Consider the following 144,179-nt stretch of genomic DNA (forward strand, 5'->3'; position numbering starts at 1 on the left):
CTGTATGTAGGATGTAATCAATTAAATACATTTTGAATCAGATATATTTTATATGAATTTATAGTATATACTTTGTTTTCATATTTATATAATCTCTGTTTCTATGCTCATATATCTTACATTTATGCATCTACAGTCTATGTAATGATATTGTTTGCTTTCTATTAATTTATATATTCATTAATTCCTTCAACAAATGCTTATTCTGAGCATTACAATATGTAATGTTACACTAATCAAAAGGAATATGAAATAAATTGAAAACTATGTTCTTGCTAAGACTAATCTTTCAAGAAATAAAATGTATATGTGTTCAATTCAACATAAAAATATAACATCCCTGTAATATGATTCATTTTTAAAATTTAGTCTAAGCTAAAATGGATATCTAATTATAAACACCAAATTTAGCATCTCCTTTACATGGAATTCCATGAATCATACAGCTCAATAAAATATTAAATACTACATGCATCTTTTTTTTCCAGATACCACTTTAGTTGCACATTTTAAAACTACTACAGTGTTCTGAAAATGGTCAATGACCACGATATGCTTGCAAACATGACTGCTCTATGAATTCCCTAATGGTTAAATTCAAAGCCTGACTAAAGGACGTCTAGATTTTACTGCTGATTCAATTCAGATTTCACTCCTTTAAAAATGAAACTAGACAACTACAAACACAGTAAGAATCTCACAAGGGAACACTTATTTTCTTTCTGACTCCAAGGCATTGGATAAACTTAGCTCTTTCCCCTATGCTAGGAATGAATAATGTTTATACTTCATTTTGAATGTGCAGGAGTGGCTGGAAGCAAAACTCTCTGTTCTGTGCATTTTAAGCAATCCTTGTTATCTCAAGAAACTATAGGAAGAATGCAAATGAACAGAACCCCAGGAGAGAGAAATTGAGCCAAAATAAAGCATAAAGGGGACCTAGGGCACTTTTTCTCCTTTTTCCTGTTAAGTTAGAAGTAATTCAGTCCCAGAAAAAGGTGTTATCAGGAGATCAATGGTGTCGGTTTTTATTTGTGTCACCAAAAAAAGGAATAAGGAATAAGGAAGACAAGAAGCAAGAGGTAAAAAGAAAAAGAATAGCTCAGTCTGAGATAAACTGTTACCCTTGACTCATAAAAAAGCTAGCTAGCATCATGATACATAACTGGGTGAAATAGGATATTACTTGTTTAAATTATAAATGTGTTTCTGATAAGATTGCAGTTTCTATGGTGTTAACATTTCAATTTGCTTATTTTCAAAGTCATACATCTTATTAAGTCCTATATTAATTATTGCTAAAGATAGTCTATCCACAGTATCAGCCCACTAATATCAAGCATGAGCTTCACATCCTGATGAATGGCTAATGTCAGAGAGAATTTCCCTGAGCATAATCAGCCATAATTTCCTTTTGAATAATAATGTATTTACCAAATTTTAAAATTAAAAATATTTAATACTATGTAGGAAAATATCAGTATCTGATATCAGATATCAGATATTTATGAAAACATTTACTTCATAATATAGATTGCAAAGAGGAGATACTTTAATTAGTGGTGGTCAACAGTCTATCCTAATTGGTAGAACATTGCCATACATTGACTATACAAATCCTATATATGTATTTGCATGTTCTAGAAGAACATCAGTTATATTTATGTGGGTCATCTTATTTAAGATTAGTGAACACTGGCCACTGTATTTAAGATTATGATGTACTTGTGGGTACTGAATCTAAAAAATATTTTTGGTTGTTGAGTTTCTTGAATGTTCCAGGTAGTGTGTGTGTGTGTGTGTGTGTGTGTGTGTGTGTATGCAAGCACATAATCTTTTAATCATTATAACACATTTTGAAGTGGGTATTATTACTATTTTTTACAAAATAAAAGGTTAAAAATAGATAACAATCCTGATAATAATTGGATAAACTATTTGATGTTATTGCTTACGACCCTGCAAATCAATTGATCATAGGCTTCAAACTTTCATGTGGAATAAAAAATGTAAAATCATATGCTGTATTTTATGTGCATACATATAAGCATATGCACATACATACATATATGCCATTGGAGATTTAAAAAATTTCCAGCAACAATCAGTGCTACTCAATTTGAAAAGAGATATTTAGTAAAGTAGTCAAGTAGCAAAGATACTAGGTTCTTTAGGAGAAAGATTCGTGAAAATTTTTGGTACTGGCCAGATTGATGCCAACTGGGTGTAGTTACCAAAGATGATCATAAAAGTGTGGGGTGGGGGAGGCAGAAGTAAATAAACGTAAACAAGTAAGCAAGGAGGACCTTTGTTAAGAGATAAAGTTACATTCTTTACTTTATGGATCATAAAGAAAACACTGAGATAGGGAAAGAGGACTTAAAAAGAAGACTCTATGCTGGGATAAATTATCTAGGCAATTTTGGCTTCTTGGGCCTACCATAAACAAACTAAATATTGATGCATTTAGTATTCTTGGGTAATTTTGTTCACTATTAACTGGATTTAGCATAATCAAGGGGAAAATGTGTTAAGCTTAAAACATATGTTCTCCCATATCGACTATACCATCCTGCTGTTCATAGCATGGGAATGAAAATGCTTCCCCTTTATTCCATTCGGAATTTGTATTTACCAACAAGATTATCTATTATCTATTATAATTTGAGCATTGTGTTATGTGAAACAATGGAAAGAAATGACATCAGGAATACTTGAATCTTACATTTAAAAAACATGAAAATATAGCAGTAGGTGAGAGGATATAAATGAAAGCCATTTAAATTAAAAATAAATTAGAAGTAAAGTAATAAAATATAATAAAATAATAAAATAATAATAATAATAATAATAAAATTTCACTGAAATTTTCAATTTTAGCTCCTTGTAAAACACACATTAGGCTCAACATCGCATTGCATTTCTATTGATCAAAATAAGTTGCCTCCGTCTAAGATACTTAAGACCAATGAGGGTACGTCTGAATTAAGAGCATGTGCAAATTAAGATGTGGTAGCTAAGAGTCTTTGACAGTATCTGTGCACGCAAAGTGGATAATTCAAACAAGTGTCCGCATGTTACATTGTTTCAACTTATGTTTAAAATATTCAGAGAATTGGGACAGACATAACTAGTTCCTCTGACTTACATAGATAGTTACAGCTATTTAAGTTTTATTTATAGACTAATCTTACACTTTTAAATGCCTGTGAAAATATTGAAATTTGACCTCAATATTTATCTATTTGGATGAGAGACTATTTTCCATGAAATTTATATTTGTCTTCTGTATCTAAAAACATGACTTGGCATCACTAAAATAGTTCACTGTGAAATTGGATTTATTTATTTAATAATGGATGTATTCATTTATTCTTTAACTTAGCAAACACTAGCATTTATGTTATTCTAGACACTATTCTGAAAGCAAGAATACAGCAGTAAACAAAAAAGAGACAAAAATTTCTGACTTTTTCCAAAAGAGTAAAAAAGAAGTATTTGCCTCCAGTGCAGTTATTCAGAGGGTGACTGGCAGAGATGAAATCATAGTGCACACAAAGTGAGAATGAGGGGACAGCTCTTGAAGAAACTTGCAGTGAACCTACGGGAATTTTTGTTACCTTTGAGTGAGATGGAAACCATTGGAGAAAAAAAAATATTGATAGGAGAGACATAATAAACACCACTCTGGCTACTCTCTATGGATAAAAATGAAAACCAAAGACCAGGTAGAAAACTATTTTTCCACATGAAAATGACAGTGGTTTGGACCCATTGGCATTTGCTGATGGATTGGAGGTAGAGTGTGAAAGAATTGATACCAAAGCTGTTTGTTTTGTTTTGTTGTATGCTTTTCAGAGTTTTGTTTCTTTTTATCTGAACAACTGGAACAATTTTACCAGTTGTTGACATAGGGAAGACAGAAGACTATATTTTGAGCAGTGGTGAGGAAAATCGTAAGTTCTATTTGGAGATACTAATTTTGAAATGTTTCCAGACATCTAAGATAAAATGTTGAATTAAAGGTTGATTACAAGAAAGTGATGTTCAGTGGAACATTCCAGACAAGGCAGACCTTTGGTACCTATAGTCATGTAGATAATAATAAGATTGAAAAAGATCACCAAGGAGGGGTCCAAAGGTAGACCCTGGGTCATCCAACACTTAGAAGTCAGAAGATGAGAAGTAATGAGAAAAGGGACAGAGAAAGAGTACAGATGAGTATTGAGCAAATTCAAGAGAGTAAAATGTCCAAGGAAGAATGTGGATCAACTAGATTAAATGTGCTAACAGAAAAGTAAAATGATAATTACAAATTGAGTATAGGGTTTTATAATGTGAGGATCTTTGGGGACCTTGAGAAGAGCAGTTTCAATGGAGAATTGTAGGTTAAAGCCTGATGCAGTGTTTCACAAGGATAGATGAGAACACACAGACAAACTTTCAAGGAATTTTGTTATGAAAGGGAGCAGAAAATGAACAATGTTTGGAGAGGGATGTGGTATAAAGAGAGGAGACTTGTGTTAAGATGGTAGAAATTACAGCATATCTACTATTTGATAAAAATAATTTTGCAGATGGGAGAATTTTGTTCTATATTCAGAAAGATAAGCTAAAAATATTCAAAACTACAGTAGCCTTCTCTCAAAATACCTGACATTTTGGTAAAGAGTTCAAAATCCCTATGACAAATTTACAAAACTCAAGTTTACATAACTCCTTGAATTAGCAGTCTGAATTATTATATGTCTTGTTCATTATTTGTTTTGATCTTAATTGAGGGCTTAGATCTTCTGTCTAGGAAACACTGTTTTAACCTGTTCATGATGATTTATGAAATAAAGCAGTGTTTAATAACAAAGAAGGCTACTGACATAGAAAACAATTAATCAAATCCTGTATTGACTCTTATCCAATGAGTTACAATACAGAAACATAGGCATATCACTCAGTAGAGTTATTTTTGCACAATTGTTCATTTGAAACAATGAGTGTCATGTTTGGGAAAGGATTGGAAAGACAGCTCTCAAGATAGATGTCCTTTCTTATTCAGTGAGCAGGTAAATTACAGAAATACACACTCCAAATTTTACTTTCTATTCTGCCATAAGCAGTAAAGTTTGCATTCTCCATATTTTCAGACTCTAAGCAAAAATTTTATGGAACTTATCTCCTTGGAACTCTTTTTCCCCAGAAAAGTTTTTTTGTTGATTTTTAGTATTTTTTTTTTTTAATTTTGGACAGCAAGAAGTGCATGGATGGGGTTACTAGAGGAGAAGAATGAATGTGACAATTACAGCAAATTTAGCATAAACTCTATTAGTTGAAATTCCACAAAGAAAATTACTAAAATGGTGAAATCTAGTCTCCTTAACTTAAAACAAACAAACAAAAACCAATAACTATAAAAGTTTATCTTCAGATGTATCATTTGCTTTGCATTTTTCAAACTGATCTGTTTATGCCCTATATTTTATTCATATATATTATAGGTGATCAGAAGTGGAACTGGAAAATAGTAAGATGGGTTAGCAACAAAACAGAAATTCAGTTCTGTTTTGGTTGGGCAAGTGAAAAAAATTTACCTTCTCTACTTTGAGTTATTAAGAAAATGATTGCTTTACATAAGTGCAGAAAAATTATATTATATGGTTTTGGGCTTCCCAAGAAACCAGTATTTAAAACCAGGGTTTATAACTCTGTCATGTAATAGTCACAGAAAATCTTATCTCTTTATAGTACCAAGAAGCTTAAAAATATGTGTACCATTTTATCTATCAATTCTTCTTCAAGGATTTGGTCTTCAGGTAATCATGCATAAGCAAACATATTTGAGATTATGAATTTTTATCACTAGCTTGAATATCTGACTAAATTACAGCTAGTTACACAATGAAATAATGTGCAACATTTTCAAGTATTGTTTTCAAGAATATTTTTATAAAAAGGAAATGGAGAAATGGTAAATAAAAACTTACAACCTGATTTTATGATAAGATAACCTATCATAAAATTGTAATTTATCTTGGTAGCAAGCATAGGCACATTCTTCTTTTTCTTTTTACATGCCTCTATATTTGTCAAAGTTTTACAGGGAGGATTTTTTTTTAAGATGAAAAGAGAAAATGATGAAACAGCCAATTAGAGTATAGCTTAAATATGTGAAACTCTAAGGTGAATATTAGGGTTACCTTAAAATAAACCCACCAAATTTGAAGACAGTGAATTTACAGCATTAGCTTTCCTTTTTTTTTAATAGAACATTTATTTAAATGAATCTCTTATGGCACCCCATTAAATGACTAAGTAATTTAATAATTAAATACATAAATATTTAATATTGTAGACCTGTAATGCCTACTTCTCTTTTGCTTTTGGAAAACCTTGATATTTAACACTTGAGATTTTGTGGCAGATAGGGTAGGTAAATTTGCATAACTAACTTGAGCGGAGAGGTATCATGGCTACCACTACTTTTTGGTAAATAGATTACTGAAACTCTTTTAGATGAATTGGCTTAGCACTGACAGATATAATACAGAAGGACAATGAGGTCCTTCAGATTAAAAAAAAAAAAGGAAGTCATTCCAGTAATATAAAGAAGGAGGAGAAAATGGGGTAAAGGAAGGGGAAAGAATGGGAAAAGGAAAGAAAAGGAGTCCTGATTTCCAAAGTGAATGGAGATGATTGAGGAGAACTATTCTACCTATGTAGAACTAGTAGTAGTAGTAGTCTCTGTGATAGCATGTGTTTTGCTCTGTGCAAAACACACATACACAAACACACATTCTATATAGAATTCTGTCATTTCTAAAAATTTATAATAGAGTTAAAATACATGCTCAATTAACATTAGAGAAAGATTTTCTGCTCAGAGATGTTTCTAGGGGAGTTGACATTTACAGATAAAACAAACTTACATAGATTTGATTGGAAAATGCAGATTGTTAAGAATAACAATTGCCAAAGTTATCTAACAAGAAGAAATAAAATGATTTGACTTTGCACTTCAGGAGATTTGACTTACATATTAGTAAGATAGATACAAATAATAGATACAAAAACTAGTGTTGTTTTGAATTGTTTCAAGTGCTATTTAAATTTTTCTATTTTTCATTTCTGCTTGAGATTTTATATTTAATTGAAATGAAAATACATATTACAGAGACATCTGTTCTAGCTACATTTTATGTGTGATATCACAACAAATCCACATAATATAATTAGTGTAAAACTTGTTAATAATCATAGAATCCTACTGCATAGGAAATTATTTTAAATTTAAACAAAGAATATAATTCAAAATAATATTTTCAGAAGTATGATTCTAAGCAGGTTAAACTTAAAGCATATGATTAATATCAACCGAATTACTATAGTAACTATTAAATACTTTCTACTACTACCTTATAAGTAGATAACTTATCAAAGACACTATCACATGAATTCCTTTGTTTTTTTTTATAATAAATTTATTTTTTATTGTTGTTCAATTTGCCAACATACAGAATAACACCCAGTGCTCATCCCGTCAAGTGCCCCCTTCAGTGCCCATCACCCATTCACCCCCACCCCCCGCCCTCCTCCCCTTCCACCACCCCTAGTTCATTTCCCAGAGTTAGGAGTCTTTATGTTCTGTCTCCCTTTCTGATATTTCCCACACATTTCTTCTCCCTTCCCTTATATTCCCTTTCACTATTATTTATATTCCCTAAATGAATGAGAACATATAATTCCTTTGGAAAGTTTCAGAGCAGCTGTGGATTGACTCAGTTTGATTTGAATTAAGTAAGTATTCTTTCTATCTCAAGTATATACTTTGATGAGTTATTTTAGTGTCTGTACTTCTTGTACATAGCAGCTTTTTAAAAGATATTGTAGATTATGTACTGCCTATTCCATTCATGTAAGCCTATGTTTGGCATTCCACAGAGTTGTGCAACACAGAGTTCATATAAACAGCCACCAATGAGCTTGGCTCTCATTTTTTTGTTTTATCTTTATTAGTGAATGAAACTATGAGTATGCAATTTTCAATATGATGGCAATAGTGGGGAGATTATGAATAAAGGGATTATGATTTTAAAAATGAAGCCTGGAGACCCCTGTGTGGCTCAGCGGTTGAATGTCTGCCTTTGGCTCAGGGCATGATCCTGGGATCCAGGATCGAATCCCACATTGGGCTCCTTGCAGGGAGCCTGCTTCTCCCACTGCCTGTGTCTCCACCTCTCGCTCTCTGTGTCTCTCATGAATAGATAAATAAAATGTTTTTAAAAAAATGAAGCCTGAAGTCATTTCTGACAATATGACCAAATACATATTATGAAATTAACCTCCAAAAAGTATGAATATATACATTTATATGCCTAAGAAATTAAGAGAAATCCCCTATAGTCAATCCACAAGTAGGAAGAGAAAAGAGGAAAGTTAAGAATCCAATAGTGTTGTATGGTGACAGATTGTAGTCAGATTTGTGAGCATAGCATAACCTACAGAGGTGGAATCCCTAGGTTGTACATCTGAAACCAATGCAGCATTGTGTGTCAACCATATTCAAAGAAAAGAAAAAAAGAAATTCATGAAATAACTTGCCTATGGAAACAATAGCCTAAGGGCATTTGCTGTGATGCATACTATTAAATAAATGTTTTAATATGTTTAGTGAAATAAAAATATAACTAAAGGGAAAGAAATAAAAAATTAATAAGCAGATTTGAAAAGAACCAAAATAGACATTTCAAAATATAAATTTGAGATCTGAATTTCAATAAATACTAATTAGCAAGTTAGAACACTTAAATATATACTTTTAATAATCTCTCTCCATACACATGAGAAAGGGAAACTGAAGGGACCCCACGAAGGACTGCTTTTCTGCTCCTTTTCCTGCTTCTGTCCTTGCTAGGACCTGCACCCCCACCTTACGCATATTTATAGTACAAATAACATATACCCTCCTTGTAAAGGTCATGTATGTTTTCCAGACCACTGACTCACCAAGACCCTTGGCTCCAGGGCATATGTGACTTATGGAGGACACTTAAACACTTTGATTTAACCAGTTCCAGAATGCCTGAGAAGACCCAAGCACTAAGACCAAAATCCTCAGTAAAAACTCTGACCCCAAGCAAAGATGAGACCCACTCTCCTTTCCTTTCTGAGTCTCCCAGACACTCTGTCTATACTTGCACCCTCTCTATGTGTTTAATAAATTCTGCTCTCACTTCCCTTCGGCTTATTATTTTATTTCTATTCTGTGTGAAGCCAAGAATCCTCTTGGCTACTCCTGTGGGAACCCCTCTGGGTCACTGGACCCCGCCAGCCTGTATTAGACACAAATACAGAAAAGCATATTTATATATGCTGGATCATTTGAAAGTAAGTTACATACCTTTCCATAAATAGTGAGCAGGCTTCTCTGAAGCTTAAGGACAGTTTCCCACATAACTGTAACATTATATATATGTAGACATATATATATATATACTTAATATGTACACATACAAAACAATATATCATAAACTTGAAATCATAAATATCAGTTTAAAAATGAAATAACCCCCAAAAAATAAAAAAATAAAAATGAAATAACCTCTAATACTTGATTCATATGTAATTTTCCCCATTGTCTCAAATAGATATATCTTACTGAAATTTTTGAACAAAGATCTAATCAACATTTACATATTGCTTTTTTTTTTTTTTTAATACTCCTTTAGTCTCTTTTAAGGTAATACATATTTCCAGTTTGGGGGCAGTTTTTCATAGATTGATTTTGTCAAATGACCAGACCATCCTTGAACTAATATCCTATTCTAGATTTGTCTGTTTCCTCATAATGTCATTTGTTTCTCTAAACTTTCTGTAAATTGGAAGTTAGTTTGGTCTAGAGGCTTAATTTAGATTCAGGTTAAGCATTTTTGACAAGACAACTTTATATGTGATGTTTATTTAGTATAGAATTGTATCTGGAGGTACATAATGTTAGGTTTTCCCATTACTTGATGGTAACTGCAGTTTAATTATTTGGTTAAGGTGATAACTTCCAGATTTCACCACTGTAAATTTGTTTTTCCTTTTGCTATTACCAAGTAATCTATGTGGTAATAGTGTGAATATATGTTACCTAACAACTTTTCATCTAATTGCTTGTACAAATGGTAAAATCTGTCTGAGTCAATTACTGAATTGTAAAATGGTGGCTCCTTTTTTCCTTCCATAAATATTATATTTATTTGTTGGGATTTTTTGTAAACAGGAGCTTTTCATAAAATAATTTTAATATACATGTATATGCACATATTATCTCTGTACATAATTACATACATATTTAATCTAGCCACTAAAGGCAAATTTTTATTTTGTTAGCATGAGGGAAAATGTATATGTCTGCGAACCAGTTAGAGCTTTGTTGTTCAGGTTTTTGACATGGGACAGAACAAGGAAGTTGAAAGTATTCATACGGTAGCTAAGAAAAAAAAATTGTAGAAAAAGAAAAGAAAACTTGCATTTATATCACTCTCCCATTTAGTAGGTATAAGGATACTAAAAATAAATAAATATATTATATATACAAATACATTTCAGCTTATTATAGAATAAATGGTAGAAAGAGATCCAAAAGTCTCTGAACCTTGGTAGGAAATAGGGAGAATATTTTTAAATCACATGCAGTACAATACTAAAGCAATGAAACTGTCATTTTATCAGAGGATTCTGAGATAAATTTCTGTGTTTTCTGACACAGGGTGTGCCAGAAACGCAGTCATAGGCTAACTTCTGAAGAAGAGGAAAAATGGAAGATGTTAGAAATAATACCAAAGGAACTTACCCAGCAATGGTCTTTACCTCAAAGGTTAGGGGTCACTAGTCTAAATTTTTATACCCAGGCTTGACTCAGACCTACACCCACAAATCATTTCAGCAGAGGTATATAGGTCAATAGATCATGAACTTTTATGAAACCTGAAATACCTCTGAAAACTTAATGCCACATATAGATATCTCCTATATAAAGTGAACTTCTCTAAATACTGGTCTCAAATTAAAATCCCTTAAAATGAGCAGTTGCATTGCTTGGTTAGAGGTTTGATAGGATTGTGGCTTTTAGATAACTATTTCAGAGTAGAACCGAGGTCTGTGCCAGCAGACTGTGTCCTGCTTGAGGAACAGAAGCCCAGAAATATATAGTATCTGTGGAACCAAGCCAATCTATAGAATTCATAGGGAAAATACTCCAGACCTACTTAATTGAGAAGTAGAGAGAAAAAAAGGGAATTGAGGTCAAGTGTATAGCCTGGGGAATATGGCAGTGGTTTGAAGAAAGGTTGGAGTTCAGTGGGCAGCAGGTGGCTTCTTACAGCATTAACAGTAATTCATCCTAAAAACCCAACTGGAGTCATGTGGACACCCATAAGAGAGGATAATTTTAGGGGATTTGTGGGTTTTCTTTGCAAGCCAAGAAGGCATAATTAAAAAGTAACTAAGACATCGGAAGTTTAAATACTCTGTGTGCGTCTACTTTTTAACCCGGGAAAGACCTTAAAGTACACCCATTTTAGCTTCCTAGATATACATGTGCATAAAGTTCAAGTAATTGCCTCAAAGTCACATAATTAGTTCATAATAAAAACAAGACCATGATCCAAAGCAATTTTCATATGTGTATTTGTATGTTATATATTTTAAAATTTCTCTTATTTGTGTTTTTCTTGGTCTTTCATGCAGTTTCCCTGTAAATAAATAGCTAATTAAGTGAAAGCTATGTTTGCATATTAATACATCAATATGGCTCAGGAATTTGGCACTGGCAGTAAAGAGCAGAAGTTATCTTTTACTCAAAAATTGATTTAATAAGTTTGCTTTGGCTATCAACTTAATTTTGCTTGTGTGACATGCCTTATGAGAGAAATAATTCCTTAACTCCCTGTTTTATTCCCTCTCATAATTCCTTAACTCCCTGTTTTATTTTCTCTCGTATTTTAACAATCATAATTTCTTACAAATCATGAACTTTAAAAATTGATTTCAAAGTATATAATCCTTAGAACATTACCTAAAAGAAATATTTTAATTTTGTGCACATGTTGAGGTTATGTTTTATTTTAGGTAATTTAGAGAGGAAGAAAAAACACAGAGACAAGAATGGAAGCAGAATGCTACCTATAATGCAGACATGCTATCTAAAGTGGTCCATCTGGATTGCCAGCCAAGGGCAGTGACCTACTTGTTGTATCAGTTGGTGAAGGGAGCCTGACTCTCCAAAAAGAATTGTGCAAAAAAGATGTGCATTTCCTTTCACTAGACATGCGAAGGAAATATTAGGGATAGAAAATTGCTATGCTGTAGGGTTATTTTTAGACAGTTAACCTCTATCTTGCTCTATGTTTGTTGTATGTGTTCCCTCTGTGTTCCATATGCTATGGCTTTCTTTATGTCAGTAAGTTGCATTTTGGACATAACAGCACTTCAAGAACAATCTCATTTTGGTTTCACACGAAGATGGATGTAAAAGTGCAACACTGCAAAGAATAGACCACTTGTGCCAAAATGCTGGATTCATTTCAGCTTCTTAAACATTGACTTCTTTGAATCATTCCAAAATAAAAACAAAGATGTTTTTCTCTTTTAGAATTGGGCATCATAGTTAGAATTGTTTGCTAGACACTTAATGTTGCAAAAAAAAAAAAAAAAACTTATGTGTGTTACATTGATACATAAGCTAAAATAGAGAGTAAAGAATGTATATACATGCTTACCATGTAAGCAAACATCATATATATTGTTGATAGATGTTAAAATATATCCTGGGTCTTTTCTATAATAGGAGGAGGCTAAATTGATTATTCAAATGTTGGATAAATGTTTGAATTTAAAGCCTCTAATTTGGGGGCACCTGGGTGGCTCTGTTGATTAGCATCTGACTCTTGATCTCAGTTCAGGTCTTGATCTCAGGGTTGTGAATTCAAGCCCCATATTGGGCTCCATGCTAGGTATGGAGCCTACAAGAAAGAAAAGAAAAAAAGAAAAAAGAAAGAAAGAGAAAAGAAAAGAAAAGAAAAGAAAGAAAAAAAAAAAAGAAAGAAAGAAAGAAAGAAAGAAAAGAAAGAAAGAAAGAAGAAAGAAAGAAGAAAGAAAGAAAGAAAGAAGAAAGAAAGAAAGAAAGAAAGAAAGAAAGAAAGAAAGAAAGAAAGAAAAAGAAAAAATCTCCTAATTTGATTAATCTGAAAATGCCAGGGCATACATAAGATATCTATAACTAAAAATAAAAGTTATTAATTCCAGGCTAGATACAGTTATTTCTAATTATAGTGAAATATTAGAGTAATCAACCATCCTGATTTGCCTGGGATAGACCTAAGAACCTTTAAGTCTACCCTCAGGCAATATAAATTGACAAACTAAATCCCTGAGATAGTTCAAATGTTTCTCCTTTTGGTAACTGTTGTTGGAAATCAAATTCCTAGTTTGAACTGAATTCCTAGTTTGGATGATCATTTACTGTTTAGCTTAAGTTAAGCTATATTACTTTATTAAGTTCTAACATATGAAAATATTGACTAAACTTGACTCATTTCAATGAAGTTGAAATATTCATAGAAGAAGCCCAAGCAAACTTTTTTATTCTATAATGCCTACTAATGGCTTATAACCAAAGCACAATCAGTAAGCTAAATAAGAAGCTATTACCTTGTTTGAGGTCTAAACAAAAGATAATGTAATTGCTAAGTTCTTTTCCTTACTGTAGATATTAGCCAGGGACATTTTTTTTTTCATCAAAGCCAATCACTGTAGACAGACAGTCTGACCAAAGAGCATTAAAAAGATTTATCTTCAATAATAAGGGCTTTTAAAAATTTTTGCCTGGATTATATTTAAGCTCTCTTATTCAATTTGAGAAAAGTTCTGTAGTACTAAATCATAGGCATACATTTCTCAAGAAACTAGAAATTCACTGAGCAAGGCAAAAACTATAGATGAAAAAGTATAAGCTATATTTGGGGGTTAGAGTTCCTCTAGGCCTTTACTTAACTAAACAAAGTGCTGAGTCGGGTACACTGCTGTTCTCGAGGAATGTTTATCACAAGCATTTTATGCTATCAGAGGATTTTTTTCTTCCTCCCATTTCTAATCAGTAAAATTCCATTATCCAATGCTATCAATTTTGATTTAACAATAACCTATTTCCTTTGTCATCTGAGATTTCTTTTTTTTTAAGATTTTATTTATTTATTCATGAGACAGAGAGAGAGATGCAGAGATATAGGCAGAGGGTTAAGTAGGCTCTATGCAGGGAGCCCAACGTGGGACTCGGTTCCGTGTCCCCAGGATCACACCCTGGGCTGAAGGCGGTGCTAAACTGCTGAACCACCCAGGCTGCCCCTCATCTGAGATATACAATATAGAAACCAGTATAGGTGCAGCCTTCAGTCAAATACAAAAATTGGGAAATGGAATTCTATTTTTATTTTATTTTATGCAAAAATAATCTAAACAGTTGTCAAATGTCAGAGAACTAGCAGCATGATAAGATTATAAGCTTCACAGAGCTTATTTGATTTGCTCTTTGCTTATAAACATTATAAAGAGATGATTGTCAACTAAATATATTTAGATAATATATATATTTTAGGGACTTCTAGAAACAGGAACATTATTAAAAATTGAAAACCTCATCTATTATGATGCTGTTTGTAATGACATAATCCTGCAGTTGTAAATAGATAAGAATCATTGATACAGACCAGGAAAAGAGCTTGAAATAATTCCATCCAGCCTTTTCATACTTTTGATGAAGAATTTGAAGTCCAGAGAAGACAGACAACTTTTTGGTAATTACATTAAGCTGGATGTGTACATTTAGACTGTATTTCCTCCTTGTCCACTTGGCCATCTCCCGTCTTACAGTGTTTTTATGTAAAGAAGTGTGGTAGGGATTGAATGTTTGTGTTCCCCTCAAATTCAGATGTTGAAACCCTAACCCATAATGTGATGATACTAGGAAATGGGGCCTTTGGGAGGTAACTAGGGTTAGATGAAGTCATGAGGGTTGATTGAGCCCTTATGAATGAGATTAGTGCTCTATGGATCCCCTTAAAATGAGACTGGAGCTTGTTCTTCTCTCTATCATGAAAGGATACAGAGAAGTTGACAGTATATAGCAACCATCAGTTTGTTCTCTGTATTGAGAGGTCTCATTCTGCTTTTTGTTTGTCTATTCATTTTTTTAAAAAATTCCACATATGAATGAAATCATATGGTATTGTCTTTCTCAATCTGACATTTCAATTAGCATAACACCCTCTATGATGCATCCATTTGTTTTCCCAAATGTCACAATCTCAAACTTTTTATGGCTGTGTAATATTATATATTCCATATTTCAATATTCTGTGTATATATATGCATATATATCATCTTCCTTATCCATTTGTCTATTGATGGAGATTTAGGTTGCTTTCCTATTGTGTCTATTACAAATAATGCTGCAATGAACATAAGCATACATATATCTTTTTGAAATATTGTTTGGGAGGGAAGCAGTGGATGGACAAAATGGGTAAAAGGGAGTGGGATCCACTCCATGCTGGGATCCAGTTATGGAAAAAAAGTCATGGGAATAAAAGGCATATCATAAAGAATATACTCAATGATATTATAATAGTTTTGTATGGTGACAGATGGTAGCTACATTTGTGGAAAGCATAGCATAATGTATAAACTTTTCCAATCACTATATCATATACCTGAAACTAATGTAACATTGTGTGTCAATTACACTAAAAAAGTAAAATAAAAAGTTGACACTCTGCAGCCCAAGAGCTCTCACCAGAACGCCAACAGGCTGACCCCTTGATCTTAAACTTCCAGCTTCCAGAATTATAAGAAATAAATTTCTGTTGTTTATAAACCACCCAATTTACAGTACTTTGTCATAGTAGCTCTAATTGACTAAGACAGAGTGAAACTGGAAAAAGTAAATACTTTTTAGTAATTAAAATTTTAATAGTATTTTAGGAAACTCCTTTTTTAATAATTAATAATCATTGACTTTAGAGTTTCTTTTTTTTAAAGATTTTATTTATTTATTCATGAGAGACAGAGAGAGAGGTAGAGACATAGGCAGAGGGAGATGGAGAAGCAATCTTACTACAGGGAGCCCAATGCGGGACTCAACCCCAGAACTCTGGGATCATGCCCTGAACCAAAGACAGATGCTCAACCACTGAGCCACCCAGGTGTCCTTAGGAAACTCCTTTTTGAGAGCCAAGATGTGTTAGAATACTTACATACAATCAACTCTTCATATTGAAGATAAATAATTTAATATGATCAAATCTAACCATATTTGAACTGCTCCGACTCTTCCTCCAACTCTTCCTCCAACTTATGTAAATATGCTGTGAATGTCTTTAAAAACCAGAACTGAACATGTAGCTAGAGAGCCTAAGTTTTAATTCTGTCTCAGTCTCCCATTGGCTGTAATTCTATCATTAATTCAACCAGATAATGTCAATCAGAGTGTACGGTATTTGTGAAATCCCTGTCCTCATCAATCCCTCACACAGTTTATACTCTAGAGGGGTGAGAAGAGGAATAGATAAGGTAAATAAAATAAATAAATTATGTTAGACATTAATATATGCTATGAGAATGAAGAATATAGCAGGGAAAGAGGATAAGGAATGGTGAAAGGTGGGGTATTGAAATTTTAAATAAGGTGGCCTAAGATGGGTCCCGATGAGAAGGTGATATTTGAAAAAAATGCAATAGAGTTTTTTAAGCTAGCCATTAATACATATAAAGGAGGACTTCCCTGAAGAGGAAAACAACAAGTTCAACCCCCCTGAGGAGGAAGGGTCAAAATCTGTGAAATGGAATTAGAAATACTACTTTTTAAATTGCAGAGACTTGTTTGAAGCAGCATGAGAACACAGTATGCATGCTCCAAATCTTACAAATTGGGATTCTTTAAAATTATGATTGTTGTTATTGTGACTAATATTATGGTTAGAATATAAGAATATATGAACATTTCTTCAACTCAGTAACCAGGTACTGTGAACAGCTTTGATGACATGAAGCTCTTGGCACTTTGTCTTTAGAGGATGGTTTTATCTCAGGATCTCTTCCCTATAGGGAATTTCATTCATTCAGTTTAAGAGACTCCCATCTCAAAGCTCACAAATTAAAATAACGAATTAAGAGGCCAGATAAGACTGCAGATCTACCTTCTTTTTGTCTTGCAAGCACAGGACATTTCTGTTTATATACACAGAGATGACTGGTTGCTATGACTCATAAAATGTTTTGAAGCTGTTTTAGTGATTTACACCCCTTTAACCATCCAAAAAAAAAAAAAAAAAGAAGAAGCTGAACTGCACTTCTCCCTTTGCAAAAACATTCATAGCTTCATTTCACTTTAATTCTCATTAGCGTACATCTAGTAAAGTACATTGCAAAGTTTATTTTTGTTTTTAAATATTCTGCTGATTTCTCTACTTGGTGATCTTAGGAAAGAAGGAAGGCTAAGTGAAAGTTACCAGGATTCTCTTGTTTGTCTGTTCACTATTCTTAGAATCTCTGAATCCAAATCACCACCAACCAGAAATATTTATCACACCTCCCAATAAAGAGAAAGATTTAAAAACAAACAAGCAAATTAAACTTTGCCTAGGTAAAAATTGAAATGGAAGCTTTTTCTCTCATTTCTATAGGAAATAGGAGTTACATAACAATGTAATTCAACACTGTCATTACTGACTCCCTCACCTTTGGGCCATTGATGTGAGATAAAACTGTAGCACTTACGATAAGGCAACCCCTTCCAATCATGACCACCATAACTATGTTTTCCTTCACTCTCCCTATCTCCTTTTCTCTTTTGACTCTTTGTCTCTTTCTCCTTCTCATTTAAAGAACACAGATTTCACTTCATATTGACCTCCAATTTGAATCCCAAATCCACCAGTTATCAGAGGTGAACTTAGACTGGTTATTAATTCTCTCTAACCCCTTGATTTATCTTCTTTTACAACATGGGTAACACATATTTGGGGGAAGTATATATTCAACTCTTCTACTCTTGCTTACTTTTGGTTGGATTATTCTTATTATTGAAATGTAAGAGTCCTTTATATATTCTAGGCACAAATCCATCCCCCCTTTTTTCCACTGTGTAGCTTTTCTGCACTTTTACTGAGCAGCAAATGGGAAAGCAATAGAGAATTCTAGGGTAATGGAAATATTCTATATCATGAGACACTCAACTATATGTATTTGTAAAACCCATCAAATTTGTATGAATTATATTTGCATGAAATTATACCTTAATAGGACTGATTTTTGAAAAGCAGGGATGATAGCTAAGTTTAAAAATGAGGGACCATGTCCTGTATATTTATTAGTAATATTCTCAATAACACTCTTAAAGTTATAAGCATATAGGTATAAATTACACAAAACAAAGCCCTGATCCAAATGTTCATGGTCTTGAATAAATAAATTCTGCACTAAAATATCGAGTTATAGCAAATATATTCTACCTTCCCTTTTCCATTTTATAAGAATTGCTTTGCTTTGCAAAGATCTGTCATGGGGGATCCTTGTCCTCTCCTAAGCAGTGTTGCAAAGGCTAATACATACTACCACTGCTAGCATCAGTGTAGGTAATGAAATGGGGTCTTAGGATGATCAATAAGAACCCCAAATACAGAGTATGAAGATTACCTTTTTGTTATAGCTACTCAAGTTTGACCTCTGTTAAAAGTGCTCAAAATTTTCTCAAAATATGTCTGTCATTTTATCATAGTGATTATGAATACATATTGGGTTTGAGTCCCAGATTCAAAATTTTCTTGCTCGTGGATATGTACTCAACATCTCTGTGGCCCAGTTTCCATGCCTCCATCATAGAATTACTGTTCTACTGTTTTTTTGTGTTTTTTTTAAGATTTTATTTATTTATTTATTTATTTATTTATTTATTTATTTGAGAGAGAGTGTGTGAGCAGGAGAGAGAGCAAGAGTAGGGAGGATGGGCAGAGGGAGTGGGAGAGGCAGACACCACTGAGTAAGGAGCCTAATGCAGGGCTGATCCCAGGATCCTAGGATCATGACCTGAGTTAAAGGTAGATACTTAACCTACTGAGCCACGCTGGCACCCTGATTTACTGCAAGTTTTATATAAATTAGTATGTATCGAAGGCTTTGAGTCTATACTCTAAACACTTAGTACATGCTAATCTGCATTTCTCAAGACAAATATCCTAATTGCATATCCAAATCATATATCTTTTTAGTTATTACAAGGACTTTCTCTGCTGTACCACATTATGCCCCATCTCTCCTTCCAAGGAATATTTTGACACCTTGAGGACATAGGCAGTGCTGTTTAATAACTCTGTACAGATTAATTTATGTTATCTTAGAACTCTGTGAGCCAAAATCAATTCCTTTGATAAGTAAGGAAAATAAGGCTTAACCAGTTTAACCGAATTACCTAAATCACTGAAATCATAACTGAATGAGTTTGGACTCAAACTCAGGCCTTCTGACATCAGGCCAATATTATTTGAGTGAGCGCTGTTCTCTGACCTAAAGGCCAGAAAAAAAATATATTGTTTTGTTTAGCTTGCTATAGTTTTCTAAGTTCCCTGAGGTAGGGTAGAATAAAAGAAAGAAACAATAAAAGTTACACCAAAAATTTTTTTAAAATATAAATAATTAGGAAGAAGGGAAAACAAATATCAGATGATGTATTCTTTGGCTGGCTACACCATGCAATTATACTGTCTCACAGATGTCTTCAGAGAGGCACTATGTACTACTTTATCTCAAAACAGGGAGGGCGTTCTTATCTTCCAGTTCTCTTTGTCACCGTCTGCCTTATGCACCATTTACTTTCCTGAACTTTTAGTTTTCATCACTGGACAATCTCAGGTTTGGAAAAGGAAAGACAGAGCAACTAAAAATACCCTTTAGCCAGTGAAGAGGCAAAGCAGTATCTTTTTGCCAATAACACTATTCATGGAGTTTCTTGAACTATAATGACCATAGCTTTAGCAGTAGCTACTTGGTTCTATGAAGGCATTAATAGGATGAGCTGTTGTGGTCAGAAATCAAAGTAAATGATGCATAAACTGAATATGATGGATGCCTGGGTGGCTCAGTGGTTTTGAGCATCTGCCTTTGGCTTGGGTCATGATCCCGGGGTCCTGGGATTGAGCCCTCATCAGGTTCCCCGCGGGGAGCCTGCTTCTCCCTCTGCCTGTGTCTCTGCCTCTCTCTGTGTGTCTCTCATGAATAAATACATAAGATCTTAAAAAGAAAAAACAAATATGACACACGTCATATAAGACTTATTGGAACCATGGCATGTTTATATTCTATTTAAATAAACAATGTGGTCTCTCTCTTTTTTTAAGATTTTATTTCCTTCCTTTTTTCCTCCCTCCCTCCCTCCCTCCTTCCCTCCCTCCCTTCCTCTCTGTTTCCCTTCTTCCCTCTCTCTCTCTCTTTCTTTCTTTCTTTTTTTAAAATATTTTACTATGGTCAGAAAATAAACTGCTTGTAACAGTAAGCCAAAATGTAGCACATGTTCATACCACTCTAATAACTCTATAGTTCTTATATTATTTAAACATCTTGGCATGGCATATAAGGTCCATCACAATCCATCCTAAACTTACCATTTCAATCACATCTACTTGATTTACCAGCAATCTATATTCTTAAGCATATTTTTTGTTCCATCCATATCAAATATATCATCAGATAATAACCCAGAATCATAGTATTTTCCAACATGAAATAATTATTTCTCATTCATGGTAATGTGGCTTATCTATGACTGAACTTAATTCTGCTGGGTTCAGCTGGTTTTATATGGCTTTAGCTGAGCTTGGCTGGAGTAGCTTCAATTCTGCTTCATTTGTCTTTTCTTTCATGACCTGGGTACGAAACACCCACTATTTACGATTTTCTCATGTGCAGGCATGAAACACCAGAATGTTTGCAGAAACACAAGATGCAGTGAAAGCTGCTGCGCCTAATAGGCCCACCGTCACTCCCATATCTATGCCTTGTTCAAAGCAAGTTACATGGCCAACCCCTAAATTAGTGGGTTAAGTAGTAATTGCAGCACGGCAAAGATAAGAGAAGGAATAAACATTTTTTTTTAAATACTACAATCTAATAAACTACTAACTATGTCATTTTCTTTTGTACCTGTGTTTCTTTTATCTTAATGCCCAGAACATCTTTGAATCAATGAATTCCATTATGAAGTAGACATGTCTCTATTATTAAAGTATCACTCTTTCATTAAATATATGGCCTTTAGAATTATACGACCCTCAGTTCAATATATCCCTGACCATTTACTAACTTGTGCAAATATTTATTTTTTCTAGCTAAATTCAGCTAAATTTATTTACCTGTAGAATGAGCATAATAATTAAACTTGATTCAGAGTAACTGCACATATACATTGCTCAGGCTAGGGTAATTAATATAACATTAACAAAAAACTATAAATAAGTCACAGTAGCTTAACAGTATACAGATGTATTACTCATTCACATAAAGTCCAACATAGATGTTTCTGATTAGAAGTTTCGTTCTCAAGTGACAATTCAGCAATCTAGTCTTCTTTCCTCTGTGATGTAGTCATTTTCATCACATCACAACCAAAAGTTCCACAAGAGAAAAGAAGTAATACTAGACATATAAACACAGAACTGCTATACATAGATTCTGTTCCCATTCCATTACTCAAAAGTAGTCATATGACTCCACTTAGATGCAAGGGGGCTGAGGAATGTAGCGCCTGGCTGAGAAGATATTATGGACTGTCAACAGGAATCTTTGACGTGTTTCCCTGTCTGCCACAGGATATAAAGTCATAGCTCTTTACACATATTACTGTTACATATTACTTTCATACACACTTCTCATTAAAAGTAGCCAAATATATGGGGAAAGAAAGCATGCAAAAACATGGATGAAATACAAATTAATAGATTGTGGAAGTAATTTATAGTTAGGTAAAGAATTAACTTAGAGACAATTTTTGAAAATTTTGGGAACATGTCACTGTTTAGATATGTGGTATGTATAAATATTTCAATTTTGTTCTTTTTATTTTGCATGTTCCTAAAGTGTTCTTAATTTTTAATTAAAATGAACTAAAATTAGTGTTCTGAGAAATTCATAACACATTTTTATTCCCTGAAGATCCATTTCACCAACATCAAGATGTAATTAGAAACTTACTACTTTGCACTTATAAAACCAAGCCTGTAAATCATAGGTGCGCATCGTGAATGTCTCTATAGAGTAGCAACTTCCAATAATTTAAAATTATTGTTAATAATTATAGGCCCATTTTTGTTCTCAGAAAAAAATATCATTATGGCTGAATTTCTATTGCAAAGTTGCAGCAAAATTTTCTTCTAGTATTACCTTGCTAAATTCTTCTAAATGTTCTGTGTCCTTACTCTGATTTGTCCAAAGACTTTCTAAAGTGCTTGTTGATAGGCAGCCATGGGTCTTCACATTACTATTATCATTTATTAATTGCTTTGATAACTTTCCTCTATGCAACTGAGAGACAGTTTTTTGGAAGCTTTTGCCTTAGAGAATAAAAACTTTGCATGGTTTAAGAATAGCGCAACCAGCCATGATCCAAAAAGTTGTCCTTTACCAAAATCCCCCTCCTTGTACTGACTGCTAATGTGGGAGTTGGTGTGTGATCATGAAATAAATTCTTAGCTAGAAAATCAGGTTATCTTCATTCTATTATACATTCTGCTACTACTAGCTCTATAAATTTCAGAGCAATATAAAGTGCAAAATATTGGAATACTGTTGCACATGTAAATGGAGTGCAGCCATAAAAATGGTTGAAGCCCACTATGTTAAGTAAGCTAAGAGAAAGCAGATCATAGCTCGGGCTATATTCAAAATTGATGATGATACTAATCTACATTTTCATGATGTATACCTCAACTTTGAAAAAAATGAAGTACAGATCAAGTGGCTCTGTGAGAAAAAACTTTTTTGCATTGCCTCATCTTCTTCAGTTTCTGGGCTGTAAATTGTTATTATTGAAAACATTCTGAGTATATCTCACCCATATAAGCTTAAAGAATAATCATAGAGAATTTGACAAGCAGGCCAAGAGTCAGGAGCTAGAAACAAGGGGCTTTTCTGCAGCTTATATCCACGCACCTGTTTTATGCACATCACTGTGTATTCCCTCCCTATGGCCTACTGTGTAAGTTACCAGATACACCACCTATTCATGTTTAAATTTCTATGTCAATACATGGCTAAAAAATGCTTACTAGTTTGGAGTTAGCATTATTCAGATGAATTATAACACAATCATCATTCTTTTCCCTGTAGGAACACCTATGACTGAAGATGTGAAATAGTGTTTTTCAGAGTAGATGTTTTCTTAGATGACACAGACGTGACTATTTACAAAGAAATGTTTTTTACCCATAGATAGTTTGATAGAGAAATAAACTGTGTATTCAAAATTCAACGTCCAGGAGCTGAGCGATTTCTCTTATCTTCAAGAGGATTCAGGCCTGATTTTAGAGTACATAAGGAGGTTGGGGTGAAATGTTTCAGAGGACAGATAATAAAAGAATGTTACATATTTTTTTCTTTATACCTCATGTACCACCTCAATGCTCTGTCACCACTCAAAGGACTAATAAAGAATTCAGAACAAAAAATAAGTTTGATATAAACAAGAGATGCTTCTTTGATGCATGCTTTAAGAGGAGTCATCTGTGAAACTATGTGCCTCTCTTCGGTTCAACTTGGACACTGGTCCAGAAGGACAGTTGGCCACATCTCAGTGGCTCTTCTGAAGGCCATATATCATGAAGCTTTAAATATTGTTGAAAATCATTGCAAGCTTTTATTCTTCTGTATTAATTTTTTTGTTGTTTATCCACTTACACTCACATGAATGCCTTCCCACCTTTTCAGAGAAAGTGATGCGCCACCTTGTGGGATTTGGGTTTGAAACACAGTTGGCTGATTAAAAGTAATCCTTTGATATCTATTTTCCCACCAGTATTTCATATGTATTAAATTGTTTTCTGAAGTTGAGGACCTGCTTCCAGTTCAGTAGAAACTGTAGCCAATGGAGGATCCACACACACATGCAGAAACTAAGGTTTGTTGCAACAAAAATTACACTATTAATCTATGATTTCCCCAGTAGCCCAGGACAATTCATTGAGTTACATTTCAATTTGGAAAGGGTAGGTCTGTCAGTTAAGAACCCAACTCTTGGTTTCAGCTCAGGCCACGATTTCATGGGTCTGGAGATCATGCCCTGTGTAGAGCTCCGTGCTCAGCATGGAGTCTGCTTGGGATTGTCTCCCTCTTACTCCTATCCTACCCCTTTCCACCCCTCCCTTTCTCTTGCTCATCCATTTCTCTCTCTGTGTCTCTAAAAGAAAGAAAGAAAGAAAGAAAGAAAGAAAGAAAGAAAGAAACAAACAAACAAACAAACTTAAAAAAAAAGTTGTTTTGTCATACTTGGAGAAGCCAAGGATTCAATGCTTCTCATCTGAGACATTTGTAGTCCAGAAAATTTTTAAGCATGTTGTATAACATAAATGGTTGTTATAAGTAACAGTAATAAATTAGTTTTTATTATAAAAATATTATATTTACAGTGGTTGGTACCTATTTTTTTGTCAAAAGCCTTTGAGAATTCAAACAAATAAATAGATTTGAGGTGAGAAAAAAAATATGTGAACTCTTTTCTCTTGTCCCTCTACTCCATTTTTTATGCCTTTGACAGAGCAATTGTTCTAGGGAACAAATTAGTTTTGTCACTCTACTGATAAAAGCAAGCTAGTGGCTATCCATCACCCAGTAGAAGGGTGTCCACATACTGCAGCACAGGATAAAAGAATCCCTGAGATCTGCAGCTCACTTGCTCTGCAGTTTCTACTCTTAGTGCTTTTCTGAATGACCATCCAGTGCACAACCTGAGTTTCTTAATTGTGCCATGCTGCACAATTATGCCTCATTATGCCTCGTATGCCTCGTTACCTGGAAACATGCTGAATATTTGGTTTGACATACATCTATTATCCTTCTACAGCCAGCTCAAGCACTAACTCTAATATGAAGTAAAAGCACCATAATCTGTGCCATTACAGTCTTTCAGAAGAAGCAAGAGTGTATTGTTTTTTACTAAATTGAAATTATTTATTAGTGACTGCCTTCTCTATTCAGCTGTGATCTCCTTGAGACAGGCTTCAATGTAATTATCTCTATAGCCTGCACCTTGCACAGTCGAGTTTATCTGTGTGTGCATATGTACACATCTGCATGAACACACACCCATGCACACACATGAGCTGAGAACTCAAGAAGGCCCAGGGTACAGTCTTAGTCCTAGACTGAGGGTTTGAGACTCAGGAGATCTGATAGTATAAGTTTTAGTCCAAGTCTGAAGGACTAAGAACAAGAAGAGTCAAGGTGTAAGTTCCAGTTCAGGTCCAAGTCCAAAGGCAAGAGAATAATGATGTTTCAGTTGAAAGGCAAAGGGAGCAACTTTTCTCTTAATCAGGCTTTTTGTTCTACTCAGGACTTCCACATATTGGATAAGGCTTACCAACACTGAGGAGAGCCATCTTCTTTACTTAGTCTACCAATTCAAATGTTAATCTTTTCCAGAAACACTCTTACAGGCATAACCAGAGTAATTTTTAGCCAAAATCCCTGGACACCCTCTATCCCTGTCAAATTGACACTGAAAATTAACCATCACAAATGTGTGTGTGCGTGTATATATATGTATGTATATATATACACACACACGTGCACATATATATGCATGTTTTATATATGTCTATGTATGTGTGTCTGCACCTATGTGTATATATGTGTATATAAACTTTCACTCTAAAATTGTGCTCCCAAATTCCCTGTATATGAATTTTTTGAGAAAAAAAATGAAAGTAATTTTTATATCTTTAGATATTTAACTCTATGAAAATAGGTAAAAAGCCATGGATTTGTATCTTCAACAAAATAGAACTTCTGACTTTTACGATTATCACATTTGTGTCAGTTATGAGATTACAAAAATGGAGAAGAGATTCTCTTTTTTTTTAAAGATTTAATTTATTTATTAGAGGGGAAAAGACATTGAGCCCACAGAGGGAGAGGGAGAGGAAGAAGCAGACTCCCTGCAGAGCAGAGAGCCCCATGCAGGACTCAATCCAAGAGTCAATCCCAGGATGCTGAGATCATGACCTGAGCTAAAGGCAGATGTTTAACTGACTGACCTCCCACGTGCCCCTGGAGAAGAGATTCTTAACAGCATTCATCCCCCTGCATCCTTCACTAGTACATTCATTGTCATCTCTGAAGCTCAAGGCCTATTAGCACTGAGAATCTATAGAATGATGTTGTGGGCAGATGACTAAAGAGGAAAGACATCTCCCCCCAGCCCCCCAAATTGCATTTGTTCTTATAAACTGATACATCTAGAAACATAATTTAATACAGTATGGCTATCTGTATTTGAAGGGGGAATTCACAAAGTTTGTCTCTAGACTTTAACACTCTGAGCTATCTGAACTGATAATAAAGCTTGATTTACACAGAGGTAAGATTATATGTACAGAAAATCTTATGGGTTTTTCTACATACAGATATGCTTTGTAAAACATCGCTAGCAACAATACTACTACTAATGGCAATAAATAGCTAACAGTGAAGGTATATAGAAATATTACTATAGGCAAATATGGTATAATCACTTTATGTGTATTATCCAATTTATTACTTTTTTTATTACTTTTTTGTGATTTAGATTATGTTTAAAGGAGAAATTGTGTTTAGAAAGCTCAGGAAACCTACCTCATAAAAGAAATGCAGTAAGTGGGAAGAGCAAGATTCTAACCCAGTCAGACTATAGCTCCAATTCTAAATCCATATAAAATATATCTCTTTGGCTGAAGTATGTAAGACTTTGTTCACATGATTTTGTTCAATCTGGGCAGCAGAATATTGATTTAAATAGGAAAATTTATCTAGATAAGACACCAGTATGTGACAGTTTCTTTTAAATTACTGAAAATGACCAAACTTTGGACAGAACAATTGAGTCACACTTTCCAAATTAGAACTAAGCATAGTTTAAATAATTTGTGTACAACACAGGGTGGAAATCATAGAGTATGTTTTATTATAATCGCAGGTTTGTTTTTTTTTTCTCTAGGAAATCAACAATTAATGAATATGGCTTTTTTCTAACATGGTCTAATGTGGTATAGGTTATTTATATTTTCTGATCAGTGACATTATTATTAACTATCAGTCTTGTTTGTAAACTTCTGCAAAGTATAATCCTTAAGTACAGTGTTACCAAAGATTCCTCTTCCCTATTTCCTCTGTTCTGGACTGCCCATATCTTTGTGTAAAGATGTAGGTATCTCCAGGGGCACCTAGGTGGCTCAGTGGTTGAGCGTCTGCCTTCAGCTCAGGTCATGATCCCGGAGTCCTGGGATGCAGGACCAAATCAGGCTTCCCACAGGGAGCCTGCTTCTCCCTCTGCCTATGTCTCTGCCTCTCTCTCTCTCTGTGTCTCTCATGAATAAATAAATAAAATCTTAAACATATGTATATATAGAGAAATGTCTCCAAAGTAAATGCAAGGTGTCGCAAATTCTCTTTGGTGGTCACAGTTTTTCCACAGAAATAAAGTTCTCTATGGAATGAGAGGGGAAAGAAGAAAAGGAAAAATAAAATAATTATTTTAGGGGAAATTTTAGAGGAAAAGGCTATCTTTCTTTCAGGACAATTCTTGTTAGTAGTCCTTTAAGAGTAACTTAGCAAAATTGTTGTACATCTTTATGTCCAGTTGAATGAGTCTAAGCTTGTTTGCTATTTAACTGAAATAGGGTAGCTGACTTGTCTAAATATGTTCATATAATATTTTTCATTAGCCCTTCATAGTACATGAAATTCTGGGCTCAAGGAATGCATATTTAGAGCACAAGATTACACCCTTTGCCTATAGATGGTGTTTCTACCAAACCTAGAGGCAAAGATGGAGGTAGTGTTGTATCAAAAAAAAAATTTAGACACCCTATCAGGTTGGATAGCTGTGGAGTCATCTGCCAGACTTTAGTACTCTATGATCAATCATGCCTAAGAGGGAGTTATGCTCTTTATCATTGAGTGGTTAAAAAAAATGTATTTCCACACAAATTAGTCAAATGATCTTTGACAAAGAAATAAAGGATTCAATTAAGGATAATCTTTTCAACAAATGATTCTGAAACAAATCTACATGATGCCCCCCCCCAAAAAAAAAGTCTTGACACAGACCTTGAAACCTTCACAGAAATTAAGTTAAAATGTCTATATACTAAATGTAAGATGCAAAATTTTAATACTTCTAGAAGATAGTATAAAAATCTTACTGACCTTGGGTTTGGTGATGACTTTTTTCTAAGCATTTTATTTTATTAAATTTTGGCAGACTGTACCAAAACATAGAACCTAGGAGAAGTATCTAAAGCAAAATGATCTGAAGAATTGAAAATAAAGCAGTTGGTGAGTAACATAACAAGTGTGCAAACCAACAAACATATGTGAAAAATCATTATATTGGACAGAAAAGGTTTATAGTAAAACGGATGTGGTTTATAATATATTGAAAATCACTGAAGAATGTTACTTATTTTTTTTCTTTTGGGAAATTTTTATTTTATAGAAACTTATAGAAAAGTTACAAAATAGTACCATGAAATCCAATATCTTTTCTACAGATTCACTACCTATGGATTCGATTTTATACCAGTTTAAAAATAATTTTTCTATTAACTCATTGATCTATCTATATGTATAAGTGTCCATTGTTCTTTTTCTGAATCATTTCAAGTTGGAAATATCCTATTTCTTACACATAAATATTTCAAAGTATAATTCTTCAGAAATAGGACATTCTGTTACATAACCACCGCAGAACTATCAACCCCCCCAAAAATTTCACTTTAACCCATACTGTCACCTAATACACAATCCATATTGATGTTTTCAGTTGAATAATAATGTCTCTCTAACGTTTTCTATTATAGAATCCAATTCAATATCATATAACATAATTACATGACATTATACTTGCGTTTTGTATCTGTAACAATTCTTTAGCTTTCCTTTTGTATCTTTACATTGACCGTTTTTGATGAACACAGCCCAGTTATTTTGTAGACTGGCTCTTAATGTCAGTTTGTCTGATTTTTCTTCATGATAGAATTTACCAATCTACATTCCCACTAACAGTGTTTCCTTTTCTCCACATCTTCATTAGACTTACCTGTAACTTTTTTGCTAATATGAACTTACATGATATTGTGTCCTTCTCAATGCATTTTATCAGGAGGTGCAAGGTATTAATTATTTCATTATTGATTATCTTAAATTGGATTATTTTGTTAACATAGTATACACCCATTTTTACTATAATGTTATTTTTTTATATATGATTAATGAACAAAATTTCTTACATTTGTAAGAAATCTAACAAGTGTAAATTTGAGCATATAATCATGTTTCTTTATCATCCTTTTTGAAGAAGCTATTATAATCTAAAGCAACCTGTCTCTCCATTCTGCTTCTTTTGTATGCCAATGACTTGCAAGAATTGAATCAGTGATTTTGTACATATTCTATCTTCTAAAATTCTTTATGAATTTGCTTCTTTAGCCTCTGTATTTCATATAAATAGAATTTATCTCCAGAGGCATGATTACATTTAGCAAAAGTCCTACTATACATGGTGCTATGTCCTACATATTGACAATTAACAGGACTTGCTTAGGACCTGGTCTCTCATATATTTTTTAACTTTATTGAGATGTAATTGATATATAACATTGTATAAGTTTAAGGTATACAATATAGTGATTTTATATTTGTATTTATTGCAAAATGATCACAATGAAATATTAACACATCCATCAACTCATATACTTACAATTTTTAAATGTAATTTTTGTGACAAATTTTAAAAATTAACTTTCTTAGCAATTTTTAAATATACAATACAGTATAGTTAACTATAGCCAGTCACCATGCTGTACATTACATCCCCAGAATTTATTCATTTTATGAGTGGAACCTTGTACCTTTTACCACTTTTGACCATTTCTCACACCCTCCACCTCCTTCCCTCAACAACCACTAATGTATTCTTTGTTTTATGAGCTTTTTGTTTTGTTTTTAGATTCTACATATAAATGAAATCAGAGTATTTGTCTTTGTCGATCAGACTTATTTCATTCAGCATAGTGCCCTCAAGTTTCATCCATGTTGTCACAAATAGCATGATTTTCCACTTTTTTATGACTGGACTTTATATGTATATATATATGATCACATTTTCTTTATCCATTCATCTGTCAGTGAGCATTTATGATGTCTCCACATCTTAGCTATTGTAAATAATACTGCAATAAACATAGAGGTGCAAATATTCAAGATAATGATTTCATTTCCTGTGCCTATATTTCAGAAGTGGAATTGCTAAATAATATGGTATTTCTATGTTTATTTTTAGAGGAACCCCCATACTGTTTTTCCAGTGGCTGTACCAATTTTCATTCCCAACAACAGTGTACAATGGTTTCATTTTTCCACATCCTTCCTAGGACTTCTTATCTTTTTAATAATAGCCATTCTAATAGATGAGATTATATCTGACTGTAGTTTTAATTTTCATTTCCTTGATGATTAGCAATATTAACACTTTTTAATATACCTATTGGCCATTTAAATATCTTTGGAAATGGGACACCTGGGTGGCTCAGTGGTTGAAGGTCTGCCTTTGACTTAGGGTGTGATCCCAGGATCCAAGATCAAGTCCCACATCAGGCTACCTGCGAGCAGCCGGCTTCTCTCTCTGCCTATGTTTCTGCGTCTCTCTTTCTGTGTCTCTCATGAATAAAGAAATAAATATTTTAAAATATATATCTTTGGAAAAATATCTACTCAGGCCCTTTGCTCACTTTGTTTGTATATTTCCTATTAAGTTGTACGAGTTCATTATAATTTTTGGATATTAACCTCTTATCAGATATGTGGTTTGCAAATATTTTCTTCCATTCCATAGGCTGCCTTTTCATTTTGTTTCTCTTACTGTGCAAAAGTTTCTTAGTTCAATGTAGTTCTACTTGTTTATATTTTGGTTTGTTGCTTATTCTTTGGGTATCATATCCATAAAATTATTGGTAAGACCAATGTCAAGAAACTTTTTCCCTATGTTTTCTTCTTGGGGTTTTTTTGGTTTCAGGTCTACACTTAAGTTTTCAGTCCAATTTATTTTAATATTATTAAGTAGTAGAAGATGAGGTCGAGTTTCATTCTTTTACATGTGAATACCCAGTTTTGTCAGCAACCATGGCACTGGCTCAAGCTTATGGTACATTTTTCTGAGCTCTCAGTATGTGTACCCTCCTCATGTGATTAACCACTTGAGAACTTATGGGGTCCTTTAGTCTCTTGAATCCTTAGAGATCTTCTAGCAAAGATTGTATTAACTATTTTTCCTATGAATTTCAGTAGACCTTTGATTATAAAGGCCAATATCTTCAGACACTAAAAACTAAAACATTATGAACATTTCAGATGTCTTATTAAAATTAATATTACATACCATTTTTATTTTTTTTTTAAGATTTTACTTATTTATTCATGAGAGACTCAGAGAAAGAGGAAAAGACAGGCAGAGGGAGAAGCAGCTCCCCATGGGGAGCTCAATGCAGGACTCAATCCTAAGACCCTGGGATCCTGACCTGAGCCAAAGGCAGATGCTCAACCACTGAGCCACTCGGGTGCTCTCCCATTTTTACTTTTTAAGACTATGTTTTTTCTATTGTTGTTTTTGTCAGAAGATGTCTCTGCTAAGAAGGAGCACTCTGTACTGTAATCTAGTCAATATCTGGTCAATATCTGCTCTATTTATTTATAAAATTTGCAACTCTGGTTAACATGGATTGAAGGTGTAGATTTTTTTTTATTATTATTCATTTGGAAGAAGGAAGTTGAGATAGAAAAGCCACTACTTATAACAACCTAGGGCAGTGTGGTCAATAGAATATTTGGCAATGATAGAAAAAATTCTACAGCTATATTGTTCAATATAGTAGTCACTAGCTATAGTAATTAAAATATAGCTAATGTGACTATGGCGCTAAAGTTTTTAATTTTTTTATTTTTAATTAATTTCCATAGGCACACAATGGGTAGGATACATCTAGGAAATGAGAAAAAACTCTGGACATTAGTTGTCTAAAATTTTGTGGTGATTTATAGCATTTTATTTATCAAGTGATATTTTATACAAAATAATTTTGCACTAAAAAGTGTAGCTCTTTTGAAATTTAGCTGCAGTGGATTTCTGTATAGACAATGCTTTATTTTTACAAGTTGTATTACTGGTCTTTTGAGTTAGTAAAGATTACCATTCTTTCAGGTTTGTCATTAAAGAATGTGATATGGATTTACTTAAAGGCTTCTATGTAAATTCTGATTCCTTTTTTCTTTTATAGGGAACTTCTTCCCAGTACCCTCCCATTCCTTCATCATATAATTCCCCATCTCCTAGATTGTTCAGAACTAACACCAACATAGTTTGCAATTTTCTCATGTTATAAACCATTTTGTAAATGTGTGAGGAGGATGTGGGAAGAAAAACAGCAGCAGATTTCATTGTTTATTTGCATTCATTATATCAGAAATAATGAAATAAGTTGCTGAATGTTGTTGCTGAAAAATTTTAAATTTACTTAATTTTTCAAACTGGATCAGATTAGATAGATGAAATGACTCACTTCAGATCACACAAGAAAATCAAAGTCCCATGACATAATACATCTGCCAATTTATAATTTGTTCCTTTTATTTTATTGAAATAATAAAACTTTAATCATTTAGCTATACTTCAATTGGAAAAAATTTTAAAAAGCACATTTCTGCTTTTATTTTTAAAAATGTATTGAGAGAGAGCGAAAGAGAGCACAGCACACAAGAGTCAGAGGGACACAGGGAGACAAAGATTCCAAGAAGACTCTGCCCTGAGCATTGAGTGCCAGGTGGGGCTGGATCTCAGGACCCTGAGATCATTGACCTGAGCTGAAACCAAGAGTCAGATGCTTTACCGACTAAGCCATCCAGGCACCGCAGTGTCTGCTTCTTTTTAATTATCATGTTTTTTTCCCAAATATTCTTGGATGGAAAAATTCTAGGTTCATAATGTTGAATACAGTTTTTCTGATTGCATTATCCTTTATGTAACAGTTGTTTCCAGGCATCCTTACTAAACATACACACACACAATTAAGAAGGCCATAGATAGTTATCAATTCAAGAAATATAGAAATTCCTTCTTAACCTTAAATCATATTAAAATTTCATTTACTTTTTCCCTAGTCTACTTTTGCTTTTTAACAGAATATCTGAAAACACTGCAGTTGGGAGCTCTGACACAAAGATCTTTGTGATTCCCATTTCTGCTTCTAAGCCTCAGCTAAATAATCCTCATTCTCCCACTTCCTGATGTTGTCTTTTTCTTTTCTTTTCTTTCTTTTCTTTTTTCTTTTCTTTTCTTTTCTTTTCTTTTCTTTTCTTTTCTTTTCTTTTCTTTTCTTTTCTTTTCTCTTTTCTTTCTTTTCTTTCTTTTTTTTAACTAGAACTAGATTTCTCACAATGAGTCTGCAGGTATACTTATAGACATGAATTTTGGGCATGCTCACTACCCATATAGGGAAGTTTTGTAAAGAAAAACTTACATGTAAATGCTGCTAATAACTAGCAGTTATTTTTGTTTTGTTTTATTTTCTCCTTGGACTCCCCCTTTTGTTTCTGTTCCTTCTTTGGTGTAGCTCCCAGGCTTCTTGAGCTCTTTTAACCTGATCTTCTGAATGACCCAATTTTTCTACTTCTCACTGTAGATGCTGCTGTTGCCACAGGCTACTCTTGCATTTGCTAGACAAAACTGTTGAGAGACTCAACCATTTCAAAGCAAATGAATGAGTCATAGAAGTTTTGTAATGTAGATAATATTTCCTGTACATTGTATATTGATGTCACAGTGGCTAATACAATGGGAAACTAAGTGTGCTTCCTGGAATATATAGCCCCCCAAAATTCAATTCAGAAAATTGCCTAGAAGGTTCCTACTTGATTGAATCCTTTTTATAATCCTTCTGGACAAGAGATACATAGACAAGGGTCTGACATATCACTAAAACATTGTCATATCATTCATTTTTCAGTACCTATCCTTCTCTATATTAGACAACCTCTAAATACTTATGATGGAATCACATTGCTCACTCTGATGGAAGGGGATAAAACATAAACATAGATAGAAGTTTCAACTTTAAGAAGTAGCATACGCATAAAACACACATGCGTGCATACACACAATCTTAAAATTGTCCTTTACTCTTTGCTTTGTCTCAAAATTTATAGTCAGTTCATGAAAATTTTGTTGGCAGAAGCTTTGAAATTGTATTTTTAAATTGGTCAACTCATTTCTCATCATTCCCATTAAACAACTTTAGTCCAAGCCACTATTCTCTCCTGACTGGATTATTTTAATAGCTTCTCATCAGCTTCTTGTTCCACTCTTACCCTTTTTGTTTAACTCTGGGATTATTTTCTATAAGGAAGCAAGAGTGATCCCAATCCTCAATGACTTCTCATCTCTCTCAGACTAAGAGCCAAATTCTATGTCATGATCTACAAGATCCTAAATGATCTCACACTGCTCACTCTCTGGTCTCATTGTTTTTTTTTTTTTTCTTTCTGTTTCAACAGCATTGCAACAGAGGCCTTGGTTAATGCCACAGAGAATTCTAACATTAAGTGACCCTTCAGAGTTGCCCCAATTTGAAGTAAAGGGGCTGGAAGTTTATATGTTATTTGATGTGGCCTGGCTTGGTGGTAAGGCATTATCCTGACTGACTCTGGGCAAATCCAGGGAAGAGATTCAGCTGTGGAGTATAAACTAGCAATATTTCTCTCAGCTGAGGAAGTGAGTATTTTCATATTGAAGAGGGAGCATCTGAGAAGCATGCTATAGCAGGCCCTAGACCTCCATCTGAGCTAATAAGTTGTGAATAATAAGTTTACTTTATCTGACAAAAGCTTCTCAGGCATCTGATTTATTTCTTTTGCCAGGCAAGCATACAAGAGAAAGGTTAGTTGATGTATAGTTCAGCTTCCATTATTGTTGTTGATCTTAAGGCTACAGTTGATACATGTTATTTCCCTCTTTATTACTACATATTCTATATCCCCTCAACTTCAACAAGTATCTCTAGAAGTCTGAGGATTACTTTGTGAGGTGATACAGGACTTCATATCTAAGGTGTCTGAGCTGCTGATCATAAATCCTTTCTCAATCTATGGTCTTTGCACCCATCAATTCACCATCAAAATTAGGCATAGGAAAAACATGAAATGTCCCAATTAGCTTGCAGATAACATATATATGTTATATGCATATATATATATAATATAATATATATGTAATATATATGTATATAATATGTAATACATATTACATATGTATGTATTACATAATATGTATTATATATATATATATATTATCACCTACTCCCTCCAGATGATCAGGATTAATTACCCTGCTAGGATGGTGACTCCTCACTCACCTGCTGGTTTCTTGTCAGTTGTAACTTATCACTTACTGGGACTCAATCTGTGTCACTGGTGGAATGATTAACTTCTGAAAATCAAAATTTCTACATGTGCAGAGTCTACAGCTTTAGGGAAAAGAAGCATAATTTCCCCAAATGGATCACTGAAAGAATGGTAAGTAGGACACTCATTTCCAGTTTTGTTCCTGACTCCAGATATGTTAAACAAAATTACATAATAGTTATTGATTTTAGGGTATATACTAAGTTCTGAAGGTTGGTGGTTCTCTAACTGGAGATATAAAAGAACATCTCCTAACTGGATGAGACCAGAAGCCTATGGTGGTGTGATATGTGAATAGAGGTAGTAGGTTTTATCATTGTTTGCTTACTGCTATACCTCCTTCACTATAAAGTGATTAGCTTGAAATATTGAGTAAATGGTCTGTCCCACCTAGCGGCTGCAACCAGTCAGTCACATGTTTAGGAAGTACCCATCAGCCTCTGGGTCAGAAGGCTGGGGTTTTGGCTTGATGCTGTGAATGAGGCAACAGTGGGCTCCTCCAGGTATGAGCTGATCTGACCCAGGCATCTACCTTCTCAAGCTGAACATCTGTTGCTTTGGAAGCTTTGCATCTCTTTGGTCGTTCCTAGCCATTGTGGGTGTATGTGAAATATGGGGTTGGGGTGGGAACTTGTGGGGTCCTGATTTTGATGGTTTTATTTTTGTATTCCACGTCTAATAAATTTCATGTTCTCTTAAAAAAATAGACATTGAGATGCATTATCATCATCTTTCAAGGAAGGATATTTTTTCCAGGGTGAGGAGTACTGTCATTAGGCAACTTTCAACTGTCAATCCCTTAAGGGACAGCCCTAGTTTCAGAAAGCTTCATACTCAAGGTCATGAACTCCCTAGGACTGTACACCTCTAGTTACTAATTGAAGCTAAAGACTAAGGCCCTGTCACTTCTCAAACTGGGGCCACAGAAGACATGAATAGACATTTTTCCAAAAACAGAATCCAGATGGCCAATAGACACACGAAAAGATGCTCAACATCACTGATTATCAGGGAAATTAGAAATCAAAACTATGATAAGATATCATTTCATACCTATCTGAACAACAACAACAACAACACAAAAAACAACAGATACTGGCAAGGATGCAGAGAAAGAGGGACCCTCTTGCACTGTTGGTGAGAATAAACTGTGAGGTAAACTGGTGTGCCCACTCTGAACAACAGTATGGAAGTTCCTTAGAAAGGTAAAAATAGAACTATCCCATAACCCAGCAATGTCACTACAAGGTATTTACCCAAAGAATACAAAAATACTAATTCAAAGGAATACATGAGTACCCCAATGTTTATAGCAGCATTATCTACAATAGCTAAATTATGGAAACAGCCCAAGTGTCCAACAACTAATGAATGGATAAAGAAGTGATTATATATATATATATATATATATATATATATATATATAATCACTCAGCCATAATGAAAAAGAATGAAATCTTCCCATTTGCAACGACATGGATGGAACTAGAGCATATTATGCTAAGTGAAATAAATCAGTCAGAGAAAGATACCATTTGATTTTAATTATGTGTGGAACTTAAGAAACAAAACAAATGAGTAAAGGGAAAAAAAGAGAGAGAGAGAAACCAAGAAATGGAGTATTAACTATAGAGAACAAACTGATGGTTACCAGAAGGAAATTGGGTGGAGTGATGGGTAAAATAGGTGACGGGATTAAGGAGTGCACTTGCTGTGGTGAGCACCAGATGTATGAAAGTATTGAATAACAATATTGCACATCTGAAACTAATATTACACTGTATGTTAAATAACTAGAATTTAAAAACTTTTTTAAAGATTATTTATTTATTAATATTTTATTTATTTATTCATGAAAAGACAGAGAGAGAGAGAGGCAGAGACACAGGTAGAGGGAGAAGCAGGCTCCATGCAGGGAGGCTGACGTGGGACTCGATCCCGGGTAATAAGAGGTTATCCTGGATTATGCAATCATGTGCAATCCTTATAAGAAAGATGTTGAGAGTGATTAGACACAAATACAGAGGAGAAAACAATGTAAAGACAGAGCAGAGATGCGAAGATGCTGGTCTTGGAGTTTAGATTGTACAGCCACACTAAGGATTGCCTGCAGCCACTGCAATCTGGAAGTGACAAAGAACGGATTCTTCCATAAAGCCTCCCAAGGGAGCACAGCTCTGCTTACACCTTGAGGTCAAATCAGTAACGCTACTTTCAGACTTCTGACTGCTAGCACTGTAAAAAAATGCATGTATTTTTTTCTTTTTTTTTTTTTTTTTAGATTTTATTTATTTATTCATGAGAGACACAGAGAGAGAGAGAGAGAGAGAGAGAGAGAGAGAGATGCAGAGACACAGGTAGAGGGAGAAGCAGGCTCCACATGGGACACGATCTCGGGTCTCCAGGACGAGACCCTGGGCTGAAGGCGGCGCTAAACCGCTGGGCCACCCGGACTGCCTGCATGTATTTTTTTTAAGCTGCTACGTTTTTGGTAATTTATTACAGCAACAACAGGAAACTACTACAACTTGTATATAGAGCTACATCTCCAAATGGAAACATACATGGATCCAGAAACCAAGGGTGGAAGCAGGAGCAGCTTACTTATCAATGCAATGACATACTTGAATAATTGAGCTTCCTATCTTTGAAACTCTAAAGTTTGCAGGATTAGAAATCCTGATTCTGAAATGTGAAACATTTCTGCTATTGAGGGAAAAAAAATGCAAGAGTCATGAAGTTAAAAAAAAAATGTGGTTTGGCCTGGACATTTCTGTCTTCTGTGTTCTGGAACCAAAAAGAAAAAAAAAAAAAAGGCATCATATTGGAGTAATTGAGTAATTTACCTTGATCATCAGAATGATATAGTGTTGTTTTGCACAACAAAGGGAGGAGTATGGATGGTACCCAGGTGATCCACTCAGGTACTTTTTGGTACTACCTTGACCACTGTGATAGTAAATGGGCAAGTGTAACAAACCCAGTATGAGAGAGGTATGGTTACCATAGGGCATGTTTCAGGAATATTGATCTAGGTAGGCCACCTGGTAGACCACCAAAGCCATCAAGGTAAATCTAAAATGGATAAGGGAGAAGGGAGATAGTGAGGCTTGTCTGAGATACTGAGACCAGTTGGAATAGAAGTAGTTGTAGTTTTCCTTTTCTTCTTTTAAGGTTTTTCTAGGAAGTGATGACTACCTGAACTCTGGAGGAGCTGCTTCTTGAAAATATATGAAAATTCAACCAGAGCAAAACATTGGCTATTATATGTATCTATGATATTCCATTCAGAAACCCCCTTTCTAAATTTTTTTTAATTTATTTATTCATGAGAAACACACAGAAAGACAGGGCCATAGGCAGAGGGAGAAGCAGGCTCCCTGCAAGGAACCTGATGTGGGACTTGATCTGGACCCAGGATCATCCCCTGAGCCAAAGGCAATGCCCAACCACTGAGCCATCCAGGTGTCCCATGTCCCTAGATACCCCTTTAGGAAGAAATGGACCACAGAGTCTAGGAACACTGTCAGCAAATATCTATTAGCTATAGGAATAGAATACCTTAGGAATTGCCTCATGCAAAAAGCCATCGGCTTGAAGGTAGGCCTTTTCTAGGCTAGTCCACTTTGAATGACTTGTGGTATGAAGGACCAGCCATTTTTGCCTGACTTGTGATCATTTTCATGGTCCATTTTACTCACAATCTCCAAAGAACATCAACTGAGGCTCTGAAATAGACATATATTGCAGTTTGGCTTCTTCTTCTGACAAATACTGCTTTCTTCTCCTTCCTTAATTTGCTGTGTATTAACTATATACAAAGTAATGTTCTGGCGGGCAGCCCTGGCCCCTGTCCTCATGGACCTTATACTTTAGGCAGTTGAGGTAGGAGACAGAGAATAGGGAAATATAGGGAAAATTTATTGATTTGGTTAAACTCTCATGTAATCCAGGATTTAGCACAATGGTCATAACTCCAGAGGACAATACTAACATATTTTTGCAAATCAGGTTGTTTTTGAAGCAGGCCTGAGATGAGATTAGGGTACAGAATGTTTACTAGGCCATGCTCTTGATCATTACCTTGTATATAGTTAATACACAGCAAATATTAAATGAATTATATATATATATAATACTTGAGTAAATCAATGGAAATGTGGATTCCAATCATTAACGTGGCATTTTAAGATGTTTTATGAAAAAAAAGAACTTTAATAAGCCATAGTAAACTATTTATTGAGATGATTTGAGTTTGGCTATTTTTTTTTTCTCTCTGACTCACTTGTATTAGAGTTTTAGTTGGAATAGTGCTGCTCATGTGTACAAGAAAGGTCATAAGTGGGAGGATGTTGTTCAAACTAAAGTCATGTTATTTCAGAATTAGATGTGGTTCACAAGACTAAAAGCTTTTTTGTTTAACACTCAGGTCCTACTCTAGTTCTGTCATTTTAAGCAGAATGTTTCTCTAATCTACTTATTTCCTAGTCTTTATAACACAATAACCTGTGTGGGTTGAAACAAAATTATTTTTGTTCATTTTACACTATTAGCATTTTTTTGTCTTAGAAGAAATGTAAAGGGATATTATTAAGCTTTGTTTTTCTACCACAAAACAGATGTAACAATAGATGACACTACCTACAGAAAACAACACAGAATGATAATTAAATCACAGAGTAATAACGTCTGATGAATTTTTATTTTGAAAGAATAGAAGCATTTTTATGAACATTTAGACTTTCCTCTCTGAAGTTTAACAATATATGCCCAGTGACTCATATATTATATCTTATAATTAGAGACAAACGTGTCCATTTCGAGAAAAAACAAATCATTAAACAGTATCACTTTTTTTTTTTTTAAGATTTATTTATTTTTTGAGAGACAGAGCAAGGAGGGGGCAGAGGGAGGAAGAGAGAATCTCAAGGAGACTCCTTGTTGAACCAGAACCCAACACGGGGCTTAATCTCATGACCTGAGCTGAAACCAAGAGTCAGACACTCAACTGACTGAGTCACCCAGGCATCTCACAAATAGGTATTGCTATCCAGATCTATGTATTCTATGTAATTCTATGACTATTAAAAAACAAGTTGTTTATCATCAACGTGACAAGAACATCTTAAACATCTATGGCTATTCACCTTGTTAGGACTTTTGAAAACCTAAATCTATATAAATCTACTTTGGCAATTATAACAGAGACTGGTTAGTCTGGGTAAGAGTTAGAGATATACTAATTTAACCCTTCATTTTGTAGAGAGGGCTTTGGAATCAGGAATGGAGTGTTGATGGTCAGAGCTTTGGCACTCAAGAACTATAAATTTTGGTCAAATTATTTAATCTCTCCCTATTAGTCTGCTAGGTGCCCAGGTGGTCGAATAGGACAATGAGCCAAAATGAAAAAAAAAAAAAAAAACAAAAAAAAAACAAGCCTTTATTCATTTATTGTGACAATTAAGCAACAGGCAAAACATGATGCTGGCTTTCTAGTGTCCAATTCTTTACTTGGATGAACCCAAGGAAGAGTCCCATGCTGGGGTCAAATGAATCAGTGTAGATGGAGGGGGTTGTCTCAGTGCTGAGAAGTCCTAAACAAAAGGATCCCTTATTAGTTTAAGATGAGTGAGGGAGTGAAAAAGTGCTGAGTCAGAATAGAGAAAAGTATTCTAATCAAGACTTCCTGATACAGAGGTCTCCACAGAGGTGCCTGACAGTGCCTGAGCTGAAGCCCCTGTTAAGGAAGCTCCACGTGAAGGTAACTGAGCTAGGGTGTATAGAAGCATGTCCCACTCAGAGGGGCTGAGTCTTTCACTGCAGCTCCCCCAGGACACTGTAATGTGCTAGCTATGAGACACATCTGGTGTGGGAGGACAGCTGTCCCCCTGAGGCTTGGCAGGCAAGACCTTTGCAATTGCTTATGGTTAATTATGTACAATTTCACACAGAACTGTTGCTCCACTCACTATCAGAATAGACTTCAGTCATTCATACACCTAAAAACTCAATAGCTTAACATAATTAACTTCTATTTATCTTCTGTGTTGATCAGAAGCACTTTTCCAAATGGGATCTTAGAAATCCAGGCATTTCCTATTTAATGGCATTGCCGTGACAGTGTGGCCTTTGAAGTCACTGTGGAAGGAAAACAGGTAACATTAAAAAAAAAAAAAAAAAAAGCCCTCAGGAATTTATGATTTAAAAATGGTGTTTGTCACCGCTACTGACATCTCATTGCCAGAACCCATTCATAGGCCTACAAACTATAAGATATATTGGGTTGCATAGACTTCCCTGGTGCTGTGAAACAAAAATCAAAATTTGATGAAAAAAGTAGCATTTTCTCTACAACATACTCAGAGATTTTTATTCACCTTTAAATGCCTGTAGTAATACTTTATAATATTTTCTAAGGGTTATGTGAGAAATTGCCTATAAAATGACATCACATTTGAAACATATAAAACTGTCAAAATGAATACTGGCTATGATTGTTAATTACCTGAAGAAATTTCAGGTGTCCTTAGCAAATACTTATTCTTTTTTAACATAGGTAATACCTTTATTTATTAATTTTTATAAATTAATCTCTGTGCTCAATGAAGGACTCAAACTCATAACCCCAAGATGAAGAGTTGTGTGATCTACCAGCTGAACCAGTCTGGGGCCTCACAAATGCTTACTCTGACAAACAAGAGAAGCAGCTGTGATTATAAAATCAGTTGTTCTCAGACTTCTCTGAGGGAAGAACAATAAAGAACAAAAGAAAAGAAGAAGAGAGAAAAAGCAGATTAATAATAGTAAAATTACAACTATTTCAATAGGGAATATGAAACAATAATTAAGAGTTGGATTTGAGCCTAAACACTAATCTAATCAGATATTGAAGGCAAGGTATGCATTACTGACTAATGTTAAGAGGAAAAAAACACATTTTCTACATGATGGACAAGAAGTTTAACTCATGAACGACAGTGTAACTTAAATATCATAGAGAAGTCCTAATAAAAATATTCAAATACAAAGGGTGATGTCTGGCAAATGAGAAATAAGATTAAGATGGGTAGAAATGCAAAATAGACAAGTTATTTAAATATATAGAAAATAGTTTGTTAAAAATCCAATTCTTGGTTTCAGCTCAGGTCATGATCTCAGGATCCTGGGATCAGGCCCCACTGAGCTCTACCTGTGCCCCTCCCCTAGCTCATTCTCTCTCTCTCTCTCTCTTTCTCTCTCTCTCTCAAATATATACATATATATATATACTTGAAAAGAGGCATGTACCATTGTCATTAGAAAATATTCTTCCAATTCTTCCATATTTGCCAGTCATGGTAGACCTGTATTACTTGACAAAAGTAACTAGTCTTATTACAGGAAATAACTATGAAATATCAATTAAGCATGTTCATCTATAAGATGTTGCAATTACTATTTTATATCAAATATCAGTGAATATGCAATAATTTACTGTGTTCAAAAATCTTATAAATTGAACATTTTTTAATGTAAATATTTGTGAGAATGACAGTAATGATGATGACAATGATGATGACAATAGTATAGGTACCCATCTTTACTCCAGGAAACATCTGATGACTCTTATTCTGTTGAAATAATAAAAGAGTTGATAATGATCATATTGAACACGAAGGAAGTGTTTGCTAGAACAGATATTTCTGGGTTCTGTTCCTGTCTTTCCAATTTCTCAAAGACTGTCTGAAGGTACATGTTTTTTTGTTGTTGTTGTAGTTGTTTTTAGGAGAAAGGAAGGTAAATTTTATTTTGTTTTTTAACTTATTTTATTTTTTCATTATGATAAGTGTACTCCTTTTTTTTAAATTTATTTTATTTATTTATGATAGGCACACAGTGAGAGAGAGAGGCAGAGACGTAGGCAGAGGGAGAAGCAGGCTCCATGCACCAGGAGCCCGATGTGGGATTCGATCCCGGGTCTCCAGGATCGCGCCCTGGGCCAAAGGCAGGCGCCAAACCACTGCGCCACCCAGGGATCCCCAATAAGGGTACTCCTTAATCTCATCCACTATTTCACCCATTCTCATGCCCACTTTCCTTCTGACAACCAACAGTTTGTGCTCTGTAGGTAAGAGTCTGTTTGTTGGTTTGTCTCTCTTTTTTTTTTCCTTTACTTTTTTGTTTTGTTTCTTAGATTCCACATAGGAGTGAGATTATCTTGTATCTGTCTTTCTCTGACTGATTTATTTCACTTAGGATTATACTCTATAGCTCTATCCATGTTGTTGCAAATGGCAAGATTTCATTCTTTTTTATGTTGAATAATATTCCATTGTGGAGATGGAGATATAGATAGATGATAGATAGATGATAGATTCTCTCTCTCTCTCTCTCTCTCTCTCTCTATATATATATATATATATATACATAGAATATATATCTATCTCATATCTTTTTTATCCATTCATCTATCAACAGACACAGGATGCTTCCATAGTTTGGCTGTTATAAATAATTTTGCAATAAATATAGGGGTGCATGTACTCTTTGAAATAATCTTTTTATATTTTTTTGATAAATAAAAGTGTGATTACTGGATCTTATGATAGTTCCATTTTTAATCTTTTGCGGAATCTCCATATTATTGTCCAGAGTGGCTGCACCAGTTTACATTCCCATCAACAATGCAAGAAGTTTTCCCTTTCTCCCCATCCTCACCAACACTTGTTTTTTGTGTATTTGATTTCAGCCATTCTGACAGGTGTGAGGTGATATCTCATTGTGGTTTTGATTTGTATTTCCCTGATGATGAGTGATATTGAGCATCTCTTCATATGTCTATTAGCTATCTGGATATCTTTCTTGGAAAAATGTCTATTCAGGTCTTCTGTCTATTTTTAATTGGATTACTCATTTTTGAGTGTTTAGTTTTATAATTTTGTTATATATTTTGGATACTAACCCTTTTTCAGATATGTCATTTGCAAATACATTCTCCCATTCCAAGTTTGCCTTTTAGTTCTGTTGATTATATCCTTTGAGTGCAGAAGCTTTTTATTTTGATGAAGTACCAATGGCTTAATTTTGCTTTTGTTTTCCTTGCTTTAGGAGACGTATCTAGAAAAAAGTTGCTATGACCCATGTTAAAGTAGTTACTGTCTGAGTGATCCTCAAAAGTTTTTTTGATTTCATGTCTCACATTTAGATCTTTAATCCATTTTGATTTTGTGTGTGTGTGTGTGTGCTTGGTGTAAGAAAGTGATCCAGTTTCATTCTTTTGCATGTTGCTGTCCAGTTTTCCCAATGCTACTTATTGAAGAGATATTCTTTTTCCCAATAGATATTTTATCCTGCTTTGTCAAAGATTAATGGACCATATAGTCATGGATTCTTTGAGTAGTATAGACATTTTATCAGTACTTTCTCCTCCAATCTATAAACAATGATTTTCCATTTCTTTGCATTGTCTTGAATTTCTCCCATTAGTGTTTTATAGTTTTCAGAGTACAGCTCTTGCATCTCTTTTATTAAGTTTATTTCTATGTATTTTATTGTTTTGGGTACAGTTGTAAATGGGATTGTTTTCTTAATTTTACTTTCTGTTGCTTCATTATTAGAGTATAGGAATGCAACAGATTTCTGTACCCTGATTTTGTATCCTGTGATTTTACTGAATTTATTTTTGAGTTCTAGTCATTTTTTGACAGAGTCTTTAGCATTTTCTACATAGAGTATCATGTCATCTGCAAATAGTGACAGTTTTACTTCTTCCTTCCCAATTTGGAAGACTTGAAAGTACATGTCTCATTCCAAACTCCCATCACAAAATTCCTACCACTAAAACATGAGGTCTTTGTCTTCATAATTGATGTATTCCATTTCCTTGAGAGTATCTAGGCATATTTACTACCTCTTTACATTTGAACTGAAAGAAAAAGTAGTACTCACCATCATCTGTCAATTAAATAATGAGAGGTATTTGAACCAAAAATTAGAGGAATGTTGCCAGGACTAACTGTGTGCTAAATACTAATAATTAGTGGGTAAAGCAGTGTTTGCTGAATATCTTCCATTTTCTTATTGCCATAAGACAGATGGGCTATAAAAATTGGCGTCCACTGAATAGTATTAAATGCTATGATGACTTTGGACACATATGTATCTTTTCTTCATTTTTTATTGAAGTTCAACTTGACAACATATAGTATAAAACCCAGTGCTCATCCCATCAAGTGCCCTCCTCAGTGCCCATCAACCCAGTTACCTCAACCCATTTCCCCTCACCGTCCTCCCCTTCTGCAACCCTTTGTTCATTTCCCAGAGTTAGGAATCTCTCATTGTTTGTCTTGCTCTCTAATTTTTCCCACTCACTTCCCCTCCTTTCCCTTTTAATCCCTTTCATGATATTTTATATTCCACGTATGAGTGAAACTATATAATTGTCCTTCTCTAATTGACTTACTTCACTCAGCATAACACCCTCCAGTTATATCCATGTTGAAGCAAATAGTGGGTATTCCTCCTTTCTAATGGCTGAGTAATATTCCATTGTATATATAGACCACATCTTCTTTATCCATTCATCTGTCGATGGACACCGAGGCTTCTTCCCCAGTTTGGCTATTGTGGACATTGCTGCTATGAGCACGGGGATGCAGGTGTCCTGGCTTTTCACTGCATCTGTATCATTGAGGTAAACCCCCAGTAGTGCAATTGCTAGGTCATAGGGGAGCTCTATTTTTAACTCTTTGAGGAACCTCCACACAGTTTGCCAGAGTGGCTGTACCAGCTCACATTCCCACCAACAGTGCAAGAGGGTTCCCCTTTCTCAGCATCCTCTCCAACATTTGTTGTTTCCCATCGTGTTAATTTTCCCCATTCTCACTGGTGTGAGGTGGTATCTCATTGTGGTTTTCATTTGTATCTCCCTGATGGAAAGTGATGCGGAGCATTTTCTCATGTGCTTGTTGGCCATGTCTATGTCTTCCTCTGTGAGATTTCTGTTCATTCTTTTGCCCATTTCATGACTGGATTGTCTGTTTCTTTGCTGTTGAGTTTAATAAATTCTTTATAGATCTTGGATACTAGCCCTTTATCTGATAGGTCATTTGCAAGTATCTTCTCCCATTCTGTAGGTCGTCTTTTAGTTTTGTTGACTGTTTCTTTTGCTGCGCAGAAGCTTCTTATCTTGATGAAGTCCCAATAGTTCATTTTTGCTTTTGTTTCCCTTGCCTTCATAGATGTATCTTGCAAGAAGGTGCTGTGGCCAAGTTCAAAAAGGGTGTTGCCTGTGTTCTCCTCTAGGATTTTGATGGATTCTTGTCCCACATTTTTAGTTTATCTTTGTGTCTGGTGTAAGAGAATGGCCTAGTTTCATTCTTCTGCATGTGGCTGTCCAATGTTCCCAGCACCATTTATTGAAGAGACTGTCATTTATCCAGTGGATAGTCTTTCCTGCTTTGTTGAATATTAGTTGACCATATTGTTGAGGGCCCATTTCTGGATTCTCTAGGTGTCTGTTTTTGTGCCAGTACCACACTGTCTTGATGATCACAGCTTTGTAGCACTACTTGAAATCCAGCATTGTGAAGCCCCTGGCATTGGTTTTCTTTTTCAATATTCCGCTGGCTATTTGGGGTCTTTTCTGATTCCATTCAAATTTTATGATTATATGTTCAAATTCTGTGAGTAGAGTCCATGGTATTTTGATAAGGATTGCATTGAATGTGTACAGTGCCCTGGGTACCACAGACATTTTCACTGCATTTATGCTTTCAACCCATGGGCATGGAATATTTTTCCATCTCTTTGTGTCTTCCTCAATTTCTTTCAGAAGTGTTCTGTAGTTTTTAGGGTATAGATCCTTTGGTTAGGTTTATTCCTAGGTATCTTATGCTTTGGGGATGCAATTGTGAATGGAATTGAGTCCTTCATTTCTCTTTCTTCAGTCTCATTGTTAGTGTAGAGAAATGCCACTGGATTTTTGGGCATTGATTTTGTATCCTGCCACACTGCCAAATTGCTGTATGGGTTCTAGCAATCTTGAAGTGGAGTCTTTTGGGTTTTCTATATACAGTATCAGGTCATCTGTGAAGGGGAGAGTTTGACTTCTTCTTTGCCAATTTGAAAGCCTCTCATTTCTTTTAGTTGTCTGATTGCTGAGGTTAGGACTTCTAGTCTGTGTTAAATAGCAGTGGTGAAAGTGGACATCTCTGTCTTGTTCCTGATCTTAGGGGAAAGGCTCTCATTTTTCCCCCATTGCAAATGATATTCACTGTGGGCATTTCATAAATGGCTTTTAAGATACTGAGGAATGCTCCCACTATCCCTACACTCTGAAGAGTTTTGATCAGGAATAGATGCTGTATTTTATTAAATGCTTTTTCTGCATCTATTGAGAGGATCCTATGGCTCTTGTTTTTTTCTCATGTTGATGTGATATATCATGTTGATTGTTTTATGAGTGTTGGACCAACCTTGCATCCCGGGGATAAATCCCACTTGGTCATGGTGAATAATCTTCTTAATATACTATAGGATCCTATTGGCTAGTATCTTGTTGAGAATTTTTGCATCCGTGTTCATCAGAGATATTGGTCTATAATTCTCCTTTTTGGTGGGGTCTTTGTATGGTTTTGGAATCAAGATAATGCTGGCCCCATAAAATGAGTTTGGAAGTATTCTGTCCCTTTCTATCCTTCTGAACAGCTTTAGTAGAATAGGTATTATTTCTTCTTTAAACATTTGATTGAATTCCCCTGGGAAGCCATCTGGCCCTGGACTTTTGTGTCTTGGGACATTTTTGATGACTGCTTCAATTCCCTTGCTGGTTATTGGCCTGTTCAAGTTTTCCATTTCTTCCTGTTTCAGTTTTGGTAATTTGTGTTTTTCCAGAAATGCATCCATTTCTTTAGATTGCCTAATTTATTGGCATATAGCTGCTCATAATACGTTTTTAGAACCGTTTGTATTTCCTTGGTATAGGTTGTGATCTCTCCTCTTTCATTCGTGATTTTATTGAGCTTTTTTTTCTTTTTAATAAGGCTGGCTAGTGGTTTGTCTATCTCATTAATTCTTTCAAAGAACCAACTCCTGGTTTTGTTGATCTGTTCTACAGTTCTGGTCTCTATTTCATTGAGTTATGCGTGAATCTTTATTTTTTATTTTATTTTATTTTATTTTGCTTGAATCTTTATTATTTCTCTTCTGCTTGGTGTTGGTTTTACTTGCTGTTCTTTCTCCAGCTCCTTGAGTTGCAAGGTTAGCTTGTGTATTTGATGTTTTTCCAATTTTTTGAGAGTGGCTTGTCTTGTGATCTATTTCCCTCTTAGGACCGCTTTTACTGTATCCTAAAGATTTTTTACAGTTGTATCTTCATTTTAATTAGTTTCCATGAATCTTCTTAATTCTCTAATTTCCTAGTTGACCCATTCATCTTTTAGTAGGATGCTCTTTAACTTCCACGTGTTTGAGTTTCTTCCCAATTTCTTCTTGTGATTAATTTCTAGTTTCAAAGTATTGTGGTCTGAAACTATGCAGAGACAATCCCAATCTTTTGGTATCAGTTGAGACCTGATTTGTGACCCAGTATGTGGTCTATTCTGGAGAAAGTTCCATGTGCATTTGAGAAGAATGTGTATTCAGTTGTATTTGGCTGGAAAGTTCTGTATTTATCTGTGAAATCTATTTGGTCCAGTGTATCATTTAAGGCCCTTGTTTCTTTGATGATGTTCTGGGCTTTAATTCTATTGCATTGGTCTATGTGTCTGTTTTTATGCCAGGGCCATTCTGTTTTTATTACTGTAACTTTATAGTATAGCTTGAAATTACAAAATATAATGCCCAAACTTTGTTCTTTCTCAGGATTGCTTTGGTTATTTGGGGCTTTAATGGTTCCATCTAAATTTTGCAATTTTTTTCTACTTCTATGAAACATACCATAGGAATCTTGGTAATGATTGCATTGAGTGATTGCAATGAATGCAATAAATCATTGCATCAGGTATTATGGATATTTTAACAATATTAATTTTATGCATTAATAAATATAAGATACTTTTCCATTTATTTCTGTCTTCCTTGATTTCTATCATCAGTGTCTTATAGTTTTCAATTAGTTTTCAATGTACAGATCTCTCACCTCCTTGGTTAAATTTATTCCTGAGTATTTCCTTTTTTGATGCTATAGTAAATGGAATAATTTATTTCTTTTTTTCAAATAATTTGTAAGCATATGGAAGCACTACTGATTTTTGTATGTTTTGTGCCTGCAACTTTTCTAAATTTATGGACTAAAAATAATGGGCTTTTTTGGTAGAGTATTAAAATGTTTTATATAGATAAACCTGTTATCTGCAAATAGGGGCAATTTTACTTCTTCCTTTTCAATTCAATGTCTTTTATTTCTTTTTCTTGCCTGATTGCTCTGCCTAGGAGTTCTGTACTATGTTGAATAAAAGTGGTAAGGGTGGGTACCCTTGTCTTGTTCCTGATCTTAGAGAAAAGCTTTCAACCTTTTATTATTGACTATAATTTTAGCTGTGGGCTTGGCATATGTGTCTTTTATTATGCTACAGTATAATACAGTACAGTACATTCCATCTATATCTAGTTTCCTAAGAATTTTTATCATGAACAGAAGCTTAATTTTGTCAAATGCTTTTTCTGCATCTCTTGAGAGGATCACATATTTTTTTACTCTATTCTATTAAAGTGATGTATCACATTTGTTGATTTTCATGTTCTACCAGTCTTGCACCCCAGCAGTAAATCCCACTTCATCACAGTGAATGATTAATGTAATGTTGAATTTGGTTTGCTAGTAGTTGACTGAGAATTTCTGCATCTATATTCATCAGGGATATTGGCATGTAGTTTTCTTGTACTTTTTTTTTTTCCTGTTGGTATTAAGGTAATCCAGGCCTCACAAAATGAGTTTGGGACTATACCTATTCAGGTTTTTTGGAAGAGTTTAAGAGATATTGCTGTTAATTCTTTCTTGAAGTTTTGATGAAATTCAGCAATGAAACTATCTGGTGTTGGACTTCTTTTCTACAGGGAAATTTTTGATTACTGATTCTATATCATTAATAGTAATCTCTATGATGTACACATATTCATTAATTCTTGGTAGATTGCATGGTTTTTTGTTTTTTTTGTGGTCTTTTTAGATTTTATTTATTTATTCATAACAGACACACAGAGACAAAGGCAGAGACACAGGCAGAGGGAGAAGCAGGCTTCCCGCAGGGAGTCAGATTCGGGACTTGATCCCATGACCCTGGGATAATGACCTGAGCTGAACAGCAGAGGCTCAACTGCTGAGCCACTCAGGCATCCCGGTTTTTTTGTTTTTTGTTTTTTCTCCCATCTTCTAGATTGTCCAGTTTGTTGATATATAGTTTTTCACAGTATCCTCTTATGATCTTTTTAATTTTTTATTCAATTGGAATGTCTCCTTTTTGTACAATTTTGTTGATTTGGGTCTTCTCTATCATTATCTTGGTTAATCTGTCTAAACGTTTATAAATTTGGTTTATCTTTTCAAAGAATCAATTCTTAGTTGTGTTAATTTTTTCTACTATTTTCTATTTCATTTATTTTTACTCTAATCTTTATTATTTTCTTCCTTCTGCTAACTTCGGACTTAGTTTTTATCTTTCCAGTTCTTTGAGACATAAAATTATGTTCTTTATTTGAGATCTTTCTTGTTTCTCCCTATAGGTATTTATTGCTAAGAACTTACCTTTCAGAACTGCTTTTGATGCATCCCATAAGTTTTGGTACGTTTCCATTTTCAAATGTTTAAAGATATATAATTTCTCCTTTAATTTCTCACTTGATCCATTGGTTGTTCAAGAGAGTTTTGTCTAGTTTCCATGTAGTTGTGAGGGGTCTTTTTTTGTTTTCCTTCTGTTATTGAATTATAATTCATACCATTTTTGTCAGGGAAGATATTTGAAATGATTTCAATTATTTTGAATTTATTAAGACATTTGTTGTGGATTAACATATGGTCTATCCTAGAAAATATTCCCTGTATACTTAAGAAGAATGTGTATTATGCTATTGTCAGATATACAATGTGATGTATGTGTTGATTAGATCCATTTGATGTATAATGTTCAAATCCACTGTTCCCTTTTGATTTTCTTCTAGATGATCTAGCCATAGTTAAGAGTAGGATATTAAAGTCCCTAGCTATTATATTGTTGCTTATGTCTCCTTTAAGGTCTATTACTCTATGCTTTATAAATGTAGGAGCTCCAATGTTAGATGTGTAAATACTTACAGTTATATATTCTTGATGAATTGACATTTATATTGTTATATAATGATCTTCTTTGTCATTTTTTTTGACATTTTAAAGGTCTGTTTTGTCTGATAAAAATACAGCTATCTCTGCCTTTTTTGTTTTGGTTTGGTTATGATCTGCTTAAGATATCTTTTCCATCTCTTTAATCTCAGTCTATGTGTGTCTGCAGGGCTAAAATTAGTTTTGTAGGCAACATATCATTGATCTTGCCCTCCCCCATTCAGCCATTCTATCACTTTTGATTGGACAATTTAATCCATCTTTGTTTGAAGTAATTATTAATAGCTAAGGACTTACTACAGCCATATTGTTAATGTCTTAAGTTTTTTTTGTTGTTGTTGTTCCTTGCAACTCATTCTGTTGTATTCTGTATGTGTGTTGATGATTTGTTATCACTAGGCTTTGATATTATGTTCTTTTTTGTAATGACTACAGGTTTTCCCTTGTGATTACCATGAGGGGCTTACATTAAAAAAAAAATCTTAAAATTGTAAGTCTATTTTAAACTGATAACAACTTAATTTCAAAGACATTCCTAAACTATACATGTTTACTTCTCCCTTACATTTTAGGTTATTGATATTAGTTCACTTTTTTCTTTTTATAATTATATATCCAATAACAAATTATTGTGGTTATGGTTCCTTTTAGTATACTTTTTAAACTTTTAATCTATAGTTTTGTTTTTGTTTTTTTTAATAACTCCTTTTCTTTTTTTTTAAGATTTATTTATTTATTTATTTATCTATTTATTCATGAGAGAGAGAGAGAGAGGGAGGGAGGGAGGCAGAGACACAGGAAGAGGAAAATGCAGGCTCCACGCAGGGAGCCCAATGTGGGACTCCATCCCGGGTCTCCAGGATCATGCCCTGGGCCAAAGGCAGGCGCCAAACTGCTGAGCCACCTGGGATGCCCTAAACTATAGTTTTAAGTGAATTTTATGCCACTATTCCCACATTACAAAATCTAAATTTTACCATTACCAGGGAGTTCCTGTTATTTTTCTATGCTTTTATGAAATTAATTAGTGTATTTTTACTTCCATTCAAAGGAATCTCTTTAACACTTCTTATAATTCAAGTTTGGTGGTGATGGATTCCCTCTGCTTTTCTTTGTTCAAGAAAGTATTTTTCCTTAACTTCTGAATGACAGCTTTGTCAGGTACAGAATTTTTGATTGATACTTTTTGTTGTTTAATATTTTGAATATATAATTACACTGTCTCCTAGCCTGAAAAATTTGTTAGGATATCTGCCAATAATCATATGAGGGTCCTTTTGTATGTGAATTCTCTCTTCTCACTTGCTGCTTTCAAAGTTTTTCTTTTGACAATTTAATTATAATGTGTTTTGGTGTACTCCTACTGGAGTCCAACCTATTTGGGATCTTTTGGGCCTTATGAAACTAGATATCCACTTTTATTTCCAGGTTTGGGAAGTTTTCTGCCATCATTACCTTAATTATACTTTCTTTCTCTTCTTCCAGAATTCCCATATTGAGAAAAATGTGTCTCTATGTGTGTTCCATCAGTGCTGTAAGCTGTCTTTACTCTTTTCCATTTTCTTTTTGTTCCTCGATCTGGATAATTTCAAGTGTCCTATTTTCTAGGTCACTGATTCTTTCTTCTTTGGGTTGAGTCAGCTATTGAAGCACTCTATTGAATTCTTCAGTTCAGCCATTATATTTTTTAGCTCTCAAATATTTGCCTTTTTATGGTTTCCATTTCATTATTGATCTTCTTGTGCTATTCATGCATTGTTTTTGTTTTTTAAATTTCATATAGTTTTCTGTCTCTGTGTTCTTGTAGTTCACTAAACTTCTTTAAGGGGATTGTTCTGAATTATCTGCGTAACAGTTTATAGATCTCCATTTCATTAGGGTCAGTTATTGGAGCTTTATTAGTTTCCCTTGATGTTGTCATATTTACCTGATATTTTTGTGATCTTGATTCCTTATGTTGGTATCTGTATATTTTAGAAAGCAGTCTCCCTTTCCAAACTTTACAGGCCAACATGGGTGGAGACACTTCACCAGTCCACTTGGCTTTGGTGTTCTGGTTGTGTCAGCTAGTAACATACTTGGGCAGGTAGAGCTTGCTATCAGGGTCTATTTTGGGGTGAGGCCACTGTCCACATTCTGACGTTAGGAGGAAGGGAGTTGCCACTGGTTGAAAATAGCTGAATAGGACTGTTGCTTTGATTTCCCATTCAAGTGAGGCTATAGGATGGGCTTTATAGTTGCCTGGATTCTCCGGTCAAACTTCTCAAAAAGTCTGTACTGGATATTATATTCAGTAATAGGCAAGGCTATGAGTTAGCTTTCCTGTCTGGCAAGGCAACAGAATGGGTTCTAAGGCCTGCATTGTGTGGGGATTTGAATCAGGATAGATTGTACACTAAGTATCTTGATCAAATAGGGTCACTACTGTTGTACAGTTGGGAAAAATTCTGTGCTGTGCTCTCTGTTCAAGTAAGCAAGACTGTAGGATGGGTCATGCAGCTCCCTATGTGCTTTGTTTAGGGTCTCTAGTTGGATGGGCTGAAAGCTGGATTTAGCAGTGGATGGGGCTATAAATTAGTATTCCATACTTGAGCAGGGACCTGTATAAGCTCATATAACTCTTTATAGGAATAAAATTAGAGAGAACTATACCAATTTTCCTGGCTTGACTGGGCTACCATTCTAGCTCTACAGATAGATAGGGCTGATGGCCAGGCTCTATAATCAAGTGCCTGGAGTTGCAAGATGATCTACACAGATTGTTGGGAGTCCTAGTTAGGTTTCTTGATCAGGCTGGAGGCTGTGTTCTATTTTGGGGAGGGCTGTAAATTACCTTCCCTGTCTAAGTAGGTCTATAGAGTAAACACCAAAATCAGGAAGGTTCTTAAGGAACCAAATCAGACAGACTTGTGCACTAAGTTTCCTGGACAAATTCAGCCACCATCTTGACTCTGCAAACATAGAGATAATGTTGGCTTCTCTGCTCATATGCCACTTTAACTGGGGCTGCAGGATGGGTTATCAAGATTCCTGGAAGCACTGGTTACATTTCCTGGTTTGAGGTGTTGGAGGTTATATTTATTCTTCAGTGGACAGAGCTGAAGAATAGCTTCCTTTCTGAGAAGGCATTGGTATAGAGCAGGCCCCAGAAATGGCAAGACTAAACAGGCAGACCTATGCTCCAAACTTTCTAGCCAACTAAGGTTCCCAGCTTGTCTCTGCAGAAAGGCAGAGCTCCTGGCCAGACTCTCTATTCAAGTGCTGCTGGACCATGCCATTTTCTAGGTGCTCAGGTCAGACTTTCTGGTCAAGCAGGACTAGTGCTGCATTCAGCAGTCAGTGGAGTATGAATTATCTCTACTACCTAGTCAAAGCAGGGAATCATCTCCAAGCTCAAAAAGGTTCTTTGTGATCTTGCTTCAAGCTTATCCACACCCCAAGTTTACTGGCCAAACTGTGGCATTGACTTTGCAGGTGACCAACTCTGCCTACTGGACTTCCTGTTTAATCATTGTTGGGCTATTCTCTAGGGAAGACCATATACTAGAACAACAAAAAACAATTTTCAATTGTTTCAATTTATAAATTGAAAAAGATTGAAATTATACCAAATATCTTCTATGACCAAAATGTAATGAAGCCAGAAATCAGCAACAGAAGGAAACTGGAAAAAAAAATCCAAATTCACAAATATGTGGTAATTAAGTCACACACTCTTAACAACTAATGAGTAGAGAAGAAATCACAAGGAAACTTTTTAATAATGCCTAGAGATGAGTAAAAATGAAAATACAACATTCCTGAACATAGGAATGAAGTAAAGACATTGCTCAAATGGAAATTAATAGTAGTAGACACCTACATTCAAACAGAATATCTCAAATTAATAACCCAATTTTACATTTTGAGGAACTACAGAATGAAGAGCCCACTAAACCCAAATCTTTCAGAAGGAAAGAATAATAAAGGTTAGAGCAGAGATAAATGAAATAGAGAATAAATAAATAGAATCTGGGTACCTGGGTGGCTCAAGGGTTGAGCATCAGCCTTTGGCTCAGGTTGTGATCCTGGGTTCCTGGGATCGAGTCCTGCATCAGGCTCCCTACAGGGAGTTTGCATCTCCCTCTTCCTATGTCTCTGCCTCTCTCTCATGAATAAAATCTTTAAAAAAATAGAATCAATGAAACCATAATTTGGCTCGCTTAAATGGTCAACAAAATTGACAAACTTTTAACTAGATTGACAAAAAAAAGAGAAAAGGCACATAAAACTAAAATCAGAAATGAGAGTGTGAAAATTAAAGACCTTACTAAAATACAAAGAACTGTTACAAAATACTATGAACAATTCTGTTAACAGTTATGTAACCTAGATAACGTGGAAAATTGCCTAGAAACACAAATAAACTGACTCAGAAGATGCAGAAAATTCTTAACATATCTATAACAAGTAAAGTGATTGAATCACTAATCAAAACTTCTCGTCAAAGAAAAGTCCATGGTTTCACTGGTGAATGCAACCAAACATAAGAACTAATACAAATTGTTACCAAATTCTTCTAAAAAATAAAAGAGAAAGGAATACTTTTTAACTTATTCTATAATCCAAAATTACCCTGATACTAAAGGCAAGTAAAGATATCACAAGAAGGGAAAAATACACCTGTTTTTGACTATAGGTGCAAAAATCCTCAACATAATACTAACAAACTGAATGCATATCAAAAGGATTATAAACAAAATAGATTTATCCTAAGAATGCAAGGGTATTTTAACATGAGAAAATCATTCAATGTAACATACTAGTTTAATAGAACAAAAAAAATGATCATTTTTATTAATGTAGAAAAAAACACTTGAAAAAAATCCAACACTCCTGGCAAAACCACTCAAACAACTAAGAATAGAAGGAAGGGCATTCCTTAACCTGATAAATGACATTTGTGAAAAACTCACAGCTAACATCATACTCACTGGTGAAAGACTGAAAACTTTTTCCTTAAGTCAGAAACTAGAAGAGAATGCACACTTTTACCACAATTACTCAATTTTATATTAGATGTTCTAGTCAGAGTCATTAGACAAGAAAAAGAAAATGTATCTAAATTGTGAAGGAAGCGGTAAAATTATCTTTATTTATAGATGGCATGATCCTATATATATAATATTATAAAAAATGTACAAAAAAGCTCCTGGAACTCATAGCCAATTTCAGCAAAATTACAGGGGAAAAAAATCAATTATGTTTATATGCACCATCAATGAACATTCCAGAAAGGAAATTAAGAAAATTTCATTCACAATAGCATTAAAAGATTACTTAAATTTATTTAAATTAAGAAAATTTCATTCACAATAACATTAAAAGATTAAAATACTTATTAAATTTACTTAAATTTATGTATTTAAATTTAAATAAATTTAAGTAAATTTATTTAAAGTAAATGTATTGAAATTTACTTACGTAAATTAAGTATTTCCTAAAATACTTCATAAATTTAACCAAGGAAATTATAGATTTGGGCATATCAAACTACAACGTATTGCCAAAATAAATTACAGGAGACCTAAATAAATCAAAAGCCATCCCATTTTTTCAAAAATTGAAAGACCTATACTATTAGGATGTTATTACCCAAAATGATCTAAAAAGATTTAACACAATCCATTTCAACATTCCAAGAGAAATTTTTGTAGAAATGAAAAAGCCAATTCTTAAATATGTATAGAATTGTAATGGTCCTGGAATAGCCAAAACAATATTTAAAAATAAGATGAAAGTAAAAGACTTACACTTCCCAATTTCATAACTTACTATAAAACTATGGTAATTAAAACTTTGTGGAAGGTTGCCTCAGTAGGTTGAGCCTCTGACCCTTGGATTTGGCTCATGTCATGATTTCAGGGTCATGAGACTTGAGTCCCACACTGGGCTCTGTGCTCAGCATGGAGTTTGCTTGACTCTCTCCCTCTTCCTCTGCGCCCCCACTGGCTCTCTCTCCAAATTAATTAAATAAATATTTTTAAAAAACACTGTGATGCTAGCAAAAGGATAGACATATTTGACCAAGGTTATAGAATTGAGAGTCCAGAAATAAACCAGTGCATCTATGGCCAATTAATTTTTTTCAGTTTTTTTATATAAATTTATTTTTTATTGGAGTTCAATTTGCCAACATATAGAATAACACCCAGTGCTCATCCCATCAAGTGTCTATGGCCAATTAATTTCAACAAGGGTGGGCAGCCCAGGTGGCTCTGTGGTTTAGTGCCACCTTTGGCCCAGGGCATGATCCTGGAGTCCTGGAATCAAGTCCCACATTGGGCTCCCTGCATGGAGCCTGCTTCTCTCTCTGCCTGTGTCTCTGCCTCTCTCTCCCTCTCTGTGTCTCTCATGAATAAATAAATAAAATCTTTAAAAAGAAATTCAACAAGGGTGCCAAGATCATTCAATATGAAAATAGTCCCTTCAACAAAATGCTGGATTTCTATATATATAAGAATGAAGTTGGGCCCCTACCTCGTAGCATATACAAGAATTATTTCAAAGGGGGTCAATAGCCTCTTAGAGGGTATATTCACATAGGGGTGAATCTTCCTGACTTTGGATTTGGCAATAGATTCTTAGATATGACACTGACACCGGAAGTAAAAACAACAAAAGAAAACAGATAATTCATTGGAATTAAAAACTTTTGTGTATCAAATTTTGAAGACAACATATAGACTGGGAGAAAATATATGCAGGCCATATTTCATAAGGGTTTAATATTCATAATATAAAAAGAACTACAACTCAACAACAAAAAACAATGAAGAATCCATTAAAAAATGGACAAAGGACCTAAATAAACATTTCTTTAAGCTGATATCCAAATGGCCAATAGGCACAATAAGAGATATTCAACATTATTAATGATTAGGGAAATACAAATTAAAAAACACAATAATATAACACTTCACACATAGTAAACTGGTCAGAGTTTTAAAAATGGAAAATGAAAAAATAAATAAATAAATAAATAAATAAATAAATAAATAAATAAATAAAAATTGAAAATGACAAGTTTCAGCAAGAGTATGAAGAAACTGGAACCCTTTTCATTGCTGGTGGAAATGAAAAAGAACACAGGCATTGTGAAAAATAGTTTCTCAATGTCTGAAAAAGTTAAATGGAATTACCATATGACCACTCCTAGGTATATATCCAAAGTAGTGAAAAGGAACGACTCAAACAGATATTTATATGCCAGTGTTCACTACAGTATTTTCCAAAGGTGGAAACAACTCAAATATTGATCAGTAGAGTGGATAAACAAAATGTGTGTGTGTGTGTGTGTGTGTGTGTAATGAAATATGATTCAGCCACAAAAATGAACTTCTGATATACACTGGAACATGGATGAACCTTAAAAAATTATGCTGGGTAATATAAGGCAGATACAAAAGTACAGTATTATATGATTCCACTTTTATGAAATATTTGGAATAAGTATATCCCTTCAAACATAGAGTATAATTTGAGATAATGAATGAGTTTTGGAAATAGTGGTAATACTTGTGTGATATTATGACTATGATTGATGCCACTGAATTGTACATTGAAAGTGGCAGTTTTGGGGGCACTTGTGTGGCTCAGTCAATTAAGCATCTGCCTTCAGCTCAGGTCATAATCTCAGGGTCCCAGGATCGAGCCCTGAGTAGGGCTTCCTGCTCAGTGGGAATCTCCTTCTCCCTCACTCTGCCCCTACCCCTTCCCCTCCACTCGTGCTCTCTCTCTCTCAAATAAATAAATAAAATCTTAAAAAAAAAAAATAAAGTGGCAGTTTCTATGTTACATATATTTTACCACAGTAAAATAAAATTAAAATAGACAAGCTTTTGGGTATTGCATCCCTTAAAATATTATACAACCTATCCCTGACTAGAAGACACATTTTTGTTGGGACACTTTATATTGTAGGGGAAACATAATTCTTATGTCTGTGCTGCTTTGATTTATTAAATAACTGATAAGTTTGCAAGTTTAAGATGGTTCCAAAAACAAGGAATTTCAGCTGTTCTAATTTACAGAGAAAGCTGTTTTGCCACTTGGTATTTATTACTCAGCTGATTAAATAGTGCTCTAAATATTTAGTGCATATTAGATGCTCTAGAGATTTCCTGGCAATCTCTGATTGGAGAAATACGGTGCTTACCCTGCCCAGTGCAGAGCAAAGCCATGTCCTCTTCTTTAAAGAAAAAAATAAAAATAAAAAAGTATTTTCTATTTGCAAAATAGGTTTTGCTTTGCTTTAAGACCTGGTAGGAACTGAGAGTTTGCCATAAAATGAGCATGTAACTTGGACTATGCAACATGAAATAGATATAAAATCCACTAAACCATAAAATTGTGCCTCAACACTCCATCCTTAAGTGGAAGTAAGTTGTATATATGAGATAGGTATTTCGGACTAAATGGAACCTACTCCAACCACACTGATGCACTGCTCCTTCAATCCACACCTATAATTTCATGAAAATGTTCTTATAAGTAGCTGCGAAATTAAAAATCAGACTCAGTTCACATATATTAGCAACAGCTGTAAGTATACAATAAAACGGTACAATGGAAGTGCAATGGTAGAACTTTATAGTCCTATTTGGTGGAGTAAGAAGTATGGCTTAAAGAACACTGGGTGATATAAATCCTTTCAGGATGCACAGGTTCAGTAATTTATTTGTTCATTTAACTCAGAAGTAAAGTAATCAGAATTCAGCTCTCATAATCACGGAAAGTGGTAATAGTTTGGATGGATGCACATGGTCTAGTAAAGTAAAAGACTTGAGGACAAAGGAATCTTTAGAAGTGATATGCAGACGGGACTCTCAAGAATAAGCAGATATATAAAGATATTCTAAATCTCATGTGGCTACTAAAAGGGCATCAATTCAGAAGAGTCTCATTAATCAGATGGACAAAATAACCTACCTTATAGTTATCAGTCTATTTTTTTAGGCAAAAATAACTTATTCAATAGATGTATACAATAGACTTTAAAAGGTTATTAAGCATAAACAATGAGCATCAGTTTAGCAACATGGACTTCCTCTCATTAATACAGATCTGATTACTGCTGAGTACCAACATGACAACATTGGAGACTAATAATTAACCTCCAACACAGCAGCAGTCAGCAGGAGGAAAAGAAAAACAGCCACTTGGTGGCAAAGTCCATTACAATATCCCCCTTCTGTGATGGAAAGGACAGCAATTTGTCACTAAAACTGGAGATTATTCTGAATATGGATTTGTCTTTCTTGACTGCAGGCATAATTCTTACATATTCTTACAGAATGCTGTATGCCCTATTGTGGTATAAAATACCTCTTTGATTTTGACCAAGGAACATATTTTACTACCAAAAATTGAAGCAATATGAATGCACTAATAGAATTCACTAATTTTACTATATTCTAAATCCCAGAGAAATATTTAAACTATGAGACTAATGTAATAGAGTATCACTGTCTTGCTGGGGCAATAATTTGGGAGTTTGTAGTATTATCTTTCAAGACATGTTCTTGTGTTTTGAACAATGATCAGTATATGATATCTATGCTTAGTTAAATTACATAGGTTCAGAAATTAGAGAGTGTAATTTGGGTCTTGAATTGTTGCTCAATAATACAATTACAAACATTTTTCCTTCCATCCTTAACTCTGTTAATGAATGCTTCTTGCCAGCATAGGATTACTTCTCTCATGGTGTAAACAGTATTTCTATTGAACTGGAATATGAAACTGATAACTAGTCAATTTGATCTCTTTATGCCATTGAAATATGTGGCAACATACAGTACCTTTGGACTATTAAACCTGATTATCAAATGAATGTATGGACACTGCTTCATAATGGGGCTGAGGAATATGTTTGAATCCAGAGAAAGCACCTTTTTATATTCCCATAGCCAGTATTAATGGAAGAAATGGAGGAAGTAATTAAAGAAAGAATATTGAATATCCAAACCTTAATGACTCATATCCTCCAGGAATGAGATGTTTTATCATCTCCTAAATAACCAAAATCATTTGAGAAGTGAAATAGTGGATGAAATCAGCTATTAATAACAATAATGGCCTCATTAATAATTTCAAACATAATCTTTGGTAACTAAGCATATTTACTTCTATGTTTTTGTTCATACATTGTAAATATTAGCTATTTTTATTCTTCTCTTTTCTCTACAATTTTATAAGATATGCTAGTTAGTGAAGGTTAAAATAGTAAGTCTTCTAGTAAATGAAAGGAGGATTTTGACTGAAAAATGAATGATTCGGAATAAACCACATATTAGGATGGAAACAGTGATTTCTTGTGCTATGATCGTTCCTTTCTCAGGGAGAACGTGAATGCATCTTAATTTGTACAAGGCATAATTTCATCAAATTATAAAGAAAAACACTCTAGTTGACATTGTTCTTTTAAATTAATTATTGATAAGAGACTGTGCATGAATGCTGAATAGGAAAATGAGTGGATGGGTCAGACAGTCTCTTAACCAGGCAATGCTCTTCTCTCCATCACATGGATTGAATGTTAAGAAAACCTCTTAGCAGGGCTTCAAACTGGAGATTACCAATGCAAGACATTCCCTACAAGATGTGAAAGATAAAAGTGAAGCAGAAACCATTATTTTTGCTGTTGTATTGGCAAGCATGTGAGAACTTCAGTAGACACCATAAAATAAATTTTTTCAAGTAGCTTTAAACATCTTGTGGCAAATTATCCACTTTAGTTTTACAGACAATTGAGCAGAAGTGATTTGTGTAACTTTTTTTTTTCCTAATTCCTGAATGCTAGATGTTACTTTCTTTACTGTTTTGACTCCTTTATCTTTACTATTTCTGCTATTCCAAAGTTTTGTAAACCTTTATTTTTTTTTTAGTGTAAATTCAATCTTCTTTAAAAACCAGACTCAAGAGCAGCCAGGGTGGTTCAGCGGTTTAGCACCGCCTTCAGCCCAGGGCGTGATCCTGGAGACCAGGGGTTGAGTCCCACGTTGGGCTCCCTGTGTGGAGCCTGCTTCTCCTTCTGCCTGTGTCTCTGCCTCTCTCTCTCTCTCTCTCTTTCTCTATGTCTCTCATGAATAAATCAATAAAATCTTAAAAAAAAAAAAAACTAGACTCAACCTCTTTCTACAAACTGGACTGCATTCTTCACTGATCCTATATTAAATGTGTTATGCAGAAATTCTGAAAATAGTCATCTTTCTTTAAACTTCTCTTTTTACAGGTACCCTCATCGTTAATATGCAAATGGAAAATGCAGGAGGTAAAATATTTTAAATGTACTACATATTTTTAATCTTTGTATTGTTTGATTGAAAGTAAGCTTTCAAGATTAGAAATTTGATCATTTGCCTTTTTTCAAGGCCTAGGACAAAGAACACACTAGGCATGTATTTTAACTATCTTACCTTGGGTGAGGCCGGATACAGATCAAGAGATACTAGGAAGAGCTGTACAGTTTGATTATATTCATAATTGTCTGGGGAAAACACAGGATACTATACAGATACAGGAAGCACATGGACAAAAAGAGGGTGACTACAGAAAGCACTTTTATTTTTGCATGTTTTTATAGGAAGGAAAAGGTTAGATAGGGAAAGCAGGTTTAGGATTGGCTAATGTGAATAATTTCAGCAGGCTTGGGGACATAGAGGCTGCCTGTTTGTTTGGTACCTGGCCCTGAGGTGATCAGGGCAAGTGTATAATGGCCAAGAACATGGGGCTATGGACTTGATTGACTTCTCAGGAAGGGTAACTATCTTTAGTCAGGGCCTCAAAACTGGGTCAACATAGCACAAAAAAAAAAAAAAAACTACATTGCAACATTCTATATTGGGCCTTAAAAAATATATCTCATCTGTATATATGTGTGTGTGTGTGTGTGCCATATGTACCTGTAAGGTTGGATTTGTGTGTATACGTGTGCAAACATATGTGCCCATGCATCCAAGCAATAATGTTCAAGGTAAGCCTTCAACTTTTAAAATTATAGATTTTTTACATTGTTCTGTGAGGAGTACTTGCCAGAATTATCTGGCAAAATGGTTTGGTGTTAAATGACTACTATGATTTTGATAATAATGAATATTCATAATACACAGATAGGAGTTGGTAAGGTGTTAAAAAGTACACTCTAATTCTTTCCTAATACTTTCTGCATCTCCATGTCCTTTAAAGTATACCTAGACTTCTAAAGGTAAAAATGCAGTCTCTTGAAATAAAGTTATGCTATACAGGAAACATCTGTAGAAGAAACAGGGAATTTGAAAGCATGGAGAAAATCTTTTTTAAAAAAATATTCTCTTAACTTTATTTATTTGAAAAAGAGATCAAGTGTGAGACAGAGAGAGCACAAGCAGAGGGGAGGGATAGAGGAAGAAGCATACACCCTGCTGAGCAGAGCCCGATGTGGGGCTCAAACCCAGAACCCTGGGATCATGACCTGAGCCGAAGGCAGATGTCAACCAACTGAGCCACTCAGGCTCCCTGAAAGCGCAGAAAATATCTAAAGTAAATTATAATAAACATAAAAATCTCTATAAGCATATCATAATCAAATTTTTGAAAACTAGGGTAAGAGGAAATTATTAAATGCAGGTATAGGAATAAAAAAGTAACATTACCTAGAATGACATGAAAAGATTAGATAATATGTGGGACATATTAACAATTAGAAAAAATCATTATCTAAAATTCAAATTTAACTGTGTTCTGTGTTTTATATGGCAGCCCTATGAATAACCAAAAAGATATTTAGTTTACAGTTTAAAATATAGGAAGCTTTACATTGGATAGAAAGCTTTGAGTGATGATCAGATGAACTAAAGAAGAGAATAAGGGCTAGTTCAATGAGAGAATGGAAATTATTCATGCTTTCATAGTAAAGGCTTGAGATTTCATTCTTGTTTGCTTTTGTTGGCTTTTGCATGTCCTTACATTAACTTCTGCTAATTTAATTTTATTGAACAGCTTACTAATGTAGGGGTTAATAGCATACACCCTGGAGTTCCTATAGCATTTCTCTTCCACAACATTGCTATTCTCTAAGCAAGCTGTTTTCTTGACAGTCTGCCTTTATTTGTTTTGTTTTCTTTACTCAGGGTGTCCTAACTCTTTGAGAGCAGGTCTAATTTTTTTTCTCTACTTATATTTCAAAGAACAGCTCAAAAGTAATTTCTCCTGTAAAATTTTTCATGAGTTCCAAAAATACATCACCATAAAAAGAAAAAAAAAAAAGAAATTACCTAAGTTTCCAGTAGCAAGCATTCTGCATACTTCTACTATAGTGATAATCACGTCTTATGATTTCTCTCTGAATAGATGGAACTTCTTAATAACAGGGACAATAGGGATCCCTGGGTGGCGCAGCAGTTTGGCGCCTGCTTTGGCCCGGGGCGCGATCCTGGAGACCCGGGATCGAGTCCCACGTCGGGCTCCCGGTGCATGGAGTCTGCTACTCCCTCTGCCTGTGTCTCTGCCCCCCTCTGTCTCTCTGTGTGACTATCATAAATTAAAAAAAAAAAAAAAAAAACAGAGACAATATAGTATTAATGGCATTGTTAGTTACTACTTCCAAAGGGCATAGAACATTGACAGGTATGTGCTCAAAATGTGAGTTCAATAGAATTATATTTATAAGAATAATAATGTTTAAAATCATTATTGTGGGACCATAGTTTACCAACATTTCGCTAACATTGATAAAGGGCAAATTGTGCTATACTTTCTGGTCATCTGCCTCCTACAAAAAGATATCACAAATATTTGAAGAAGTTGCTGCTGTGATTCTTGGGGGAATTTATTACTAGATTTAGTAAATGTGCTTGTACAGATCAATGGACTGTTATGTTGACCTTTCACTGGTTGTTTGCTCTGATTCAGGCATTTACAATAAACTATTCTCTCAGCATTTCAACTCCACTCTTCAATTCCTCTTTAAAAATGTTATGGAATAAAAAAAATGTTATATAGCATCTTTGTCAATAAGCATTGCTAGAAAACTCAGTTGATGTTTTTGTCTTTACTTTTACTTCTTTGCTGTCTCTACAGAATACCACTGTTACAGAATATTGTTATGTGGTGTGCAAATATAATTAGGTATGATCTGAAACTCAGAAACTCACAGGTAACAGAATTGCACTACAAAAGTGAAATGTCTACAAGCATAATTACAAAAAATATTGGAGCTGAATGAGGTTTCAACTTCTCATAATTAAAATATCACTTTATATATGTCTATGGGATACACTGACTAAATATAAATACTTCAATATTAACAAAGTAGTATGTGTGTATATGTATCAAGATATAAAATATAGGTGTATATTTCTATCTACATATTATTTTTATATAAGTATCATTTTATTCTTTATAATTAGCAAACAAACAATTTAGTATAACGTCAGAGTTAGATGTAACTTGGAGGTGAGTGAAGATATTCACTTATCATTAATAGCTGTGATTCTACTAATTGAAGAAATTTGTAATTAAGAATCAGTGTTAATGTACATTGAGGAGTTTCCACCTACTAGTTCTCTCCCAAGTTCTTTTTATACATTTTCTCTGAAGATTTGCACAACCCTAATAAGTCTCATAGATAACTGAAGCTTAGAACAGTTAAATAGCATGTACATTGTTATAAGTGCTATAGGTAGTACAATTAGGATTTGAACATCATTCCTGTTCTTTGAAACCATGTCAAACTTCCTATCCAGCCTTCTACAGTGTCTTATAACATCACCAAGAAAGTAGAGCTTATGACTGAAGGATAAAAATGTGCATTACATTCAAACACCCAAAACTAAAACAAACTTAAAGGATCAGTTCAGTGATTGATGTAAGAGGATCCCAATGATGTCACAAATGGGAAGGTTTTCAGAGGTGGCAAATAAGTTGTGTCATAGTAGATATAAAGAGAAATGGATTCATTCATTTATTTGGCAGATATTTATTGAATTATATGTACTAGATAGTGTTCTGGCTGCTGCTAGTAGAGTGCTAAATTTAATAGATAAAAAGTCTGTTCTTATTCAATTAAAATTCTAATAAGGAAGGATAGACAATAAGCACATAAATCATTAAAGGAATAAAATAATTTCACAAAAGGGTAAATGTTATGAAGATAATAAAAATTAAGTGATGGAGTACATCTACTAAGGAGCTGCCTCTTTACATTGGTGATAGACAAGACCTCACAAAAGTGTTGATATGGAGCTGGGACTTGAATGATAAAAATGTAAAGTTTGGCATGTGGCTCAAGGAAGCTTTCTAGGAAGAGAGAATGTGGAGGATTATAGTCATAAGGTGGAAGAGTTTGTCCCAGTTGAGAAAAAGAAATTAGACTAGTATGGCTGAAGATTAATGAGAATGGCCACATAACTAGCAGGTTCTAACACTAAATGAAAATGTGGAGTCCCTTATTTAAGAATTAAGACTTTCAAGATAGCAACAGCAGATGATTAACCAAGCCTGAGACTCTTTTTGAGCACAGAGTTCTATGTGGCTGCACAGCTTACATGCTGTATATGACTGTAGGAAACCAACACTGGAAGTGATAAAAGATAGAAAGGAAAGAAAATATGGATAGAGAGAGAGAGGACTCAGATTATACTGAGCCCTGTGAGTCAAGGGAAGAGTTTGGATTTTAAGTGTGATGAAAAGACCTGTCTACATTGCTTATAGTCAATGTGACAGTGAGGATGTTACTTAAATGCCATAGACCTCAGTCTCCCTATCTGTATGTAAATTAAATTAGAAAATCTTGTACTTTCCAAATAATGAAAGAACGTGTTCTCATCTTTTGTACTATTCACAGTGGGTTAATACAGACATGACATATGTTTAATTTTAATCTGACTTATTAATACTTTATTCACTGTTTTCTTAAGCCTAAAAAATCAACAAAGCAATAGAGTTTTTGTAATACTTGCCAATTTCCATGATATAGAACTATGTCCAATTTCTTTTTTCTTTAAGACTTTTTTTTTTTTTTTTTTTTTTGACAAGAGAGAACATAAGCAGGGGGAATGGCAGGCAGGTGGAGAGGGAGAAGTAGGCTCCCAATCAAGCAGGGAAAAATAATGGTTGTAACAAGTGGCTTCAAACTTCCTGAAAATGCAATTGTCAGCTCTCATGAGCTGGTATAAACTGACTCCAACACACTTCTGTGTGAGGGGCTTGAAGGTGCGGATTTCTATTTTTTCTCTCAGGCAAGGAGTCATATGTGAGTTTGTTGCCTGAGATTTTTGCTACTGAGAAGGTATGTGGTTCACATGGGGTCTTATCCCTTGGGTCACACAATCTTACCATTATTCTTCATGTCAATCTCAGATGTTCAGAAGACACAGAGTCATACTTCCCTATGCTACTCCATACTGATGTTGTTGCACAGCTGGAGTGGGTGCAAATGTCAAGAAATTTTCGCAGTCTTTTTTGTTTGTTTGTTTTAGATTTTCTCATTAATTTAGTTTTTCTATATCATTATAGATTATTTTTTAGGAAGGAACATTATTATATCTGAAATACAGAACATTTTTTTAAACTTTAAACAAGTTAGTTAATGCAGAGTGTAATGTTAGTTTCAGGTGTAGAATTTAGTGATTCATCACTTCATATAGTATCCAGTGTTCATCACAACATATGCCCTCCTTAATACCTATCACCCATTTAGCCCATCCACCTGCCCATCTCCCCTCCAGCAACCCCTAGTTTGTTCTGTATAGTTAAGAATTTGATGGTTTGTCTCTCTTTTTTCCTTTACTCATTTGTATAGTTTCTTAAATTCCACATATGAGTGAAATCATATGGTATCTGTCTTTCTCTGACTGATTCATTTTGCTTAACATAATACACTCAAGCTCTATGCACATCTTTGAAAATAGCAAGATTTCATTCTTTTTGATGACTAATATTCTATTGAGTATATATACCACATATTCTTTATCTATTCACCAGTCAATGGACATTTAGGCTCTTTCTATAATTTGGCTATCGTTCATGCTGCTTTAAATATCAGGGTGCATGTATCCATTTGGTTCAGTATTTTTGTGTCCTTTGGATGAATACCTAGTAGTGCAACTGCTGGGTCACAGAGTAACAGAACAAAAGTTTTGATTACTATTATTTAGCTTATCTCAAAAAGGCTGTACCAATGTGTTGTAATAGAGTGGTTGAATCATAATTTCCATCCACCTTATGTAAAACAAAGATTAGACGGGCATTTGCAAACTCCAAGTGCTCATTTTCACCTACTCTCTATATTTTATCCCTGTTATGTTTTTATTGTTAGTTTTAATTTATATATATAAAAATTGTATTATATATGTATATATATACATACACACACACACACACACACATACATATCCCTTGTAAACAAAAACTCTATGGTATCCTCAATGATGATTCTGTAAGTCTTTTTTTTTTATTACAACTTTGAGATGTAAATCACAAACTACCACATCCTATAACTCACATACCATGTGTGAAATTCAATGATTTTTACTCTATTTACAGAGTTCCAAAACCATCATCATAATAAATTCTAGAATATTTCCCACAATAGAAACTGTAATCTCATTAGCAATTTATTCCTTAAATTTTTTATTGAGATATAATTGAAAACATTATAGTAGTTTTAGATGTACAGCATAATGATTAGATATTTGTATATATTGTAAAATAATCACATAAGTCTATTTAGGATATATAGTTAAGTCTATATGTTACATAATGTCAGAGTTAACTAACTCGCTAGTTACATTAAGTCCAAGTAGTTAACTAGTTAAATTTAAAAAAAATATATTGAGGTATATATAATTAACATATTACATGTTTCAGCTATACAATATAACAACTTGTTATTTAAATATACTGTGAAATGATCACCATGATAAGTCTAGTTAACATCTGGCAGCATACATAGTTACAGGCTTTTTTTCTTGTAATGAGTTTTGATATTTATTCTCTTATGAACTTTCAAATAAGCAATATGGTATTATTAAATAGACTCACCATACTGTACATTACATCTCCATGACATGAAGTTTGTATATATAAATATATAAATATATATAAATATATATATATATATATATATATTTTTTTTTTTAGAGTTTTTTAGTTATCCATGGATAGGTGATGCCTAGGTGGATCAGCGGTTTAGCGCCTGCCATCAGCCCAGGGTGTGATCCTGGAGACCCAGGATCAAATCCCACATCAGGCTCCCTGCATGGAGCCTGTTTCTCCCTCGTCTGTGTCTCTGCCTCTCTCTGTGTCTCTCATGAATAAATAAATAAAATCTTTAAAAAAAATTATCCATGGATGAATAAAATAAGAGAGTTGTCATCTTTTTCTTGTTCTTGATCTTAGAGAAAACATTCTCAATTTTTTACCATTAAGTATGATGTTAGCTGTGGGCTTGTTATATATGGCCTTTATTATGTTGAGGTATGTTCCCTCTATAAACACTTTGATGAGAATGTATATCATAAATAGAATGTTGATTTAATCACGTTTTTTTTTTTTTCTGCATCTACTGAAATGAGATGTGATATTTATATTTTATTGTAACAATGTGGCATATCACATCATTTGATTTGGAAATGGTGAACCATCCTTGTATCCCTGGAATAAGTCCCACTTGTTCATGGTATATGATACTTTTAATGTATTATTTAATTCAGTTTGCTGATATTTTGTTGAGAATTTTGTATCTATGTTCATCAGGGATGAATATAGCCTATAATTTTCTTTTCTGATGGTATCCTTGGTTGGTTTTGGTGTCAGGGTAATACTCTTCATAAAATGAGTTTGGAAATATTCCTTCCCATTCCATTTTTTGGAAGAGTTTAAGAATAATTGACATGGATTCTTTAAATTCTGGGTAGAGTTCACCACTGAAAACATCTGGTCCTGGAATTTTGCTTGTTGGGAGGTTATTAATTACTGGTTCAGTCCCTTCATTAGAAATCGGTATGTTTACATAGTTTATTTATCATGACTCAATCTTGGAATTTATACATTATTCTAATCTCCAGTTTGTTGACTTATAATTGTTCATAGTTTTTAAAATCCATTATATATCCATGGCATCAATTGTAATGTTTTCTCTTTCATTTCTGATTTTTTTCTTTCTTCATTTATTTTTTATTTTTTTGATCTTGGTGAGTCTGACTAAAGCTTTGCCAATTTTGCTTATCTTTTCAGAAAAACAGTTTTTAGTTTCATTGATCTTGTCTTTTGTCTTTTTATTCTCTACTTCATTTATTTCCACTCTGATCTTTATTATTTATTTCCTTCTACTAACTTCAGGTTTTGTTTGTTCTTCTTTTTCAAGTCTATTGAAGTGTAATGTTAGCGTTTATTTCAGATTGTTCTTGTTCCTTAAATGAGGTAAACATTTATTGCTATGAACTTCCTTCTTAGAACTGCTTTTACTGGGATGCCTGGGTAGCTCAACAGTTAAGCACCCGCCTTTGTCTCAGGGTATGATCCGTAAGTCCCAGGATTGAGTCCCACATCAGGACCGAGTCCCCTGCATGGAGCCTGCTTCTCCCTCTGCCTAGGTCTCTGCCTCTCTGTGTGTGTGTCTCTCATGAATAAATAAATAAAATCTTAAAAAAAAAAATAACTGCTTTTACTGTATCCCATAAATTTTAGTATATTGTCTTTCTGTTTCTCATTTGTTTCAAGGTAGTTTTTCTTTTTTTAATTTCACTTTTGATTTTTACCTTGGCTCATTGATCGTATAGTGTGACATGTTGTTGAAACTCTACATATACGTGAATTTTTCAGTTTTCTTATAATTGATTTCTAGTTTCATATCATTGTGGTCAGAAAAGATGTTTGATATAATTTTAATCTTCTTAAATTTATTAAGACTTGGTCTGTGGTCTAACATACTGTCTATCCTGGAGAATGTTCCATGTGCGCTTGAGAAGACTGTATTCTGTTGCTTTTGGATGGAATGTTCTGTATACACCTGTTGAATGTATACAGATTAAATGGTTAATCTGACATGTTGGTTAAAGCATATGTTTTCTTACTGATTTTCTGTCTAGATTATTTATTCACTGGAGGAGGTGGTATATAAAAGTTCCCTACTATTACTACATTGTTGTCTATTTCTCCTTTTAGTTCTATTAATGCTGGGTTTATATATTAATGTGCTCAAATATTAGCTGAATAAATATTTACAAATATTGTATCTTCTTATTGGACTAACCCCTTTCTCATTATGTAATGACCTTATTTTGTCTCATTTTAATCTTTGTCTTAAGGTCTATTTTGTCTGATATAAGTATAGCTTACCCCAACTTTCTTATGGTTTCCATATACATGGAATACTTTATCCATCACTCCACCTTCAGTCTATGCATCTTTACATCTGAAATGAGTCTTTTTTTTTTTTTTTTTAAGGATTTAAGAGAGAGAGTGCATGAGTGGGGAGGGACACAGGGAGATGGAAAAGTAGACTCCTTGCTGAGTGGGAGACTGATGGGGGGCTCAATCCCAGGACCCTGGGACCATGACCTGAGACAAAGGCTCAGCTTAACTGGCTGAGCCACCGAGGTGCCCCTGAAATGAGTCTTTTCTAAGTAGTGTTTAGATGAGTCATTTTTTATATATACATTCAGCCACTCTGACTTTTTATTGGAGTATTTAGCCCATTTACCTTTTAAGTTATTATTGATAGCTAGGCACATACTATTTTGTTGTTGTTAATTTTTTGTGACTGTTTTGTAGATCCTCTCTTCCTTTCTGTCTCTTATCTTTCTGTCTTTCTTTGTAATTTGATGATTTTCTGTAGTATATGTTTAGATTCCTTTCTTTTTATCTTTTGTGTATCACCTATAGATTTTTGCTTTGTAGTTACATGATACCTACACAAAATAATGTATTTATAACAGTCTATTTTAAGTTAATAGCAACTTAGATTTGAATGAATTCTAAAGCTCTACATATTTTATGTAGATATTCCACACATATTTTATGTTTTGATGTCACCATTTTTATTTTTTTATCTCGTATATCCCTTAAATAATTATTATAGTTATTTTTACTATGTTTTGCTTTTTATTATTCACACACTTTATAAGTGATTAACCCAACACCTTAATGTTAGATTGTTCTAAATTTTACTATATATATACCTTTACCATGAAATTTTTACTTTCAAATATTAACTTGTTACTAATTAGTGCCCTTCTGTTTTATCTGAAGGAAGTAATTGTAACATTTCTTGTAAGACTATTCCAATGTTGGTAAACTCCTTAAATAATCCTTTACTTGTCTAGAAAACTCTTTATCTCTCCAATTCTAAAGGAAAATTTTGTTGATTAGAGTATTGTCAGTTGGTAGTTTGTTTTGAATATATTGTTTCATTCCCTTCAGTGGGGTAAATCTGTTAAGAAATCTACTGATAGTCCTATGGTGTACCCTTGTAGATAACAAGTTGTTTTTCTCTTGCTACTTTTAAGATTATCTCCTTATCTTTAACATTTGACACTTTAATTATATTGCATCCTGGTATGAGTCTTTTGGGTTCATCCTATTTGGCACTGTCTGGATATGGATGTCTGTTTCCTTCCCCTGGTTAGCAAAGCCATTAATCCTTCAAGCTTTCTGTCAGCTTTTCTCTCTCTACTCCTTCTCAGACCCCTATAATGTGAACGCTGCTCTGCTTAATATTTTCCATAATTTCCTTAAGCTATCTTCATTTTTAAATTTTTTCTTCTTTTTGCCATTCTGATTTGAGTTTCACTGCTTCATCTTCAAGTCCACCTATTTTTTCATCTGCTTCTTCTAATATGCTGTTGAAACCTTCTTGTGTTTTTCTCAGTTCAATTATTGTATTCTTCAGCTCTGTGATTTCTATTTGGTACTTTCATTTATAGCTATTTGTTGAAGTTTTCACTGTGTACATCTATTATTCTCCTGACGTTGGTGGCTATCTTAATGACTGTTATTTTGAACTCTTTATCAGCTAAATCATTTATCGCCATTTTGTTAAGGTCTATTCCAAAGGTTTTGTCTCATTCTTTCATTTGGATCATATTCCTCTGTTTCTTCCTTTTCATTGATTCTCTGTGTTGGTTTCTATGCATTACATAAGACCACCACCTCTCCTAATCTTGAGTAGCCTCATGCAGGAGTAGCCTCATGCAGGAGATAAAACTTATTTTTTAACCTTGTCCTAGTTCTTGGTTGTCTGTCAAACCTTTGGGATTATCCAAGCAGTCTATTTTATTTTCAGTGGCTCCTAGGCAGCATTTTTTAAAGCATGCAAATATATATAGTTCTATAGGGCCATAAGTGTATTCACCTGAGCCAAGTCATTTATTATTGTTCCATTGGCATCAGTTATAACAGTGGGGAGCCAGTTGAGAATAAAAAGTACTTTTCCTGGGAGATACTGGCTTTCTAGGAGATATCAGCAACTTGAAATGAGGCAGAGGGAAAGCACATAATTGTTTTCTACCATCTCCATCCTCAGAGAGGGCCTCAATAGGCACCTAGATGCCTGTGTGCCAAACCAGAAGCCTACCCTCATGCAAAAACTCAAAAACAAGCAAATAGGCCTCTTTCACAGAAAGACTATAATGTGTTTCAGTTTGGTCTCCGTACTCTACCCTAGGGGTGGTAGCTGGGCAACAAGTCTTTCTGTGTCACAGTCCAGTGGGATGGAAATATGAGCTCCACTAGCCATCAGAACCAGACAATAAAGGAGCATCCTCTGGGCAGCAGTCATAAAACTGGGGCACCACACATGTGTAAAAGTTCTGGAGCATGGCAGAGGGAGAATGCAAAAAATAGCACCTGCCTTCCAACATCTCTTGAGAAGATTACACTCAACTTTTAGATGTTTGTTTAATTAGATGCCTGCTAATAGGCTCTTTCATAGAAACACTGGGCTCCCCAATCTGTTGCCTTTTGCTGTGCCTTGGGGGGTAGTTCATTAGAAACTCTTTCTCTGCTGATCATAGTCTTGTGGGACTCTGAGTAGAAGCCCCGCTGGCCACCAGAGCCAGGCAATCTAGATTTGCCCCCGTCTGTCTTATCACAAAATTCAAGGCACCAGACAAGAGTACAAAGCCCTTTCTGAGAGATACTAGCTAACTAGAGCAAGGCAGAGGGAAAACACAAAGATGGTACCATTTGTTCTCCATGCCTTCAAAGTATTTCAGTAAGCCCCAGATGCATATGAAATTAGGTGTCTATCCATCAGGTTCTAAGGTAAGCCAAGAAGCCTCTTTCACAGAAAATCTGGGTGCTTTTCAGTTGGCTGCCTCTGTACTGAGCTCTGGGTTGGGTGAGTCTATGTATGTGAGCCCTTTAAGAACTATTTTTTTGTTTACTATATAGCCTTGTAGGTCTTATGGATGTAAGTCTATTGGCTTGCAAAGCTAAATGTTTTGGGGGCTCATCTCTCAGGTACTAAATGGGGTGCTTAATGTGAGTTCAAACCCTTTCTCCTGAGAAAAGCAGAGGACTTGAGTTCCCTACTAATCATGGATTGCCGTTCTGTGTATGTGGTTTATGGTGAGACTGTCTCAGCCTATTATACCTGCTTCTATGTAAATTTGTTTTCATTTGTCTAATGAGTAATTGCTCAGCTAGTTTGGGCCCTTTTTTTTTTAAGAAAATTGTTTCATATGTAGCTATAGATATGGTGTGTTCATAAGAGAGATGAATTTAGGATTTTCCTATATTGCCATCCTGAACATGGAAGCATTATACTAAGTGAAAAAAGCCAGTCACAAAAGAGCACACATTATATGACTCCGTTTATGTCAAATATTGAGATTGGCCAAATGTATAGACAGAAAGTAGATTAGTAGTGACATAGGGCTGGGGGCACAGGTTTGGGGAAATAAGAAAACACATAGAGTACATTCTTAGAAGTGAACTTGCTGCTCCATGTGTGATTTATTTATGTTTACTATTTTGAGGAGATGCCAGACCATTTACCAAAGTGGCTACATCATTTTATTTTTCCCACCACCAGCATACAAGGGTTCTGATTTCTTCATGTCCTCACAAACACTAGTTATCATCCATTTTTTTATTATAGCCATCCTAGTGTGTGTAAAGTGAGATCTGAATGTGGGTTTGATGTGCATTTTACTAACGAATAATGCTATTAATCATCTTTTCATGTGCTTATTGGTCATTTGTATATCTGATATTTGAAAAGTATTCAAATATTTGTCCATTTTAAAAATTGTGTTATATGTGTCTTTATTGTTGAGTTATAAGCTCTTCATATATTCTTGAATACAGTCCTTTATTAGATATATTATTTGAAAGCAATTTCTTCCATTCTATGGACTCTTTTCACTTTTCCAACAATGCCTTTCGCGATGTAACATTGGTTACTTTTGATGAAGTCCGATTTATTTTTTCTATGTAGTTTATAATTTTGGTGGCATATCTAAGAAACCACTGAGTAACTGAAGGTCACAGAGATTTATGCCTAGGTTTTGTTCTACGATTTTAGCTCTTTCATTTAGGTCTCTGTTATGTTTACAGTTAATCTTTTTATATGGTGTATAATAGGGAATCCAGCTTCATTTTTTTTGCATTAAATATCAAATTATTACAGTACCATTTGTTTAAAAGGCACTACAGAAATCAACTGACCAAAAATGTAAGGCTGTATTTAGAGACCCTCAAATCTAATTTCATTGATATATATGTTTATCCTTATGCTAATACTACACTGTTTCAATTACTGAATTCTGTAGTGTGCTTTTAAATTGAAAAGTGTGAGTTCTCTAAATGGATTCTTCTTTTTTCAGATTATTCTATTTTTATTCTCTTTAATTTTTATACACATTTTGGGATCAATCTCCACACACATACAAAAAGACATCTGTGGTTTTCATAAAATGTTATTTAATCTATAGCTTAATTTAGGGAGATTAACATCTTAATATTAAAACTTCCAATCCTTGAACATGGGATGTCTTTCCATTTATGTAGATCTTAAATTTTTTTCCAATAATATTTTGCAGTTTTCAATATAGAGAAGTGGTACAGCACTCTTAAATTTATTCTTAAGTATTTTTCATTTTTTTAAAAAATTCTATTTTAATGGAATTTTTCTTAATTTCATTTTTGGATTGTTCATTGTTAGTATATATAAGTGCAACTATTTTTGGGGGGGTATCAAAATTTTATTCTGCAAACTTGATGCACTCATTCATTAATTGTAGCCGTTTTCTTAGTAGATTTCTCAGGGTTTTCTATATATAAAATTATGTCACTTGTAAATAGAGGTAGTTGTTCATCTTTCTTTCTGATCTGAATGCCTTTATTTCTTTTCCTTTCCAATTGGCCTGGCTAGAACCTCCTGCACAAGGTTAAACAGAAGAGGTAGATCAGATGTCCTTGTCTTGTTCCTCACCTTAGGAGGGATGTTTTCATCTTTCGCCACTCAAACTGTCATTTTTGTATATGCCCTTTCTTGGATAATGGACATTTCCTTTGATTCCCATTGATAATTTTTATCATGAAAGAGTATAGCAACTCCAAATGCATTCTTTTATCCATTGAAATGATTATGTATTGTCTTTTATTCTATTACATGGTATATAATATTGATTGATTTTTTATGTATTAAACTAATTTTGATTCCTGGGATAAGGGCCTTTTAGTCACAGTGTGTAATTCTTTTTATATGTTGATCAATTTGATTTGATTGTTTTTAAGGGGTGTGTGTATTGTTGTGTGTATGTGTGTGTTTAAGGAATATTGGCCTGAACTTTTTTCTCTCTAGTGATATCTTTTATGGAAGGGATGGGGGGATGGTATAAGGGCATACTGGCCTCATAAAATGAGTTATGAATAATTCCCACCATTTACAATTTTTGAAAGCATTTGTGAAGAGTCGTTATCAGTTCTTTTTTAAAATTTTGGAAATTTTTTTACTACTAATTCAGTCCTTCTACTTATTATAGCCCTATTCATATTTTCTAGGTTTTCCATTGTCAGTTTTGATTTTCTGTGTCCTTTTAGAAGTTTGTCCTCATCTAGGTTATACAATTTGTTGGCATATAACTATTAGTTAGACTCCCTTATAATTGTTTTATTTCTATAAGGTTAGTATTGATAACTCCTCTTCATTCCTGGAAATTAGTAATTTGAGTCTTCTCTCTTTTTTGCCTTAGTCATTGTAGCTACTGTTTTGTCAATTTTGTTGATCCTTTCAAAGAAAAGTCTTACTTTTGTTGATATTTTCTCTTATTTTTCATTCTCTACTTTATTAGCTCACCTCCTGTTTGCTTTGAGTTGAGGTTCTATTTTCTTTTCTTTTTCTTTTTTCCCCTGGCTTGTTAAGGTGATTGGTTATATTATGAATTCAAGATTTTTTTTTTTTTTGGCTGCTATAAATTTCACTAAATACTGCTTTAGTCATATACCATTAGTTTCATCATGTTGTACTTTTGTTTTCATTCACTTCAATATATTTTCTGATTTTTCAATATATTTTCTGATTTTTCAGTCTATCTTCCCTCCTGATTTCCTATTTGATCAACCGGTAATTTAGAAATATGTTGTTTAGTTTCCACGAATTTGTGAATTTCCCTCTCTTCTAGATTTGTAATTTCATTCCATTGTGTTTGGGAAATATAGTTTGCATGAATTTAGTTATTTTAAATGGATTTAGGTTCTCTAATGGCCTATGGTCTATACTGGATAATGTTTTATCTAGACTTGAGAAGAATGTGTATTCTCTTGTTTTAGGTGGAATATTCCATAGATATTTGTTAGGATTAGTCGTATTATAGTATGCTCAAGTCCTCTATTTCTTTATGTCTGTGTTTCTGTTAGTTCTCATTTAAAATTTAAGTGAATTATTAGTTTCCAATTCTTAGGCTGAGTTGTCTATTTCTCCCTTTAATTCTTTGTGTGTGTGTGTGTGTGTGTGAATTTATGTATGCTGGAGCTTTTTTTTTTAATATACCTATATGTTTATAATGTCTTTCTGATGAATTGGTACACTTTTCGTTATAAAATATCCTTTTACATCTCTTTTAGCAAGTTGTCCTAAGTTAGTATTTTTTCTCATATTAGTAGAAACACTCCATTTTCCTTTGATGATTATTTGCATAGTAAATCTTTTTCCAGGTTTTCAACCTATCTGTGCTTTTATTCTTAGGTATAACTCCTATAAATAACATATAGTTGGATCATGTTTTCTGCATGTTTTGAGGCATGTCTTCCATGCTCCCCCAGGCAGTTTACAATTCTGTTTTAGCCTTAGTTTTCTGGTTGTATAGAGACACAAGTAATACAGATGTGAGAGATTAGGATATTTCCTGGGCATGTGCAAAGCCTTGAACATGCAATGTGGTCCTTTTTATTCCTGGAAATATATAGGATGTTTGCAAATCTCCATTAGGTATGTAATTAACCAGTGTTTGTTTGTTTTTGTTAGCTGTTTGGTTAGCCCTGGCCTTAGGTGGCTATGATGTTAAATAATTGCCATTAATTGTTTTCTAAATATGTCTTGAAGTTTAGAACTTTTCTTTCTCTTCCAGAAAGAGCTCTGAGTAAAATCAAATAAAAACAGTCTTAGAGAATGGAACTTTCTAAAATATGCCAGGTAAGTCATACAGTAACAATTACCAAGAGGTAAGGTTTTTGTGGGGGCCTTCAAATTCTTCAAGTGACAGACTGCTACAAGGCTGGTTTTCATAGCTATCATAGTGGAATGGCTGTGGGTTTTTACAGTTACTATTGAGCTAGGAAAAGGAGACAAGACTAAGACAAATTAAAATGTCCCCATAGCACTGTTCTTATCATAATCCAGCCTTTTTGTCCTGAATAAACTGTTCAGATTGTTGTGAATCTTTGGGCAATTTCCAGAGTTCTGGAAGAAGTTGATTTTGGCAATTTTTGCTTTTGTTCTCATATTTATGGAGAGGATTTTTCAGAAACCTTCACTATTCCATTCTGGAAGTGCTTTTTTCTACAGGGTATTCCTAAATATGCAAATAAAACATAAGAGCCATTTGTTGTATATGATTTGAGTGATAACGTTACTAACTTCAGGCATTTCCATATATAAACCACAAAGTTATATGAATATTGTCGGTAATATAGATATTATTCTTTTAAATAATATACTTTGAAGCAAATGAAATATCAATTTCCTAAACCACTTATATCCTCACTATAATTACCCAAAATAAAGCAAGGATGAAAGGATTTTTCACTTAGCATCACCTGAATATCCTCAAAATGGATGCTCTGCCTATAAGAAATACACAATTTTTGATCCAAATCTTAGGCTTCTCACATTTGAATCTCAGCACAGTTTTCCTGAAGCAAATGCTTTGTATTCCTATTTTTAAGTAATGTTTTTATACTTATCACTGGCAAACCCAGATTGGGCTTCTCCCCTAACCCTTCTAAATATCCCAGAACTAATAAATTAGTATGTACTATTTTGTGAGCAAATACTTTGTGCCAGACACAGTTCTAGATTCTTCCCACATATAATTAACACAGCAACCTTGAGATAATTGCTCAGAGATGTTAAATATGTTGGCAGAAATTTCAGAACTACTGAGGGTTAGAGCCAAGATTTAAAGCTATACATCTATGATTCAAAGCTAGTGCTATCAATCTCTATGCTATTATGCATGCATATAAAATATGCTCCCAAGAGAGCATACCTGGTGAGGAACATTATCATCACATCGATTTTTCATGGCTAAATTATCATCACTACTCTGAAGTGAATGAAACGACCCAAATAGGTGACAACCTTACAAGACACAAAGTCCCAGAGTATGACTTAAACTCATATGGGCAAGTAGCTGGAGATGGATCATGCTCTAAAGTCCTCAGTAACAGTCATTCACATTAGAAATATACTCAAGTGGAGAAATTTTAAGTTGAAAGGACACTGGTGTATTTTATGTATAAGCAACTAGTTAGGTAATTACTTTCTCAGCTATACATTGTCTGCAAAGCAATTGGGAGTCCTATTCCTTATAGAAGTAGGCTTGGAAATGCCAGCAGCATGTGAATTAAATTCTCATCTGATTATATTATATCCACAGGAATCAAACAATAAATGTCAAGGGAAAACCCAAGTTTATCAACAAATGCTTAAAGTGAACATTTGCTTCAGAACACTGTGTCTCCTGTGCAGCCAAATCATAAGGGAGCAATTAAAACAATACATAATAAGGAGCAGCATGTTTTTCACACAGTGCTAGGGGTTGAAGTTTCCCACATGCTGAGTTCCGAGGGAATACAACCTGTCTGAATAAGAGAAGTCTTTAGGACATGTTCTTCACACAGTCCTTCTTGCATTTTGCATTATTTGAATCACATTTGCTCATCTGGGACAACCTCCCTCCAAAGCTTCTGAATATAAACATGCTACATGATTTTCTAACACACACTCCAGTGTGATTCACACACCCAAGGGCAAATTGGGTATTAAATCAATGTCAGGCTCTGTGTTTTTTCATGAGGTTTGATTCTGCAGTAGGACTATTTAGCTTGAAGACATTTTTGTACTTTGAAGTTTGAAACTCTGACAACCAAAGGAGGTCAATGAGAGGGGTATTACAGATTGCACTTGTACATACATATTGTGTATGTCTATGTATACAGTGAGGAAAAGAAATTAATAGAATTTGTATGAATAATAGCTATATTCTTTTAATTTTCTTTTTAGGTACTTTTACAGAACAGGGTAGATAATATTTTTAAAAAGAAAGAATAAAAAGAAGAATGAATGACCTAACTAAGCTATAAACTCCAGGAATATATTATCTTGTCTCTCTCATTTATTCTTGTATTTCTAGCACAATGCCTCAAGCAAAATATACATTCAATATTTTTAATGAAAAAAACAAATATTTTAAAATTTATCTTTATAATATCCACAAGGCAAATATTTCCAGTTTAAAGATGAGTCAATGGAGTCTTTTCACTGTTAAGAAAATTGATATTAATTGTTTATTCTGGTAGTAGAGAAAGATCTATCATGAAATGAGTTCTCATCTGTTAAATATTGAGCATCCAATCTATTTTGCAAAAAGTTAATGTTAATAAGATAATGTATAGATCTTTCCTTTCAGACCATGTCTGTGTTTGACCATAAATTGATCATATCTTTCAACACTGATAGATCTTTTCTGAAACTTATCCCAGACTCCTGAGATCAATCATATGATACCCTTTGGGGTCCTGGGTAGTTCATAAGCCAAATTAGGTAACCCATTAAGGGAATAGTTTCAAAATATTTTTACACCCTTAACATTGTTAACACCTATCCCACATGAGATATCTTTATCTTTTATGTTAGAAGGCCATCTGCACGTCTTTGTATAACATTTCTAAACATTTAATTCTGATTGTTATTTCTTTTCTATCAGTGCCATTTAGCATATATTTTCAATCCACATTTTTTATCAATTTAACAAAGGTGTTCTTTTCTTTAAATTTTTGTATATTTATTAAGGTTTTGCCCCCCTATAATGGTTAATTTTATGTGCCAACTTGTTTAGGCCACAGTACCAAGATATTTGGTCAAACAATTCTAGATATTTCAGTTAAGGTATTTTTAGATGATATTAACATTTGAATCAGTAGACATTGAATAAAGAATATTCAGTCCCCTGTATGGATGAAGAAAAAATTCTTCTAGCAGGTGACCTTTGGACTAGAACTACAACTTTTCCCTGGGTCTCCAGCCTACCCTGCCAACTTTAGATTTACTAGCCTCCCCATTCCTTAAAATAAATCTCTCTCACACATCCTATTGGTTCTATTTCTGTGGAGAACACTGAAAAATACACCTCCTTAACTGAAATTTTGCTCTTTTTATAGGAAAGTTCTGAGTATCACATTTTGGTGTGTTTCTCCAAGACCCTTCCTATTTTCCTTCCTCATGGATTTATAAAGCATGTACTATGGACTCTGAAATAAAGGGTATTTGCACAGACTTATGCATATATATATTTACTTAGTGTATAGTTTTTGGGTGAACATTGTTTTTACAGTCACTCTATTAATGTACAATTGCTTTTGGTACTGAATTGCTAGTTATAAGCCTGAAACTTATATTTTGAAGGTGTCTAACTTAGGACCAGGTAGTAACTTCAGTACATGCAAAATAGGATTCAATACACAGGAAGGAACTTACATTCTCTCCTATCAATTAAAGTAATATTATTATGCCATTATTAAGTATACATAACTGATTCAAAATAATTTCCATATAAATTGGAATAATTTCAGTCCTGATTGCTATCTTGGTTATGAAAGAATTTCTATCATATTAAGTGCTGTTGGTGTTCTAAAGAAGTCTTTTAATGATAAGATGAAGTTAGATAGTGGTGGTGTAACAGAATAGAAAGAAAAGAAATGAATGCAAAATCTAGCCCTTATAATTCTTGATAGTGGTGGTGTAACAGAATAGAAAAAGAAATGAACGCAAAATCTAGCCCTTACAATTCTTTCAAAGGAAGCATTTTCCATTCATAAATTCAAACATAAAAATTTACAAGGCCTGATGAATTAGAAACCAATTGCATTGTCACTGAGGTAGCAGGCATATTAAATTACACCTCCGTGTCTGAAAAATATGCTAGATACACAAACATAAAGTAAAAGAAAATTCTTTGGTGTCAAATAAACTATAAGTCCTAAATACCAATTACGGTTGGAAAAGCTTTTACATAACAATTAGATATCTTAGAAATCTTAATGACTGTAGTTTGAAACCAAGAAGTCCTTAAGCAACTATATACCATCACTCTGTCTATATCCTCTATTTCATGATATGACATAAAAGAAACTCATCTTGTCAAGAAACATATCTTAGAGAAAGGTTACTTTCTCAACCAAACTTAATATTTATAAGAATATTCAATAATTTACAAGTATATTCATCCAGTGGATTTTATCAGCCCTCAAATACCAAGTCTTCCATGGGCATAAGTAGGCCTTGTGCTCAGTGGCATGCTGAAAAATATTTAAGAATTGGGTCTTACAACAAAACAAGTCCTAATTCGTAGTGTCACCATTTCCTTGGTGAAATGTTCCATCTGGGGCAAGTTCAAGCTATCAGTATGAGGAATTGGAATTTGGAATTAGAAAGATATGAGCAAAATTAGCTATCAAGAACCACTATGTGCTGGAACCAGGATTGCATTGTTTGTGCCCACTGGCCCTTTGCAGTGTGTTTAAATTTTGTGAGAGTAGGGCTACATTAAGCTGCTTTGCTCAAGAACTCAAACATACCATTTTGGCACTTCAGTTCCCTTCTTTCTTTTAGGCTTCACTGTAAATTGTATGATTTGAAATACGCTAACATTCCCAATTCTGATCAGTCAGAATCTCTTTTAGAAGATTTAAGCATTAAATACAATAGCAACACCATAGCAGTATAATTACATAACACTTTATATTTTATAAAGCTGTACACATAAATTATCTCATTTACATCTTATAATTTCCCTGTAAATTACATGTTATTATTCTCATATTGCAGATAAGCAAAATCAGCGTTGTAAAGAGAAAAACCTGCACCTGGTCACAGGATGAGGAAGGAAAGGGTCTCATGAAATCAAAAGAGATAAAATACAAAAATAGAAGTAGCCAGGAGTACTGTTGATGGGCAGATCTTAGTTTCCAAATTTAATATAATCCCAGACTAGTAAAAGATTGTACATTCCCTAATAAATACAATAAAATATGATTCTGGCAATATCTGGAAGATTAATTCCCAACAAGCATGTTCACCTGTAGCATTTTAAACAATTAGAGAGAAAGAAAGTGACAAAATGTGTCCTTACATGAAATAGCTTGTTTAATTTCCCTAACGCTGTGACACATTTTGTCCATTTGATAGATAGGGAGACAAAAGTTAGAGGCGGTAAATAGCCTGCTCCAAGAAATGAACCTCACAATAATTGATATAGAAATCATAACTATATTTGTATAACTTTACATTCCATGAATCCCTTTTTCCTATGCTTTATTAGTTCTTTCTCTTAGAATTGGAAACATTTACCACCAACTTTTAAGTCAGTAAAAGGTTTTCTTTCATCTCAAGACAAAATCACTCTTGGCTCAGATACTTGTAGGAAACATTAAGGAATCAATAAGATTTAACCGAATTTCTTTAAGTTACACATTAAAGTCTCAATCACTCATATATGCTGAGTTTTCTGTACATGCTTTTTTTTTTTTCCTTTCATGCTTGTGACTCAAAGCAAATTGGTGAAGCATCACCAATAAAGAAATTTAAATGCTTTATCATTAACGTATTTGATAGAGAAGAGAAATTTATCTTGTCCAACTTCAATTAATTTTAAATGCCATAATATTTATAAAATAGATCAAGGCAAATAACACAATTTTGTGGAACTTTGTTAAAAACTCAGTATGAGACACATAAAGTAGAACACATATGTTGTAACAAAGGAGGTATCAAAACAGCCATATTATCAGCAAAGAAGCAGACAACAGAGAATCTATGCTAATTCAGGTGCTGAACAAGCCAAAGAATGGTGAAACAAACGCCATCTCAGAACAGCTAGACACATCAAGCTAGTTCATCACTTGTCCTCTCATGGCTCAGCTCACAAGACGAGGAGTTGATATTCAAATATCAAATATCTTAGAATACTTTAAAGTCACTGAATTAAAGCTTCCTTGTATGATTTTTCTTACCAATGTTGCTATTTTTAGTAGAATTTCGGGAACTTTTTTTTTTTTTTGAGATTTCACTTTGTTTGTTTGTTTGTTTATGAGAGAGGCAGAGACATAGGCAGAGAGAGAAACAGGATCCCTATGGGGAGCCTGATGCAGGACTAGATCCCTGGACCCTGGGATCACTCTCTGAACCAAAGGCAGATGCTCAACCATTGAGCCACCCGAGTGCCCAATTTCTGGAACTATTTACCTATTATCTATAATAAGCTGAAATATGTATATTCATTTCACAAAACAATTAAGGTCTGAGTGAAAAAAAATCATGCATTCTGTCAATTACAGTTTGCTAATAATAATGTTAGAATAATGGGAATTGGGATGCCTGGGTGGCTCAGCAGTTGAGTGTCTGCCTTTGGCTAAGGACGTGATCCTAGAGTCCCCAGATCGAGTCCTGCATTGGGCTCCCTGCACAGAGCCTGCTTATCCTTCTGCCTATGTCTCTGCTTCTCTCTGTGTCTCTCATGAATAAATAAATAAAATCTTTAAAAAAATGATGGAAATTTTTTTCAGTAATACTGTCAACATTAATAATAATTACCAAAAGTTATCAACTATTTATGCTGACCTTAGACATAACTTAAATGCGTAATGTAAATTTAGTGTAAATATATGAGCCAAAAAGTTTATGATGAAAAAATGGTATAAAAATTTTGTTCTTGGAATAAGAAAGTCTTTTAGGATATAGAGTCACTGGATTCTGCAAATGTCATTTTGACTAATGAATTGCAAGCCATAGCTTCTTATAAATATCTAAATATTGAGTTTTATATGTCAAATGTTACAGTGGTAAAGTTTTTCATATTTTTACTTCTTACCCTTTTTAAAACTTACAAATGTGATCAATGTGCATTGAAGAAAATTTAGACAATTCAAGGATAAAGAAGACTTAAAATAATCAATGAATCTACCACCAGAGAATCTTCTGTTAGATTTTGGTACCTATATTTGAGGTTTTATATGCCTCAAAGTATATATTAATTATAAGGTAACTGAAAACCAGAACATAATGTTTGAAACCTGCTTTTTCCCTCAGCAATATCTTGCCAAAAATACATTCATCAATTATAATTATCAATGATTCTATAGTAACTCATCTTGTAGACGTATAGAATAATGTATTTAACCAACCTGCTATTTATTCTTGGATAGCTCAGTTAATGTTTTGTAAGCATGAATATATGGCAGTTATATTCCTATTTATCTTTGTGCATTTCTGTGATGTTTATTTTGCATAACATTTTAGAATTACCAAGAAAGTAAATGGACATTCAAAAAACTTTTGACACATATTTTTAAGCTGTCTCCTTGAAAGGTCGTATCAACCTAGATTTAGGCAGGAAGACTAATAAGGGAAATATCAAACGTGAACTGGGTTTGTCTTTTTGTCCTGTTCATGTGTTTCCCACAAAACAAGTCCTTGGGCTTTTCTGTTTGCCGTATGCAAAAACCAAATACCATCCAAGTAATTGACACAAAAATCACAAAGGAAACAAAACTATTAAAAGCATATCGAACTCCTCCAAAACCCCAAAACACAGTGAGCATGCCATGGGTGACTAATGAAACCACTTTTAAAGAATCCCCAAGGTTCTCAGCAGCAGCCTCTGCATTCTCCCAATATTATCCTCCTTTTACTTCCTCAAGAAGCCGCCAATTTATTTTGAATCTTAAACACCATGAATATTTTTCAATCCATTCCTCCCACTTCCTGTCTTAACTGCACCTCAATTTGAAAGGAAAGAAAAAACCTCCTTAACAACTTCCACTCATTTGTTTTCACTTGTTTCTTGCATCCAATCTCCTTTCTGAGAACACTTCCAGTGAGGAGGTGCACACATGGATTCCAGGTGCAGAAAACCCTCTGTATTTGACTAAGTGTTCATAAGCAAGCCTGAGTTCTTTCACCTGTGAAAAATAATACTTCCCTACGTAGGCTTTTAATAAAGACTACTTAAAATAACATAAACAAAAACTGTTTATAAAATAATCTGACAGAGACTCTGGGTGGCTCAGTGGTTGAGCCCCTGTCTTTGGCTCAGGGCATGATCCAAGGGTCCCAGGAGAGAGTCCCACATCAGACTCTTCAAAGGGAGCCTGCTTCTCCCTCTTCCTGTGTCTCCGTCTCTCTTTCTCTGTGTCTCTTATGAATAAATAAATAAAATCTTAAAAAAAAAAATAACTCTCTGACAGCTCTTTTCCCAATTCTTGTAGTCCTTGTAGCCTTGTAGTAAATCCTTGAAGAAAAATATACAATAATTAATTTTTCGAGATATACAGACAATAAAGTAGGAAGAATGAGACATTTTTAGAATCTTTTATGATCTTGTTAAATATACCAAACATCACTCTTTGTTTTGAAGCCACTTTAAATGGCCATTTTTGGGATCCCTGGGTGGCGCAGCGGTTTGGCGCCTGCCTTTGGCCCAGGGCGCGATCCTGGAGACCCGGGATCGAATCCCACGTCAGGCTCCCGGTGCATGGAGCCTGCTTCTCCCTCTGCCTGTATCTCTGCCTCATTCTCTCTCTCTCTCTGTGACTATCACAAATAAATAAAAATTAAAAAAAAAAGTTAAAAAAAAAATAAATGGCCATTTTTGATTGATTGAAACATCTTGATAATTTTCTATCGATAACTCAAAATCAATGAATGTTTACTTTTACTGTAGCCATTGCATTCATATAATACTTTCAATATAATTTTATGTTTATTTTTCTGGAGAAAGAATAATTTACAAACTCCAAATCTCTTATGGCTATATGTAATGACCTTTAGGTTTGTCTTTTCTAACACCCTCATTTAAAAAAGTATCAATAATGAGAAAAAGATTTAGAATTAAATAATAGTCAATATTAGACAATACTATGACATACCAACAAAATTTAAATAAAGATATCTACTACGTTTTAATACCACTTATCTGTCATATTTTTTATTTAAAATTTTAAACTACCAACAAGAGCTGTGTAACTTCATTATAAAAAGGAATACATTTCAAAACTTTTTTCTTAATGGTCAGAATTTAGGAGATATATTTACTTTAGTTGAAAATATATACATGTCTCATTCTCTGCTATTTTAAGAAGTCACAATTTAGTAAAAAGTATATTGACTGGGATGTCTAGATGGCTCAGTGGCTGAGCGTCTGCCTTTGGCTCAGGGTGTGATCCCAGGGTCTAGGATCAAGTCCCACATGGGGCTCCCCAGAGGGAGCCTGCTTCTCCCTCTGCCTGTGTCTCTGCTTCTATCTGTGTTTCTCATGAATAAATAAATAAAATCTTAAAAAAGCATATTGACTGGAGTCATTAATAAATTGGTTAAATGCTGTTTAGTGTTTTTTATGTTTTTTTTTTCCTAATATGCCTAATAACCCTAATATCCTTGATCTCATTAAAACATTTTAGAAATATTCCAACTAATGTTTATCTAGATTCCTTAGTCTAAGTCCTCCCTTTCTGTCCATGTGTTATGTTGCAAAAACAAAACAAAAGATATAGAACCCAGACAATGACTAATGAGACTACTCACCAGTTTACTCAGTTATGTTTAGGATGTTATTGTTTTTTACTTGCATGGTTGTCTTATAGCAAAAAAAAAAAAAAAAGAGAAAGGAAGTGGAAACATTGAGACAATATGTCTCAGATCAATTTGAAAAATAATCCCTCTAAACTGTTCATTAAAATACAAACATTAGAAAAATAATTATGGACACATTACAAATTATTTTTCATTTATGTAAGTATATAAATGCAGTCAGACCACAAGTACAGTGCTGAAAACAAATACATTGAAATAGATATCTGATTTCACTGAGGTAACAGATGCTTGACTAATTCAAGATATCAACAAGGATGTGAAAACAGTAGGCTATAAAGTCACCCGATGATGTGTCAAAGCTTGAAATTTGTAAAAGATGCAGCTCACTGAATTGCTAGCTTAATTGTGTGAACTGCTGTTGCTATTAAAACTTGATTTTTAAAACTTTATTTGATTTCTCTATTGCATCACCACCCACAGCTTAAAGCACACTAATTATAGCTATAATTTAAAACACTATAAACTGAAAATCTAACAATTCTACTAATAAAATATGAAATTTAAAGGACATCTGTAAAATATGAAAAAAATTATGACATTTGCTCCCAAGTATAGAAAATAATTATTATGACATTTGGGGAGTAGAAGCAGGTATGGGGTAGTGGTCATTCTTGTTTCTTTTTTCCAGATCCATTCTTATTGTTTTCATGTTTCAGATTGCCAAAGCTAGTTACATAAATATGTTAATCTAGGTAATCTAATCATCTCAGACTAAACTGATCTCAATTAAATTACTTAGCAGGAATGTACCACATGGAGTGTCCTGCCAGTAGGCTTAAAAGATTACCAACATAAAGGACACAATGTAATGTGAGGTCAAAGAAGATAGAGTAAGAACTGCAAGAAACGAGAATTTACGATATCTAGTATTCTTCGCTAAGTGCCTGAGTGCTAGCACAAAGATTAATTCTGAAATTAATTAATTAAACCCCAGAGAAATAGTATTAATGCAAAAGTGTTTTTCTTGGGGCACTGAGTGGCTCAGTCGATTAAGCATCTGCCTCTGGCTCAGGTCATGATCTCAAGTCCTGGGATTGAGCCCCATGTAAGATTTACCACTTAGGGGTGAGTCTGTTTCTCCCACTCCCACTTTATCTCCCTCTGTGATCTCTCTCACTCGCACTCAAATAATAAATAAATAAATAAATAAATAAATAAATAAATAAATAAAATCTTTAAAAATATATTTTTCTTGATGCCTGAGAACACTATCTTTGCTCATCTCCTCTCCTCTGCTTCCTATTATACTAGCTTAAATGTACCCCTTTTAGCCAGGGGTTTCCCCACCTACAGGATGGCAAAGTGTACCCCTTGTGTGTTGGGAGGTAACACGTATCAATATGTTTCCATGTGGTTAAGATGGTGGAGGAGGAGGGGACCCTAATTTCACTCTGGTCCTGGAATTCAGCTAAATAGTTACCAAATCATTCTGAACCCCTGTGAAATCAACCAGCAATCTGAGAAAAGACTTGCTTCAATTCAATTCTATAAATAGAAAATCAAGGACTTTTTGCAAGATAGGAGGTATAGGGCTATGAATCCAAGGTAATATACTGGAGGACAAACTGTGGAAGAAGTCTCCATCAGCCAGTACTGAAAGATGTTATAAACAGTGGAGTGCAAAACTGGAACTTTTAGAAGTCTGCTTGAAAGGTGCTCATGAAGCTAGGTGGAATTCCATGTGTGACAGTGTGGTCTCCGGATCCTCAGGGTCACAAAAAGAATTGGGATGTCTGAGTATAGGAGAGTTCCCAAGCATTGGAGAGGGAAAGCTGGGTGAAAACAGCAAGTCCAGCTATTGGCTTTCCGCTCAGTGTTGCCATAAACTGCGATCTGCTACACAGGTGGGCCTACTCTCTGAGTAGGGTCCAGTAAGAGGCATATCCATGGTGAGACCCCTCAGCCTCCCCAGGGAGGAACTGCAGGAGTGTGCTCTGCATGAAGTTTGAAGACTCAAAACAGGGTCACATGCCTGAGATAAAAACACTCGTTCATAGGTTAGATAAACATAGAATTAAGATGGAAATAAGGGAGATAAAGAGTGATTGACTGCTTTTCTGTGATGCACACTGAAGAATGGGGGCATGAACTTTCAGCTCCAGCACTAGAGACCAAGGCACTACCATTTCCATCCCCCACCCCAGTCAGTGCTGAAAGCCTTCAGGGAACAAAAGTAACAGAGCAATCTGGAGCCATTTACACTGAGCCCAGCCTCCTGGCAAGAGCAGTATGATTCTGCCCAGGCAAAGACACCTGAGAATCACTTCAATAGGCTATTACTCTAGGTGACCAACAGGAACTTGCAGCTACTACCAAGTTTACTGATCATACAGAATGGCAAAGCTCTAGGTCTTAGAGAAAATAGAATATAGCATTCCTGGTTTTTTCTTATGATTCTGCAATCTTGCAGTTCTATTTTTTTTCCCTCTCCAGCCATTTTCTTATTTTATCAATTCTTTTCTTAAGCCTTTTTTAATTTCTATGTTTGCATTTTATTATATATATATATATATTCCATTTTTGCCTTCCTTTCATTCTATTAAATGTTATATCTATATCTATATCTATATTTTTTTCTTTCCTATTTTGAGATCTAGTATCTTCTAACAAACAAACCAAAATACACCCAGTATCTGGTTTATTGTTCTATTCACCTTCTGTTTGACTTTATTCCCTCTCTCTTTTCATTTTTTCTTTTTTTTTTTCTTTCTGTAGTGTATATTTTTCTGATATCCTTGTTGCCATTTTTGTATTTTCTCTCTTTTTCATCTATTCCTTTCTGGACATAATTAATGATAAGATGGAAGAACTCACCCCAAAAGAGAGGACAAGTGATAGTACTCACTGCCAGGGATTTAATAAATATGGATATAACTAAGATACTGGAACTAGATTTCAAAACAATGATTATAAAGATACTAGCTGGACTTGAAAAAGCATAGAAGACACTGGAGAAACCCTTACTGGAGAAATAAAAGAACTGAAATCTAATCAGATCAAAATAAAAAATGCCATTACTGAGATGCAGTCAAAAATGGAAGCTCTAACTGCTAGGATAAATGAGGCAGAAAAGAATGTCAGTGATTTGGAACACAAAATGATAGAGAATAAAGAAACTGAGAAAAAGAGATAAACAATTAAAGAGAGAGAGATAAACAACTACTGAATCATGAAGGGAGAATTCAATAGATCAGTGATACCATAAAGCAAAACAATATTAGAATAATTGGAGTCCCAGAGGAAGAGGGGGGGGGTGCAGAAGGTTTATTTGAACAAATTATAGCTGAGAACTTTCTTAAGCTAAGGAAGGAAACAGGCATTCAAGTCCAGGAGGCACAGAGAACCCCCCTCAAAATCAATAAAAAATAGGTCAACAACCTTACATATAATATTGAAACTTGCAAATCTCAGAGACAAAGAGAAAACCCTAAAAGCAGTTCAGAACAAGCAGTCCTTAACCTAAAAAGGTAGAAACATAGGGCTGGCAACAGACCTATCCACAGAGACTTGGCAGGCCAGAAAAGGCTGGCATGATATATTCAGGTTACTAATGAGAAAAATATTCAACCAAGAATACTTTATCCAGCAAGTCTGTCATTCAAAATAGAAGGAGAGATAAAAAGCATCCAGGACAAACGGAGACTAAAAGAACTTATTATCACTAAACCAGCCCTGCAAGAAATATTGAAGGGGATCCTTTAAGCAAAGAGAGAGCCCAAAAGTAACAAAGACCAGAAAGGAACAATATACAGAAACAGTGATTTTACAGGTAATACAATGGCACTAAATTCACGTTTTTCAATAATTACTCTGAATGTAAATGGATTAAATGCTCCAATCAAAAGGCACAGAGGATCAGACTGGATAAAAAAAAACAAGACTCATCTATATGCTATCTATAAGAAACTCATTTTAGACCCCAAAACATCTCCAGATTGAAAGGGGGTGGGGGAGAACCATATATCATGCAAATGGGATCAAAAGAAATCTGAAGTAACCATCCCAATTTAAAACCAAAGACTATAATAAGAGATGAGGAAGGACACTATATCACAAATGAAGGGTCTATCCAACAAGAAGATACTAACAATTGTAAATATTATGCCCTGATTTGGGAGCAGCCAATTATATAAACCAATTAATAACAAAATTAAAGAAACACATTGTTAATAACACAATAATAGTAGGGGACTTTAACATCTCACTCATTGTAATGGACTGATCATCTAGGTGGAAAATAAACAAGAAAACATTCTTCTGTAGCTGTTTCAAAAAATAGGAATGGAAGGAAAACTTCCAAACTCATTCTATGAGGCCAGCATTATCTTGATCCCAAAACCAAAGACCCCACCAAAAGGAGAATTATAGACTGATATCCCTGATGAACATGGATGCAAAAATTCTCACTAAGATACTAGGCAGTAGGAACCAACAGTACATTAAAAGGATTATTCACCATGACCAACTAGGATTTATTCCTGGGCTGCATGGATGATTCAACATCCACAAATTAATCAACATGATAAACCACATTAATAATTTTTTTAAAAAGGATAAGAACCATATCATCCTCCCAATAGATGCAGAAAAAGTATGTGACAAAATGCAGCATCTTTTCTTGATTAAAACTCTTCACAATGTAGGGATATAGGGAACATACCTCAATATTATTAAACCTATATACAAAACACCTACAGAGAATATCATTCTTAATGAGAAAAAACTGAGAGTTTTCCCCTAAAGTTAGGAACATTACAGGGATGTCCACTCTCACCACTGTTGTTCAAACATAGTACTAGAAGTCCTAGCCTCAGCAATCAGACAACAAAAAGAAATAAAAGACATCCAATCAGCAAAGAAGAAGTAAAAGAAAGTAAAGAAGCAAAGAAACTGGGGTCCCTGAGTGGCTCAGTGGTTGAGCATCTGCCTTTGGCTCAGGACATGACCCTGGTCTGGCGATGGAGTCCTGGGGTCCTGGGATCCTGGGGTCCTGGGATCGAGTCTTGCATCAGGATTTTCACAGGGAGCCTGCTTCTCCCCCTACCTGTGTCTCTGCCTCTCTCTGTGTCTCTTATGAATAAATGAATAATATCTTTAAAAAAAAAAAAAAAGAAGCAAAGAAAGTCTCACCTTTTGCAGATGACATGATACTCTATGTTGAAAACACAAATGATTCCACCCAAGAATTGCTAGAACTCATACAGGAATTCAGCAAAGTTGCAGGATATAAAGTCAATCCACAGAAATCAGTTGTATTTCTATACACTAACAATGAGAAAGAAGAAAGAGAAAATAAGGAATCGATCCCTTTTAAAATTGCACCAAAAGTGGTGCCTGGATGGCTCAGTGATTGAGTGTCTGCCTTCAGCTCAGGACGTGACCCTGGTCTGGCGATGGAGTCCTGCACTGGGCTCCCTGTGAGAAGCCTGCTTCTACCTCTGCCTATGGTCTCTGCCTCTCTGTGTGTCTCTCATGAATAAATAAAGTCTTAAAAAAAGTGCACCAAAAATTACAAGATACCTAGGAATAAACCTAACCAAAGAGGTAAAAGATCTGTACTCTGAAAACTATAGAACACTTATGAAAAAAAAAAAAAAAAAAAAAAAGAACACTTATGAAAGAAATTGAAGAAGACACAAATAAATGGAAACATGTTTCATGTTTATGAATTAGTTAAACAAACATTGTTAAAAAAGTCTTTGCTGACCAGAGCAATCTACATAATCAATGCAATCCTTATAAAAATACCATCATTTTTCATAGAGCTGGAACAAATAATCCTAAAATTTGTATGGAACCAGAAAAGACCCCAAATAGCCAAAGGAACATTGAAAAAGAAAATCAAAGCTGGTGGCCTCGCAATACTGGACTTCAAGCTATATTACAAAGCTGTGATCATCAAGACCATATGGTACTGCCACAAAAACAGACACATAGATCAATGGAACAGAATAGAGAACCAGGAAATGGACCCCAACTCTATGGTCAATTAATCTTCAACAAAGCAGGAAATAATATCTAATGGAAAAAAGACAGTTTCTTCAACAAATGGTGTTGGGAAAACTGGACAGCCACATGCAGAAAAATGAAATTGGACCATTTTCTTACACCATCCATAAAAATAGACTCAAAATAATGAAAAACTTAAATGTGAGAGAGGGATCCATCAAAACCCTAGAGGAGAAGACAGGCAGCAACTTCTGTGACCTTGGCCCCTAGCAACTCCTTGCTAGACATATCTCAAAGGCAAGGGAAAGAAAGGCAAAAATGAACTCTTGGCATTCCATCAAGATAAAAAGCTTTTGCCCAGCAAAGGAAACAATTGACAAAACCAAAAGACAACCAACAGAACAGGAGAAAATATTTGCAAATGTCTTATCAGAGAATGGGCTAGTATCCAAAATCTATAAAAACTTATCAAACTCAACACCCAAAGAACAAAAAAATCCAATCAAGAAATGGGCAGGAGATGTGGACAGGCATTTCTCCAAAGAAAACATACTAATGGCTAACATGCGAAAAAGTGCTCAACATCACTCAGTATGGGGAAATATTAAATCAAAACCACAAGGAGATACCACCTCATACCAGTCAGGAGGGCTAAAATTAGTAACACAAGAAACAACAAATGTTGATGAGAATGTGGAGAATGAGGAACCCTTTCATACTGCTGGCTGGAATATGGACTGGTAGAGCCACCCTGGAAAACAATATGAAGATTCCTCAAAAAAGCTAAAAATAGAGCTATTGTATGACCTAGGTATTGCACTACTAGGTATTTATCCAAAGGATGCAAACATAATGATCCAAAGGGGCACCTGCGCTCCATTGTTTATAGTGGCAATGTCCACAATAGCCTAACAATGGAAATAGCCCACATGTCCATTGACAGATGAATGGATAAATAGGAGAGGTACATATATACAATGGAATATTACTCAGCCATCAAAAGAAAAAAAAAAGAAATCTTACCATTTGCAATGACCTAGATGGAACTAGAGGGTATTAAGTTTAGTGCAGTAAGTCAATCAGAAAACAACAATTATCATATGATTTCACTCATATATGGAATTTAAGAAACAAAGCAGAGGATCATAGGTGAAGGGAAGGGAAAATAAGAGGAAATCAGAGATGGAGACAAATCATAAAAGACAATTATAGGAAATCAACTGAGGGTGGCTAGAGGGGATGTGGGTTAGAGGATATGGTAATTCATCGATGGGCATTAAGGAGAGCATGTGATGTGATGAGCACTGTTACATGCAACTGATGAATCACTGAACTCTACCTCTGAAACTAATAATACACTATATGTTAATGGATTTTAAATTAAAAAAAAATACATATATATGTCCATGCTTCAAATGGGTTATACTCAACCCATATGCAGGGAATTTTAAACATACACTCCAAATCCCCAGGAAGTCTGCAAAGCTGAGGAGTTCTGACATGGATCACTGCCAAATTTAGAACATGATTTTAGTTGTTGCTAAGGGTTGTAGCTTTTGGGAAAGATACCTGGAAATAGAAACCTGGCTTTCTTGGTAATTCATATTTCTGATTTATGGGCTTTTTGCTATTTTGGTATATCTATGTGGGGCCTTTGGATCTTTTGGATCCTTCTTCCCTCTATTGTATTTTTTAGAACTCTCTTACTAGTGTCTCCAGAGGGACTTGAGCTTTATATTATGGAAAGTAACTCGTCTTGGCAAACCCAAGATTATAAAAATTGGATAAATAGAGGCAAGAGATGGAACTGATTTTACTTGCCTGGGTTAAAGGAGTTTGGCTAATCCAAATGTAACTCACAGCATGAAATTTGAGCCTAAAGTACACAGAGTAATGCAATATTTAGTTGCCATATTTGCCACATGTGTTCTCTGGACCTACCTGATGTAGGAAATGTTGGGACTCTGAGATGATGGCCCAGAAAGAATTCTTGAGACGTCTTTGGTGTAAAAGGGTGGTTTTATTAAAGTATGGGGACAGAACCCTTGGGCAAAAAGGAGCTGCTCTGGGGTCATGAGGAGTGTCAGATTTTGTCTTTGGGAAGGAGTTAGGGAGAGCATACGTCTCTAAGGAATTTTGGAAGTTTGAGAGCAAGGTATCAAGGACCTTGAGGAGGCTAGCTATTATTAGGAGAAGGTCATTTATTACTGTCTAGTAAAACCCTAGTCATGAGACCCTTCAGATGTACATCAGTGAGCTACAGGCTTGGGAGATAATTGCTAACAGATATTTGGAGGGTAGAGATAAAGTTTCCAAAGGAATCTTTATCAAGTAGACTTATAGGATCCTGGGGGAGGGTGGGGTTGAGCTAAAATTGCCTTTTGTCCTTAGCATACTATTAACATAGAGGAAGCTGAGTTCCTAGAGGAATGTTCCTCTGTTTCAAGGACTTGTCAGTGGGCTGTAAGTAGTGAGGAAATTTAATAAATTTTTCTTTTACCTTTGTTTCTCACATCACAAATCCTGTGCCAGTGGTAGATGGCAGGTGTCTCTCTCCCTCTCCTTCTCTACACTCCAAACACAAATGGGAAAGTTTGAGAATTTGATATTAGAGACAAATATTTAAGTCACAAATATGGTTTTGTTTGCTTGTTGGATTAGTAACTTGGACAGTTCAAAAATATTCCAGCTCTTTTATTCCAGGTTATGAGTTAGTGAGCACACAGTCTGTCACCACCTAGACCTCAAGACCTGACCTCTACCACTCATCTGCTTGTACTTACTAACCTTTGTCTGACCTTTTTCCTTAAGCTTTTTTCTGGCTTACCTTTAACTCAGGCAAATGAAACCCAAAACCATCCCTCAGGTGCTAGTGACTGCCCTGCCAAGACCTCTTGTCAGCCCAGACCATCCAGACCTTGTAAACTGTACCCCTGATTCTTGCGTCTGCAGATGGACCACAGAGTGACCTCTGGAATGACCTACAATTACCTTTGTCTCATTAAAATACTAAAATCTCTACCCAGGGAAGAACCTCAGCCTCATTTACATAACATACAATGTATGTATTACAATGTATGTATAGGTATACCTCCTTAAGGCTCATGTGTGACCTTAAGTCGGCCAAGGCTTCCCTATCTAATATCTAAATATTCATCCTAACCCTAAACAAAAGAGCCCCATTCACTCTCTCAGGGAGTCATGGTTTTGAAACCATTCCTGGTGATCTGCAGGTCAGTTATTTGCTGCAGGTCAGTTTTCTTTGGGAGACAACTCAACCTGATGCACTTTCTGACTTACCAAGAAGTGAACTCATATTGGTTTAGTTACAAATTTGCCACACTCTATGTTTTCCATCTACTAGTGTTGATATTAATATTCTAGATTGTGGCTACTCTTTCTGTTAGCTGGGTCCCCAATGTGAGGGAAACTACACACACACATACATACAGCCATTAGCCAGGTCACCAGAGGGAGGTGGGTGGGAGGATGGATGTAAATGTTGAAGGGATTAAAGAATGCATTTACCATGATGAGACCTGAGTAATGCATAGAATTGTTGGATCACATTGTACGTCTGAAACTGAATAAAACACAGTATGTTAACTATACTGGAATTAAATTAAAAACTTAAAGAAAAAAGAGCCCATGATGTCTTTGCTGTTTTAAGCAATTGAAATTTTGGCTGCATTTGTTACCATAGTATAACCTAGTCTATCCAGAAAGTTATGTAGGGGCTCAGGGCAGCCTGCCCCAAAATGTGCCACTTTGGAGTAAATACTATTTCCAGTTAAAAGTCATATAAACTAAAAAAAAAAAAAAAAAAAAAAAAAAAGTCATATAAACTCGGGATGCCTGGGTGGCTTAGTGGTTGAGCGTCTACCTTTGGCCCAGGGCATGATTCTGGGGTTCTAAGATCAAGTCCCACATTGAGCTCCCCACAGGGAGCCTGCTTCTCCCTCTGCCTTTGTCTCTGCTTCTCTCTCCGTGTCTCTCATGAATAAATAAATAAAATCTCTAAAATCAAAAAGTAATATAAACTTAGCAGGTGCAGGAAAGTGGCTCTGCCTCCCCTCCACTACTGCCTAAATTTATAGTGCAAGGCGAGCCTACAAGAGGAATGGAAATTTTAACAGAGACTCCCTTTACCAAAGGAATTCATCTACACAATAGGACAAACTTGTTTTTCCTCAAACATCTCCTTTCACCCTCTTGCTAATGAGTTTTCTCCTATTTGTGTCCTCAGGCTCCTCTCCTCTCCTTAGCTCTTAGGAGCTTCACACTGCCTTGGTGTTTTCAGACGTTTGGGTCTGTGTGGATTCCCCATACCATGTCTATTAAATCTGATTTTCTCCTGTTAATCAATTTCATGTCAATTTGATTCTAAGTCCACCTAAAAGGATCATAGGGCAGAGGAAGTTCTTCCTCCCTGACAGTTACATACAGGAAGCAGGTATGTTTGGGCTTCAAATACTAATGCTGGTATTGAAAATATGTATTTAACCTAATTTTATAGACTAAATGCAGAATAGTAGAGATAAGATGTTTTGAGATGTATTAGTAGAATTTAATTTGATTATTAGTGTCAAAGATGTGCATGTTAATCTTATATAATCTACATTTTGCCAAATAAATGCATAAACTGGGGAATAGTGTTTTTCATGTAATAGATAAAAATATAATGTTTCATAATATCACACAAGAAATATGATAAATGAAAACAGTTTCCTACACAAGGGATATAACAACAAAGCACATGAGGGAAGCCAAAATAACCTAAAATCGACATACTGTATGATGCATCAAAGCAGTGAATTTTAAGTGGTTCGTGAAAACACCTTCTTCAAGATTCTCCCAAAATAAGTTCCCTTTAGTCCTAAGTGTGAATGTGCTTTTAACAGATTCCTTTTCCCCCTTTAAAATGCCAGAGCTACTTGTCACCTCCGGGGACTTGGCCTAACATTGTCTTTGGCAACAATTCTTGGGACAATTTTATTTCATTAGTTTTACCCTGCAAATCTTGTGCAGTAAGAATATGAAGTCATGAGTTAGTGTGATTGAAGTGCAGACTGCATGATTTTTCCTCCCAAACATTATTCTGGAATACACAAGGGAGATCTATTCATTCAACATACGCATCATTTGTGTTATATTTGTTATGTATAAAGTAACATACTGTAACTTGATAATTATCCATAATAAAGGATACTAAATTATTCATTATAAACTTTATGCAAGATATTCTGTAGACATTCAAAACACACAATATGATTATTGGAAAAATTTTTGATAAGAGTTTGATGTAACATGGGTGGAACTCCTTGTGCTTGGGGCCCTTTCTCTAAACATGGAAACTCCTATTTGGCAAATAGTAAAAACGCACTAAGTGAAAAAAGGAATGCTTGAGTCATCTTTCTCATCTCTTTAGGGCTCTTAAAGGCATCTGGCTGGTTAAGAGGTTTTCATTTTTGTTTTTTCCCCATTGTTAGGGTAAAGAATATAAAGAAAAAAGTCAAGTAGTCGAACTACTATTGTTTTAGCAAGTGATATGGCACTTATGAAAGCCTTATTTTATTTTTTTTTAAATTTTTTTATTTATTTATGATAGTCAAACACACAGAGAGAGAGGCAGAGACACAGGCAGAGGGAGAAGCAGGCTCCATGCACCAGGAGCCTGACTTGGGATTCGATCCCGGGTCTCTGCGCCCTGGGCCAAAGGCAGGCGCCAAACTGCTGCACCACCCAGAGATCCCGAAAGCCTTATTTTAAAGAAAACACTACAAAATGTCTAGGGATTTTTATCTACAAAACAAATAAGAGAATGTTTTCACAGAATGAATTGACAGAATTGCTAAGTGACTGAAGCTCTCTTTGTTATCAATGTCTGTTTCTCTCTCATAGCTTTTTCAGTTTAAATGTTTCTTGAACTCAGTGTGCAGGAGGATAGAGATAGGATAGTTTAATGGGGGTGACAGAAATAGGGTCAGAAAACTTTGAGTTTATAATTTTACTAGTGTAAATTGACCAGATAAAAAGGAAACTGCGCAGCCCCGGTGGCGCAGCGGTTTAGCGCCACCTGCAGTCCAGGGTGTGATCCTGGAGACCCAGGATCGAGTCCCACATCAGGCGCCCTGCATGGTGCCTGCTTCTCCCTCTGCCTGTGTCTCTGCCTCTCTCTCTCTCTCTCTGTATGAATAAATAAAATCTTAATAAATAAATAAATAAATAAATAAATAAATAAATAAATAAAGGAAACCACCTCTACCCCATATTACTCACAGGAGAAGAATCATACTCTTCCTTCTCAATTCCGGCTACTAATGTAGGAAAGATGTTAGAGTTCCAAGCCAAGGGCCAAGAAAGAATTCTTGAGACATCTTTGGTGCAAAATGGTGGTTTTATTAAAGCCCAGGGATGGGATCCTTGAGCAGGAAAAGCTGCTGCCCCAGGCCTGTGAGGAGTGGCTGATTATATACCTGGGAGTTGGGGGAGGTTGAGTAAAAAGGGAGATTTCAAAAGGATTTTCATATGCTAAAGAAGACCTACAAGATACTGGAGGCCTTGCCATTGTCAAGTTACACATTGCTTTTCCCTCTAGCAAGGCATTAACATGAAGACAATTGGAAACTTTCTGAAGAATGTCACATATATCCCACCTTGGGTGGGGGTCATTTGTGGGATATTAGCTGTGCTTTATGCAGCTAGCCCTATTCCTTCATTAGCAAGTATTAGGAAAGGTCATTTATTATTGCTTAGTAAACCCTTAGTCATGAGTGTATTATTGGGTCATATTGCTTGGACAATGATCGCTAATATATATCTTAGTGGGGGAGGTGTTGAGATAAAAGAAGTTTCCAAAAGAATTTTTGTATGTTAAAGTAGACTTACAGGATCCTGGGGATTGGGGTAAGATTGCCTTTTTCCCTTAACAAAGTATTAACATTGAGGCAGCTGAGTTTCCGAGGAATGTCACTCTGCCAGTTTCAAGGACTTGTCAAAGGATATGAGGAAAGTTAATTTTCCTTCCACCTTTGTTTCTCACATCACTAGGATCAAAACAAAACAAAACAAAACAGTCTTACCAAGTAAAGTATGCTGGATGATGGATGGATGCAAATAAGGAAAGAGCAGAGGGAGGAGTTGGTTGGCCTCTTACTGTTTTCTTTTTTTTTTTTTTAAGAGTTTATTTATTTACATTTATTTTAGAGAGAAAGAGAATGCAAGAGAGAGAGTGGGGAGGAAACAGAGGGAGGGGGACAAGCAGCCTCCACGCTGAGCCTGAGATGAGGGGTTTCATCCCAAGACCCCAAGATCATGACTGAGCTGCAATCCAGAGTAGATCACTTCACCAACTAAGTGACCCAGGGACCCCCTCTTTTTGCTTTCAATATCATTATTTCCCCTATTTGGGGCATATAGCTTTCCATACCAGATCCAAGGATGAGCCAATTTGAAATTGTGCTCAAAGAGGGCAGCATCAGCTTTTCTCAGTCAGGACCTTAAACTGAAGTTCACAGGTGGCCGCAGCATCCATCATAATCTTTCTTTCCTCCAGCCAATATTTCCTTCCAAGGAATTTCCCATCATGACTTGTGGTGGCTAAGCCCAGAGGAGAAATTACTGTGGGTTTTATCTCAAATTTCAATAGCAATTTGCCTCTGGCCTGGAGACTCCTACTTTATTTAGTATTAACTATGTACCCTTGGTAGCCAATGAGTCTGGAGAGAATGTGGTCCCGTTTCTCTGGGGTTTCACTCTTTATGTGAATCCCCTTCTTTTTGCGGACAATCTCTGTAAGCATGCGTTTTGTTAATTAATGTGGTTAGAGTACATTATTCTTAAAAGTCCTTTCTTACCTCTGTTATATAAAATATCTATTACCTTTTATCCCAAGTCTTACAGTTGTTGGGCCGGCGGGATCCTGGGGGATGGGGAAGCACCAACACAATGGCGGCGGGCCTCCATCTAGCCGCCGGGCCTCCATCTAGCCGCCGGGCCTCCATCTAGCCGCCGGGCCTCCATCTTGCCGCCGGGCCTCCATCTAGCCGCCGGGCCTCCATCTTGCCGCCGGGCCTCCATCTTGCCGCCGGGCCTCCATCTTGCCGCCGGGCCTCCATCTTGCCACCCTCGCCTCGGGGCTTGCCCACCACTAGGACGCCCAAGGCCGCGTCATGGTGGGAAAATGGGACCTATGCAGGAAACGGAACCTGAACCTTACCTAACCCCGTACCATAAATAGACGTAAGCAGCTCTCACCCTACACGGGCACCACCCCGCCCTTCCCTGTAAGAGCCCACCTGTATCATCCCGCCGGCCTGTGCCTTCCCACCTGCTTCCCTGCGGGCCTGCGGAACCTGCTTCCTTACAAGCTCGCCTCGACCCACCTTTGCCTGGCCTATTTCATTTCACTACCCACGGGATCAAACCTGGCAACAGTATACTTAAAAAACTTAGTGTTAGAATACACAGGCATTGCTGTATTGCATCCTGCTCAATTTTTATCTTCTTTTCTGCTTCATTTTTTTGTATTTGGAATCCTCTCTCTTCTGGATCGAAACGTGGAAAATTCTTCGCAAAGAAATAGAACAGATAGAGTTCATTACATGATCATCATTCTACCAGCACTGTTTGCATTTCAGTGTAGAGAAGCTATTGTCCCAATCTGCTGCTACAACTTAAAACAAAAAATACATCAGTATTGTGGAAAGTACAGAAACATACTGAGTAGTGAAGGTGACATCCATTAAGAAAACCTTTCCATGTATGTCAGAATCACAGAGAAACAAAACAAACTTTCTAGCCATTTATCAAAGATCACGATCTATCATTTCCAGAAGAATGAAACAATAAACACTAAAGTTAGAAAAGTGAAACAATATACAGAATTTTTCTCCCATTTATTCAACCTTTCCCTACATTTTTCTCAGGAAAAAGGGGAAAAAAGTTTATTCTGCTTGATACCAAGAATGGGTAGCTTACAAACAGATATCAGCATTTAATCAACAAATGGAACACAAAATATAAATCTGTTTTTTACTAATAACTGGAAAAATTTCCAATTTTACAGAATAGGTACATAATATGTGAGATTTACATAACTAAAAAAAATCCTCCCCATTTCCTTTCCTACATTTTTTAATATATTCAACTTTATAAGGAAACATGGAAAACTTATGCAACCATCACTAAATGTTTTAGTAATCCAAAAATATAATAGTGTAAATATAATAGTTATAACTGTGTAAATTTATTTATAACATATTGTCACTGACTCATTCTGAGCTGAGCTGATATCTTTTATAAATGAATTTTTGTTATTTTTTTCTATAATTTCATGTTTCTTGAATACATTCTATGATTGATTACCTACATAGGATATCAAAACTCAAGATATTGTATCAAGATAAATAATTTTTTGTTCTTTGTTTTAAATCTATTTTAGTAGTTCAATTCTATGCATTTAATCTGGTGACATATATCCTATCATCTCTATATCTCTATCCCCACAAATTAACATCTATTTCTTGTCAATCATTGCTCAATCTTCTTCCTATATAAGACCAATGACATGCAAGTTTTTATGATTTACAACCCTTATCTTATTCCATTAATTTTTGCATCTTCAATTTCAGTTCCTGGCTGCCTCCCAACTCTGTCTTAACTAAATTGTTTTAAGATGACTATCGGATATCTAGGTCGTCATTATTTCTGGAAGCTGTCTCCTACCTTTCAACCTTTATATGATATATACAGCTGTCAAAATCCTGGACATAATCCCAAGCACTGAGTTTTCTACTAAGAAACACATTAAGGCTGACACTGGGATATTTCTTGAGAAAAGAACTAAGAGATGCTAAATAATGGTTACAATCTTATTCAGACTTTAAGTTTTGTTACATTTATTAATAAAAGGGAAGAATGTCGTATTTATGCTCTAAGGTCAGTGAGAATATATTGTTTTCTTCATGACCTACTAACAGATATACTACAGAAATTGTCACTCATATTCATCTAGAGTACAATTTTACCTGATCTTCCCAATAAGCACAAAAACTGAAAATTCTGAAGGGATTTTGAATCCTCTAAAGATATAAAAACAATTTCAAAAGGAAATATCAAGTTCATTTATATTATTAAAATTTGTTTCTTTTCCCTTTTTTGGAATCTGGTGAGGGCAATGAGCCATACATACATAAAATGGCATGCCTATTCAGAGTTTGATTCTGTGTTCACTTTTAGTGACTCATTTCAAATGCCCAGCAATAACTGATTCTCTTTTTTTAAAGTGTTATTTGATTTTTAATTGCCTCACTGATCTTTAATTTTTTCAAGTTGTTTGATGGGAATTAAGTAAGTCCAACTCTCTGTTAGACATTCATTTATATTCCTATTTTATCCTTGGAGAGATTTTTTTGAGACAAAAAATGACCTAGCTTATGGAAACCCAGAAAACCTAAAGCTATGTTTTACATATCTTAAGTTAAATTCCAACAATAGTCATTTTCCTTAAAAGTTAAAATAAGTACACTAAATATCACCAATTTAAAAAATGGAGTTCTCAACTACCAATAATGAAGTCATATTGATTTAAGGTATGTTTTTCCAACCATTTTACAATATTTGAGCATAAATCTTTACCCTTATTTCACTTGTGATTTCTTTAAATGTCCTCAGATTTATTTGAAAGTACCATCCATAAAGATTTTAGTCCAAGTTGGAAATGATCATAGCACTGTGAAGCTAAAGAAAGACTTGACAGAACTAGTAGCCTTGTCCCCTATGTCATAGATGAGGAAAGTGATTCTGAAAAATGAGGCTTCCTTAATATCTCAGAGCCATTTCAGATCAAAACTGGAACTAAGATCCAAGTATTTTTATTTTTTCATACCAGTGCTCTACCTACATCTATGCCAAACATAAGAACTAGCAACTATAATAAAGTCTTTACATACTATTCACTCACCTGTAATAAAATACTTTCTAAGGTGTGTATATTTGTTGATCTTTATTATAATTTTATAGAGGTGCATATATGGCATAAGATGTGATACATGTATATAATATATAATCTTAAAACATGTATATTTATAAATGTATGTATTATATATAATTTTGTAATATTTAGTGAAACTACACTACACAAATGTTTAAAGTCATTATTGGTTCATAAAATTAAAGGTATTATCAGCTATATCTAGTTTTCTTTAAATAAGTAATTGATTTATTATTAAAAAGCATTTGGGATTAGTAACTTTATTAGTTTAGGAAAGCATCTCTGGAAATGATTCTCTATAATAAAAAATAAACACCAAGCTGCAAATAATTGGATAAAATGTTATAAAGAGCTCCCACATTCATTTTTCCATCCTTCCAATCAACATATACTTTGAAATATCCATTTACCTATGTGATTACTAGATTATGTAAAAACAAAATTAAAAAGAATGCAATGCTGATACCAAGAATTATAGTAGGAATATTAAATATTAATCAAGCAACCAGTGAAATATTTTCAATCTGTGGCAAATTCAATGAAGATAAAATACAACATACTAAAAGATAATATACCAGAGGTTTGATCCTGTCTTGAGGATCAGAAAAGCTTCTCCCAAGAAAATACTGCTTAAGCTGACATTTGAAGGATGAGCATGAGAGGTGCATTTTAAGTAGGAGTGAGAGTCACAGCACAGGAGTGGCAGGATAGTGAGTTTCAGATAAGCAAATCAGATTGGAAAGTGCACTGGATTAGGAGGGGGGAAACAGGGTCCATTCTAACCTGAATGAAGTTAGAGGAAGCCTCAAGATGAAGATATAAACATGGTGGAGACCAGATTCTAAATAGCCATGTAGGCATGTTAAGGAATTTTTTTCTTTATTCTGGGTGGGGGAAACAGGAAGGTAGATAGGGAGGGGTTTTTAGTTGAAAAGTTTAATGGCAGGATTTTTATTATAAGAGATCACCTCAGGTGTGGTGTGGACAGCAGATTGGATGTAAAGACATAAGTTGGGGAGTTATAACAGTTTATGAAAGAATTCAGCATTGTTGGGGCACCTGGGGGGCTCAGTGGTTGAGCATCTGTCTTTGTCTCAGGGCGTGATCCCCGGGTCCTGGGATCGGGTCCTGCATGGGACTTCCCTTAGGGAGCCTGCTTCTTCCCCTGTGTATGTCTCTGCCTCTCTCTCGTGTCTCTCATGAATCAACAAATAAAATCTTAAAAAAAAAAAAAAAAAAAAGGAACTCAGTAGTGTTGATTTAGGCAGTGTCCAAAGAGATGAAGTGGAATAGACAGAATCAAGAGATATTTAGAAAGAAGATATAATACATTTTAATAACAGGATTTTGTGACGCATTAGACACTGAAGGTGAACCCAAGGTTTAAGGATTATAGTTAAATTTTGACATGTTAAATAGAATACGGCCCTTCACTGGAGTAAGGAAAACCAGAGAATAACCAGTTAGATATAGGAAAGAGTGAGTATCATGAATTTGATTTTGAAAATATAGGGATAGAAAGGAACATTTCCTCTCTCTCACAATTGCCTTAAGGGCAACTTTTTCATGTGTATTTCACCCTTGTAGGTACAAAGACTTAGGAATGAAAGGTGTGTTTAAAGTTTTTTCTCTACTTCTTGCATGCATAAGACCTTAAGTAATCACTCTGAACTTCAGTTCTCATAAGTAAAATGGGGAAATAATGATAATCATATTACCTGTATCTCACAGTTGTTAAAAGGCCAGAACAATGTGGGTTGGAAAGTCACTTGTAAAACAACAATCATTATAATGATACACATTTTTATATGGTTTCTGTTTCTCTGTAAGAGGTGGAGTTATGCTGCCCTGAAAGGTGAGCCAGGCACCTCTTTGGGTATTAATTTCTTAACAGGACTTTCTAGAATCAAGAGTTCATATGGCAATGTACTCAACATGAAGAAAATGTAAATCATCAAAAAACAAAACAGAAACATGTATATTTGTTCTCAGATTCTAAATATCCTAAGCAAACACCTAAAGGATGCCTTTGGCATATGCTACATGAAAGGTATTTTGTTTCCCCTACGTTAGTTATTACTAATAATTATTGAGGTACTTTAAATGCAACAAACACAATTTTAATGAGTTTACATGCAATAATCTATTTAAGCCTCAGGATAACTATAGGAAATTTGCTATTTTTACCACCAATTTATTGGGGAATACGAGATTATATAATAGGTTTAAGGTTAAAGAGCTGTATGTCAGAAATTGAACCTAGGCAGATAGTTCCAGAGGTAATATCTGTATTCTTATGCAAAATTCTGAGTTATATGCCACTACAACACTTGAGGGAAATAAATGCTATAGTATTTTGTATAATTGAAACAAATAAAATCTGATAGGAAGTCCCATTATTATCTTGTAAGAAAATAAATCAAGATTTTTAACAACCCAAGGATTATGACCACCATAAGCATTAGTAAATCAGTCCTCTCTGCTTAAGGAAAAACTGCAGAGGGGGAACTGAATATGCTATGGAGTTCATTTTCAATAAAAATATACTATTTTACTTTTAACAATGTTAAAGATATAAGTTTTCTTCACATTGGCCATGGTTTTATTAAAAGTATAATTGGGGATCCCTGTGTGGCTCAGCGGTTTGGCACCTGCCTTCGGCCCAGAGAATGATCCTGGAGTCCTGGGATCAAGTCCCACATCGGGCTCCCTGCATGGAGCCTGCTTCTCCCTCTGCCCGTGTCTCTGCCTCTCTCTCTCTCTCTCTCTCTCTCTCTCTGTGTCTCTCATGAATGAATGAATAAATAAAATTTAAAAAAAAAAGTATTATGTATGGCAGATTTGAATACTAAAAAAATTCATTATTACTTTAGATAGTAATTTCATGAGTAGGAGAGGTTTATTTTTCTGATTATTTCATAACAATAGTAACGCTGCTCTGTGAATCATGCTTGTGTGTATACATATATATATATATATATATATATATATATATATATGAACAGATTAATAAGAACCCTCAGCTACTATTGCTCAAGGAAGTCTTCAACCATGACACAAGAGAACCTAATGAAGTATCCAATTGGTATGTAATTATACACAATTTATGAATTTATTATTTTGACCAATTACTCTTACTGTGTCATAAATGTACTTTCACTTATAACTATTAGAATGGATGGCTGTTTTGAACTTCTTAAAGACAAAATTTATTCTTAGCAACTCAGTACTTTGAAAGAACCAAAGTTGAAATTCATGTACTTCAGTTAAAAAAAAAAAAAAAGTGATATCTGAAAGACATTCATCCAATTCCAGAATCACTTACATTTGCTTGCTTTTCAGTTTCATCATATTAGATGGAAGATTTAAAAAGGCCAGACAATGTAAGGTACTAACAGACAAAGTATATCAAAGTCCTTTAGAAAAGAATCACCAATACCTGTGTGAAGGTCAGATGAGTTATTATATTTTAAGTTAGTTTTGTTTTAGAGGTAGAATAAAAATCTGATAAAATAGTCAAAGGCCAAATTAAAAATAAAAGAAATCTCTGGCAGTAGGGAAGTAGGAAAATGGAAAGAAGGGTAAGGATGGGAAATGAATATACATAAATATAAGCTAGCAAAACAAGACTTTTTTGGAGGAAAGGGAAGGAAAGAAAAAAGGAAAAAGAAATGAAATCAATATTCCATGTGTACCAATGGTGCGTGTATTCTGGTAGGATCAATAATTTGTGCTTACAGGATCATTGTAAATACTATAAGCAAACTGTAGACTATTTAATGACATGCTTGAAGGATTTACAAACTCAAAATTATATTAAACAAGTCAGTCATAATTCCTATCTTAATATTGCTACATCATAAAAACATTTCACAGTGTCTATAAACACATTCATAGCTATCACAGGGTCATTCCAGTTATGTTGTCATGTTTGGGTTGTTATTTACTGCCCATGTGGTGCTTTTAAAATAATTATAGGGTAAATACTTCACATTTTCCAGTTAACATCTAACTTTGTTTTTGATATAAACTTGCCTTAGGGTCATGCCCCTTTTCTACTACACATTGAATGACACGACCTGCTCTACTGAACATCTCAGTTACAAATATCATTGCATTGTATTGTATAATGTCTAGTTGTAAGGGAAAAAATAAATGCTGTATATTAGTCAAAATTTACTGGTACATTTACAAAGTATTCACAATATTTCAGGGATCCATGACAACTCATTGAACTAATATTCTAACTCATTTTTTTAAATGTTGCATTTAATCCACCAACCTTCGAGGAATTATTATCTTCACTATTTTTATGGATGAGCGAATGAGGTTTAAGGAGACTAAGTAAAGTCCAACATCACAGAAGGTAAGATGAATCATGTGGAAACAGGAGAGTAGAGGCTTAGGTTCCATTGTGTTGTTTTTCCCACACCCCATAAGGAAATTAGGAAAACAGATTAGGAACACACACACACACACACACACACACAGATTCAGATGACTTGAAACATAAACATACACAAAAGCAAATCTGATGCAGAATAAATATATATTCTTTTCCTTCCAGAAACTTCATGATTTTGCAGGAGAGGAAACTGCTTTTGTCCCTTTTTTCTCATTTATAGAAATTAACAGATTTAACTTCAACCTGAAACATTTTTTTTCCCTAATATACCAACAGATAGTGTAATAATTTCCAAGTATGATTTGGAAGTCTTCTTAGTGTTGAAATATGAACACATAAGTACTGTCCCCTTGCATTACTAATAAAGTAGTTGGTCTCATATGGCTATCCCAGGGAGCGTAAAATGAAATACATATTCATATATCCTCTATTTACTAATTTATAAGGCAGGCATTGAATATTTAATATCTGTATGAATTAATAGAAAAGCTATAATGCCAACAAAATGGATAGGCTATGCTTGAACTACTCTTCATGCTCCTATCTCTCTCTTAGCTATCTATCTGCAAGGGATGTAATAGATAAGGCCTGGGGTTTTAAAAAGCCTTACCTTTTCTTCAGCTTAAGAGCCTCTAATAAAAAGTATCTGTCCAATATCCAAGATTTTCATGACATAACATCATCCAAAGTGTTGGATTACTTGCTAGGAAATCAGTGAAAAGAGGTGATATCATATTTTAAAATCAAATACCATCCGATTTTAACCTAAAATAAATTCCAATACAAGTTCAGGCACCTTTCAAAAATTTAATTAGAGTAACTCTTCTCATTAAATCTCTAACATAGTCTGCTGAACTAATAATAAATAATATGGGCACATTCATGAAGAGTTTAGCTTGCAGGAAGTGGGAAACAACCTTGGTTAAAGTCGCAAAGGACAACAAGTAGAGAACAGAAACCATATGCTTGATACACATTTTCTGTAAATACCAAAGATATAAACCAAAATTGGAAGACTGCAGCTGAATATTTCACTTTGTGCTTCTGAGTGTGGCATCTGTGTGCCTAAGGCTCCCACTCCAGACCACAGATTTATTTGCCATGTTTGAATCTCTAAAGATTCCTCTCTGTGATTCATTTCCTCCTCAACCACTCTGCAGAAAACTAAATTCTCATTCACTTGCTACAAAAGTTTTTATCAACAATAACACCACAGTACAGAGATTATTGCTTTCAGCTGCATGGGCAGATGTAGGCACACTCATGTCTAACTTGCTAATTGAATAGATCTATAAATTATCTATGAGTCACAAATAGACATCCTGCAAAAGAAGTAAATGGAGTGCTCGAATTAGTTTTCCTATTCTCCTCAATCTCTTACATTTTTAAACTTTTCTCACATCCTAGCAGTACATCATGTTGCTGTTACTTCTGATTTTTTTCTTTACTTTTCTCTCTTCATTTAAAAAAAATATTTCTCTTGGTTTTGTAATTTTATTTTTAAAGTTGAAACTACTGTATTTTCTTTTAAATCAATGTTACAGAAAATATTTACTGAATATGTTTCATTTCACTTATGTGTTGGCCATTCTATTATTGCTTGTAAATAATCTTAAAATATTCTATAAGGCAAATACCTTACCCTTGTGGGGATTAAATTTACATTTTTACTATATTGTAAGATCTCCTTTGATGTTGTAAGTTCCTTTCTTAGGCCAATGTCAATATTGTTTGAACTGTGGAGAGCCATGTTCGAGTTCTACCTTTGGGGAAACTGAGGTATAAAAATTGATTTGGGCTACAATCTCAAACTTTTATTTTTTTAATTTATTTTTAAAAATATTTTTTTAATTTATTCATGAGACACGCAGAGTGAGAGAGGCAGAGACATAGGCAGAGAGAGAAGCAGGCCCCATGCAGGGAGCCTGATGTGGGACTTGATCCCAGGACTCCAGGTTCATGCCCTGAGCTGAAGGCAGACACTCAACCACTGAGCCACCCAGGCATCCCTACAATCTCAAACTTTTATATGATTAGGTAGAAATGCATAGACAAGGTATATAAATTTTCTTCAATGCCCCCATGTTTGAACATGTTGCCTATAGGGCATAATTGGATAGGTTTTAAAAAAGAGGGTGTAGAGGAAGGGTTGACTAGTTCATTTATGTTCCACTAAATTCCGATCTTAATTCAATCCATTATGGAATTTTATCGCCTAAAATCAAATGTCCTTAAAATCCTACTACTATATCTCACTTGGGAAAAATAATAATGTGTACAGAAGTAAGATCATTGCAGTTAGAACACTTATATTGGAGATACCTATTTATTCGGTTATTGGCAAGCAAGTTCAAATGAGTCACTTAACCTCCCTGAACTGCATTTTTGGTTCCTATAAAAAAAGCAAAAGTTATGGTCAGTTTCTAGTTCAATTCCTGTGGCCTAGTATGCATTTCAGAAATTTTTTCACACAAATTTCCTTCACAGAAACATTGTGACATACTATACATTAATGTTTTTGGTAATGTATGAGGTATATGAATACAGCAAACTATATAAACATATACTACTTTGTTATAATATTTGACTATTAAAATGGAATAGGAGTTGTTTGGTGGGAGAAGGCTTAAGATATGCCTGACCATTTTATATTCAATATCAAATATTATCCTCCAATAATCCTTTAGGGAATAAAATATTACTTTCTACATCTTGTAAGTGAAAAAAAAAAAAAAGGCCATTTACCCAACATTGTATAGTTACAAACTAGTTGTAAGATTTAGATTTAAAATGGACGTCTGCTTGACTTTAAAACCTTTGTTTTTATCTGCTACACTGTACTGGGCTATGAGGTCAATAGCTGCGAAAACAGACACCCAACTGTGATGTTCCAAAGATGGTATCCTCAAGGGTATTTGGCTCTTGGAGAAAGTTACACATGCAAAAGCACGATGTCATGGTAGAGAGATGCAATTGGGGGAAGGAAGTGAACAAAAATGAGGAGAAAGTAGGAACAAGAACACAGAGACTTTGAGGACACAGCAAGGAAATTCCAAGGAATATGGAACGCTGTTAAAATAAAAATGTAAGAAAAATCTATATGATAAAAAAATGCTTCAATCAGAATAGTTCATTTATAATAAGCTCTGTGTTCTAATGGCTTAAAACAACAAAGCATGGTTCTCATTTATACTTCATATTTATTATGAGTTGGCTTGGTGTTGGTGTTTTTTTTTTCTGTTATCCTCATTCTGTGACCCAATGTTGACAGAATATCACTAATTTGTGCATTGCTGATTGTTTTAGTTCTGTCTGCTATACCAAAGTTCTACAGGACTGATAGCTTACAAGCAATAGAAATAGGTTTCTCCTAGTGCTTGCTAGAGGCTGGGAAGCCCAAGATCAAGATGCCAGCCACATTCTGGTGAAAGCCTGCTTCTGACTTCATAGACACTGTATCTTCCTGCTGTGTCCTTAATGTAATGGAGGATGTGGGAAGCCTCCGTGAGGCTCCTTACATAAGAACACTGATCCCATTCTGGTAGGCTCCACCCTCATGACCTCCAGAGGCCTCACCTCCTAAAACCATCACTAGGGAGTTAGGATTTCAACTTAGTTTCAGGGGTCACAATCATACTATAGCACTAGTTGCCTTGGAAGAAATAGTCCTGTTTTAAAACCTATGCTCAGTAGTACCATGCCTCATTTTGCCTAACAATTTCTAAAAAAGGCAAATACCAAACTTAAGTTCAAGGAGATGGAGAATAAGATCCTTTGGTGTGCCCAAGAGGAAACCAGCAAGATTTAGTGAACATATTTAGAACTTCCCAAATTCCTTCCACTTCCAGGGAATAAATGTTTGTAAACAAAGGGAAAAGAGATTCCGTTAAATAGAGTGCAATTTATGGGAATATTTGATTCAGTGCCAAACTATACACACTAAATCCACTCACTGTCCAAAAAGGAAGATTGGGAGCAAAAGCACAATTTTGGGGAAGTCTGGCAGAAACTTAGGCTGAATAAATCAGGACTCATTATTGGTGCTCGAATTTAACAAAAAGAAAACCTCAGAAACTCAAAGAAACAGGCAAAAAGATATCAGACAGGCTGGGTTTTGCTAACAAAAAAAAATGCAGCCAAGGTATGAAGATTATAAAAGGTGAAATCAAATTATAATGCTTAATGCTTCCGTTCTAGAATAACAGTTTGTTCTTGCTTAATTCAGCAATGATATTGAGAGAAGAGCTGCTACTGATAACAACTGACTTGGGGTTAATCCCAGTGGAAGATGATCTAGAAATAGTTCCTTTGGACGATGGAGAGGTCTGAGGACAGAGAGATGCTATTGACAGGAATGTAGAAATTCAGTAAACACATATACAGACGGGCTACTTAACATTTTTGTGTTTCTTGGCATTCCAAAAGCAACAGTGAAGTCAGGACACATGATTCCTTAAGATGTAAAGAGATGTGCTTGTGTTATGGTGACATGTATTCATGAAAGAGGAGTGAGGACCTTTAATATGCTTAAGTCAAGGCCATTTACATCCTGGCAGATGGTGAGAAGAGAAAAACATGTTTGACTCTGATACAAAGAAGACCAAAATTCACAGTAAGGATTTTACTTATATCTTCTTTACTTTTCCAACCCAAATAAAAGTTTTCCTTTGTTTCTTGTTATAAGTATGACATAAGTTATATAGCATGATTGTGGCTGAGATTTTAGACTGAATTAACATAATTAAGGTTTCTAAAATCTGTTAAGTTTTTCATAGAGACTGGATGCAACTAGTTAGAGAACTTCCTATAGAGAATATTATAGAGACCATTTTAGGCCAAGGCATATTTTACCTAGAAGGCTATAATTATACTCAAAAAAGGGTTTCAAAGATCAAAGCCAAAAAGTAATTATAAGTGTTGAGGATAAACGTGAAGTGAAAACACAAATGGAAGATAAACAATGAGATCAGAGGTCACGTAAGTAAGTAGGTTGTTTTGGCAAAAAAGTTCAGGAATGAATAAATGAATAAATGATTAGCTACGGTGTGATTAATGTGGTAAACCATATAAAATTCATAGATATCATGAATGTCCTAATGCCAGTTACTAAATCCCTCTTGTGCCATGAACTAAAACTTCTCAGGGACTATCAGGAAGACACTTGAGACATTTTACATGGTAGTCAACGTGCCCAATTTGATACCTCCAGCCTTTCCTCATAATAATAGAGTAGGCACTAAAGTAATCTATGGAATCCCAGATCTCCCATAAACTACAGTCTTAACATAGGCCACTGACTATTGCCACCCATTGCTTTAAGGATGCTGTGAAAGACCAAACCAAGACTAAATAAGTAGCATATTATGTAAGAAAGCAGATGTTTAGCATGGAGTTAGAAATACAAGGAATATCTGAAATAATGTCTATAAAAGATACAGAAAAGCAGAAAAGGGGGTAGGTAAGGTAAACCTACAGATGACAATACTGGTATGACATACATGAATGGAGAGAGGCATGGAAGGACGGTTGGGTAGGAAGTATATCACCCTATGGCACAACTGAGAAAGTCCCATCTAACCCAACAGGGAACTCGGGTGTATATTGCCTAAAGAAAAGTTCTGCATTGGGCAGAAATGACCAGGCCCTGGTACTTTACCAAGTTCAGTTACTAGCTATGGCTAAAAAAGACCCAGCTCAAATTCTGCAGTGGGTCTCAAAGTTGCTGCAGCTGGAGCTGTCAATTAAATTTACTCTTTACACCTGATTCACTGGATCTTTCTTTAAAGAAGAGTCAAGTAACCAACTTCCATGGCATCCACATATGCCTAGGATGTTCTGTAGTGCTGGATCAGATTCTGAGCACTACATTTTATGCAAAGTATAAGCAAATCAGGTGGCTACATAAAACTGAAATCAAAATAAAAAATAAATGAAGAAATAGAAGATATTTAATCAAGATAAGAAAATAATTAAGAAATGTCTGTTAGTACCCTGAGTATCATAATAGGTTAGGAGAAAAAAGAACATATAACATATTTATCATAAATTGTAAGCAAGATCCATTCCATCAAAGACTGAATTTTGTAACCATGAATGTTGTACAGCAATGACAGTTTTAGAAAATAGTGCATTCCTCTTGCCTAGTAATACTCAAGCTGCGGTAAATTTACTACCAGCCAGAGATGCCATATAAGGGGTAGGAACACCATAAGAGGATGCTCTAGGAGCCTTCCTTCCTCTTACCACTCAGTGTTTTGTGACTTTTCTATACTTAGCTATTGTAGAATTTAGAGAAAGCTTTTTCATTTCCCACATTATTATCTTATTTATAAGAACTGAACAAGTACAAAGCAGAGAAGCTTTTGGTAAGTTGTCCATGAACACCTAAAGCTGTAGGGTAATGCCATATTATACAGTCATGAATTATATCTTATGAGATTAATAAGAAAAAATCACTGATGTCATTCTTTGTGTTCCAGGTGCTTTAACACCTGTGATCTTATTAGTCCTCAGGGTATTCCTGTAAGGTAAGTTGGAGGTCAGACAGTCTCCCTTATCCTCATTATGAAGAAGCAAAGAGGAGATGACTAGCTCAGAGTTCTCTGTAATTCAAGAGTACAGCTAGAAATAGAAGTCAGGATTTCTGTTCCAAGATATTACAGATGAATAGTTTTTTTTTTTTTTTAAAGATTTTATTTATTTATTCATGAGAGACACAGAGAGAGAGGCAGAGACACAGGCAGAGGGAGAGGCAGAAGGAGAGGTAGGCTCCATGCAGGGACCCCTATGTGGGACTGGATCCGAGGACCCCGGGATCACGACCTGAGCCGAAGACAGATGCTCAACTGCTGAGCCACCCACGCATCGCTCAAATGAATAGTTTTAAAGTTGTTCCTTAATATTTGTGACTTAAAACACACAAAACACAAACCAAGAATGATATGAAAAAGCAGTATTCACCCTGTGGACCCCAGTCCACACTCAGGATGAACTTCCATTAGCCTCTTTGTGAAGTGTAACTTCACAGAGGCTGATGTTGTGATGTGACTCGGGATTTTAATAGAGATACTCGCTAGGTCCCAGAATATTAAAGCAATAAAATCATAATCTGTCCTCTGAGTTAGGATGGTAGTATAAATTAATGGTGAGCCAGAGAAATAACTTGCCATATAATTCAGATGCCATTATTATCACTGCCGTGTGTTAGGTACTACTTTGTTCAACCAAATAGAAAAGAACAGAACTGAGCAGTTAGAAGACAGCAGGCCTTAGTAGGCAGATAAAAGAAGAAAAAGAAAATAGGAGGGGAATAAAAGCACTTAATCAGATGTGGGAAGATCTGGATTTTGTTGTAGCTTTGCCACTGACGTTCTCTGTGACCTTTAGCAGTTTATTTAATATCTTTGGATATACATTTCCTATTTTGTAAAATAAAGTGAATTAATAAATAATTCTGAGTCCAATCTAGTTATAAGATTCTATTAATGAGAACTCATATCCTTATACTTTTATACTTTACAGACTCATATCCTGAACTACTTCACATTGACTGACAGACTACTAAGGATGTCATTTACAATATCACTCCTACTTAAGCTCCTTCTATAGTATAATAATCCTGTATTCCAGTTAACAGAGAGGATCCTTTAAGCTCAGTATAAAACAAAGAGATTATTTTCTAAGGTATACTTTGGTATAGATTGTGCTTGTTTAACAGATGTTATTTAAGTGACACAACGATACGCAGAGACTAGTGAAAAACTAGGCAGCAGAAATGGAGCAAGGTAAAACAATTTGACATTGGAAGATGCACTTATTTCTCTCTTATAAATATGTTTCAGGAGGTGAAAGTGAGAATCATAGCCAAATTCTACCGAGACATTACAGAAACATAAATAACTATGATATTTATGATAGTAAATAAAAAAACAAACTAACCTATTGTTATGTATTATTACAGAAAACACTGTAAGTCCGGAGAAATAGATTTCAGTCTCAGAACTGTCACTTACTTTTGAGACATTGGACAAAGCTTTATTCATTCTTTCATGCATGGTATAAAATGATTGAGTACCTACTACGAGCCAAGAGATTTTAGAGGATAGGTTATGAGTGAACAACAATGAAAAAGGGTTTTGTTTAATGTATAGAAAAGCAGGTCTTGGTTTCTTCGGCTTTTAAAAGTAAAGACAGATTCTGATTTCCTCTCTGATTGTATGACTCATTATATAAGTCCTTGGAATTTCTTACTCCTGTCCTAACAAGAATAAAGCTGAACAAATTGAAAAACAATGATTAGATTCATTGGAGAACTGAAATCACAAGGCAAGCTACAACCTCCAAAACTAGAGACAGAGGTGGAGGCAGAGAACTAAGGCTTACGTGGAGCCAACAGACTGACACCTGCTACTGGAGTCAGTACCAGCAGGAATATTTTATAATTGACAAATTACGGGAGGCTCAGTGTAAATCAGCTTCAGAGTTAAAAATGTCATTGTGATGATTAATATATTATGGATAAGAGAGAGTAAGTAGGAGTTTCATTTGTCGCATAAGATGGCCCTCATTTTTGTCTCTTCACCCTCAAAAACAAAAATTTAGCACCCATTCACAAAAAAAAAAAAAAAAAAATCCAAAAACCCCTTTGTGAGAGTGTAGCTGGATACTGGCTATGGATTCTGCAGTAACCTTTGACCAGTTCCAGCTCCTCTCAGCTGCGGTGTGGGAGCACCTGGAGGAAACTTACTTAGGCAGTGACTCACAGATAAGAAAGTCTTGGTGGGCCCCACCTGGCCCTGGCGTGACAGACATCCCCGGTGTCACCATCATGACAGTGTCACTTCTGCTGCGGCAAGGAGGGTCTGGGGCACTGAAAACTATGCTCCTAGAAGCATGAGTATTTCGAGGACTTGCTCCTACAGTTTCTCTCTGTGCAGAATTAGGGAAGAGCGAAAAGGGATTGCCACCGAATCCCAAGAAACAAAGTCCACCAGAAGAGCCTGCTCAAGCTGAGCCGTTTGACAACACCACGTACAGGAACCTCCAGCACCACGACTACACCCTGCACACCTTCTTAGACCTCAACCTGGACCTGTCCTGGATGCCTCAGCCCTCTTTGTGTCGAGTCACCTTGCCACTGAGTGCTCCCTTGAGAGAGTAAACTTATAGGAGTCTGGGCTACAGAAATAAAATCTACTCTTGCCACGAGGCCTGACATGTATAATCAGTGTCTCTTTTATGGGAAACAGTGAATTAGTTTATTCAACACCCATTTAGAAATATCTATGCACTAGGGATTTTTCTCCCGTGAGCCAGAAACTCAGAGAATTGTAGGTGCTTTCCATCACTGTGATCCCACTATGTCGAGTCCCTGGTCAGTTTAATGTTAGTCGCCTTTACCAGCTAAATGTTAATAAATGTAATAATAACCTCTAAAAAAAAAAAAAAAAAAAAAAGGAAGTCTTTGTGGAAGTCCACGTTCATGGAGGGGATGTTTGACCATGCCACTGAACCAAAAATATACGAGTTTGGACACACTGAAATGGGTAAGAGAATAGCTTACTTCTGCCTCTTTCACCTGTCCCTCAAGGCAGTATAGTTTGAGGCTAACTGAACCTTCTGGGCTGTAATTTCTTGTGCAGGGAAAGAGAGAGCAGGTGAGTGAGTGCTCAATTTCTGCAGCTGTGCTGGATGATACCAAAGAAACTCATTTTTCTCTCACAACATCTAGAATACTAAATCAGGATCTCTATGACTAGGAGGAGGGAAGAGATTGGGAGAACACAGATAAGATTCCCTGAGGCCATTCAATGGATGTGGATCCTACTTACTGCATTGTAGGCTTCATTAAGAAGCCCACCCATAAACTAATAGGAAAGCTTCTCTTACCTGTGAATCCCCACAACTGGCCTACAACCACCCATTGATCCCATGCACCTCACTCACACATCCCTTGCTTTGCAACGTGCTCCCTGTGCACATTCCTAAAGGCTGCAGCAGGAGTGAGCTTTGCAGATGGATAGATAGTGCCTGCCTTTGGCCCAAGGCCTGATCCTGGAGTCCCAGGATCGAGTCCCATATCAGGTTCCCTGAATGGAGCCTGCTTCTCCCTCTGCCTGTGTCTCTGCCTCTCTGTGTGTGTCTCTCATGAATAAATAAATAAAATCTTAAAAAAAAAAGAATAGATCAAAAAGAAAAAAAGAATCTGTGAATTGGAAGATAGAAACCTTGACATTATCCAGAAGAGAAAAAAGAAAAAAGTGAAAGAGTGATGACAGCCTGGGTGATTTATGGGATACTATCAAAAGAACCACTATGCAAACTAACAGAGTTCCAGAAGTAGAGGGAGAGGAGGGTAGAAAACTAATTTAAAGAAATAATGGAGGAGATCCCTGGGTGGCTCAGCGGTTTGGCACCTGCCTTTGGCCCAGGGTGCGATCCTAGAGTCCTGGGATCGAGTCCCACATAGGGCTCCTGGCATGGAGCCTGCTTCTCCCTCTGCCTGTGTCTCTGCCTCTCTCTCTGTCTATCATGAATAAATAAATAAATAAATCTTAAAAAAAAAAAAAGAAAGAAAGAATGGTTGAGAACCTCCTACACCTCGAGGGAGATTACACACCCAAGTTCAAAAAGCTAATAGATCACACCATAATTCAATTCAAAAAGATCTTCCTTAAGACACACAGCAAAAATAAAATACAAAGAAAGAATCTTAAAGAGCAAGAGAAAAGAAAATTGAACCTACAAAAGAACCTCTGTTGGTGTACTAGTGGATTTTTTCAGAAAAATAAATAGATAGATGATAGATAGATAGATAGATAAATAAATAAATAAATAAATAAATAAATAAATAAATAAATAAATAAATAAATAAATAAAAACATGTACAGGCCAGGAGAGAGTGAGATGATATATAAAAAGTGTTGAAAGAGTAAACTGCCAGTGAAAAATACTCCATCTTGCATAGTTATTCTTCAGAAATGAAGGAGAAATAAAGAACTTTTAAAAATCTTTATTTATTTGAGAGAGAGAGTACATGAGCAGGAGGGACAGAGAGGCAGAGAGAATCTCAAGTAGACCCCCTTTGAGCAGGCAGCCCCACGTGGGGCTTGATCTCACAGCTCTGAGATCATGACTGAGTTGAAATCAAGAACTGAATGCTTAACTGACTGTGCCACCCAGGGCCCTGAGAAATAAAGATTTTTTTAAGACAAATACCTAATAACCAGAATTGCCTTCCAAGGAATTCTGCAATTCTTCAAGTCAAAATGAAAGGACACTTATTAGTGACATAAAAAGATATGAAAATATACAACATACTAATAAAGGTAAATACATAGTCAAATGTAGAATATTCTAATACTGTAATATGGTGATGTGCTATTCAGTTAACTACAGTATATGGCTAAAAGAAAGGAGTATTAAAAATATCTATAGCTACTAACATTTGTTAATTAATATGCAATATATAGAGGTAAACTGTGGTACTAAAAACATAAAAGAGGGACGCCTGGGTGGCTTAGTGGTTGAGCATCTGCCTTTGGCTCTGGGCATGATCCCAGGATCCTGGGATTGATTCCTGCATGGGGCTCTCTGTGGGGAGCCTGCTTCTCCTCTGCCTGTGTCTCTGCTTCTCTCTCTGTGTGTCTCTCATGAGTAAATAAATAAAATCTAAAAAAAATAAATAAACTAAAAGAGGGGTAAAAAGAATTTTTGTATGTGATCAAAATTAAGTTGTTATCAGCATAAAATAGACTGTTGTATCTCTAAGATATTTTATCTGAGCCTAATAGTAAGTACAAAGAAAACATCTGTAGTAGGTCCACAAAAGGTTAAAGGAAGGGAATTAGAGCATACTATATGGAAAATCATTAATTCACGAAGGAAGGTGGCAGGAGGTAGAAAGTAACAAAAGAGTTACGAAACAGACAGAAAATAATTTAAAACATGGCTCCAGGAGGGGGCCAGTTCAGTAATATCAGTTCAGTAATATCTCTCAACAAAGAAAGTTCCAGGACCATATGGTTTTACTACTGAATTATACCAAATATTTAAAGAAGAATTAACACCAATTCTTCTTAAGTTCTTCTGCAAAACTGAAGACAAGAAATCACTTCTAAATTAATTTTACAGGGCCAACATTACTCTGATGCCAAAACTAGATAAGGACAGTACAAGAAAACTATAGATTAATATTCCTAATGGATTCAAAAATTCTCAACAAAATATTAGCAAGGTGAATTCAACAACACATTAAAAGAATCATGTACCATGACCAGGTAAGATTTATCTCTGGGATGCAAGGATGATATAACACACAAAAATCAATAAATATGATCTACCACATTAATAAAATGAAAAATAAAAATCATATGATCATCTCAATAGGTACAGGAAAAGCATTGAACAAAATACAACATACTTTCATTATATATATATATATAAAAAAATCAACAAATCTGGTATAGAAGGAACACACCATAACATAACAAAAGCTATAGGGATCCCTGGGTGGCGCAGTGGTTTGGCGCCTGCCTTTGGCCCAGGGCGCGATCCTGGAGACCCGGGATCGAATCCCACGTCGGGCTCCCGGTGCATGCAGCCTGCTTCTCCCTCTGCCTGTGTCTCTGCCTCTCTCTCTCTCTCTGTGACTATCATAAATAAATAAAAAAATTAAAAAAAAAAAAAAAAAAAGCTATACATGACATGCCCACAGCTAAAACCATACTTAATGGTCAGAGATTGAAAGCTCTTCCTCTAAGATTGGGACAAAGAAAAGGGTGCCCATGATCTTATTTAATATGGTTCTAGAAGTCCTAGCCAGAGTAATCAGACAAAATAAAGAAATAACAGGCATCCAAATCAGAAAGGAAGTAAAATTGCTTTTCTTTGTAGATGATATAATATTATATATAAAAATCCTAAAAACTTAGCATTAGTCAAAAAATTTCAGAAAAAAATTGCAGAATACAAAATCAACATACAGAAATCAGTTGCAATTCTATATTCTAACAATAAGATATCTGAAAAAGAAAGAGAAATTGCATTCACAGCAACATCAAAAATAGTAAAATATATCAGAATACATTTAGCCAGAAGCTGAAAATCTATACACCAAAAACTATAAGACTGCTGGAAAAACTGACAAAGACACAAATGGAAAGATCCTGTGACCACGGACCAGAAAAAATAATATTGATAAAATATCCATTGCATCTATAGATTCAATGCAATTTCTACCAAAAATTCCAATAGCTTTTTTCACATAATTAGGAAAAAACAGTCCTCAAATTTGTATGGAATCACAAAGACTGCTAGTATCCAAAGAAATACAGAGAAAGAAAAACAAAACAGAAGGCATCATACTTCCTGATTTCAATCTATATTACAAACCTATAGTAATTCAAACAGTACAGTACTGGCATAGAAATAGACGTATAGACCAATAGAACAGAATCAAGAGCTTAATAAACCCTTGCATGTGTAATTAACTAATATTTGACAAGAAAGCCAAGAATACTCAATGGGAAAAGGATCGTTTCTTTAATAAATTATATTGGGAAGGGATCCCTGGGTGGCGCAGCGGTTTAGCGCCTGCCTTTGGCCCAGGGCGCGATCCTGGAGACCCGGGATCCAATCCCACGTCGGGCTCCCGGTGCATGGAGCCTGCTTCTCCCTCTGCCTATGTCTCTGCCTCTCTCTCTCTGTGTGTGACTATCATAAATAAAAAAATATATATATTGGGAAAACTGCATTAACCACACGCAGAAAAATTAAATTGGACCCTACATCACTCACAAAAATTAACTTAAAATAGACTAAAGACTTAACCATAAGACCTGAAACCATACAGCTCCTAGAGGAAAACAGGGAAAAATATCCTTGTCATTTAAGAGTTTGTTTATTTATTCATGAGAGGCATATATATATAGAGAGAGGCAGAGACACAGGCAGAGGGAGAAGCAGGTTCCATGCTGGGAGCCCCATGTGGGACTCTATCCTGGGACTCTAGGATCTTGCCCTGGGCCAAAGGCAGGGACTAAACCGCTGAGCCACCCAGGGATCCCCTGTACTCTCATGTTTATTGCAGCATTATCCACAACAGCAAAGATGTAGAAACAACCTGTTTCAGTCAATGGATGAATGGTTAAAGATGTGCCATATATAAACACACACACATACACACACACGAATATTATTCAGCCATGAGAAAGAAGGATATCCTGCTGTGTGTAACAATGTGGATGAACCTTGAGGGTAATATGCTAAGTGAAGTATGTCAGCCAAGGAAAAGACAAATACTATGTGATCTTGCCTATATGTATAATCTAAAAAAGCCAAACTCATAGAAACAGAGTAGAATGGGCTGGGCAAGGGTGGTAGAGGTGGAAATATTGGTCAGTGGGTACAAATTTCCAGTTTGATGATGAATACATTTTGAGGAGCTAATTTATAGCATGGTGAGATCATCATCAATACTATATTATATACTTGAAAGTTCCTAAGAGAGATTTCAAATATTCTTATCACAAAAAATAAATGGTAATTCTAGGATATGAAATATTAGCTAGTGCTATGGTGGTAATTATTTTGCAATATATAAGTGTATTTTAATCAACACATGTACCTCTTAAACTTATGCAAAGTCAACTATATTTCAACAAAGCCGGGGGATAATAAAAAGAGTGCCTGGCTATACATGAAGTGTCAAAGTTATGCTTTACATACAAGCATATCTAACGGCTTTATACATCAAATTTTTTTGGAGGTCATACTGAGAATAGTAACTATGATACTCAGGGACTTGAAGCATATTATGAAGAAAAATCAAAGCTGTCAAGTATAAGAACATTGAATAAAAATTACATAGATTTCACTTAGTAGAAATAACTTTATAACCATGATTGCCTGAGACAATACAGGTATTCAACAAACATTTTCATTTTCCTGATGGGTACATAGCTACAGTACATTCCCTAGTCCTTTGGAGGCAAGTACATCCAGGTGACTGAGATATAGCCAGTGGAACATGAGCAGAATTAAGATACACAAAGCCCAGGCACGATACATAAGATCTCCCAGGCATGTTCTTTCATCTCTTTTTCACCTTTGACAATTAAGTGGAAAATACTATAAAGACCAATTAGGATGGTGGTATTCTAAAATAGAAAGATCCTGTGCCTCTAGTGCCCTGAAACCCATGATTAGGCTAAATTTTTTTGATGAGGCTTAATTAAGTGTTAAATAAACTTCCTATTTATTAAGGTCTCGAGATCTGGAGTTTATCTCTTGCAGCAAACAGTACCACTTACACTAGCTAGTCAATATTCAAGGACAAATTATATTCCCATGTGCCAATTTTTAGCTGTTTTTTCTCATTTTCATACTCTGCACTTTTTGGCAGAAGAACCAACTCTTAAGAGATTTTTGTTTTCAGGTCACCTTGCCAATTGCTTTGATTAATAGAAGCTACTGGCAGAAGATTGTTGGGTGAATGGAGGGAAGTAGCCCAAATGTTTCTCCCCCTCAGTCTCCTACTCTGACAAAATAGCAGTGGCTACTTCTTTCCGTGACTGAACTCCTGCAAGTAGGATTTACCATGGTTATAGTTCCTGGTGTATGGCTCTGGCTGCTAGAAATGTGGTAGCAAATCTCCATCCCTGGTCACAGGAGGCAAAGGTTTAAGAGCATCTTCCTAAATTTGCTAAACTCAAGAGTTAACTTATATTTCCTGATTGCTCTTATAGCTAACAGTCTCATAATTGATTTTCTATATTAAACATCTTTTTTGTTTTTGTTACCTTGTATGGGTTTTGTTCTCCTGGATGGGTACTGAGTTGCTAGCAATTACATATGTGAAATTAAGATATAGGATCAACCTCCACATTAGACGATATTCAAAGTCAAAATAACTTCATTTCAAAGATTGACAGGCTAAAAGTAGTATATTACTCAAGATACTCTGAGTTGTAACAGAAAACTCAAGATAGCTTAAACAGCATAATTCGACTGCTTTATACCTGAAAATATAGAGGTGGTGGAGTAGTGAGGGTGTCAGATTCAGTAATATTAGGGCCAAGTTCCATTTCTGCATGTTTCATCTCCACCCTCCTCCATATTTTCTCCATCTGAAGGTTGCATGCTGTAGTCTGATTGGCTTAGTTTTGGGTCATCAGCAGTACATCTTTGCTCACATCCATTTTGACTAGCCAAGGGCTGGTCTTATCCAAATTAAAGATTTGTAGCACTTTCAGAAATTAATGGTTCCCAAAAGGAAAAGGATGTTTTTAGAGAAAAGACAGAGAGTAGGTGCCATGTAAATATTTAGTAAGTATGGACAGTGAATATTCAGAATTTCAACCTTTCTTTTTGAATAGAATTTTTCCCCCTTTCTGTCACTCATCTTTTTCTTTTTCTTTTTTTTTAGATTTTATGTATTTACTCGTGAGAGACACACAGAGAGAGGCAGAGACATAGGCAGAGGGAGAAGAAGCAGGCTCCCTGAAGGGACCCTGATGCCAGGACGGGATCACAGACCCTGGGATCATGCCCTGAGCCAAAGGCAAATGCTCAAACACTGAGCCAACCATGTGTCCCAAATAAAATCCGTGAACAGATCTGAAGTTAGATTAGCCTGAATGTAATAAATCTGACTATCAACTGCTATCTTATTGGGTGCTAATAGAATTTTCAGAAAGGCAACTTTTACAGAGGTAATGTGTGAAATGTAATGGAAAATTTGATCAGCATTACACCTTTAAAATCCTCTTCTAAAATAATTACTAAAACTCACTGTGAAATCAAATATAACTGCATTTCTTAAATTATTTCAAAATGTACATGGCCAATTAGGAAACCCATCTATAGATTATTTTCCTATAGGAGCCTGAGATATGTTGAGAATGATAAATGTAGTGATTAATGACAATGAAATATTATAGCCAAGATGTGTGTGCTTTCTTTAGACACTCTTTCTAGAGTTTTATGATTTATGACTTATTAGTTAAGATCAAGTAATTACATTTTCACTGAGGTGCTATTTAATGTTCATATTAATAGGAATCTTGAATACATTTGAGTGCTTAATTTGACCAGAATACCATGCTAAGCATATCTTGTGTAGTTCCCACAACACTCTTATTAATTTAATACTATTATCTCCCTTTATAGAGAAGGAGGCTGAGTTTAATAGAAAGAAGTAAACAAGGGCTCTTAGGCGGCTGAAGTACAATTAACGATTGTATGACTGTAATAAGACCCTTATACTTTTCTTGATATCAGTTGATTTTTCACTATTGTGGCCTCATCTTAATTAAGCAAACAACTTTAAAAAAAGTAGAAAGCAGAATTTCTTTAGAGCAACAGTAAACATAACAATAAAATCACAACCAGTTTAAAAGTTCTTACTTAACAAAAGCAGAAAATAACAAGCCATCAAAAAAGGAGTCAAAAAGGAGCCCAGGACGGCAGCCCCGGTGGCTCAGCGGTTTAGCACTGCCTTTAGCCCAGGGCGTGATCCTGGAGCCCTGGGATCGAGTCCCACGTCAGGCTCCCTAAATGGAGTCTGCTTCTCCCTCTGCCTGTGTCTCTGTCTCTCTCTCTCTCTCTGTGTTCCTCATGAATAAATAAAAATCTTTTTCTTTTTAAAAGAAAAGAGTCCAACATTTATTTATTTATTTATTTATTTATTTATTTATTTATTTATTTATGATAGTCACACAGAGAGAGAGAGAGAAAGAGAGAGGCAGAGACACAGGCAGAGGGAGAAGCAGGCTCCATGCACCGGGAGCCCGATGTGGGATTGGATCCTGGGTCTCCAGGATCATGCCCTGGGCCAAAGGCAGGCGCCAAACCGCTGCACCACGCAGGGATCCCAGAGTCCAACATTTAACAACAAAACAAAGAAGGAACCCATTGGCTATTCACGTGCCAAAAATTGCTTCTCCAGCTTCACATGAACATTGGTAAAATTGAAGACAGAACTAAAGAGCCACAAAAGGAAGAAGAGGGTGGGGGTGGAACAGAGAGCTGGGAGCTAAGACATAACCACTCTCCCCAACTCCAACACTGACAATTGTAAAGAAGAGGTCTCAGAATTCTACATTCTTTTGAAAGGAAATCTAGTCTCCTTTGGCCTCCATATATATATATGGCTTTGCTTCCATTCTTTATGCTTCTTTTCATCTAATACCACAAAAATTATTATTTCCTATATGAGCCATCCCACATTCTCCTAATAGAATTCACATGCAGGTCTGTATCTTCTCAATTTTTACCCCATCTCCCAACTCCTCCCCAACTTTTAAAAACTTTCCACTGTACCACTGGAACTCATAGTCACTAATCAGCATAATGTCCCATTGTCTCAACATTTCAGAATGTTCCCTTCTTCTTTTTGCTGTTCTTTGCTGTTCTGACAGAAACTTGATCTTCCTCTGAAAACACTACCTTTCCTTCAGTCTACTCAAATTGTAAATGCTTTCTCTGTAATAGCCTCAGAAAAGAGAGTAATTGTTCTTCTAATTGAAACTTTAATTTTCTCTCTTTTTCCTAAAAATCTCTATCATAAATTACTTATCAATAGATTATCCTCTACTACTCATACTTATTGAAATCATCTAAAAAACTTAGATCATCTTGTTTGTCTTTGAAACATTCAGTTCCTGAATTTTTGTCATTATCTTTAATATTTCTGTTATATTTTGGGGTGATTTCACTATCTATATAAGTTGTTATAGCACCACTGTTGACTACTCAAATCCTTGGCATCTTCACCTCCATGTGATGTTGATTTTAGTTGCTTTGACCATTCACTTCCTAGGCATATCCTAGATCTAGTCATTACCAATTACTGTAACCCTATCATAATTGCAGTTTCAAGCATCTTGCTCTCTAATGTCTCTTATATATACAGCTCATATGCTTTAGAACACTAGTAGCATCAACAATCTATTCATATTTATTAAATTTTTATTTACTTTGAATTCCATAACGTCTTCTCTTTTTTCCTTACCCTAGATAAGCTTGACCATCCAAAGAAAATAATTACTTTTATATTAAACTTCCTTTTCCTTCTTTTGCTTAATCCATTTGACCTTTAAAATTCAACATTTTGCCAGTTCTGATTCTGTATTTGTATAATTAGGTGGGACTGGAAACACACACATGGTGCCTTGTAGCATGATAATTTTATGAGATCAAACTTCAAGTGTTCCCTTAGTGCTGCAGAGAAATCATAGAATCTTTCCCCGTCAGTCACTCACTCTCCTGGATGACTATTTTAAGTTTTCTCATTTCTACTGTAAATCTTAATGCCTTCTGTTTCATTTTCATTCTAAAATTACTTCCCATCTCTTGAGAATAAAGCAAACATTAAAAATACAGGATCACCTCATATCAATGTATCAATGTATCTATCTACCTTTCTTTCCTCCCATTATCATGGGCATGTTCCGTGTGTATGAATGTCAATCCTTGCCATCTGCCTACTCAAGGACTATACAGCAATTTGACACTCTTTTCATTCAAAATTATCTAAATCATTACTATCAGCATATATATTATTACGTTTGCACATATATGATGCGTATGCATTGATTTATACACATTATTTCTCTCATTAAAAGTTAAATTTCTAATGACAGCTACTCTCCCATTTATAGCCACATACTATTCCCCGTTGGAGCAAAATTCCTTGAGAAAGTTTTTCATGCTAGTTGCTTAAAATTCTTTTTATATATACTCTATTGAATTCATGCCAAAAGACTGCTTCTAAATTTTTATTCAAATTCCTCTATGAAATCATTTTCCAGTCCTCATTTTCCTTGACCTATCAGTAGACATTTGACATAGATATGCATATTCTTTCCTTTAGGCATGTACTTTACTTGGATTTCAAGAAATACACTATCTTATATTAATTCTACTTTTCTAGTTAAATCATTGTTGTGATAGGCAGAATAATTTGGGGTTTTCCCAAAGATTGCCGTGTCCTAATTCCCAAAAGTTGTAAATATGTTTCCCTTACATAGAAAAATGGACCTGTAGATATAAATAAGTTTAGGATCTTGGAATGGGCATAGATATTATCCTGAATTATCCAGATGGATCCAGTGTAATGATATGGGTTCTCGTAAGAGGAGGAGACTGGAGGGTCAGATCAGAAAAGATGTGATGACAGAAACACAGGTCAGAGTAATAGAATCTCTGGCTTTCATAATGGAGGAAAGGACTATGAAACAAGGATAGCAAATGGCCTCTAGAAGCTGGAAAAAGCAAATAATTAATTCTCCCCTAGATTGTCCAGAAGGAATGCAATGTGACAACATTTTTATTTTAACCAGTGAAGCCCATTTTGGCTTCTTTCTCTGTAATAGAAGAGATCCACAACATTTTATCCACAACATTGATAGTTTATCCACAACATTGATAGTTTCTTCTTATAGGAGCAATAGAAAACTAATACGGGCATATTTGCCTTTGTTGGTCTCTCTTCTTTTCTTAATTACATTCTAGGCATCAGTTCTTAATTTGTCTTTCCATTTCTTCTTTTCCTCTCTGCTCCCCTTTACTTTCTGTCTCTTCCTCGGCCCATTTCATGATTGGATTGTTTGTTTCTTTGCTGTTGAGTTTAATAAGGTCTTTATAGATCTTGGAAACTAGCCCTTTATCTGATACGTCATTTGCAAATATCTTCTCCCGTTCTGTAGGTTATCTTTTAGTTTTGTTGACTGTTTCTTTTGCTGCGCAGAAGCTTCTTATGTTGATGAAGTCCCAATAGTTCATTTTTGCTTTTGTTTTTCTTGCCTTCATGGATGTATCTTGCAAGAAGTGGCTCTGACCAGTTCAAAAAGGATGTTGCCTGTGTTCTCCTCTAGGATTTTGATGGAATCTTGTCTCACATTGAGATCTTTCATCCATTTTGAGTTTATCTTTGTGTCTGGTGCAAGAGAGTGGTCTAGTTTCATTCTTCTGCATGTGGATGTCCAATTTTCCCAGCACCATTTATTGAAGAGACTGTCTTTCTTCCAGTGGATAGTCTTTCCTCCTTTATCGAATATTAGTTGACCATAAAGTTGAGGGTCCACTTCTGGATTCTCTGTTCTGTTCCATTGATCTATGTGTTTGTTTTTGTGCCAGTACCACACTGTCTTGATGACCACAGCTTTGTAGTACAACCTGAAATCTGGCATTGTGATACCCCCAGCTATGGTTTTCTTTCTTAATATTCCCCTGACTATTTGGGGTCTTTTCTGATCCACACAAATCTTAAGATGATTTGTTCTAACTCTCTGAAGAAAGTCCATGGTATTTTGATAGGGATTGCATTAAATGTGTAAATTACCCTGGGTAACATTGATATTTTCACAATACTAATTCTTCCAATCCATGAGCATGGAGTGTTTTTCCATCTCTTTGTGTCTTCCTCAATTTCTTTCAGAAGTGTTCTGTAGTTTTAGGATACAGATCCTCTACCTCTTTGGTTAGGTTTATTCCTAGGTATCTTATGCTTTTGGGTGCAATTGTAAATGGGATTGACTCCTTAATTTCTCTTTCTTCAGTCTCATTGTTAGTGTATAGAAATGTCACTGACTTCTGGGCATTGATTTTGTGTCCTGCCACACGGCCAAATTGCTGTATGAGTTCTAGCAATCTTGGGGTGGAGTCTTTTGGGTTTTCTATGTAGAGTATCATGTCATCTGCGAAGAGGGAGAGTTTGACTCCTTCTTTGCCAATTTGAATGCCTTTTATTTCTTTTCGTTGCCTGATTGCTGATGCTAGGACTTCTAATACTATGTTGAATAGCAGGGGTGAGAGTGGACATCCCTATCTTGTTCCTGATCTTAGGGGAAAGGCTCCCAGTGTTTCCCCATAGAGAATGATATTTGCTGTGGGCTTTTCATAGATGGCTTTTAAGATGTTGAGGAATATTCCCTCTATCCTTGGCTTATAAATTTAAACACACACTTATCATACATGATTTTTATCACCAGACTTGAATGTATTTTTCAATTTATGTTCTGTAATATATAGTGAAATACTGTTAAATATTTTACTTTGAAAGTAAGCACAGTGTTAAGCTTTCTCAATAGAGAATCTTGGAGGAACATTTCAGGAGCATATGATTCCTAGAATTACCACTTGGGCCTGAGTTGAAAGCAAACTTCCACAGGAAACCGGTTGCCTAGTAAATATGGTGTAGTGCAGACTGCCACGTGGCAGGAGGCAGATATGGAGTGGTAAAATTGTTCTAAATCTTCATTATGGGGTTGGTTACATGGGTGTAGAAAAATCATCAAACTGTTCACCTAAGTTAACCTACGTTGTGTGAATTTTATTTGTATAAATGATATCCTAACAAAAGTTATTTAAAAATAAAGATTCAGTGTGTGGACATTTGAAAGGAACTTTTTAATATGTTTCAGAAAACATGAACCTGATTCACAGCTCACTGCATGGATTAGATAAAGTCATTTGACATATGCCTTCTGCCCTGATGCCAGCAAAGAACACTTTATCTAATTCAGAAAGAACTTATACACTGTACTAGATTTAAACTAAATTAAAATTTGGTTGCAAAAATGGGCTGAATCAAAAATAAAACAAGAGAAGGATGAGGTCAAGAGTTAAAAGAAGAATCTAGATGGAAATAATTACTTGTACCTTAATTAATACTTGTGCTAGAATCAGGAAATATAAAGGTCTCTGAGGTTAAGTAGAGTCTAATAGATAGGCAAGTAAAGCCCTACATATAGAATTGAGTAATATATTTTACTGAAAAGGGTAATTCCTGAGTGTTTGCCAATGTGAGGAATTAAGACCTAAATGAGAGCTATAGGAGATTGACTGGGGAGAAGAGGTGAGGAAGAAAGAGATGCTATAAAGAGATTCCATGACATTGAGCCGAAAAAGCAGAAAGTGTAAGGTTTGGGGGAAATAATGACTTTGATTTGTACAAATGAAACATGATAATCAGAAGGTTGCCCTGTGAGAATTACCTAGTCAGTCCACAAGAACTGACAGTAGAAGGTATAGTCATAGAAAAAAAAAATCACCAGAAAGAGGATTAGAGAACAAAGAATGGAAATTCAAGTATTAAAAGTCAAAATTAAAGTGGAATTCTTAATGAAGGGTCAAGATGAAGAAGAAGTAACTGTGGTAACTATTAGTTTATAAGCACTTGATGTATTGAAGGTGCTCAGATATAACCCCAAATCAGAAGCATTTGCTAAGTTGGTTTTGGGAGTATGGTTTAAGTTACATTTTATTAAACTGAAAAGTAATAGCAATTAGTAATGAAGTTTAAAATGATGCAATAAAAAGTGCTTTATATCTCAATAGTTTCATGGTTGTAAAAACAAAAATTTGAAACACACTATTCCATCATTTTTTATAATCTTTTAACATAGTTAAGACAGATATATTTAGTCCCATTTTCTAGTTCAGGAAATAAAATCTCTATCAAGTTTTATTATTTTCCTGAGATCATAGAGCCAGTAAATGACAGAAATGGAACCAATACCTGAGTTGGTTTCCTAATGCAATGCAGTTTCTATGACATAGCCTAAAATGAGACAAATTTTTGCTGTTTTGTATACTTATCTAATGATGGGAAATATGACAATTACTTTTTTCACACTGGGAAATTAAGCACATTAAAAGTGGACTAGGGTAATGGAGGTGAAAATGAAAAAAAGACCATAACTTTAAGCATGTGCACTGTTGTTTTTTTTTTTAATATTCCAACATAATCTCTCCTGATGATGGATTTCAGATAATAATGATTATCACTGTTGAAATTAATTTTCTATATGAGTATACTGTAACCATTTAATCTAACTGATTTGCTTTTACTGGCATTATAGGCTTTCACTATTAACTTAATGAATGCATGCTTTCCTATTCTCCATATTTTTAATGCAATATTTAGAAGTTTGGGGCATAAAAACCATAAAGGAAATCTACATAAACCACATTAAATTATGCTCCCAATAATACTGAGAGTTTCAATAATATTAATGCCAACCTCCATATCTAAATAAAATACTGCTATTTGCAGTTCACACGATATATGCTCCTTCATGTAAAAGTGATGAATTGGTCCTGGTCCATCTACTCTCTGTCTCTGGATCTAACTTGTGGCATGATGATGAATATTTACAAGAAGGATGGCCCAAGTTAGCAACATTATTTTTGGCCCTGGTGAGTCTAGGAAAAGATAAATCTGTGATGCCAGCAGCCTCTATCCATCTTAGGAGAACATCAAAAAATATTATGTGGAAGTGATTTAAACTATTTGGAGAAAAAACTGCTCTTAGACCTATATAGAAATAAAATTATGTTGTATAATGTTTGACATTTCTTGACTCTTTGTAGGAAATAAGATTGACCTGCATCATGGCTAAATGTAAATAAATTGACATGCCTTCTATTTATTAGGATCGGGAGGCATTAGTTTTTTTATTTTCTGAAGCTAATAATAATTAATACATTATCCAAATGACTGTCCTTGGAAAGGACTAGGGAGTAAATATAACCTCTGACTTAGAGATTGATTGAACAGAAGCTCAGATAGTAGAAATGTCCACATTATTTTTTTATGATTGCCATGATTAAAATAGATGTTCAATAAATCATCATTCCTCACTTTTGCTTTTATTGTGGGTCTCACTATAGTCTTCCCTGTATTATCTTCATTTTGTGATTTCTTTTTCAAATTCTCTAGCTGAGAAAAATCTTTCAAAATCCAAGCTGAATCTTCTTTGTTGTATCTTTCATGCTTGTCAGAATAACCTGATTAAACTAAGCAATGAATAAATGCTTCTTGAAAAACAGTTAATAAAATATATTTGTTACTTAAAGATATGAAATTGATCTATAAAGGAACCTAACCTATGATCTTATTCTCATTATATCTATCATTTAAGGGATATATGGAGAAATTATATTTATTTTAATGAGTTATATTATTTATCAAGCATCTAGTATATTCCAGTCATTGTTCTTGACACCAAGGAAACAGCAGTAAGTGAAACAAATTTATAGTCTGAGTTTACATCCTACTGGATAGCAATAGACAAAAAACAAATGCATAAGTAAACCATATAGTATACGAGTGGTGGTAAGAGCTATTAGAGAAAATAAAATAAGAAAGGTAGATAGGGAGTGACAGTTTGAAAGCATTATGACTTAAATCAGTTGGCAAGGAAAAGCCTCATTGAGAAAACAGATATTTGAACCAAGACCTAATGGAGATGAGGGAGTGAGTCACATAGGTATTTGATAGAAAAGCAATCTAGACAGAGTATTCTTAAAAGCACTAGTCCCCCAGTGAGCATGAAGCAGCAGGAGTTCCAATTTTCTAGTAATTAATAAGAGCAAAAGAGTGAGTAGAAGAAAATGACATCTGAAAGGCAATTAGGAAGTCAGATACTTAGATATATACATCATTGTGAAGACACTGGTATTTGCTATGAGCAAGAGAGAGCCATTTGGAAGCTTGTTTTCATGGGATTACTTTGGCTACTATATTAAAAATAAGGGAAGGAAGGGCATTCACAGGAGGATCAGTATAGAATGCTTTTGCAATAATCTGGGTGAAATATAATGCTAAATTGGGCAAAGATAGTAACAATGGGTGAAAGGTGGTATAATTTTAGATATATATTAAAGATAGGGCAAATAGGATTTACTGATGAGTTGGATGTGAGGCTTGAAAAAAAAAAAAGACTCAGGGATGACTACAAACTTTCTGGCCTGAGGAAGTGAAAGAATAGAATTGTGATTAATTAACACAAGAAAGTACTTTTTATTTTATTTTATATTTTATTTTATTTTATGTTATTTTAGCCTGTGTATGCATAGTGGAGGATCAGTTTTGTTTTTTTAAAAAATTGAATTTACAATCATCCATCCCAAAACTAGAAAGAACTCAAATACAAAAGCTAACCTTGCACCTCAAGTAGCTGGAGAAAAAACAGCAAATAGATCCTACACCCAGCAGAAGAAGATAATTAATAAAGATTCGAGCAGAACTCAATGAAATAAGACCAGAAGAACTGTGGAACAGATCAATAAAACCAGCAGTTGGTTCTTTGAAAGGATTAATAAGATAGATAAGCCATTAGCCAGCCTTATTAAAAAGAAGAGAGAAAAGACTCAAATTAATAAAATCATGAATGAGAAAGGAGAGATCACCACCCAAACCAAGGAATACAAACAATTTAAAAAACTTATTATAAGCAGCTATACACCAATATCAGGCAATCTAGAAGAAATGGACGCATTTTTGGAAAACCACAAACTACCAAAACTAGAACAGGAAGAAATAGAAAACCTGAACAGGCTGATAACCAGGGAGGAAATTGAAGCAGTCATCAAAAAAGTCTCAAGACACAAAAGTCCAGGGTGAGATGGCTTCCCAGGGGAATTCTATCAAACGTTTAAAGAAGAAACCATACCTATTCTACTAAAGCTGTTTGGAAAGATAGAAAGAGATGGAATACTTCCAAACTTGTTCTATGAAGCCAGCATCACCTTAATTCCAAAAACAAAGACCCCACCAAAAAGGAGAATTATAGACCAATATCACTGTTGAACACAGATGCAAAAATTATCAACAAGATATTAGCCAATAGGATCCAACAATACATTAAGATTATTCACCATGACCAAGTGGGATTAATCCCCGGGATGCAAGGCTGGTTCAACACTCAAAGCAATCAATGTGATAGATCCTATCAACAAGAGAAAACACAAGAACCATAGGATCCTCTCAATAGATGCAGAGAAAGCAATTGACAAAATACAGCATCCATTCCTGATCAAAACTCTTCAGAGTATAGGGATAGAGGTACCATTCCTCAACATCTTAAAAGCCATCTATGAAAAGCCCACAGCAAATATCATTCTCTATGGGGAAACACTGGGAGCCTTTCCCCTAAGATCAGGAACAAGATAGGGATGTCCACTCTCACCCCTGCTATTCAACATAGTATTAGAAGTCCTAGCATCAGCAATCAGGCAACGAAAAGAAATAAAAGGCATTCAAATTGGCAAAGAAGGAGTCAAACTCTCCCTCTTCGCAGATGACATGATACTCTACATAGAAAACCCAAAAGACTCCACCCCAAGATTGCTAGAACTCATACAGCAATTTGGCCGTGTGGCAGGACACAAAATCAATGCCCAGAAGTCAGTGACATTTCTATACACTAACAATGAGACTGAAGAAAGAGAAATTAAGGAGTCAATCCCATTTACAATTGCACCCAAAAGCATAAGATACCTAGGAATAAACCTAACCAAAGAGGTAGAGGATCTGTATCCTAAAACTACAGAACACTTCTGAAAGAAATTGAGGAAGACACAAAGAGATGGAAAAACACTCCATGCTCATGGATTGGAAGAATTAGTATTGTGAAAATATCAATGTTACCCAGGGTAATTTACACATTTAATGCAATCCCTATCAAAATACCATGGACTTTCTTCAGAGAGTTAGAACAAATCATCTTAAGATTTGTGTGGATCAGAAAAGACCCCAAATAGTCAGGGGAATATTAAGAAAGAAAACCATAGCTGGGGGTATCACAATGCCAGATTTCAGGTTGTACTACAAAGCTGTGGTCATCAAGACAGTGTGGTACTGGCACAAAAACAGACACATAGATCAATGGAACAGAACAGAGAATCCAGAAGTGGACCCTCAACTTTATGGTCAACTAATATTCGATAAAGGAGGAAAGACTATCCACTGGAAGAAAGACAGTCTCTTCAATAAATGGTGCTGGGAAAATTGGACATCCACATGCAGAAGAATGAAACTAGACCACTCTCTTGCACCAGACACAAAGATAAACTCAAAATGGATGAAAGATCTCAATGTGAGACAAGATTCCATCAAAATCCTAGAGGAGAACACAGGCAACATCCTTTTTGAACTGGTCAGAGCCACTTCTTGCAAGATACATCCATGAAGGCAAGAAAAACAAAAGCAAAAATGAACTATTGGGACTTCATCAACATAAGAAGCTTCTGCGCAGCAAAAGAAACAGTCAACAAAACTAAAAGATAACCTACAGAACGGGAGAAGATATTTGCAAATGACGTATCAGATAAAGGGCTAGTTTCCAAGATCTATAAAGACCTTATTAAACTCAACAGCAAAGAAACAAACAATCCAATCATGAAATGGGCTGAAGATATGACCTGAGATCTCACAGAGGAAGACATAGACATGGCCAACAAGCACATGAGAAAATGCTCCGCATCACTGGCCATCAGGGAAATACAAATCAAAACCACAATGAGATAACACCTCACACCAGTGAGAATGGGGAAAATTAACAAGGCAGGAAACCACAAATGTGGGAGAGGATGTGGAGGAAGGGGAACCCTCTTGCACTGTTGGTGGGAATGTGAACTGGTGCAGCCACTCTGGAAAACTGTGTGGAGGTTCCTCAAAGAGTTAAAAATAGACCTGCCCTACGACCCAGCAATTGCACTGCTGGAGATTTACTCCAAAGATACAGATGCAGTGAAATGCCGGGACACCTGCACCCTGATGTTTCTAGGAGCAATGTCCACAACAGCCAAACTGTGTGGAAGGAGCCTCGTTGTCCATCGAAAGAGATGTGGTTTATGTATACAATGGAATATTCCTCAGCCATTAGAAACGACAAATACCCACTATTTGCTTCAATGTGGATGGAACTTGAGGGTATTATGCTGAGTGAAGTAAGTCATCGGAGAAGGACAAACATTATATGGTCTCATTCATTTGGGGAATATAAAAAATAGTGAAAGGGAAAAAGGGGAAACGAGAAAAAATGAGTGGGGAATATCAGAAAGGGAGACAGAACATGAGATTCTCCTAACTCTGGGAAAGGGGAGGTGGGCGGGGAGTGGGGGGGACTGGGTGACCTGCACTGATGGGGGCACTTGATGGGATGATCACTGGGTGTTATTCTATATGTTGGCAAATTGAACACCAATAAAAAATAAATTTATAAAAAAATTAAAAAAAAATTTTCTCTACCATATATTGACCTAAACATGTTGCTAATGCATTAAAGGGATAATCTATTTAAGAATTTTGCTAGTTGGGGCACCTGGGTGGCTCAGTGTTTGGACATCTGCCTTTGGGTCAGGGAGTGATCCTGGGTTCCTGGGATGGAGTCCCACATCAGGCTCCCTCATGGAGCCTGCTTCTCCCTTTGCCTGTGTCTCTGCCTCTCACTGGTCTCTCATGAACAAATAAATAAAATATTTTAAAAAAATAAATTTATAAGCCACCTCCAATTGTTTTTAAAGTGGTTGTACCATTTTACTCTCCTATCAGCAATACATGAGAGAGGTATTTTTAACATGTTCCCTTCAGCTCTTGGTACTGGAGTCTCTATAATTCTAGCCATTCTTATGGTTCTGTAGTAGTATCTTATGTGTTTTTTTTTTTTTGTAAAGACTTTATCTTAGTACAGTTTTAGGTGCACAGCAGAATTAAAAGTTGCAAAGATTTCCCTGCTTACACACATGCATAAACTCCAGCATTAACAACATCCCCAATGAGAGTGGCACATTTGTTAAAACTGGTCAATCCAAACTGACACATCATAATCACCCAAGTACATATTTTACATTAGAATTCACTTTCAGTGTTGTACGTTCCATGTATTTGGACAAATGTATAAAAATACATATCCATTATTATGCTACAATACTGAGTATTTTCACTGCCCTAAAAATCCTTGTGCTCTATTTATCCCCCCAACTCCAGCCCATGGCTACCACCACAAGGGTATTTCCAGAGGAGATTAGTGTTTGAATTGGTAGACTGAGTAAAGAAGATCACCCTCCCCAATGTGGGTGGCCTTTGTCCATTCTACTGGGGACCTTGATAGAACAAAGATGCAGAGGAAGAGTTAATTTGTTCTCTTTGCTTGAGCTGGGACATTTACCTTTTCCTGCCTTAGGACATCAGTACCTCTGTTTCTTGGGCCTTCAGAATCTAATAGAGACATTGATGCTATTGTCCACTGAACTTGGTATTGTCCTTTGAACTTGGACTGAATTACACTACCAGCTTCCAGATGACAAATTGTGTGAATCAATTATATATAATTATATCTACATATCTATATCTAGATATTATATCTACATATATAGATATCTAGATATAGATATATTTATAAGATATATAATCTATTGGTTCTGTTTCTCTGGAGAATCCTGACTAATATAATGGGCAATACTCATTTGATACATTTTGAGATGATTCAGAAGGCTGCAAATTTAAGCCCTTGCCAGAGAAAGCAAATTCTTCAACAGTTCCAGACTATCATGAATGCTGCCTTGCCTCCGAGCATATAAACTAACAGATCAAAAATGCTAGAGGTATCCATGGCATATAAGGATGTTGTGCATACTCTGATATGCTCTTATAGGATGAATCCCTTGGTTCTGGAGTAATACCGTAGGTTCTACAGCAGAAAACTCAATGTTTGAAAATCAGCTTCTGACAAACTACAGTCTCTAATAGAGTTTAGAGCTCTGACAATGAATCAAATTGTGACTGAAACTGTGCTTCAAGAGTTGTCACAACTAAAGACATGGGGACTATCATTTTATGACTTAAGTAGTACATTTGAACTACAGCTAAACAGGTTAAAAAGGCATGAGTTAGTCACATGAAAAGTGACTCAAATAGCTATGTCACCTACATCAATCTCTCTAGCTCCTCTTCCTCAACTCATACCTATGGTCTCATGTAATGATCCAGTCAACCATCTTTATAAGAAGGAAAAATTGTGAGCCTAATTCACAAATAAGATGGTGCTATCTGAACAATATTGCACTGCATTATTGTGCCAGTCAGGAGTAACATAAAATTAACTAGTGTTAGGAGATCCAGGAACAATATAGTCATCCACTTTATAGAGACAAGTAGCTGAAATATAGACACACGAATTCTTGTTTAAGACCTATTTCTTAATATATGCAGTTATTGCTATAAATTTTCCTTTTGAACTGCTTTGGATGCTTCCCGTAAGTTTCCATACAATAAAAGCAGTATGGTACTGGCACAAAAAAAGACATATAAACCAATGGAACAGAATAGAGAGGCCATAATTAAACTCTGTATACACAGTCAACTAATTAATGACTAGGGAGCCAAAAACACCAAATGGGCAAAAGACAGTTTCTTTATAAATGGTATTGAAACAACTGAATAAACTCATACGGATCAAATTGGGACCTTATCTTACATCACCAACAAAAATTAACTCGAATTGGAGCAAAGATTTAAACATAAGATCTGTTCCTATAAAACTCGTAGGAGAAAAAGTAGGGAAGAAGCTCCTTGGCATTGGTCTTGGCAATGATTTTTTGGATATGACACCAAAATCACAAAAGCAAAAATTAACACATGGGACTATATCAAATTTAAAATCTTCTGCACAGCAAAAGAAACAACCAAAACACAAAGACAAACTACTGAATGGGAGAAATCTCTGCAAAACCTTTATTGAGAGGTTAACATCCAAAATATATAAAGAACTCATAAAAATCAGTAACAAAAAATCTGATATCCAAATGGTTGACAGGTACATAAAAATATGCTTGACATCACTAATTATCAGGGAAATGCAATCAAACCTCTTAGGTTAGAATGTCAATCATCAAAAAGATAAGAGATAACAAGTACTGGTAAGGATGTGGAGAAAAAAGAAACTTGAACAAAGTTAGTGGAAATGCAAATTGTCTCATCCACTGTAGAAAACAACATGAAATTTCCTCAAAAAATTAAAAACAGAACTACCATATGATCCATTAGCTCCACTTCTTGGTATATACCCCTGTCCCTTCAAAAAAGGGATTTTGAAAAGACACACACCCCTATATTTACTGCAGCATTATTCATAGTAGTCAAGATGCGGAAACAACCTAAGTGTCCATCAGTGGATGAATGGATAAAGAAGATATGATACACACACACACACACATACACACACACACACACACACACACGGAGGGAGAGAGAGAGAGAGAGAGAGAGAGAGAGATTATTTAGCCACGAGAAATGAGAAAAATCTGCCAATTACAGTAACATGGATGGACCTTGAGCACCTTATGCTATGTGAGGTAAGTCAGGCAGAAAAAGGCAAATACTCTATGATATCACTTATATGTAGAACAAAAAGTCAAATTTGAAAAAACAAAACAAAGGGTAAAATGTTAGTTATCAAGGGATGGGGGATGAGGGGATCAGATAAATCTTCTTTAAGGGTATGAACTTACAACTAGTAGAAATAAGCCCTAGAAATCCAATGTTATGGTAAATATAGACAAGAATATTGTATTATAATTGAAAAACTTGCAAAAATACTTTAACTATTCCAACCACTAAAAAATGATAATTGGGGCAGCCCCGGTGGCGCAGCGGTTTAGCGCCACCTGCAGCCCAGGGCGTGATCTTGGAGACCCTGGATCGAGTCCCACATTGGTCTCCCTGCATGGAGCCTGCTCCTCCCTCTGCCTGTGTCTCTGCCTCTCTCTCTCTCTCTGTGTCTCTATGAATAAATAAAATCTTTAAAAAAAATGATAATTGTGTAATAGTGTAGAGGTGTTAATCATCACTATGATGGCAATCATATTACAATATATAAATGTGTCAAATTAACATGTACACCTTAAATTTATACAATGTTACGTCAAATAATTTCAATTAAAAAAGGGAATTATGCAAATAGACTAATGAAATGAGACAGAAAGCATAAGAATAGTTTTATCTAATCTTACTGCCCTCAGAAAGTATCCACATCAGAGGTAATTTTTAAAAATCAGGTGGGCAGGATCATTGGTTCTGTGGATGTTAGTCAGACTCTATTCTTGGCCACATGAGTGCTGCCTCAATGGGCCAATGAACATAGTTGCCATGGTGGCAGAGATAGAGGCTATACATTAGTTCAATAGTATAAGTTTCATTTTGTCAAAGCTAATCTAGTTATTGTCACTGTCAGCAGCAGAGACAAATATTGAGCTCTGCACAGGGCATAATTGTTTCATAATACCTGTTATTTACATGGTTGATCAGATGTCTTCCAATTTAGAGAATGTAGCAATTTACTCTTTCTCACAAATGATATCTACCATGAAATGAGTCTGCCTCCCCCAAACAATACTAGCATAAGACTCCTAGAATTATTCAGGTGTTGATATCTGATCCTATGTAATATTGCCTCCACTCAAGGGACCATTTCATGGTAAAGGAAGACCATTTCAATAGGCACAAGTTTCTTATCAAATATCCCATATCAAAGAAGCAGGACTAATGATGCGGTATGATCCATTAGTTAGGATG

At 35.0% G+C, this 144,179-nt stretch overlaps 1 long non-coding RNA gene across 1 annotated transcript; it reads right to left on the reverse strand.

Moving 5' to 3' along the window:
- Positions 1-41,796: 41,796 nt before the first annotated feature.
- On the reverse strand, positions 41,797-103,758 carry LOC125753248 (uncharacterized). The gene is made up of 3 exons (XR_007404606.1): positions 103,302-103,758; positions 56,095-56,236; positions 41,797-41,919 (listed from the first exon to the last, which is right to left on the reverse strand). It is a non-coding gene; the product is annotated as an uncharacterized LOC125753248 (long non-coding RNA).
- Between the last annotated feature and the right edge of the window lie 40,421 nt (positions 103,759-144,179).

The sequence above is a fragment of the Canis lupus genome, chromosome 21, assembly GCF_003254725.2.
Source record: "Canis lupus dingo isolate Sandy chromosome 21, ASM325472v2, whole genome shotgun sequence".
In the NCBI taxonomy this organism is placed as follows: domain Eukaryota; kingdom Metazoa; phylum Chordata; class Mammalia; order Carnivora; family Canidae; genus Canis; species Canis lupus.